At 37.0% G+C, this 144,179-nt stretch overlaps 7 protein-coding genes across 11 annotated transcripts; 5 read left to right on the top strand and 2 right to left on the bottom strand.

The window, feature by feature from the left end:
• The first annotated feature begins 32,005 nt into the window (after positions 1 to 32,005).
• Positions 32,006 to 64,659, top strand: LOC129239205 (proton channel OtopLc). Of its 4 annotated transcripts, none has more exons than XM_054874549.1 (7): positions 38,883 to 39,031; positions 57,100 to 57,621; positions 57,802 to 57,918; positions 59,231 to 59,448; positions 61,698 to 62,624; positions 62,690 to 62,866; positions 62,948 to 64,659. In XM_054874549.1, the coding sequence occupies exons 1-7, from the start codon at positions 38,883 to 38,885 to the stop codon at positions 63,286 to 63,288; spliced, it is 2,451 nt and encodes an 816-aa protein (XP_054730524.1). In that variant the 3' UTR covers positions 63,289 to 64,659. The 4 variants fall into 4 exon arrangements, with proteins under 4 accessions (XP_054730528.1, XP_054730524.1, XP_054730525.1 ...); XM_054874550.1 differs by having other exon boundaries at positions 38,956 to 39,269; XM_054874551.1 differs by having other exon boundaries at positions 38,956 to 39,269; positions 62,927 to 62,978.
• A 4,965-nt stretch (positions 64,660 to 69,624) lies between these two features.
• LOC129239202 (RING-box protein 1A) lies at positions 69,625 to 70,546 on the top strand. Its single transcript, XM_054874546.1, has 3 exons — positions 69,625 to 69,874; positions 69,941 to 69,968; positions 70,089 to 70,546. Exons 1-3 carry the CDS (start codon positions 69,797 to 69,799, stop codon positions 70,307 to 70,309), a joined length of 327 nt encoding a protein of 108 aa, XP_054730521.1. The 5' UTR covers positions 69,625 to 69,796; the 3' UTR covers positions 70,310 to 70,546.
• Positions 70,547 to 80,438: 9,892 nt separating this feature from the next.
• Positions 80,439 to 87,606, bottom strand: LOC129237224 (histone-lysine N-methyltransferase Suv4-20-like). Of its 2 annotated transcripts, none has more exons than XM_054871796.1 (3): positions 87,162 to 87,606; positions 85,342 to 85,997; positions 80,439 to 84,744 (listed from the first exon to the last, which is right to left on the bottom strand). In XM_054871796.1, the coding sequence occupies exons 2-3, from the start codon at positions 85,933 to 85,935 to the stop codon at positions 80,950 to 80,952; spliced, it is 4,389 nt and encodes a 1,462-aa protein (XP_054727771.1). In that variant the 5' UTR covers positions 85,936 to 85,997; positions 87,162 to 87,606; the 3' UTR covers positions 80,439 to 80,949. The 2 variants fall into 2 exon arrangements, with proteins under 2 accessions (XP_054727771.1, XP_054727772.1); XM_054871797.1 differs by lacking the exon at positions 87,162 to 87,606 and adding an exon at positions 86,140 to 87,090.
• A 3,037-nt stretch (positions 87,607 to 90,643) lies between these two features.
• Positions 90,644 to 91,550, top strand: LOC129237104 (histone-lysine N-methyltransferase Suv4-20-like). The gene is made up of 2 exons (XM_054871533.1): positions 90,644 to 90,745; positions 90,946 to 91,550. The coding sequence occupies exon 2, from the start codon at positions 91,008 to 91,010 to the stop codon at positions 91,548 to 91,550; it is 543 nt and encodes a 180-aa protein (XP_054727508.1). The 5' UTR covers positions 90,644 to 90,745; positions 90,946 to 91,007.
• Positions 91,551 to 93,490: 1,940 nt separating this feature from the next.
• LOC129237820 (uncharacterized) lies at positions 93,491 to 94,157 on the top strand. Its single transcript, XM_054872767.1, has 2 exons — positions 93,491 to 93,764; positions 93,839 to 94,157. Exons 1-2 carry the CDS (start codon positions 93,607 to 93,609, stop codon positions 94,014 to 94,016), a joined length of 336 nt encoding a protein of 111 aa, XP_054728742.1. The 5' UTR covers positions 93,491 to 93,606; the 3' UTR covers positions 94,017 to 94,157.
• Positions 94,158 to 99,026: 4,869 nt separating this feature from the next.
• On the top strand, positions 99,027 to 100,042 carry LOC129239183 (S-phase kinase-associated protein 1). The gene is made up of 2 exons (XM_054874520.1): positions 99,027 to 99,217; positions 99,329 to 100,042. The coding sequence occupies exon 2, from the start codon at positions 99,344 to 99,346 to the stop codon at positions 99,827 to 99,829; it is 486 nt and encodes a 161-aa protein (XP_054730495.1). The 5' UTR covers positions 99,027 to 99,217; positions 99,329 to 99,343; the 3' UTR covers positions 99,830 to 100,042.
• A 4,240-nt stretch (positions 100,043 to 104,282) lies between these two features.
• LOC129238537 (uncharacterized) lies at positions 104,283 to 105,011 on the bottom strand. The gene has a single exon (XM_054873592.1). The coding sequence runs from the start codon at positions 104,783 to 104,785 to the stop codon at positions 104,372 to 104,374; it is 414 nt and encodes a 137-aa protein (XP_054729567.1). The 5' UTR covers positions 104,786 to 105,011; the 3' UTR covers positions 104,283 to 104,371.
• Between the last annotated feature and the right edge of the window lie 39,168 nt (positions 105,012 to 144,179).

Here is a 144,179-nt window from a genome sequence, read left to right as displayed (position 1 = left end):
AGGAGAGGGTCGGGATCCCCTTGAAAACCTACGCTCTACCCTTGGAACGATGAGCTTCGCGTCAACTCAGCGAGCGATGGGCAAGTACACAAACTTGTAAGGACGCGAAATCTTTCTGGCCACGTAAGTATCGGAGACATTCCAGGGATATTCTTCTTCTTCTTAATTGGCGCGATAACAGCTTACGCGATTTTGGCCGAGTTTAGCAAAGCACGCCAGCCTTTTTTTTATTCGTGCTAACCGGCCCCAGTTTGACACACCAAATGAAGCCAAGTCCTTCTCCACCTGATCTTTGTAATGCGAAGCGAGGCCTTCCTCTTCCTCTGCTACCACCAGCTGGTACCGCATCGAATACTTTCGGAGCCGGAGCGTTTGTATCTATACGGACCTTCTTAGGTTGATTCTTAGGTTGACACAATCTCAGCTCTCAAATTTCGTGGACGCCCTCATGGGACACTATCCGCCAGGTATACATGTTGTGAGACTCGGAATTTCTTCGAATCCTTTTTGCGACAGCTGTAGCTGGAGGATGAGGTGGAATCAGCTCAGCACCTGCTCCTTAGCTGCCCTGGTAGGTATCTTGGTTCTCGCTTCCTTGCTACGCCTGCTGATATAACAGGCCTTGATATCAAAAATTTGATGAACTTTATCCGCAGCACAAAGCGGTTAACGCAAACGCAGCACAGTTATCGTTCGTAGTCCACAAATACTCTACCCCTTACCTCCTTCCCCTTAACAAATTTCCCAAATTTAATTGCCACACTTGGAATTGAATGCAACTTTCAAAGTAATCGCGTCATTTAATGGAAGTTGCCAGTGACAAAAATCACAGTCAAGGAAACGCCTCTGGAAGCTTAAATTTGACTACTAAAATGCATTTATTGACGCACTGAGGCCGGCTACTAGGTATTGCGAAACACCAATAATTACAAGCGACATGGAATGGCGGCTGTGAAAAAGTAGAGACACTCTCGAGCAGGGCAACCAAAGCAAACTCTGTTGGCAGGCGATAAGGGAAAACAGAAATGCACCAATCACCTTGCAACACAACAGCGCACAAAAAACCATTCAATTTGTGCAACAAAGGACAATTGTTTGCATTGCCTTGCATTAATGCTTGGCAATGTTACACCTTTTCATGTAAGGCTACCAGATTTAATAAAAAAATTGCGAAATAATGACTTGTCTACGGGGCGTTCGTATTGACTGAATTTTGCAACAAGGCGTTTTAAGCTAACAGCGTGGCTTGCGAAAAATGTTCCAAGAACACGACACAATATTAAAAAATAAATAATGAAACAAAATTTCTGAAAAATTACACAAAAAAATTTGTTTGAGTAAACACTCCACTCAAGCGATGTATTTTCGCGCATGATTGGCTACAATTGGAAAAGGGTGTCACCGATAATCCTTTGACATGTAAATATTTTCCTTCCACACTTTTCATAATTTTATTAATATCATTTGGTATTGGAATTTTATATGTTTTTGTTGATGTTTTTATTGCTTTAATTACTATGGAGGCGCAAATAAAGGAGGCAACAGAGAAGCTTCAAGCAAACACGTTTTGTTGCGCAATGTAACCAAAAATAGTCTTGAAAAAGCAAACTATGGGATACACAAATATGATTGCATATACACGCACACATACATGCAAACTCCGCAACATGACGTAATATGTAAAGAATGCGTTCAACTATAAACGGAGGGCGTTTAATGCATTCTCTGTATAGGACTTGAATTAAATTCAATATATTTTCATTTTTAATTATTGGGTAGTCGAAAAAGACTTTTCGTATTTTGTCAATAGATGTCGTTGGAGTCATCTATCTCCAGTGCTACCAATCACATTGTGTCATATCATATGGTGTTAGAAAGTTGACATTTTAAGCTTTATTTAACCAAAAAAAAATTTAATTCGGAGAAGTTGAAAAAAAGTTATAGCTGTTCAAAAATGAGTGAAAATAATGAAGAAATTTGCTATACTTTGAAATTTTTGTATAAAAAAGGGATGAATTCCACGCAAGCCACCAATGAAATTTGTGAAGTTTACGGAGACGATGCTGTATCAGTTCGTGTAGCACAACAATGGTTCACTTGCTTCCGTTCTGGAAATTTCGATGTAAAAGATGCACCTCGCTGATGAATTTATGGAAAAGATTGACCAGGACCGTCACATAAGCTGCCATGACATCGCCAAAGCACTAAACATTCATCATCAAACGGTTTTGAACCATTTAAAAAAGGCTGGTTACAAAAAGAAGCTCGATGTTTGGGTACCACATAAATTGTCTGTGAAAAATTTAATGGGCATTCTTTGCTGAAACGAAATGAAATCGAACCACTTCTGAAGCGAATGGTAACAGGAGGCGAAAAGTAGATCAAATACGACAATAATGTGCGGAAAAGATCATGGTGCAAGGGTGGTGAAGCTCAACACTATGAGCTGCTCCAGCCTGCTCGAACGATTGATTCTACACTTTACTGTCAACAACTGATAAGATTGAAGCAAGCAATCAAAAAAAACGGCCAGAACTGATCAGCAGAAAGGGCGTCGTCTTCCATCAGGACAACGCTAGGCCACACACATCTTTGATGACTCGGCAAAAACTGGGAGAGCTTGGCTGGGAAGTTTTGATGCAACTACCATATAGCCATAACATAACATAACATAACATAACATAACATAACATAACATAACATAACATAACATAACATAACATAACATAACATAACATAACATAACATAACATAACATAACATAACATAACATAACATAACATAACATAACATAACATAACATAACATAACATAACATAACATAACATAACATAACATAACATAACATAACATAACATAACATAACATAACATAACATAACATAACATAACATAACATAACATAACATAACATAACATAACATAACATAACATAACATAACATAACATAACATAACATAACATAACATAACATAACATAACATAACATAACATAACATAACATAACAGAACATAACATAACATAACATAACATAACATAACATAACATAACATAACATAACATAACATAACATAACAGAACATAACATAACATAACATAACATAACATAACATAACATAACATAACATAACATAACATAACATAACATAACATAACATAACATAACATAACATAACATAACATAACATAACATAACATAACATAACATAACATAACATAACATAACATAACATAACATAACAGAACATAACATAACATAACATAACATAACATAACATAACATAACATAACATATCATAACATAACATAACATAACATAACATAACATAACATAACATATCATAACATAACATAACATAACATGCTGTTCAAGCAAGGTAACGTCGCATGAGCAAGATAACGACGCATTTTATGGTGCGTGCAGCCGGCTACATAGAATTATAAGACGTTATCACGTCAAAAAATAATAATAACATTAAAACAACAGGTATTATTAACAAACTTGGTTTTATTTTAAATTCTTCAAGTAAATCAAATTAATAATAATCAATAAGAAGGCATATGCAAATACGAATACGTGAATTTATATATGTACATATGCGCATATATGTACATACACATATACGCTCACTTAAGTATGAGAGAGCAAGATGTCGAACGTTGCCGTTCGTTTGCTTTGTTTGCTTTGTCGTTCGTTCCGCGCTTTCGCTTGCAGATCATTCAAGGTAACGGCAATGAGCAAGGTAACGGCAATGAGCAAGGTAACACTAATGAGCAAGGTAACGACACATTTTTTCGTGCGTGCAGCCTGTTAAATCAAATTATAAGACGTTATCACGTCAAAAACAAAACGGTCAATGGAAACCGATTTTGATTGATTTTGGCTCATTACATATGTCTGCCCGGTTTAGGTTTAGACGGTTACTAGTTTCAACAAGACGGTACGCCATGCCACACTACGAATGCAACAATTGAATGTCTGCAGCCAAAATTCCCGGGACGTCTAGTGTCAAAAAGAGGCGACATCGACTGGCCCCCAGATCACCTGACTTAGCCCCCCGGATTTCTTTTTATGGGGTTATCTGAAATGTAAGGTTTACGTCAATAAGTCGCCGACTATTGGCCAGCTTACGGCAAACATTCGTGCCGAAATCGACGCTATAAAACCCGAAATGCTTGACAAGGTGATGACAAACGCAGAAAACAGATCGCAGTTTGTGATTACTACTAAAGGTGGCCCCTTGATTGATATTGCATTAAAAAAAATAGTTTTAATAAATTGTAAATAACCAAACCAAATAAAAATGCCTCACTTATGCAAATCAGTTTTTTTTTTTTAAAGTTGTTCAATGTTTTCATACCGACATAAAAGATGGCGCACCTTGTTTTTTGAAATTAGTTTTGCAATGCCCTCTAAAGAGTATATTTCTTCCTTGACCACAAATGTGCATTTATTGCCGCCTTCAGTTTTTCATTGACAGAAGCTTTTTACTACTCAGATCTTTTTTCAAATTTGGAAACAGGAAGTTATCCTCAGGATCTATGTAGGTCTGTGCGAAACGTCTGTGTTATGATTTCTTCCAAGTCACAATCTCGTACAGCGATCTTCGAAACTCGCACTGTATGAACCGGCGCATTGTGGTGAAGAAGTAACACACGAACAGTCAGTTTTTCCTGTCATTTTTCTTTAATTGTTTCGCCTAAACTAAGCGTCACCACAGAGATGTGTCACTACCATTCGGTAGTACTTGAGCTCGAAACCTCTCGGCCGGCAATGGTAAACCTCTGAATGTATTTCTACTATGAAAAAGAAGTGGTCTTCCTCGCGAGGTTCGACCAAGCGCAGCCATAAAAACCATTCGAGAAAGAAATCGCAAAATTCCACTGAGAAAGCAGAAAATCATCTCGAAGGAAATAAATGTATCGACCAGATCCATGTGAAGACTAGTTAAAAAGATCTCCACATGAAATCCTTCCGCCGCTTAACTGGTCATCTTTTGACAATGCGGTTGAAGAAAATTAGACTCTACAGGTGCAAGCAGATTCTTTGGTGGCACGCAGTGAAAGGCCATGAAAATACTATTTTCATAGATGGTAAAAATGTTCAGTGCTAAAGAAGTTTTTAATAAGCAAAACGACTAAATCAATGCTAAAACTTTAAAAGACGCAAAAAACCTTTGTTCCAAGGGGTCAGCGTGGCCAACATCCAGTCTCCGTAATGGTTTGGAGGGGAGCGTCTTGTAAAGGCTTTATTTCTGCATGAAAGGGATTTAGACCGGAGCATAAGTGTACCAGGAGGATGTCTTAGAAGGCGTGGTTAAGCAGTTGAGCAGTACTCTCTTCAATAGGAAGTATTGGATCTTCCAGCAAGATTCCGCTTCAGCCCATAAGGCAAAAACCACCCAGCAGTGGCTTAAAAAAACTTTTCCTAGGTTCATAGCCGCAGAAGAGTGGCCATCTGGAAATCCAGATCTGAATCCATCAGATTACAGTTCGTGGTCAGAATTAGAGAGTATGGCTTGTCGAAGACCTCATAGATATTTGGAGGGTCTCAAAAAATCTTTGGTTCGAGCAGCGACGTCAATATCCATGGAAACCGTACGTGCGGCAATAACTGAAAGGCCTAATCGTTTGTAGGCCTGTATAAAATAAAATTGTGTCCATTTCGAATGAATATTTAAAACTTTTATTTTTAATATTATATAATATAATATTTACATGATTAAAAAAATCTAACTTCAATAAAAAAAGTATTATAATTTCATATGTATCTTTAACAGACTTAACTTGTAACAGAACTTATGCCAGAACTAAGTATATATTTGCCTACAACTTTTCAGCGGTTTGTGAAGGCAGTTCAGTACTCAAAATATCGACTAAGATGCTGCTGAGATTTTACTGAATCCTGTCTACACTTTCGACGCTCTTGCTCACCATATAACTCCAGATTCTGCTGAAGCTTCATCATACAGTATGGCTTTAAACTTCTACCAGACATTTTTCACTCACGTTCTGAGTCGTTAGGGCCCCCTGGTCCAATGATTACGTTATGAAGAAGGATAGGTCAACACTCCCACGACATTCGGTTTCTTGAACGATCCGGATTTTTATCCGGCCAAAAAACGCAAAAACCAAAACAAATCCAAAAAAAAGAACCACTTCCCACTATGACAACGCTCGGACAGATTTTATTCAGGATTTTAAGCCTGACTACATTGAAAAGTGAAGGCCTACTCCATCCGGCTTATAACCCAGATATTGCCCCTTTCAACATTTACCGTCTTCGATTGACACATTTGAGTGTCTGGGCACATCCAGAAAAAGTATAAAGTTACACGTTATACAGGAAGAGACGATCCCGCACCTTCTGTGTTACTGTCCTGCTCTATCCAGACGTAGACTCGCCATTTTGGGTAGACAATCCTTTAATGAATTAGAAGATCTCGGCTCTGTATACACTGGTTTTAGGAGGGATAAGGGCTAATTCCTCACGCGACATCACAATGGGCCATGAGCCTGAGCCATGAGCCGCTTCAACCTAACCTACACGTTATACGATCGACAATATCTTCAAAACTAATGCATCAGGGTGCCTAGCACAAAGTGGAATAGAAGATTGGCAGAAACAACTTTCATCAAAAATATTCAAGGATACTCATAGTTCGAGATAGTTTTCGCATATTTGCGATTGTGTGTTTGCATAAGGTAGTAGAGAAATAGAAGAATGAGGGAACACTGGCACCAAGAGGATCTTTTTTTACCCCGACATCGCATTCCCAATTTCCAATATCCCGGTTACGTCAGCAAATCAGCTGATTCCTTCAAAATCGCTGAGAGCCGATCAGAATCACGGGCTGATGTTGGCCACACCGTATAAATTCTCTTCACCATGAGTATACCCATTTAATGCAAATATGAACGCAGTCCCTTATGTTCAGTAAGATAATTTATTAGCAATCCTAACCAGCCCTACCCAACTCGTTTGTTTTATCCCTATGGCATATTTTTGAAACCAAAAAAGCAGATTATCGAAAATACATGCAAATACTACAAACCATTTGAAATGCAATATATTTTAAAAGATATAAATTCGAGAGCTAAAAAAAACAACTACAACTCTGTCAGACGGTGTTGCATAAAAAATCAACAGAGTTGCTTTTTATATCACTTGAAGATGCAAAATTTACATTAAACATTAGCATTACTTCCTAAGAAGCCGATGCATCCACTCACACATACAAATGCACGCTTGCAAACGTGACTTTAAAATGAAAAATTCATAAATAAAAAACTTGAGCGTCCGAGGGTTAGACTGCTTGAGGAAGGAGAGCACATTGTATTTCTAGCGTACGTTTACTCGGCTCAGATACCTCTACGGCCACCCACAAAAATGCATACTTGGTTGCATATGTAGGTATATGTAAATACGTATGTACAGTGCCGAGCATAAATGAGTGCATGAACATTTATTATTTTAATATTTAAAGTGTTTTTCGTTATGGAGCGCTGGAAAAAATTATTTTCGGACCTATTACAACAAACGCATCATCTCTCATAAACTTTACACTCGACAAGAATGCGGTAGAGCCAGAACTAACTTTGATGGAACTTCATAAAGCTATTACTCCTATGAGTAGCCATAAGACTCCTGGAAAGGATGGTATACCCACAGAGTTGCTAAAATCAATCGACGAGAACGGACTCCAATTTCACTACACTTATTTCTAAGAATATGACGCCGAGCTGCACCCCGGAGTGTGGCTTGTAGGATTGGTAACTCCTCCTATTCACAAAAAGGGAGACAAATTGGACTGTGAAAACTACCGTGGAATCACACCTCTAAACACCACATCTAAAATCTTCTCCCGCATCTTCGCTCACCCGCCTCTAATTGCGGCAGCAAATAAAATCTTGGGTGTATACCAAAACGGTTTTCGCCCAGGTCGATCAACAACAGACCAAGTCTTTATGCAAAAGCAGTATCTTGGAAAATGCTATGAATGCAACCTAGACGTGCACGGCTTGGTTTCAGTAACAATTTGACTAACACTACTAGTTGTATAACAAACAATGTGAAACCCCTTTGAAATTTCCTGTGGCGTAAAACAATGCGATTCGTTTTCTACATCTCTCTTTAACCTGCTTCTTTACTATGCGATAAGGAATGAAGCCAAGCTTGGAAACCTTTTTGTTGTTGTTGTTGTTGAAGTTGTTGGGTATTTCCACTGAAATAATCTGAATTAATGACCAGCACCGTTTCACTACCACTTTCCTCCTGTGATGATGTCTTTTTTTTTTGCTTCTAAGTCAGATCCATTTAGTGAGATCCAAATATAGCAGCAATTTTTTTATCTCGATGTCTGAGATTTCATTATTTTGCAGTAAGAAAGGCTTACCGAAGGAGCGGAGTCGTACCCTATCTAGTCCTGGAAATTCTCATAAGTAGTGGAAAAGACTTTCCTTCACCCCTTCCGCTAAACAGCTTCTGCAGATGGGATTGAAGGGGAGGTTGTGTCTGGCTGCATGATCCCCTACTTTCCAATGACCTGTAAGGGGTGCAGTGATGCGTGAAATGTTTGATCGAGAACATCCTAACAGGTGATTCGTTCTTTGGATTTTGTACGAAGACCAGTTTTTTTTGTTGTAATGCTTGAAGTTAATTGCTTCCATCTTCTTTCGGCTAAAGCATGATAGTGTGAAGGAATGGATGCTTTTATTGTGTTCAGTGCGGTGGAGACTGCTACCGCCTCTGCTATGTCTTGCTAGCTCATCCGCTATCTCATTACCCGTATGTCCCTATGACCGGGAACTCATATCAGAGCAACTTCAAGCCAATGACTAAGCAATTCTAGTTACTCTCTACACTGTAAGACTAGCTTGGATGAAATGGAGTTCGAGTCTAAGGCTTGATAACTGCTGACTGTCTGAATAGATAGCTACTCTTGCACCAACTCCCTTGTAGAGTTTTAGTGATTTGCAAGCATCTCTGATTGCTAAAAGTTCTGCCAGGAAAACGCTGGCATAGTCGAATTGACTGAGATAGGTTGAGTGGCTCCGAATGGAAGTCAGCTCCCACACCACAGTTCATCTTAGAACCGTCGGTGTAGATTTCAATATCGTGTCTCCCAATCACCTTCCCTTTGACTCATTTGGCTCTCAGTGGAAAACGTACCGCAAAGTCTTTCTTGAAGTTAAGGTCGGGGACTGTGTAGTCTGATCTGTTTTTAAGCAGCGAATGTCCCTCTAGGAGGATCTTACCATGACCGTACGATATTGTTGCCCAGCTTCCTATGTCTCTGAGTCTCACCGCGCTGCAAGTTGCTATTGTTTTAATGTGTAAATCTAATGGTAGCATATGAGTTAGTACATTGCGCGCTTCAGTGGGACTGGTGCTAAGCGCTCCTGTAGTTAAGATACACGCTGTTCTTTTTATCTTGTTCAGCTTGGTTTGGTTGTATTTCTTTTCTATTGCGAGCCTCCAGACTAGTACTGCATATGTTAGTATTGGCCTTACAATGGTTCTGTAGGACCAATTGGATAGTTTTGGTTGGAGGTTCCATTTTTTACCCTTTCTTTACCCTGTACTCTACGTTGACTTCCAGCTGAGTTTCGGGTCTAAGATAACACCTAGGTGTTTTGTTAGCGTAAGACTAACGCCGTATAGTTTTCGGGGATTAAAGTTTGGTATCTTAGTTTTTCTAAGTGAATAAAATCAGTTCAGTTTTGCTCGGATTTACACTAAACCCACAGTTTGTGGCTCAATTGCTGAGTAATACCAGAGCTAGTTCCATAACCTCAGTGATTATGGTTGGAAACATTCCTGAAAAGCTGAAACAATCCTGAAACCTTCTTAGTCGCTCAGGCATAACAATCACGTATGCGGACGATATCGCAATAGTGGCAAGGAACAACAGGTATCTCTTTGAAACATTTTGCAAAATTGAAAGTCGTGCAAAAGCATTAGGCCTTAGAATAAATGAAGGCAAAACTAAATATCTTTTTTCGCGCAGCGAAGAGGGACGAAATCCTCAAACCATCAAAATCGGGTCATCACCTTTGAGGGAGTTCAACCCTTCATATATTTAGGAGTGTTAATAAAAACATTACAACCGTAGTATTGACGCAATACAAGACAGAATATTGGCAGCAAACAAAGCATTTGACGGCCACACAAAATTTTTGAAGTCTAAACTGCTAACACTTGAATGTGAACTCCGCCCCTATCAGTCAATAATACTGCCGATGTTGTCGTACGGCTGCGGGTGCCGGACAATGATAAGCAGAGACGAAAGAAGCTTAGGAGTAATCGAGCGAAAAGTTCTCCGAAAGGTATTTGGTCCCCCATGCTGCAACAATGAAACTTACCGAATACGCTACCTCGATGAGTTACTGAACTTATGCTGGGGAGAAGATGTGGCTAAACACATTAAGTGTCACAGGCTGCGATGGTTAGGACACACTGTACGCATGGAAGACAACAAACTCTCTAATGACCCGGCCCGAGGACGTCCAAAGCTAGCTTCACCAAGTCATACAAATATGCGATCCTTTAACTTCTGTTTGGAGCATAAGACATCAAATCCTATCTTAGTCCTAATACGATAGCCGAAAAAGCTGCGAATTAGAAGCTGGAAGTCTATTGCTATGAATCGTGCAGATTGTAAGAGGATTGTGTACGAATCTAAAGCTCACTCTGAGCTGTAATTGCTACTTGATGATGATGACAAAGTTCATTTGTTCATTTTTCAACTAAGACCATATACTATAAGTCATATTTTCAAATTATATCAAATATAAAAATATTTGAAATTTTCATCTAAATGATTTATTTTATAAATTAGAGGTGTTATTTTGATATTCAAAGAAAAATGCTATTTTTAATATAAATGATAGGATGTTTATTTCATTATAACGAGGAAGTTATGCCGTTAATAGTAGAAAATAACATCAGGCAAATGCCCCCCACGACCAGGCTTACAGGATAATATCCTTTGCATGAAATTTTCCATAACCGAATTGCAAAGTAGCTGCCCTGTGTCCACGATAGCCTCACGAATTCCATCTTTGAAGTGTTGAATCGACCCTGGGCTGTTGGCGTAGACCTTCTCTTTCACGTGGCTCCAAAGAAAAAAGTCACAAGCTGTTAAATCACAAGATCTCGGTGGCCAATTGTGATCACCTCTTCGAGAGATAGCACAGTCCGGAAACTTTTCCCGAAAAAGATCAATGGTTTCGTTGCTGTGTGGTACGTAACACCGTCTTGTTGGAAATAAACGTTGTCCAGATCAATACCATCCAATTCCAGCCATAAAACATCGTTAATCATCTCTCGATAACACCAAATAACACCTGTTATTGGAAAACCTTTTATTTTGGATCTTTCTAAAAATGTTTAGGTAAATAACTGAAAGGTTTGAGGGTTCAAAAATCGCTTGGGTTTTTTTTCACGGCTTCTTCCTCTTTATTCCACAAAAACACATCGACAAGACCTTCTTCAAGATAATTAAAAATAATCAAAACCAGTTGTTTTGTTCAAATTACACTTGGCATATGAAGAAAAGAACGCTAAGATCCCAACCAAAAAAAAAAGACTATTAAACCAACGCATTTCTTTGACTGATTAAATTATTAAAATTCAGTCGGCTATAAAACCGTATATGCGACATACCACCCTGATAAAAAAGTTCTCGGAACAACCGCCAGGTTGCACTCTAAGTCAACTGGTTTGAGTTCAGTTTTTCTTCTTTGTTAGGTTGCCACATCTGTGATTAACATTCCTACCAAAACTGCATTGACATTGCTTGAAATTTGTAAAAGTTATGCCGTCTTGAGTAAATCCACTTCCGCATGAGTTTTCCATCTTTTACAGATTTATGGTTAATGGATATAAATCCTCAACAACGAGTTTGTACTAAATTTCGCATTTATAATGGATTCAATGGTGCGAAAACCTTAGAAAACTTAAGAAACTATTCGCTAATGACACTCTAAAGAAAACTGCCGAACGTCTCAGAAGGAATCGTGAGTACTTCCAGGATGACGAAGTGGCCGGTCATCGACATCGAAAACTGATGAAAACATCAATAAAGTGAAAGTATAGTTGATCAATAACCGCAAATTAATCATCAGAGAGCTGGCAGAGGACTTAAATATTGCTTATGGATCCATTAAGGGCATTGTTCATAGTTGATGATTTGGGTTTGCGCCGTGTTGCTGCAAAGTTGGTCTCAAAGGATCTGAATTTCAGGCGAAAGGAGAACCGCGTTGATATCGCCAAAAAAATTATTTCCAAGGTTGAATCGGACACAACGTTCATCAGATGCATCATTACTGGAGACGAAACGTGGGTTTATGAGTAAAAAACGCAAGAGTGAATGGAGAGCTCCGAATGAACAGACAAAAAACACGACTTGAACATTGCTTATAGATCCGTTGAGGGAATTGTGGTTGATGATTTGGGTTTGCGCGTGTTGGTCGCAAAAGACCTGAATTTCATGCAAAAAAGGGACCGCGTTGATATCGACAAAGACATGATTTCCAAGACTGAATCCGATCCAACATTCATCAAACGAATCTTTACTGGAGACGATACATGGGTTTATGAGTACAAAACGTAAGCGAGGCATCAGGTGAGTGAGTGGAGACTCCGAATGAACCAAGACCAAAAAGCCACATCGTCCACCAGTCAAAAAAGAAAGTGATGCTCATGGTTTTTATGGATTACAACGATACTGTATACCACGAATTTTTGATAGAAGAACAGACAGTTAATAAGAACTATTTTTTGGGCATTACGAGACGTTTGCCTGAAGCAATTCGCCAAAAAAGAAATGTATTGTGGGCAAGCAGCTCGTGGATTTTGCGCCATGATAACGCGCAGTCGCAAAGTGCGATCATTACCGGTGGGTTTTTTGCCAAGACCGAAACAAATACCATCCAACAGCCATCGAATTCACCTGATTTTTTCTCTTTGATCGAGTGAAAAAAAAAACCACTATGAGGAACGCATTTTAACAGCCGAAAAGAAGTAATGGAAAAATCGAAGACTAAAAATAGAGTTCCAGAAATCGTTCGAGAGCTGGGTCAAACGCTGAAAAGTGCGTGGCAGTTACTGGGAGTAAGGATGAGTAAAAAAAACTTGTATTTGGAATTTTCTGAATATATTCCGAGGACTTTTTGCTCAAGGTGGTAATTGAAAAAATACATATCAAAAAGTTCAAAATGTAGATGGAAATGTTTTGAGTTTTTCCAAATTTCGTTCAAAGTTTGATTTAGATGGGTTTTTGAAAGAACGCACAATATTAAGAAAAAAACAATAACAAAAAAATTCTAAATCACAAAATATTTTAAGTTTAAAAAAAATCATCATGCACTCAGTTATGCTCGCTACTGTATGTATGCGCGTATAAGTAGCACAGCGGATGCAAAAAGTTAAACGACTGCCAGCTGATACCCACGGCACCCAAATCTCAACACACAGGATCTCGAACAACACTCCAGGTATAGCCATCGTCGTACACCTTTTCGATAGAGAGCTTACATGATGATGATGCTACAGCAACAACACAATCCCATTTGAGATTGTGTTGCAGAAAATTGGGATTTGCATAAAAGCCACTAGAATCATTGCAACAGCGGCACTTCAACAGTGCGGTCTCAGTGCGGCGCTGCATACAAGAAGATAAAATGTGGAGGCGGTGAGTATTCGGGAGAAAGAGAGAAGGAGAGAAGGCGTTCAGGTGCTGAAAAAGTGTCTTAGTAGCATTAAATCAGCGGTGTGTAGTGCACCCACTGAATGGAGAAAATGTTATAGAGTAAAGGATGCATCTATGTGTGTGTGTGCATATATTTTTGTGCTCATCCGAATATGAACAAGTAGCGGAGCGCTCAGCGTCAACACACGAATATATGTATAAAAACAAATTCATGTAAATACATACGCATACACTTATGCACGTGTATATGTATATAAATTAGTATTTATAAATATTTTCTCTTAGAAGGCAAATGCAGAGCAAGAACGCCACAGGCACGCAAAGATAATATCTATCAGTAAGGTGTCTGTAGCTGAATGCCGGCGTAGGATTTTCGAGAATCCCATGTCGTCAGCTTACTACTGAATATATATGTGTGTATGTATGTGTTTACGTGCAAGTATGCGAGTGTGTGTGCGTGTGCTGTTTTATCTTTTTGGCAAATAAGATACGCTGGTTCACATGTGCACCACCAATACGATTTATTTGTTTAATATTAAATGGAAATGCAGAAGTACTTAGTATATCTTGTGTGTCTACCCACAGTGATATGTATCGCACGCATGTATGTATGTGTGTGAATGTGCTTACGTATCCGGGGCACATAACTGCGTTTGCATAAATGTTGTTGCATAAATGCGAAAAAGCGCGTGGCAGCGGCAATAGTTGCTGATTTTGCTAATGCATTACATTTCATAAGCGTTGCTTTATTCAAATTCCGCGATAGTTGCACTTTGCTGTTCTCTATTTGCGTGCGTATATTTGTTTGTATGCACTTATACATAGATACTTGGATTTAATTGCCATAAACAAGTAGTCACATCAAATTGATTGCCGTTATCAATATTGAAGTACATACATACGTAGATACAAATGTATGGATGTATGAACTTTTATACTTTATTTTATTTACTAGCCGGCAAATGTCTGCGTTCAGTTTTCCTTTCTACAAATGCCATTTAAATGTTTTTCGCAAATTTTTTATAGAAATGAGACCAACTAAATTTTTTATATATTATTTTTATTATCAGTTTGGGCCTTATAATTTATGTTTCTAATATTTAAACTTTTAATGATAAATGTTTTAAAAATATCCAGAAATAATCACAAATTTCACGAAACTTAAATTATTATTATCCCACGCCACTCTAATTATAATAATAATTGTTTAGTATATTTAGAAATTTTTTCTTGTCCATTTTGGATTAAACTTTTATCATTAGGGACCGCAACATCAATCAGATATGTTTCTTGTTTTTAAGTGTGATGTCTGGTCTTTTGCTCATAACTCGTAAATCCGTAAGGATCGCTCTGTCCCAGTAAAACTTTACTTCTTCGTTTTCCTTTACGTTTTGAGGTACATATTTGTAGTAAGATTCATTGGTGTTGTTTGTTAACTTATATTTGATGGCCAGTTGTTGGTGGATTATTTTGGCTGCTATATTGTGTCTCTCAGTGTAATCGGTTCCTGCAAGTATTAAGCATACACTTCTGATATGTTCTATTTTCTCTCTTTGCTGATAGCATTTTCTGCAAAGATTGGCATCTAAGTTCTCTTTGAGGATATATTTTCTGTAGCTCTCCGTTGCAATTATCCCGTCCTGAATTGCTAACAGAAACCCTTCAGTTGCCGGAAACAGACGGCCTTGTGTTAACCATTTTTAAGATAGTTCTGTGTTTATTCTATTGTTAAGCATTATATTGATACGTTTTCCATGTATTGGTTGTTGTTTCCACGTTTGTTTATTTGACTTAATTGTTATTATTTGTGTGGTGATGTTTTACTGCTTTAAGTTTAGTGGGGTGAAATCATCATCTGCCTTCACTATTGCTTTGTGTAGTTGTGGTTGTTGGTTGTGAAAGTATTCTCTCAGATTTTTTATTTGTGTATTGGAGGATGGTTCCATGTATAGAAGTCCACGCAAGTGGGGAAAGTTACTGATCGCCATTCACTTGGGAGTGGCCAGGACGATTCTTCTGCATATGGTTCAAGCAGCTCACAACGTCCGGGATTAGCCCACGTATCTTCTTGGTAGCTTCCGAACACCCGTTCGGGAGTGAGCTAACGTGAGAAGGCGAAGCATTCCAGGATAGCTGGTTGTGCCCTGGGTTTGGAACCCGCCCCTTTCTGATATATGGGAATATAAAAAAAATACGACCAACATTCCGTTGGATATCCTAACTTTCGTTCGTCGTTCTTCATGCTTTTCACCCACTGCTCACGTTTTTACAACTCCTTAGTTGATATTTTAATAACATAACTCGCATATCATCAAATGGCCACAGGGTAGTCCACATATCACTTTTTTACTTATATTTTGTAGCTCTTTTCCGCTGTAATTATTGATAGAAACCAGTATCATATAGCCTCGGAATGAAATTAATCGTTTTGCACTTGAACAACGTTGGGGTTGCAAACTTATATCCAAAGTCAATGTTATGTAGCCCAAACAGCGCGTTTGTTGGAAATAAGTCAAAGTTTCTGACGAAGCGCATTTTCATATTGGCGACTATATTAACCAGCAAAACTGCCATATCTGGGAATCGAAAGCCTCATCTTAATCATCAGAAAACAAAATCATCATCAGCGAATGATAGTTTGGTGTGAATTTTGGAGCGGTGGCATCATTGGCCCATTCTTCTTTGAAAATGCTAATGGAAACGCCAACAGTGGGCGCTACAGAAGTATGAGTATAATAAATAATTTGTGGTGTCATAGAAGACTAGGGACATGAACTTGAATGATCTTTGGTTTCAGCTCTTTGGCGTACCATTCCGATATTTTGCCGATATTTCAATCCATAAAACGAAAATTAGTTTTTGTTAATTTGGTTTGGATTTTTGAAAATAAAGCACTATATGGACCATCCATAATAAAGTCTTCTCTCGTGGAACCAAAACCACACTTTAAAAGTAGAAGTATCCCTCATAATGACCGTCCTGTTATAATGTCCAGATGTGTGGTAGTTGGCTTAGAGCTTTTAAGTGAAAGGTTTTTGGAAAGATTAGGCGTTTTGTGTGTTGCTAATGAGTGACACGTCACATGTTGGAAATACCAGCTTAAGAATGCGTACAGAAGTAAAAGAAATACCCTCTACATTGAAAAGACAAGGCCATGAAGAGCTTACCTTCACTCGTAGTTATCAAGCGCCCGAGACAGAAACAAAAATCGGACAAAGGGTTTAATAAGAAAATGTATAGTAATTTCAGAAAATCTTATTTTCTCTACTAAGAAGTAGAACCTAGAAGCTTCGAAACAAGTCAGATTTCCTTTAAACAGATTCTTAATTATTATGGAAATAGAATTTATTCATATTCAGTATAAAAGCATTCGAAACATTTTAACTAATGGCAATTCCACAATACTAATTAGATTTCTCGCCATTCAAATCACTTAAGATTTAAGTGCTTCCATTCACCTTATTAAAGCGAAAACTAAGTCTAATGCGTAAAAAGCAATAAGAGTACACACATACAAACAGATGTATGTATGTATGTAAGTTAAAAAAAAATTAACACTCTCAAATGAAAACAAACATCAAACCAGCGGCAACTTATTCAAGCCAAAATGAATTAGTTAAAAAGTGTAAAAGGGTTCAATGGGCATTACTCAGATAAAAATAAAAAAACATATGTGTTAAGGGCCAAACGAAGGTGTTAAACGGTTAGATTGAAGCAAATGATGGCAAGGATGTGGTTAACAAATTTGAGTGAGTATTCACTCGCTGCTCATGGAGAGATTTACCTTTGCCATGGACTGCTGCATTATCGTAAAGTGGCCAAAAACCGACATGCCATATATCTGGACATACATATGTATAAAAGGGACAAAATGTTACAGCCCATTTTTGTAGTAAGTTTCCCGGAAGGAAAAATTTAACAAAGAAAATAAGTTTGTAGTTTAAAAACCTCTATATTAATTAATCTTTACTCATACTTAAGCATTTTTTCTATTATAATATTCATAGGAAGGAGATAAAGTCGATAAGCAGAACTCGAATCGTGGTGGTGATTAGGTTACAGCGGAGGTAGTCATATTTAAAAAATACTAATAAGTAACTGGAAATGAAGATAACAGTAATTTCCAGACTTGTGCAATAAAAAAATTGTATATAATAGCAGGTATGGTTACTTTCATTTCATTTCGATTTAATAAGTCTCTGACTCGGTATTTCTGATAGAATAGAGGTATACAATTTTTATGTGTAAATTAACAATGCAGAGCGCAAACGGTAAATTTAAAACAGATCTTGGAGATGAAAAATCAGTATTTATTAATTTTTTATTTTTATTTTTGGTTCGGAGATTATACTGCAATAGGGTATGCAGATGATATTTCTGTAATAATTAAAGGCAACCACGAAAGGACCAGAAAGGACTTATTGCAGAATGCCTTAAAAATAGCCTGGGAGTGGTGTAGAAAAGAGGGATTATCAATCAACCCTTCCAAAACCACTATTATCCCATTTACCAGGGAATAAATGGAGTAGACGTCCACCTTAACTCAGTAATAAAAAAGGCAACGGAAAACCTTTGGACAACAAAACAACTGGGAATAAATGGAGTAGACGTCCACCTTAACTCAGTAATAAAAAAGGGGCAACGGAAAACCTTTGGACAACAAAACAACTCTTGGGTAAATTCTGGTCCCCTAAAATGACCTTCTGGATCTACACTCCAATGGTAAGGCCAATTGTACTTTATGGGGCTTTGGTATGGTGGGTTAAAACAAATCAAACTACTACCATATCAAAACTGTGTAAACTATAAAGGCTGGCGTACCTAGGCATAACAGGGGCCATGAGAACTACCGCAACTGCTGGCATGTAAACGCTTTTAAATTTACACCCGCTACAATTAGCAATACAGGCACTCTCTTTTCATATGAAAGAAAAACTTAAATCAGGAGAACTTACTAGACACCTCAATATCTTGAACGGGGTAGAACATGCTGTATGCATAACCCAGGCGAATGACCACACGGAGCCCATACTCAATAGAGATACAAGGCCTTCTTACCCAACATGGCTACTTGATGACTCACAAAAATGGTACGCAGATGGTTCCAAAACGCTCCAAGGAGTAGGAGCAGGCATAGTGGGACCTAGAGCACACAAATCCCTAACGTTAAGTGCAGATATCACAATTTTCCATGCGGAGCTCTTCGTCATAATGGAAACAGTGGAAATCATATCCAAAAGAAAGTTCGAGAAAGTAAAAATTAAAATATTTTCGGACAGCCAATCGGTTTTAAAAACCTTGAATAGCTTTACATTCAAGTCAAAAGTCCTAATAGAGTGTAACAATGCACTCAACAAACTGGACACTCATAATCAGGTCTCACTGATTTGGGTACCAGGACATGAGGGGCACGAAGGAAACGCGAAGGCAGACTTTTATGCCAAAAAATGGGCAGAAGGGCTATTTACTGGGCCAACCCAACATTTTTCGGCTTTAACAAAAATAGTATAAAACAGGAAACCAAAAATTGGATCCAAACTAAAATCAGGGAACACTGAAACGGCACAAGCGGCCTGAATCACTCCAAAAGTTTTTGAACTTCAATGCCAACAGAGCAAAATTTGCTCTGACCCTAGATAAAAAGGGCCTCAGATTACTCTGTGGAGTACTTACAGACCACTTTGCCTGCAATACACAGTTTAACACAATAGGATTATCCAGTACCAGATTATGCAGGTTCTGCTGTGATGAAGAGGAGTCTATGGAACACTTAATAACCAACTGTGAGGCATTGGGCTACAAGAGACACAGAATCCTGGACTCTTACCTACTGGAGGATGAAGACCTAGAATTGCTCCCTCCTAAGGAGTTAGTTCGATTCCTCGATAGACTAAATAATTACAATTAATTAGTGGCGCACAATATATCAATCTGGTCGCAGTGCTTAAAGGCTTTAGCCTAACCCGTACATTGCCATACTCCAGAATCCGATTTATTACAGACGCATGAGAAGGATAATTAGATGCGAGCAAATTGAGTTGAAATTGATTTTGAAAACGAATGGCTTTGCTGGATCCATTAAAACTAATCAGTCCGAACGGCTTAGAACAATTAATAGAACCACTAATTACGTCGTAAACAAGCATAAGAGAGTGAATTATGGATGAAAATGAATTTCGTGTTTTAATTTTACACAGCTTTTTGATGCGAAAAAATATCGTTTAAGCGAAAAAATGGGATGAAAAATGTTATGGGGACTCCGCTCTCCGCTCCATCAGAAACAACAATAAAAAAACAAACGTAGTCGTAGAGACTCCGATGATGCACAACGCAGTGGTCCAAATCATGCAGTAGCAGCAGAAAACATCAAAAAAGTCCACAAAATCGTTTTGAATTATGGAAAAGTGAAGTGGCGTGAGTTAGCTGACATCGTGAAGATATCAAAAGAACGAGTTGGCTTTATACTGCATGAGTATTTGACTGTGAGAAAGCTCTGCTCAAAGTGGGTGCCGAGTTTACTCATCTTTTGTTTAATCAAAACAACGGAATGTTTCACAAGTCAATCAAAATAATGGCGAAACTACATGAATTGAACTTCGAATTTCTCGTATTCGCCAGTTTTGGCTCCCAGCGACTACTGGCTACTCGTAGAAATTTCGCACGATTGAACAGTTTCGCTGAAACTGAGGCCTATTTTGAGGCAAAAGATAAATCCTTCTACAAAAGTGGTATTGAAATGTTTTAGTGTCGCTGAAAGGGTTGCGTTGTTCTTGATGAAAATTACATTGATGAATAAAACTAATTTTCAACAAAAAAAAACCTATTTTCTTTATTAGTCCCGGGACTTTTCAGTCCATGTGTTAAAAACTGTTTGTGCATATAACAAATAAAGAGAATTAAGCGTAATGGATAAAAATCCCATATTTCCATCGATACGTTATGAATAGCGTGCAAACAGAGCCAGTGAGCAATGCGGGAAATCACAGAACGTAAATATTGTCATAGACAGCCTACATGAAACATCGTGGAATTTATAACCATTTTTTTCTCGATAAAATTGGTATTAGCGCAAATCATATAAAATATACAAGAATTTCTTTAAAATAAATGAAACGCATAATAAAGAAAAAACTCGCTGAAAGGAACACATTTAACGAAAGATTTCTGAAAATAAGATTGGGAGCAGAATTTTCAAACAAAAAGCGTTCTTACGCACTAAGAAATGGTTGTTCGGGGAGGGTTTACTTTATATTCGAGAAGGTAGCTTTATATGTACAACCACAGGCTGTTCAAATCACGAGTTAGTGGCAAAATTTAAATATTGTGAGCTAGAGTAGAGTTAAATGGGGTGACAGAATGATAACTAACGGCTAAAGAGGAGTTTTTGTTAGAATCCTCATATCATCTCAGGGAGCATTTGACTGGCTGCACATACAACGGTACTCGCTGTGCGAGACTAAACAAAGAAATAGAGGTAAGTAACCGTGGTAAACGACCTGATATATTGTGGTAATTCGTCTTAAGGAGAGGCTTGAAAAAACGATTATTTTCAATAATTTTTTTTTTTTTGTTTTTTTGCTTTATTTTACAAAAATAGCATTAATATATCATGTTTCGATTTTAACTTTAACGAAATTTCAACAAAAATAATTAATAATTGTAAAAGTTATCGTTGTTTGTGTGGAGCCCGCTTCTCCAGAAGTCCCTTGCGGTGATCATCACAAGTCCTTGGAGATTCTTCTAAATTCGATCGGACAAGAGAAATTAGTTGTATTAATAGATAATCTTTTGTCTAATCGAAGTTTTTTTTTGTTTTCAAAATTAACAATATGGAAATATTTTTCAGATTTTCGAGAAAAAAACCAGCAATTAATTTAAAAAAAAAATTGAAATTTTTGAAAAACAAGTTCGTTCGATCAGGCACGAGTTTTTTATGTTTTTCAAAAGCAGTATACATTTTATTGAAATCTACCAGGCGGTTTTTAACTTACAGTGATAACCAGTTCGAAAAAAAAAGTTTTGAGAAAAACGCATTTAAAGTTTTTCTATCGGCTCTGGAGCGCCCGAGTGCTCGTTGTTAATTCTTGATTAACTCAAAAAGTATTTGTCGGATTCACTTCAAATTTTCACACAATATTTTTAAGATATTATACTTTAAGAAAAGTGCAAAAAAACCCTTTTTTTAATTCTGACTAACCCTAACCCCATAACACATATTTCTGTTTTATCAACACTTTTTTAGCCACGATTTTATGCGTAGCTATTTCGATAAAAAGGTGCCTTTTGACACCTTTGTGCTTGACTGCAACAAATAACTGTGTAAATAATTACTAAAAAATACTTTTTTTTGTAATTTAATTACAAAATAACGAAATAATTCAACATTTAACACTTAACAAACTTTCAGTTTTCATATATAGAAATTTAATATTCATTATAAAAAATAATAATAATAAAAATATTTCCTGTTCAATACCACAGTTTTTACGAGTACATATAAATGGTTGCTCAACCAAGCATCTTCCGCATGTAGGTATACATATTTCTTATACTGAGGACAAATTCTGGTTGCTCTATTACCGAAGCAACACATTACTTGGCACTTTTTTCCCCTCTTGGAAAATGAAGTGGCCTTACATGCGGCTGTTGAAGCTGTCGCCGTATTTGTTGTTGCTTCATGACGTTCTTTATACTCAGCTGCAAGTTCTTCTCCTAACTGGAATAAAAAATCTTAACGTAAAATATTTTTACCTTGCATAGAGAACATGCGATTATTCCGATCCAATCGAGGATATTGTAAAATACCTGCATAGGCCATCTACGGTACTCACATTTTACACAATATTTTCTTGCCACTGGGTTAGTCATATCGACCCCAAATTTTGTGCTGTTGTAAAATTTAACTGTTTCAGGAAGACATTTATTGCTACTTTCTACTTGTACAAATTTATGCGCCTAGTAAAAGTACTTTTTTGTTTGGTTTAAAGTTGCACTGAAAAGCCTTTCATTTTATCTTTTTGTATTTTTGCAGATTTTGCCAGTTCCCTCTAATTTTGGCGGTTGGTTCCTACTAAAGAAGTTTTTTTCTGTAAAAGTTTTGTTGCCAGCGACGAGCTAGTGAAAAATTGGTCGGTAGTAAAATTTCCACCGCTACCAGTAAATGGTTCAATGAGCTCCAAAGCTTTTACATCAGATGGCAACCAAAATTTATCTGGTTCATTTGATATGTTTTGGGTGAACCTGAATGTTAGTGCGGCGCTGGAATGATTGCGTTGTTCTTGCTGGAAATTACGTTGATGAATAAAGTTGATTTTGAGCACAAAAAAAGTTTTTTCTTTGTTAGGCACGGGACTTTTTAGTTCATATGTTACATCTAGCTTTAGTTGGGAACAGCTGTTTGTCAACTATGATATTTGTGGTTGGCTTATAACCGTTTTGACTGCTTTCAATGAATGAGTACCATACTTTTGATACCAAAGCGAATTTATCCAATTCCAAAGGTTCATCAAAACGCAAAAATCTTAGCATTTCTATTAAGTAATTTCGGCTCATGGTGTTCGAAAAATTTTTATTCCATAAAAACGATGCACTGAATTTTTTTTTTTTTGCTCGTGCATACGTATGTAAAATAGCTATAAATACCTCTAATTTATCTCAGGGTAAACTCTATTCGTTTCCCAAAACTCTTCGTGCTTCCAATTCCGTACATTTTAGGAAAAATTGTTGAAAACATTTAAAACAGTTAAGAAAAATATTACCAGAAAAATAGTGGAAATAATTAGCTAACTACAAAAAAAGCCCCAAATAAGTTTCAACCGAAGTAAAATGTTAAAAAAAAAATGAATTTTGCAAATGACAGTATTTCAATCTCACCAAGAAGAGATTCTAAATATTATATAACTTTTTGCTTTTACACAAAAAAAAAAATTATTTCTTCAAGCCACAATCTAACTTGTTCTTTGGAATGGTCGTTTGAAAAATGCGCGCAAAGTCAGTGAGATGGCACTACTGGTGCATATCGAGGGTATATTTAGTTAGTAGCATCTCTTGGAAAACCCCACACCAAGTTTACTTCTTTTAAATCTCCAACCTTTGGAAAGTAGAAGATCTGTTCTCTTCTTAACTATTGTATAAAGGAAGATTTTGGCTGTGCGGCTCTTCTGGAAAGGAAAAAAATTGACTTTATTGCTCTAAGAAGAGATCTTTGAAATTCCTACACCTTTTATGGATGTAATGATTAAGGTATGTTAGTAGTCTGGTAACTTATTTTGAAAATTTCGAATTTCGGTTTTTTACATATTTTGAAAGTGCGATATATTGGTAGATACTGTACAAATTTTAGACCGAAATTCGAAATATTGACGAAATTATAGCACATACATGAGAGCGGCTCATACTTGCGCGGCCCAATTGCCAAAACTTTAAACGCGTTTTTCTCAAAACAATGATTTTCCGGATGGCCGTCGTGAAAACAAATTTTCTATCTAACGGATTGAGCTGAAATTTAGATATGTTTTTCTACACATCAATAGTTCTGGCGGGTAGTAGATTTAATTTATTTCGTCCCTAACTTTCCATTTTTAGTCCGATTTCCACTTTAAAAAAATTCAATTTTCTTACGAAGTCTGCCATTTCGTTATTTTTTGTCAAAATCATTTGATCTTACTACCTGCCAGAACGACAAGCACACTGATTAATAAGCAATTTGTTTTTTCTGTTTCAGATGACCACAAGTGATGAAATCACGCCGGCCAGTCACTATACCTCTGTACCTCTTTTTTTTGCCGCTTGCTGCAGTGTACAAAACTAGTATCAAAACATTAAAAAAAAAAATTTTTTTTTTGTACACCTTCTGATACTTTTAATAACATATCAGAAAATCAAACCGATTGAATTTTATTTTCCCTTCCAAAAAATGTCCCAAACATGGCCTCAAAAAACATGTAAGTTACCAGACTACTACCTTAAGTAAATTATGCCCGAAACGCGCTAATTGCTCGCGCTTTTAATGAATTCAACCGGATCGCATCTCTTAGCGAGCTTGATTTTTTTTTGTCTAATTTTGACTTCATTAAGCTTCGGATATCTTGTACATAATCATATTTAATTTGTGTTAGTAATCTATAAAAATTTGTTCTTCATATACTTTATATTTAAATAAATACAATAAATAAAAAAGAGTTTCAGCCAAATCGGTATATTTCTTTGTGTTTGGCACTCATTTGAATCGAGGAAGTCTAGTGATTTTCAACAAAAGGAAAGGTGTGGAATTTCACATATCAGCAGTTGTGGGCGCAAAATCAATAGGAGCGTTCCAACTCGTTTCACATCTCTCTTATTACCCTTACTTGGCTCACTCGGATCCCACGGTCTACTCTTTGATCCCCAATTTGCAGAGATGGCTGGCGGGAAGAAGGTTTCATTCAAGCGAGGAGGTGATTGTACAAACGAATGTCTATTTCTCAGACTTAAAAAAATCCTATTATTCGGAAGAGATCAACAACTAGCACAGCGTTGGACGATGTGTACTCGTATAAACCTAAAAGCAGACTATGTCGAAAAATAAAAAGAGGTTAACCGCAAACAATTAAGTAGGTTTTATTTTCGCACAGATTTTTCAAGCGACCCTCGCATGCATTGTGTACAGACCCCAATAATACCAAGGTTTTGACTATTTTTGAAGCGAAACTTCTTAGGCGTCGATGGATGAGCGATAATGGAGAGTAAAATTTCAAGGTCATGCAACTTTTTGGGCATTTTCGTTCCGCGAGAGAGAAAAAAGATATGACGTAGAGGAAAAAGAGAGAGAGAGCTATACCTTATACATATATATCTTAGATACACTTTAGGCTATTTTTCCCGGGTTTTTCCTTGTGGTTGCTAATTTCTAGTGAGAAATAACACTGCCTACTTTTTGGCGCTTTTTTGTTGGTGGAAACTTGTAGGAAATATATTTTCGGTGCCTACTGGTTGGGGCGTTTTTGGGTCGCAATTTTTTTGGCGTTTTTTTTTTTTTGGTGCCTACTTGTTGGCTCTTATTTCCGTTTCCTGGCTAGTCCTTGTGCGTACTATAAAGTGCTATCCATTCCGGCGTCGGATTTATTGGCATTGCCTTGCGGTAATTTGTGCCGTTGCTGCGGTCCTGGAATTGCTGCGTTTGTGCGGGTGATAAACGCTCGGAGTAGTGCGCGTTGTTGCCACGATTTGTGTTCGGCGTTTACCTACACCGGTCGACCCTTCTCCGTTTTTTTGTAAATTTTGCCTATTTGTATTCTCTGCCAGTGAATTTATTTAGATATACATATATTCTTTTTCTCTCTCTCTCTCTCTCTCTTTCTCTCTCTCTCTCTCTCTATCTCATTCTCTCTCGGGTCTCTCCCTCTTTCTTTGTCTGCCCTGAAAGTTTCTGTTATGTGTACCACGCTACGAACAAAAAAACAAAAAACAAAAATTACGGACAAAAAAACATATAACTTTAAGTTTTTAAACTTATTGCGGAATAATTATCAAAAATGCTTAACTTTTAAGTCAAAATTTCTATACAAATTTTCCTAATTCAAAGTGGTTTGAAATCCGCGCTGGTTTTTGATTACTCTTTTTATTGGTGATATTAAGCATTGTCTTCCATATAACAAATATTTGAAATTATATGCAACAAAATGCGCCACTATACGAGTATGTATAAGTAGAACAGCCTCTCTCTCTTGTTTTGCGCGCTCTTACTTTTGCTTGAGCTAAAAATATGCAAAAACTTCAAACAGTAAAATTTCCTTAATGATAATGATAATGACAATTCATTTGTTATGCTCAATTTTATCGATGATCGGAAAAAATTAATATAGTTTATTAAAATGTTTTGTCTAATATTTTATTATAACTTAAATACAAGGTGGCGCAAAATTAATCATCTAATTTTGGTTTCGCATAACTTCTGGTTAAATAAATAAAAAAATAATTTTGAGCAATGAAAACCTTGATTAAGATCTTTACGCGCGACACTGCTTGTCAAATATGATTGACCCCATTTTTAAAAATTACAAATCTTCCTCTTTGTTCTTTGCGCCACCTTGCATGCAGAATCAATGTAAAGTAATAATAGTGCGCGTATGTCATGTGTTTACTTATTGTCCAACACTAATCTTTAAGTCAACAAACAACTCAACTTCACACAACTTCGCCATTGGCAGCTGCAAGCGGCTGCCGGCAGCGAACACCAGCAATATTTGCGCACTTATGCGACTACTTTAAAATATGTAGCTGATATACACGCACGTACGATGTACCGTTATATCTCATTAATTTCTTTTTAAGCTCTCAGCCAGTCGATAGGCGGCGGTGCACTACTGATAAAATAAAAATAAATGTTTGTTTGTAAGTATTTTTGCGATAATATCGCCTGTAGATAGCATTTCTTCTTCATTAGCCTCATAGATAATACACACATATGGATGTATGTATGTATGTATGTGGGGGTACACATGTACGTCGATTCTATGAATTAATAATTGATTACACTTGTAATTGACAGCTACCGTAATGTCTTAGCCTTCCTTTCGGTCACAGTTTCAACGACCGTTTGATAATTTTCATTTCATTTCAAAACGACTCACCTTCCACTCAGTGTCCGTGGCCATCTGCGGGTGTCACTGACTTCTCACTATTATAATATTATTTTGGCGTTCTAACAGTTATACAATAAAAACAAAAAACACTATATAAATTAATGGGAGAATACATTTAAACAAACAAAGCGTCATCTCTAACGTCGTAACTAACATTTTGAGTCACTTGTCGTATTTTTTGCATTTGTTAGTAATAAAAATAATATTAAAAGTTGTGTAATCCTAATTTATGTACTCATTTGTATGTATGTATGTATGTGTGTGTACATATGTTAGTATAGTTACTACTTTTGACGCATGTATGTACGTACTTATGTAAGTTGCAGCCGTATTCGAAGAATCAGCAAGGCCTACGAAAATGATGTTTGAAGTGTGACGCATTTGAAAATAGAGAACTTTTGCTTTGTGTATTTAAGGAACCACTTTTATGTAAGTATTTATCAATTTATGGAAAACAAAATATTTTGCTTTTGTCATTATCATTCATGAATTTATAAAATGTGATTTAATATTTATTATTTTTATAAACATATTATTCATAAACCATTTTTCTTATTTATTATTTTTATAAACATTTTTCATAAAAAAATGTTCATCAAAATTTGTTTTCATACTTTTTATTTTTATAAAAATATTTTTTATAAAACATTTTTCATAAAAATTTGTTTTCATATTTATTATTTTTCATAAAAGAAATTTTCATTAAAAAATGTTCATAAAAATATGTTTTCAAATTTATTATTTTTATGAAAATTTTTTTATGAAAAATATTTCCAAACTTATTATTTTTATAAACATATTTTTCATAAAATATCTTTATTTTGAAATTTTTTATATTTTTTATTTTTATAGACACATTTTTCATAAAAATATGTTTTCATATTTTTATTTTTATAAACATATTTTCATAAAGACATTTTCATAAAAAATTTTCTTAAAAATATGTTTTCATATTAATTTTTTTTATGAAAAATGTTTCCAATGTTTTTATTTTTATAAACATATTTTTCATAAAAGAAATTTTCATAAAAAAATGTTCATTAAAATATGTTTTCATATTTTTATTTTTATAAACATATTTTTCATAAAGAAATTTTCATACAAAATTTTCATAAAAATATGTTTTCATATTAATTTTTTTTATGAAAAATGTTTCCAAATTCGTTATTTTTATTTTTATAAACATATTTTTCATAAAAGAAATTTTCATAAAAAAATGTTCATAAAAATATGTTTTCACATTTTTTATTTTTATAGACACATTTTTCATAAAAATAATATATGTTTTCATAAAGACGTTTTCATAAAAAATTTTAGTAAAAATATGTTTTCATATTTATTTTTTTTATGAAAAATGTTTCCAAATTTGTTATTTTTATTTTTATAAACATATTTTTCATAAAGGAATTCTCATAAAAAACTTGTCATAAAAATATTTTTTCACATTTTTTATTTTTATAAACATATTTTTCATAAAACACTTTTTATTTTCATATTTATAATTTTTATAAACATATTTTTCAAATACATACGAGTATATTAAAAAAACAAAAAATTTTGAAAGAAATTGCACCAGGCGGCAAATCTCGTGAAACTGCTGTGCAAAATCATCTTTGCATAATCAAAGTCAAGATCTGCCTTGAGCGAAAAGGTGTTTTGATAAAGCCACCTTCAACGGTACAACAACTCAGCTCTTGACATTTGGAGGTGAGAATAAAACCGTCAAAGACATTCAATTGGTACCATCGCACCAATGCTATGTGCGGCATGCTCCCACTAAAGTAAACCTCTCCTCTTCGGCTGACTTCCAGTCGGGGCTGCATGTTTGTATTACATCGAGGTGAAGCCGTGTTTGTCTCTGTTGACCACAATAAGAGCCTGCGTCCAGGACCTCTGCCTCGGACGTATGGAGGTAATACTGCAAAGATAGTCTCCAATTGCTTCCACTGTAGGTAGGATCAAAAGAAACACGAAAATGTGGCAATGCCCTGACCAATACCGTCTTGTCACTGTACCTATGATTTAGTCGTGAGTGATAAACTCAGTCGTCTGTGGTTGTCGTCAGTTCATATTTATTCGACCTCCACTGGGATTTAGCTTCTAAATGAATACAGGCTCAGGCGTTCCCTTCTTCACCTTTCTTCATCAAGTTCATTCAGAGATCACATCACCAGCTTAGCATCCCAGCAGTGTTTTGAGTTGCATATGATGCTTATTTGGTCAGACACACTCGGCTTAATACCACACTCCAGGGTTAATTCCTCGCGCCTTCTCGCGCGAACCGAGGTCAGTGGAAAAGAAGATGCTTGGCGTCTTCGAGCTCTTCAAGGTAGGACATGGGGCAATATGGTGAAGCTGTCATCCCAAATCTATGCACATAATGTTGAAGCATCCATGTCCAGTCAGCAACTGTGTTAGGTAAAAGTTAACCTCTACCTCAAATCTACATTGCAACCATGTCTCGAGGTTCGGGATGAGCTCCGATACCCAGCGACCATCTTCGACTCATTTCCGTTGCCATTCATTAAGCGTTGAGCTTCGTTGTCTTCGTTTCTGCTTTCTGGAAGACCTTGCGCTTGGTCTGTCAAAGAAATTATGTAATTCGCATGCACGTACGTCCATGGGAATTTTCTTGGCAATATTACGCGCTGCGTCTTCGGATACTGTCCCATAGACCTGTCTGGCATCGCGCAAGTGCATATCTCAAGTTTCGGACCATATTGGTGCGGCATAAATCAAGATGGAGTCTGTAGCTGTGGAGAGAAGTCTTCTTCTTCTACTCAGCTCTTTATATAGTTGACGACTACTCATTACTTATTGGTACATTTGTTTGCGGTATCTGCTGGGAGGAAGGCCGCCCTTAAGCAAAATTCAGCCATTATTAGCATTGCAATAATACGTTTTTAGAAAAATATGCAACGTTAATCGGTTGTATTCTACCAGAGGTCCTTCTTCCTTTTTTAATTTTAATGCTTTAAAAAAAATTCTATTGTGGGTTCATGAATAGTGTGAAATCGGAAAACTCATATCCTCTAGTTGCTCTCCTTTCTACAGATTTTATACAATAGAATCTGGCAGTTTAGTTCCCGTCCTTGCCAGCTCTGTTTCCCGGTATACCTCTGGGCACGTATATTACCTTTATCGTACATTGAACAGCCAGCTCATGTAAAGGCGTCCTACTTTTAGTCACTATTTTGAAAGAGGCGTCGTTACATTGTACAGGTTTTATCGTACTTTGGCTGCTGGAATATATTGTGATGGGGTGTGTAGGTATGAAGGCTTTTTGAACCAAGAAGTCGCCTCTCTTATTTCTACTTGTGCGTTCGAAATTTGTCTGAGAATGCCTGACTTCCCTCTCGAACGCATCCTTCTTCGATATTAGGCGCAGTTCGGATCCTGGTCATAGAAGCTTTGCTGAAACTTGCTATACGGATGAGCTAGCTAGCTAGGGGTCCACGAGATGGCTTCACCGCGTAATGAAGGGATTGGGGTTCTTTTAAATCTCAGTGGGCTGCTCCTGGAGAAGTAGGCTTCGCGTCAACTCAGCGGGCGCTGGGTAAGTACACAAACAAGCAAAGTCGCGATATCTTTCTGCTCATGAGGGGAAATCTTTCTGGTAGACCGGCGCAATCGAATTTTGTGGGTGATCTTTTTGGACATTGTACGTTAAGTGCCCACGCTGCAAGACTTGGTATCACTTCGAGCTAAGAGGCTAAGTGTCCGCCCATTTGGGCGTATATAGGTTCTTATCTCCGAGCATGAAACATCTAAACGATAAATAAAAGGTCCCCCTCAGCAGGCGATGGCAAAAGCTCCTCATCGCAAAAACATTTGCCGTGCGGAGTCGGCTTAAAACGATAGGTCCCTCTGTTAGTGAAACAACATCAAGACGCACACCACAAATAGGCATATGAGCTCGGCCAAAGACCCAAAAAGGGTGTAAGCGCCACTTATTTATTTATTTTTAAGCTAAGAAGCTGCAGACTAAGCTTCAATGAAAGCTACTCCGACTAAATCCTGCTACCATCCTAATTGTTTGAGCTGTGAGGTGGTGAAAATAGCAGTAGATCCTGGATCTAAATTCGCAGAGTTTTCCCATTCACTTCTCTCCGAGATTCTTGTGCAAAACTTGTTTTCAAAGTAGAAACGTTGACATCCAAAGTTGGTAGGCCAACTTGGCATTGATTGCTTCGATTTTGCAAGTAGCGGCATAGAATTGAATTCGTGACACATCCCACTTATATTTTAACGTCTGTATTAAGATATTAATAAATTTCAAGCGATAAAAATGTCACAGGCATTAGTCAAGTATTTACTTAACATAAACACACAGACTACGTACTTTTACTTATCGATTTACGCGCACAAACTAGCAAAATTTACACTATGCCACTACAATGAATTTGGCAAAAAAAATTAAGGTGCCAGTCGAACTCAGTCGGTTTCGCAACATAGCCGCACTAATTTGTATGTGACAAATACGAAAGCATTCAAAAAATTAGAAAATATATGGAAAAAGTGGTTAAAATGAGCGGTCTGAATAAAGAAAGCGCGAAACATTTATTAGAGTGTTAGTGAAAAGTGTGATAAACAAGAAGTGGTTGTTGAATATTTTCAGTGGAGAAGAACTAATTTTTATATGTAAAATAAATGCCTAGGCGGCCGCTTACAATTCCACTACCAAAGTACTACAGAATGCCATCAGTGACGTTCAGGTAGGATGCAATTTGAAATTATTTTATATTTAAAAAAAAATGAAAAATATCGCTGACTTCTTGAACCTGACTATCCAATGAATGGGACGCCAATTTCGCTTTTAATAAATAGACCTAACCAAGTCAGGTAAAGTCAACTGGCGGCAAATAGCACAACGAGATTTACATTTTGTTGATTTATAGGCGCTTTTTGTGGGCTGCGGCTGGTTTCATCTTAAAGGTAACATCAACATCACCAAAGATAAAAGAAAAGCGCTCCATTTGTTATTAAACGTAATAACATTTTATTATTACCCCTAACAAAAAATAAACAAAAAAGGCAACAAGACATTTTAATAAAACGACTGCGTTCACGTCATTCCTAGTTGCTCATGAGATGACTCAAGCAACAAATTGTCTTCCATTGTAACAAAAAATACATACGACGGTCACCGTAGCGGAATGGGTTGGTGCGTGACAACCATTTGGAAGTGTGTAGGCTCGAATCTCTGTGAATGGAACACCAAATGATAAAAAAAGTGGGGCAGGCAATGACAAACCTCCGAGTGTATTCTGCCCTGAAAAAGCTTCACATAAAAAATATCTGCCACTCGACGCTCTGTGAAAAGTGTTCATCGCGCGCTCAGGCCAACTGATGTGTATATAACCGTCCTACCGAATGCACTATTCGGTAGGTCGTCGCCAAAATTTAGAAAAATTTTACATTATTTCACGATACTCGACCGATTGGACCACGTACTGGACCCGAAGCCAAGAGAATAATGCGTCTGCCGCCGTAGCCGAATGGGTTGGTGCGCGACTATCATTCGGAACTCACAGAGAGAACGTCGGTTCGAATCTCGGTGAAAACACCAAAATTAAGAAAAACATTTTTCTAATAGCGGTGGCCCCTCGGCAGGCAATGGCAAACCTTCGAGTGTATTTCTGCCATGGAAAAGCTCCTCATAAAAATATCTGCCGTTCGGAGTGGGCTTGAAACTGCGGAGGAATCGATCCGGCGCCGATCTCAACAACTTGGTCTATCTTATGGCACTACTTGGCCGATTCTACGGAAAGATCTTGGTTTGAAAGCATATAAAATACAGCTAGTCCAAGATTTGAAGTTGGCCGATCCTTCAAAGCGTCACAACTTCAGTTGTTGGGCTCTTGAACTCGCCGAAGATCCGCATTTTGAGACCCCAAGTTTGTTCACGACTTATCCGGCATCGGCAATTGAAGTCCGTGATCTTCACAACATTTGGTTCTAACAAGACGGCGGACGGCACTACTTGGCTGAAAGATTTGTTTCTACTATCACCTCCTCGTTTGAATACAATTTTTTTCCCGCCAGCCATTTCAGCAAATTGGGTAACAAATAGTACTCCGTGAAATCCGAGTGAACCAAGTCTGCAAAATAAGGAGGATCTGAAAGGAGTTGAAACCCTAGCTTCACTGATTTTGCGACTACAACTGCTGAGGTGCGATCTGGTGATTTTTCATGATAAAAAAGGAAAATCACTCGACTTCCTCGATTCAAACGAATACTAAAGACAACGAAACAGAACGATCTGGCTGAAACTTGGTGTGCGTTCTTCCAAGAGATGCTACTAAGAATACATAAACTGGATACGCGCCAGTAGTGGCATCTCACTGACTTTGCACGCGTTTTTCAAAAAACCCTCGCAATTGTTAAGAGCCGCGTTTTGGAAAAAAAGATGAAACGTAAAAGAACCTATTTTTTTATTTTAAAACAACATCTAGGCGCGTCTTTTGAAAAACCATTTATATATATAATGCGCTCTACACTCCATATTGAGTGTTTGGACGAGCTCCCGCTCCAGTTTTATGGTGCACGAGTTGTTTTTTTTCACAAATGGAGAGATCTAAAGTTTTAAGCCGACTCCGAACGGCAGCTATTTTTTATGAAAAGTTATTTCATGGCAGAAATACATTCGAGAATACGCCATTGCCTGCCAAGGGGCGGCCGCTATTAGAAAACACATTTTTCTCTGAATTTGTATTTCATGCACGCGGTTTCGAACCTGTGCACCACTCAATCGTAGTCACGCACCAACCCACTCGACTGTGAAGACTCCTAAAAATATAAACTCAAAATAATCAACAACAAATAAGTTTACATGTACGTGTCAATTGGTAACAAATAATAAATTTACGGTATCATTTTTCTGCAGAATTATCAAAAGTTGCCAATTCAATTACAAAAATTCCACTTTGGTTGCGAGACATCGATATGACAAAGAGTGATAAAAGATTTTGTGTAAATGGCAGCGCTTGGAGTACTGGGAGGGGAAAATGCAATAAGACATTTTTGTTGTTTTGGACAACAAACACGTGCACAAGGCAATTGTTAATGAGCTGTTAATTACTTTCTAATTGTTATTGCTTTAGGAAGTGGTTTGAGTGAGGGCTTTATGGAATGAATTTTTGTACAATAATATTTGCGTAACTAGAGATTGTTTTGCTGCAGCAGATAAAATGGAAATAATAGAAAAACTGTTTTTAATATTCATGAAATTGACTGTATTTCACAAATCGCTTTATGTCAATACTCTCGGGGTATGAAATTGAAATGAAATTTGAAAAGTCGAGCGAAGAAGCACCGAGAGATTTCGTAACTCCTAAAACTCTCAGGCTAAAAAGCTAATTGTATTTAAACCTCTGGAAAGGGAGAGGGTAGATAGTCAAGGAGGAAAAGAGAGAAGTAACAAAAGAAAAAGAATAATTGCGAAGTAGAGGTCGTTACACCTCGCGGTATGATTTCGCTCGACTGGCTTAATCTGAAATTGCAAATTTTCTCACATTTTTGCAGCCATCATCACCATGCATAGCAGTACAGCTCGATGTGAGCCTTAGCTTCCTTCACAATTTTTCTTCATACATCTCAGTACAAAGCCATACTAGGGTAGTTGGTCGCTTCTACGCTTCTTAGATCATCCTCAATGTTGTCTAACCATCTTTTACGCGATCGCCTTCTTCTCGATTTCCACCAAACATGCGTGCATCTAAAAATTTTCGAGGTATTTATTACTTCATCTGGCATTCTGGCCATTGGATACGCTGCGCTTTAACAAACCGCACAACGTTTTCGCCCTGTAGGGATTCCTCTAGCTCGTTATAAAATCTGATGCGATAGAGACTATTGCTTCAATAGAGACACTCTTCGCAGTAAACCTGACAATGTTTTGGCAAGAACTCTTCAAATGTTGGCTCAAAAGTGCTAAATTTTTCACATATCCACAAAGAAAATAATCCAAAGGGGTCAAATCGCACAAGCGTGAGTCCCTTTCGCGGAATGGTTCGCCAAATGTTTTCACATTCCATTCATTGTATCGTGCGCTGTGTGGCACGTAGCGTCATCCTGCTAAAACCACATGTCTGCAACATTAAAGTCTTCCAAGTGGAATTTAAGTGTGCTCTGCCCAAACCATAAGAAGGGTGCCAATTGCCGTTGGATTAGTATTCTAAATATCGTCTAGAGGGTTATAGCGGTCGCTTATGTTGTGAAAGGCTGAAGCCCACCGTCAACCAACTGGTTGGAACTTATGAGTGTGGCTTTAGACCTGGAAAATCCCCAATCGATCAAATATTCACAAAACGCTAAGTCCTGGAAAATACCCATAAAAGGAGAATCGACACACACAATCTTTTTGTCGATTTCAAAGCTGCATACGACAATACGAAAAGAAGTTGCCTATATGCCTCGATGTCTGAATTTGATATCCCCCCAACTAATACGGAAGTACCTCTCCGAACCGTTTGATACCAAGCGAGGTTTCAGACAGGGTGACTCGCTGTCATGTGACTTCTTTAACCTGATGCCAGAAAAGACCGTACGAGCCGTAAAACTTAATCGGTCACGGACAATATTTGATATGAGCGTACAATTATTTGCGTATGCCGATTATGTTGGCATCTTCAGCCTTACCAACCGCGCTGTTAGTTCTGTCTTTTCCAAACTGGATAAAAAAACTAAAACTATGTCTGATGGTGAATGATGACAAAACGAAGTACCTACTGTCATCTAACAAACAGACGACCCACTCGCGTATCGGCACCCAAATCACAGTTGACAGTTATGATTTCGAGGTTATAAGAGACTTCATTTATTTAGAAATATTAACACCGATAATAATTTCAGCCTTGAAATCCAATGGGGAATCTTTCTTGCCAACAAGTGCTACTTTGGACTTATTGGGCAATCGAATAGTAAAGTCCTCTCCCGACGAACAAAACTTAGCACTTTATAGGGATCCCTTCATGCTCGTCCTATCCTATCGCGCAGAAGCTTGGACGATGACAATATCCGATGAGGCGTCACTTGGAGTGTTTGAGAGAAAGATTCTGCGCAAGACTTTTTGGACCTTTGTACGTTGGCGACGGCCAATATTGCAGGTGATGGAACGATGAGCTGTATGAACTTTACAACGACATAGAGATAGTGCAGCGAATAAAGATTCAGCGGCTACGTTGGCTGGGTCATGTTGTCCGAATGGATACAAATGCTCCGGCTCTGAAAGTATTCGATGCGGTACCAACTGGTGGTAGCATAGGATAAGGAAGACCTTCTCTGCGTTGGAAAGACCAGGTGGAGAAGGACTTGGTTTCACTTAGTGTGAAACAGAAACGAAGACAGAAACGCTTTGTTAAACTCGGCTAAGATCGATTAAGCGGTTATCGCGCCAATCAAGAAGAAGAAGAATTGATGCGCGAGAAAGTTAGTAATCATTAAATATATATATTTTGCAGTGGTTCCTAGGAAGAACAAAGGGCCTCAACAAGAAAGTTAAGTTAATTCAGTGCTAGATATTATTTGTCATCATAAACGGCCTGCTCGCAGCGCTTCTGTTTCAACTAATCGTCTCCACGTGTTGGATGGCCTCGCGCGTCTGCGACTCCCTTGTGAGCACCAGTCTAAGGCTGCTTTCGCAATATCGCCATGAGGCTTTCGAATCCATGGATGCCCAATCAATTTCCATTTACGTCGCCGATATCGAGATGAACAGGAACCTGCTTCGTCAAATTCCAGAGGTTCGTCAAACTCCAGAGGTGATGGATGCTTGCGCAGCTTGTACGACGCACATTGTCAAATATGATTGACGTACGGCGCCATTTGTAAAAATTATAAATCTTCCGATAGGGTGATTAATTTTGAGCCATATATATAATTGACGCGTACACCCTTTTTGGGTGTTTGGCCGAGCTCCTTCTCCTATTTGTGGTGTGCGTCTTGATGTTGTTCCACAAATGGAGGGGCCGACAGCTTTAAGCCGACTTTGAACCGCAAATATTTTTTATGATGAACTTTTTCAAGGCAGAAATACTCTCGGGGGTTCGCCATTGCATGCTTAGGGGCGACCGCTATTAGAAAAAACTTTTTCTTCATTTTGAGGTTTCACCGAGGTTCGAACCTACATTCTCTCTGGATTCCGAATGGTAGTCACGCACCAACCCATTCGGCCGCAGCCATATAGTTCATTTTTTTTTTATGGGTGATGTATGGTTCAAAATGCTGTCGCACTTACAGCGACCTTCGTCTACTGCGTCGAGTGGTGTGGCCACTAAAACGATCCCCCCTCTCATTCTGGGGAGACACCCTTCCCGGGACTGCTTTCTGCATTCCTTCAGGACGGCCCAGAACGGCATCCATAAGGGAACAACTCTATTCATCCACGTCTGGGGCCAATATATTTGCAGCCAACTTTCTTCTCCAGAAGGATAAAAAGACTTTCTCGGGACTACAGCCAAGCTTTCCCCAAAATATTTGCAGCCAGCATTTCATGCCATAAGGTCGTCTTCTTCTTCTGGAGAGACACTCTTCCTGGGACTACTTTCTGCATTACTTCGGGAGGGCCCAGAATGGCATTCCTAAGGGACCAATTCTATTCACCCACAACTGGGTCCATCATATTTGCAGCCAGCTTTCATGCCATAAGGTCGTCTTCTTCTGTCTCTATTGCCATATAGGTATGTAGTTGGTCTCAATGGCTTTGCACCAAACCAATGGACCGTGAGAATTCATTTTTCGAAAAATCGTATTTGATTCGAGGGCAGCGAAAGTTCAAGTGGCTATAGTCTGAGCTATTCAAATGCGAACGCCAGAGGCTGGTTAGCTGCGCACCACAAATCCTATATAACATTTTTTCAGACAAGTCAGTAAACAATTAGCCAAAAAACATCTATAAAATTTAATAAAAATACCACTTAGATCCCGCATTATGCAATCCCACGAAAGCACACTGATTGATATGATATAAAAGACTTCATCATGCCTGTGTTCCTATTTTTATATTTGCAAATTCAAATAATGTGACGCGTGAAAAGTCTCAGAAACGCGGGTTTACGATTAATAAACTTAATTGCCACTACTAATGGTTTTTACAAATTTGCGAAACGCTAAAAAGTAGCAATACTCGTACAAAAACAACAACAACTGACACAGTAAGCAAACCAAAATTATTTCACACAAAATTAAGTACATAAAATATACAGTCATAAATCTCTTTAGGCCCACGAAGAAGGAGAGAAAAAAATATTTTACACAAATAGTTGCTTCAAAATTGCCAATAATAAAATTTTGAAGGTGCTAATAACTCGCGCAATTAAAAAGTACTGAATATGTGCAAATTAGTGACTTCAATTTCGCTTCAAAATGCGCGCTCGCAAAGCGCAAATGTAGTGAGTTTCTGTAGCATTCGTAGTAGCGATGGATTTTATGGAGGAGATATGTGAAAAAGATAAACATTCATGAAAATTTACTATGACATCGTGAATGAGTTTCAGTTGGCTCTGTTTTCGCATGAATTTAGTTCGATTTAAGCTTTCACCGGATCATGTCATTGAGCGATCTTTATCGGCCGCGTCAATCCTCTCTGAGTAGTTCGGGCAGTAACGTATCCACTGTTGTTGCACCTAGCGTTGTTGTAACGAAACCGAAGCAACGCGTTCGCTATGAAAATGAAATGCCAGGATATGTGCAAAAGTTTGTTTAAATTATTAATAGAAAAAAGAAATCTATGAAAATATAATTTGAAAATACAAAATATTTGGTGCTGTGCTCGCGATTTTTTTTTTTTTTTTGTGTGAAACTTTCAGTATTACGTAAATTGTTTACCAACAAACGAAAAACATTGTGATCTATTAAATTAACTATCTACATTAAAAATTTTACTTTAAAGTATTAGTGCAGACAGAGTCGTGATGTTTGCCAAAAAGTTGATGTAATATTAATACACAAAGCTTTGTCAATTAACTCATTTGCATTGATGAAAGTTAGAAACAATTCATATGCATCCACGATCATTCTAATTAAACACGATCTCTTCTTCTTATTGCCTATGCTATTCCTTATGCTTTTCCCCAATCTAACGTCTAACTAAAGTGCTTTTATTCTGTAAGCCGCTGTTTTTTTTTTGTCTTTTTTTGAGAGAGCAGGGTTTGAGGTGCTGTGTTGAGTAGAGAGCACAAAAGGCGTTAAAGTTGCAGAGCAAACCTCTCCATTTTTCATTTCATTTAAGCAGGTCCTTTTTTTGTTCTTTTTTTTTTTGAGAGATCTGGGCTTGGATGAGCTGCTGTGATGAGTAGAGCGTACAAAAGGCGTTAAGGTCGCAGTGCAAACCTTCATTTTTCATTTCATTTAAGCAGGTCCTTTTTTTTGGTTTTTTTGACAGCTGTGATGAGTAATGAGCACAACAGGCATTAAGGTCTCAGAGCAAACCTCCCCTTTTTCATATCATTTAAGCCGCTTTTGTTTTTGTATTTTTTTTTTTTTTTTTTTGAGAGAGATTTGGGCTGTCATGAGTAGACAGCACAAAAGGCATTACGATCGAAGTGCAAACCTTCATTTTTCATTTCATTTAAGCAGGTCCTTTCTTTTGTTTTTTTTTTTTGAGAGATCTGGATTTGGATGAGCTGCTGTGACGAGTAGAGAGCACAAAAGGCATTAAGATCGAAGTGCAAACCTCTCCATTTTTCATTTCATTTAAGCCGCTTGTTTCAAGATTCCAATATTTATTGTGACAAAATATTATCCATCGCTAGTTACTGGCCGCTATAGACGGATGGGTTGTTGCGGGACTACCTTTCGGTAGCGCTCGTGTTCAAAATCGACGAGGCATGAAACAGCAAAATATAGAAAAAGAAATTTCCTAATAGTGATCACTCCTCGGCGGCCAATAGCAAACCTACGAGTGTATTTTTGCTATGAAACATTCCTCATAAAAAACCATCTGTCATTCGAAGGCGGCATAAAGCTTTACTTACTTGGTAGGCTCCAGTTTTAGCGATCTGCGATTAGCCACTAGTCGCTGGGAGCCAATTCTCATCTAACTCACGCAACTTCTTTTTTCAATAATTCAAAACGATTTTTTGATGTTTCTGGTGTCACCGTAGTGTTTTCCCAGCAGAAGTCGCCGCAATTAAAGAAGCTGTGTATTGGCTGCTCGCTTCTGTAATTACAGTATAGGAGGTAAATATCTACACCGACAGCCAAGCGGCAATTAGAGCCTTGGGCTTTGTGCATTCCAAATTTGTCGGTGAATGCCTGATTTCCCTCTCGATTGCATCGAAATACTTCGATATTAGGCTCATTTGGGTTGCCCGTTACAGCGCCATAGAGGGAAACTGCTGGGTCGATGATTTGGCCAGACAGGGAATCCTTGAGATGTCTTCATTTCAATATGAGAGGCTTGGAGTTCCCTTAAGAACCTGTAGTCTGCTAATTGAAAGATGGGCCTCGTGTCAACTCAGGGAGCGCTGGGCTAGTGCGCAAGCGTGCAAAGTCGAAAGGTCCTTCTGGCTGCGGGTAGATCGAGGGCGCTCGAGAAAACTTCTAAGGCTAACAAAACCATAGCTATTGAATTACTGGACACTGTCCGTTAGGTGTCTATGCGGTGAGGCGTGGCATTAGGTAAGGCCCTTCTGCAGAAGCTGTCTGAAGGACGAGGTGGAATCATCTCAGCACCTTCTTCTCAGCTACTTTGCTCTCGTCGAGCCAAGGTTTAAAGATCTGAGCTTTCACTTTTTCGCTACACCAGCGGATATTGCGGGCTTATATATCAGAAATCTGGTGAAATTCATCAGCAGCTTGAAACGGTTAACACAAACGTAAATCGCCGCTCGTTGGTCGACATCCTCAAATCCTCTAACCCAAGCCCTTTATTCTGTTTGCTGCCTCCTCCTTTCTTGTTCCCCTCCCCTCGCCCTGTATGGTCCAAACGGGTCCCTCGCAGCCATTTAACCTAACCTATCCTGTATTGTGCATCATCGGAGTCTCTACGGCCACGTTGTTTTATTGTTGTTTCTGAGAACGGAGTCCCCATAACACTTTTCAAGGCATTGTTTCGCTTGAACGATCTCTAGCTGGTATCGCTAGGGACCAAAAAGTCTATGCGTGGATTATTGCCAACCAGGCTAACCTAACCTAACCTTCGTTTGAACGATATTTTTTCGCATCAATAAGCAGTGCAAAACTAAAACATGAAATTCCTTTTCATCCATTGTTTTGAAAATAACAATAACTCACGAACTAATGAATAGAATATCATGAAATTTTAACAGCTCTCTTTCTAAGATCAGATCTACAGATCAGCCGAAGTTTTGGCCTCTTTCTAAGAATGTCTAAGTTGCATTAAAGCCAGGTTGTTCGTCACCAACCCCAACAGATAGAAGTGGATAGAAACAATGTCTAGACTACGTGGCGTGTGTAGGCTGAAACTGCCTATTTAATCTAGTCATATAGGTTTTACGGAAACGAGCAACACCTGCCCTAGCGGAGTCGTGTTGTATAAATTCTTTGTTATATGTTTCCTCATATCGTAACTTTCCTAGTGTTATCGGCTCTGAGCTATACATGATTTCACGAGCCAATAATACGAATGTGGCATACAAAGTGTGACTACCAAGTAATGAAACTGAAACTACCAAAAAACTTAAACTATAAAAGAAGAACGAATGCGTCAAGCATCAGCTATCAGCAGCTGTTTAATGGGCAGTTTTCTCTTTCCCTTGCTACAACTCGCTCTTCGGTAAACAAATTGTTTAGTCACAGACTTCGCTCGCATGGCATTTGTTTTTATTTCTGTTTTCTGGAAATATGTTAAGTGTAACAGTAGACTCTGTGCTGACTCATTTCAACGACGATTTCGATTCATTTTTGATAAATTTACCAACAATTTCGATGGAGGCGGCATGTTCATTGTCATTTATGTCCTCACAAGCATCTCTGAAACGTGTAAACCACTCATGAACTCTAGCACGAGATAGACAATCATCGCCATAAACTTTTTTTTTTTTCATTTTTATGACGCCAATCTTGTTTATTTTTGACTTCACCTTGTATGTTTACATTTCTGTTTAGCGCATTCATTTATTTCATTCATTTTATTCAGCCAGTAGTGTTATTTTCAATTCAACACAAATTAAATGAATTCTAAGTCTACTGCAGTAAGTCTACATTTGTTCAAATTTTAGTTAGTAAACTGAGTGCATATATAATTATTTTGCCATACAAATTTTACTATCTTCAAAAAAATTAATGTCACCAGTAGTAAATTACTTTACTTTAAAGGGCCTTACTGCCCGTAGGACTATAATCAGAACAAATCACAAAAGTTTGTACATATACAAACATACATACATACATCCATACATACATACATACGTACATTCACACATACGCCCAAATATTCTTGCTACTTACATACATATAATATGTATATCTACTATTTGTGGCAATCCTAAACCCAACCACCCAGCCAATCAACCATTCACCCATCCAGCTAGCCAACCAGACGACCAAATTAACATCCAGCAATTAAGTGACCGCTTAATTTGTTAACACGCTCGGCACGCTTCCTCATAATTTGTTAACTTTTAGTCAGCTGCGCACCCCCGTTCACCCAGAAACAGTTATATAATGCACATTTACACAAACTTACTTCTGTGCATATGTGTGTGTGTGTATGTATGTAAGTATGTATATATGTATATCCAACCGCGACTTACATGAAGGCATATTCACAATGTACGCTGACAGTGGCGGACGATAAAATAATATTTCGCTACATACAAAAACTTAACACTACCAGATTAAAGGAATCAATTCACTCGTTTTTCATTCAGAGTAATAAAATAAAACATTGACTATCGTCATCAAGACTATTTTGGGGCGCTTGCTTTATAAAATTTGATTTAATATTTGCCGCATTCGATTCACCACTTCTTTGCTCGCTAAAAAATTCCGCTGCTCGCCAAGCAAATCATTTTACTGTGAACGGAATAACAATTTAGCGATGACCAAGCGATTTTGTTTTTAATCGCTTAGCTCATAAGCGATATGCTTAGGCTAGTGCTTTCAAGTATAAGTCGGAATATTTTTTTATTATATTTTGCGTACTTTAGGGGTAATGCTTTGAAAAACAATGAAATTAAACGCTTGTCTTTTGACCGTTCTACGACGAGATCAAAACATTTTGCACACTTTCAAACGGGACGGCACAGGTTAGGTTAGGCTGTCATCCGACTCTTAGCCCTGAATAGTCCCATAGTGATACCACTGGAGCTCGTGCTTTGCACACGTGAATCTTCTCTGAACCAAACTGTGGATTTAATCAATTTTGTTAATTTCGACAACCCTATGACATTTCCAATGCTGTGAAGAAAAGCGAATCCGAGCGAGGAAAGTATTTTTCTGTATAGAGCAATGCATGTACCCAGGAAGCGTTCCACGGTTTCCTCTTCTACAGTATCTTGACAGCTTTAACAAAAGTCATTATGTGGTACCCCCGGATCTCTTCCTACCCCATTCGTATTTCTGATATCCTGTCTCCTAAGATTTAGTAACGATTTTAGCGCGGCTGTGGTTCCATTCTAGTCTACTTTGTATGCTTATTTGGCAAATAGGTGATTGTCTAAAACGGTCATTAGCAGCATTGATAGAGTGTCTATCTGCTAAGATAATCGGTATTAGTACATTTTCTGGGCGAATATTTCGTGTTATACCTTCCCTTGCAAGCTAATCTGCTTTGCAATTATCTCCTATATTTCTATGGGCTGCCACCCAAATCAGGTAAAGCCGGCAAACACAGTCTTCGCATTTTCATGGATGACTCCAAGATCGAGCACGTTTCTCGCGCTGGTGTCTTCGTAGAATTCAGCGGGACAAGAGTACACTCTGCTCTTGGAATGTACGCATTTGTGTTTCAAGGGAAGATGTATGCTGTTCAAGAAACAATGAACTTTGTTGTGGAAAACCCGTAGATAGACAGATCTGTATGTGTTTGCAACGACAGCAAAGCTGCGCTCATGGCTTTACACAGCCCTCCAACCACGCCAAGGGTAGTTGAGTTCTGTAAATCCAGGCTAAACTATGTCGGTAGACATAATATCCTGATGCTAACATGTGTCCTGGGGCACGTGAGTTTCGCGGGTAACGAGATCTCTGACTCTTTAGCTAGAATGGGCTATAAGGCCAACTTCTCTGACCCGGCAGGGTTAACAAACGGGTAACTTCAACCCACAAGCGAGCTGGACTGAGGCTGAGAAAGGCTGCAGATGGACAAAACTGGTATTGCCTGTCATCTCCGACCGACTGTCGCAGATCCTCCTGTCATTAAACTGAAGGAACTGTAGGCAGCTAGTTATATTGATGACGAGCCTTTTTCTATGGGCGTAGCACTCAGACAGTACACCCTGCCCAGCATGTGGAGAGAAGAATGAGACGGCGGACCACTTTCTGTGCATCTACCCTGCTTTCGGTGGAATCAGGCTTGAGGTGTTTGGCAGTGTTGTGTTAAGAAGCGACCACCTTGACTCCTTGGCCCCACAAGATCTACTCAGATTTCTTCGGAGGTCGAATAGACTCAAGGAAAATTAAAAGGGGACCCCTCGTGCAGTACAGTGGGTTTAATGTTGTCTCAAAAAAAAAGGTTACACACGAATCGAAATATTTCGTAAAATCATATTTCTGGTATGTTTTGTTGAAATGCAGAAAGTATGTTACATAGAGGAAATGTAAAAATTTGCCCGCTAGGAGACACTTTTTTTATCAAATGCAGGATGGCAATCACAGGGATAAAACAAAAAACTGGTCTAATAAAGTGATCAATTTAGAGGTATCAGATTTAAATTTAAATAAAACAACGAAAATTCAAATTGATTGGGCAATCTTTATTATTTTTGTGTCGAACAATTCTTGACATTTATGTCTTATGACTCGCCAAAGGAGGTGTTCCTCTTCCTCTACTACCATCAGCTGGTACCGCATCGAATACTTTCAGATCCGGAGCGTTTGTATCCATTCAGACGACATGATCTAGCCAACTAAGCTCCACAGCTAAGAGTTAAAGATCCAGATCTTAATTTGCTGTGCTATGTCTATGTCAGTGTGAAGCTCATACAGCTTATTTTTCATTTCACACTCCATTTTTATTAGAATTGAGAGAGAAAAGTAGTCAGGCAGATTCAGTAACTCACTACCGCGTAAGCTTCATTGAAATTGTCTGGCAATTTCATTTGTTCAGGCGAGTTCTGTAATTCTGAATGCAATTGCATTGAAATTTTCGAGGCCGAGCATCGAGCTATTCAACAACACAAAACGTTGATCGTAGCAATATGCGCCGGTTATGGCTATAGAATATTTATTGTAGCCATAAATAATAATATAATATTAAGGGGTTATATACAGTAAGAAGGCCGAAAAAAGCGAATTTTCCACAATTTTTTCTGAGAAACTTTTAAACTTATTGATCTAAAAATTTGTCTAAATATTATGTTATCCTTTAACTGTATTTTAAGACTTAGTATTAGTAAAAATATTTATTTGGAAAGGAGCTACAGCTGATCTCCGGCAGCTCCTCTCGAAAAAGACTTTTTGCGGTGACGACTATATCTCTGAACTGGATCCTCTGAAATTAAAAAACCAAACAGATTTCGTTAAAGTAATGTTCTATCTAGTAATTAATCGGATAAATAAGCAAAAAAAATTTTTTGACAAAATGGCGGTTTCTCAAAAATAAAAATCGATTTTTGGACAAAATTTCGGCCTTAAATTGTTTATAAAAAAAGCTATTTATCGGTGAGAAAAAAAATACAAAAAATATATTTAATAATATAGAATATATTAAAATTTCTGTGCGTATTGTTAATCATATGCACATTAAGAAAAAAAATAAAAAAGTGGATTTTTTGAACTTTCAAGCTGTATATAATCCCTTAATATAGTAAGATTACCAAATTCCTTTAGTCCTGATAAGGTACTGTCTTAGCTAAGGTTTGCAATTATTACATTCTTATTTCATTGCCCGCCACTGTATGTACAAACTCCACATGTGTGGACATTTGACATGCCGCGGATTTGTATTACCGTACGTAAACAGTTGTAATTATCATGCAATTTCCTGCTAAACGACACTCTCATCAGTCGCACGATTGTAAACCCAAAAAAAATGTCCGGTAGTAACCCAGACACCCATTATTTATTATCACAAATTTACAATAGTTTTGTTCGGCTTACAGCTGAATTGATTTCGGTGTCAAGAGGAAGGATTAATAGAGTTGTATTACCGTTAATTTGATTGCTCTCTTTTCAAGTGACATTAAATAGCGCCAACTTTGCGGTCTTTGTTAGATGTTTGGCTTTTGCTCCAATTTGTGGCAGCTGTCTTGATGTGGGCCAAGAAATGGGGCGACCTACAGTTGTATTTCAATTTTCTATGACGAACTCATTTACGATAACTTCGCTAACTGGGTAACCCATACATTCACACAAACGCACAAACCTGCATGTCTGTGCACACACAAAGATCCACATCCGAGTAAACATTCATTAATGTCGAATTTGTGTTTATCATTAGATAACTAACTAACTCTGCGTCTGTATGTATTGTGAGTATAGATGTGAGAAACAGAAAAGGTATGCATATCTACTTATTTCTGATTTATTGTTTATGGCCTTTTGTTTTTGTTGTTGAGTAAACTGTGATGTAATTTGTTTTTTTTTTTCTTCTCTGTATTGAAAAATGGAATAAAACGAAATGAGCAAAAATGGGAGTGGTCCTAAATTCTGCCTTACAAATATTCGTTTGGGTAAAAATTCTGGCAAAAATGTGAAATAAATTCTAAACGCCTATCAATTCCCTTCAGATATATTTCTGTATTTTCGAAATTCTATAAAGTCAATGTAATATCGGGATCATATTCTGGGTATAGAAATTCTGTATATAAATTGAATTTGAGCCATAATTCCATATTTTTAAAGTATTGTAAAGAAAAAAACTTATGTTAGATAAAAAAAATAGTATTTATTAAAAACTGGAAAAGAAGTGAAAACAATTTACAATTCAACAATAACACCACTTTGATCAAAATGTTCCATGGAAATCATGCCTTTAGCGATATCAACGCGAGCCCTTTTTGACATGAAATTCAGGTCCTTTGGGACCAACTTGGCAGCAACACGGCACAAACTCAAATCATCAACGCCCTCAACGGATTGATAAGCAATGTTCGTGTCCTCTGTCAGCTCTGTGATGGTTAATTTGAGCTTATTCATCAACTTTTCTTTCACCTTATTGATGTTTTCATAAGTTTCCGGTGTCGCCGGCCTGCCACTACCTTTCCTCAGTCTCGATAGACTCACGATCTCTTCTGAAGCGTTGATGCCAATCGTAAACGGCTACTTTATTTAGGGTATCATTACCTAAACAGTTTCCCAACATATCTAAGGTCTTCGCACCATTGCATCTATTTTGAATGCAAAATTCAATACAAACTCGTTGTTGCAATTCAAATCGATTTTTAAAACTGTAAAAAATCGAAAACTCATGCAGAGGTAGATTTGCTCAAGATGGCGTAACTTTTACAAATGTCAAGCAATGTTGATGAAAGCACAGAGCTTACCTTGTTTGTGGTGTAACTTTAATAACAAAAGTTTTATAATTTCCGCTGGCAGTAGGATTTTCTCTAACGCCGCTTGCCAAGATTCGCTCCGTTCTCATTTCGTAGCTTTTTAGCAATCCTTTCTTTATAAAATTTGAGACAAAGACGATCGCATTTGGTGAAGAGAAAAGTTCTCTTCCATCAAGACTAGGCCGTACCACACAGGTCCGCTATTGCAATGGCAAAATGACATAAAAAAAATCACAAATTACTCGCTTATCATTACATTCTTATGGGCCCCCATAAAGCACGCAGCAGAGAAAGCCGCTAAGATGACATCCCTACTCAGTAGACTGATGGCAAACATGGGGGTCCAACCCAAACAAAACGAGAAGTAATGATGGCTACCAAGCTCTCCGTTTTCTTATACGGAGCTGAACTGTGGGCAAAAGGTAAAGCATCGGCGTAAGCTCTTAGCAACGGTACAACGAACGGCAGCCCTGAGAGCTGTGGCCGCCTATCGCACAGTATCAGGGTCAGCTGTTCAAGTAATAAGCGCTTCAATGCCGAATGACTACTAGCTTTTGAGAGGAAAAAGTTGTGGGAATTAAAGACGGAGGCGATGGAAGCAAGAGTTCGCAAACCTGCAGTGCGCGAAATAAGGTATGAAACGCTAAGGCTATGCCGAGAGCGTTGGATTAATGACACACGGCAGATGAACGGCTAAGCTAATAAAAGACATCGCCACATGGAACAGCAAGATCTCCGGTGAAGTCAATTTTTTTACAATCTACATGCATATACGGGGATGCCGCCGTAGGTGACGCTGAACAAACCTTTTTCCAATGCATGTTTTGGTAACAAGAACGTTTAGCGCTGGAGAATGCAATTGGTCACATAGCCACTGAAAATGTAATCGATAAGATGCTAAGTAGCAAGGAAGAGTGGGAGATCTTTGGTGGTTCCGCGAAAAGAATTCTCCGGATGAAAAAGCGAGACCTGGACGCAGGCACTCAGGCATAGATTTTGTAATGAGAAAAATGGAATGCCACTCTGAAATAATAGGACAGCGGGATGGTTCCAGGGTGGGCGTTGGTTGCAAACGAGGGGGAGTTTTTTAGTCTCTGGGCATGTCATTGCTGCAACGGGAGCTTTGATGATGCATTAAGCATTTCATCCGCAAAAAAAAATATATTCTATAAGTATAGTTTTAGCCTCCTACGACAATTTCCTGCCTTGCAAACACTTGGGAGCCTCAATAAATTATATTATTTACAGGGCAGCAAAAAATTTTAAGAAACTTTATAAAGTTGAAGGAGACTATCTTCAAAAATGTAAATATTATTTTTTCCCCCCAATAGAAAGTTCCCTACTTCAGTCTTTAGGGACTTATTGACCTACTCGCATATACGCATTATAAAAAAATCTGGGTTATCAAATATAGAAACATACATTTGAAAATAGATAACGACTGATAAGAAATTTAAATTAAAGCTAAACAATAATTTATCTGAATCTATAAAGAATCGAAATCAAGCACAGAGTGAGATATGCACGCAGTTAATAGATAAGTATGTGGGCACATACTCGTACTCAAACACAGAATGCTGGATTTGTGTTTGACGTATTTTTAAGGTTGTCTAGACGAAGCGTCGGTAGAACTTCCTCATATCAGACACTTGTCAATCCGTGACAAAACGACAGCACATCCACATTGTGATGCGTTTTAGCTATTTTTCTGTGTTTTTAATATTATATTTATTGATTTTGTATAAAACCCCGTTTATTGTCACACAAAAACCAAATTAATATTAAATTTTATAAAAAAATTAGAAAAATTCCTCATAACTCTACAGTTTTTAATCAGAATTTCTAGAAAGATTTTTGCTTTGCACACTTATAGCGTATTAAATTGTAGTATCAGGTGTTTTTCTAGAAGCTTGAAAGCTTAAAATGATAATACAAAACAGAAATATTTGTGGAATGCATTTTTTTATTATCTACTGGTAGATAATTTTATGTCATTTAATTCTTAAATAAGATATCAGGCACATGTCCGCCGCCGCTACGAGTTAACATTAGTGGATCATCAATTCAATCAGTTCACTTTTTGACTACTTTTTCCACTAAATCGATAGCGCTCGGCATTCAGCCTCACGACAGCTCTTTCCTCATTTCAAAAGAAATAAAGCCGATGATGCCACCGCCAGTGCCCTATGAGCTTAGCGAACAGATTTATTTTTTCCAAAGTAAATTTTTACAATTTGCAAGCGTTGTTTGGGCGTTAAGCGATTCATGACGGCTTGTCAAACCTTAGGTTAGGTTGAAGCGGTTGTTCACACTCAGGCTCATGGCCCATTGTGATGCCGCTTGGCGAACTAGCCCTTATCCCACCTGAAACCAATGTGTACTTTTCAAAAATTTCGTAAGATCCTTAATTTCGACAGAGCTGGAATCTTCTAATTCATTCAAGAATTGTCCGCACAAAATGGCGAGTCTACGTCTGGATAGAGCAGGACAGTGACACAGAAGGTGCGGGATCGTCTAGACAACTTTTACAGAAGTCATGTGTTTGCACACCCATTGGGTGGGTGTGTCTACCGATTAGGCACTGCCCCGTAATAACTGAAATCAGTGTATTAAGACTGTGCTTATCTCTTCTTAGTAGAAGTTCCGTGCGTTTAGCATTGAGAGTCGACCACAGCTGTCGTGCAAGTGGCCTCGTTACGCCATCTTTCATGCGCTACTCTTACAATTTCCTTTCGGATATGAAGTTTACATGTTTGAAAGGGTATACCTATATCATTGTCTATGTACTCATCGGCCAATTTGGTACCGAATTTCGCTAGTTCATCGGCTGTGCAGTTTCCCTTGATGTCACAATGGCCAGAAACCTATGTTACCTTTAGATGCAATGTCTGAGCCATCTCGTTCAGAGATGTGCGGCATTTCATGGCTACCTTGGAGGTGGTCGGCTGTTTTGTGAGGGATTTTATCGTCGCCTGGCTAACTGTGAAAATGTAGATATCATCTTCAGGTATCGCATCACACTGTACCAGTGTCACGGCTTTCATTATTGCCACCAGTTCAGCCTGAAAGGCACTACAGTAGTCGGGAAGTCGAAAACTGAAGGAGATCCCCATATGCTCGGAATATACACCTCCGTCCACCCTGCTATCGAACTTTGAGCCATCTGTATATGCATGGATGGGCTTGCCCTGTCTTACCACGTCCCGTTCCCAATGGGTAGGAGGGTCGCTAAAGTTGTACTGACAAGTATAGGCGGGACTATATAGTCCACCTGTCCGGGAAGCTCCAACGTGCCATCCAGGATTTTACCGTGGCCATAGTCTGTGTTTGACCACTTATTTATAGTGCTCAGCCTTATTGCCGCACGACGCGCAATTGACTTTGCCTGCAGATCTACCGGAAGGAATTGTAGCATCGCATACAGTGTTTTCGATGGTGTGGTTCACATTGCACCGGTTATAAGAACAGATGCAAGTATTTGGATCTTGTCAACCTTTTTAATATTCACGCCCTTCTCAAGGGCATTCCACCAGAATTGATCTAATTACAACTGAGTATAACCACTGTATAATTCTGGGTTTCAAATCCCATTTTAGCTTCCCCCAATTTAGCTTCGTATCCAGTACAAGTCCTAGATATTTGACGTTTTCTGTTACCTTAAGGGGTTTCCCCCTACAAGTATTTGCTGAAGAGCAGGTGTTTTATGTTTTCTACTGAACAGTATCAGTTCCGTTTCTTCCGGATTTACTTCTAGTCCTCGACTTTTGCACCATAGTGATAGTTTGTTAAGAGCTCTTTGTTGAAGATCACACAGTGTTGGAAGGTGTTTGCCAGAGATTGCTATTACAATATCATCGGCATATGAAATTATCCTATGGCATATGAGATTATTGACGGTCAAGTTCCACAGAAGTGGAGAAATTACCCCAAACCTAACAGAAATTTCAACACAGTTCGCCATTCTCAGCTATCAAACCAAGCAGCAAAAAAAACACCCTACACAATAAAAATCCAAATTTTAAATTGCTAAAGATTCACGTCGATTTTTGATATTTTTTTGACGTGATAACGTCTTATAATTCGATTTAGCCGGCTGCACGCACGAAAAATGTGTCGTTATCTTGTTCAATGGTCGTTATCTTGCTCAATCGTCGTTACCTTGCATGAACTGCGAGCGAAAGCGCGGAACGAACGACAAAGAGCACAACGTTCGGCAACTTTCGACATCTGGCTCTCTCCTACTTGAGTGAGCATATATATGTATGTATATGCGCATTTGTATATAAATTCACATACTGGTATTTGCATATGCCTTCTTCCTGTGTGCATGGTAATGAACCATTTCTCTGTTGAGAATAGGACGATGATAGAAAAAGTAGGACATGAAAGGGAGTGTTTCGAGTGTAAAGTGTCTTGAAAAAGGCAAATCGATGATGGTGCCTCTTAGTGTTGTTGACTTATTAACGTCTGATGCACAATCGAAATTGAACATATCTTTCATGAATTTGATAAATGTTTCGTAATTTTTCACGTTTGTGTAAATGTAACTTGACCTATTCCATTGCGATTCCATTTACCTCCTCCTCTATATCCATATAAAATATCTATTAAACAAATAAAATTAAAATTTTGTTTTGAAAATTGCAACCATTCCATCAGTATTTTCTTATGACGTTGTTACGTTAAATTATCTTTTTTTTCCTTGATAGTGTTGCATTTTTTTAGTTTTGCCCTTTCTTCGTGCTCGCTGCGCCTTTCTTACAATTCCTTTCTTTGCCAACTGCCAAGGAAATAATTCAGTGCTGCCAATTTCAACTGCTGCAACAAGCGACCTGTTATTTTATTCGCAAGTCGCTAAGGGATTGGCAAATCGAAAGCGCATAAAATGGTTTGTTCAGATTCTATTTGTTGTTACCCTTTTATGGTCAAATCCTCAATACAATTTACTAATAATATGTAAAAATATTTATCTTTCTCCCACCTCTCAGATAATTCACGCTCGACTTCAAACACTTATGTACAAAAGATGAATTCTGCGTGAGCGATTTTGCTTCCATTATCACCAATACAAAAGCAAAGCAAGCAAGCGTTGCGAATTTGGCGTTTTAACCCTATGACTGACGGTGTGGCATGACAGAACATTTTGTATTTCTTTCTTGTATATCTTTCGGTCGGTTCTTCATAAAAAGGTTTTGTGGCTGGTAGGTCAACTGTCACCATTCTTACTGTTTTTTCAGATTTTTGTACGTCGGTTTATACGAATTTTTCCAAGGCTTTCGATAAGGTGTACCCACTCAACATTAATCTCAACCCTAATATGTTTTGGGTTTCACTCTATTTTCCTTAAATGGGGTCTTTGTTTTTTGTAAATTTTATTAATGGTATATCTGAATGTTTCCTTTACTCTGAGTTTCTTTTCTATGCAGACGACTTCGTGCAATCTTCAATCAGATCTCAACAACATTGTGGCCTGGTGTGATAGGAATCTACATCAACTTCATTTCCTAAGGCAAAGCATTTAATCTCTACCTCATATTTTATAAAGAACTCGCATCTAAATACTCTTAATGAAATTACTGATCTGGGTGTAATCTTCGACTCCAGTTTTGAGTTTCTAAGTCATTTAAGTTTTGTAATCACCAAATCGTATTCTATACTTTTCTTCATTCGTCGTTTTGCTTGCGATTTTACGGAACTTTACACGTTGAAGTCGCTATATACTTCCTCGCACGATCCAAGCTGGAGTAAGCCGGTTTTATTTGGAGGCCATATCATCAGTCTACATCAATGGACTTGAACGCATTCAAAAGAAATTTCTTAGTTTTGCCCTCAGATCCTTGAACTTCACTGGTGTGCATTACTAAATTTAAAATAGTTACAAAGTAAAGGGTTTTTCAATAAGAGGTGTTATCCTGAAACTTTTCCCGTAAAAGATCAATGGTCTCGATACTTGTGAGGCACGTAGCGCCGTCTTGTTGAAAATAATCGTTGTCCAGATCAATACCATCCAATTCCAATAAAAAAATCATTAATCATCTTTCGATAGCGCAATCCATTCACCGTTCCATCCATCCATCGTTGCTCGAGCTTAATTTTCGAAAAAGTAAAGTCCAATGAATCCACCGGACCATAAACCGCACCAAACAGTTACACGTTGAGGATAGAGAGGTTTTTCTTTTAGGTTTTTCCAATAACTCTTGGATTTTCTGAGCCCCAGATCCGAAAATTTTGCTTGTTGACGTTGTTGATGATCGGCCGGTTTGAGTTATTGTGTTAACTGAACTTTATAAGCCTTAAAACCCAAATCTTTATGCGAAAATCGACGTAATGACGTTTGTGGAATGCCTAACTCCAAAGAACGGCGAGGAATGGACAAATGGTTCGTTCCATTTTTACTAATGGCGTAGTTTCTGTTTGTCAAATATCAAAAAATGACAGCTTCAATAGTGACATCTACCGAAATAGCGGACTATTCAAAATAACACCTCTTATTGCAAAACCCTTTAAAAGAGGCATAATTTTACTCTGCTGTGTTTTCGATATTATGAATGAGACAGTTGACTCGCTTTAATTTTTAGAGCGCATTTGTTTTCACATACCTAGAAAAAGTCGTCGTTTATTCTTTCAAGGGCGGGTTAGAACTGTTTATGCCTCGAAAGCTCCTTTGATTAGATCTTAAATGAGTTTAAACAGATTTCAAGTTCTTGTACTTTTGATTTATCGCTATATAATTAGTTCAAATTATCACTTAATGAATTTTTTAAAGAAACATGTAACACTTTGGCTGCAAAGACTCGGGCCTTATAAAGATAAGACTCTTTTTTGTTCAAAATTAGCTTTGTAGTCACTGGGAGCCACAGCGAATTCGGTGAATGTGGGAGACAATTTGAAGTTCAATTCATGTAGTTTTGCCATTGTTTTGATTGACTTGTAGCACGCTGTGTGGTCTTGATAAAACAATATTTTTTTCTTTGCCATATGCGGACGATTCTTTGCAATTTCGACCTTCAAGCGCTCTAATAACCCTATTTTATATTCACTGTTGATGGTATTTACACATCCTAAAATACCGAGGCCATAACCTTTCCAGCCGATCGTTGTGCTTTCGGGCGCTTTGGACGAGGTTCACCAGTTGCTTTTCACTCACATGACGATGGTTTTGATTTCGGAGTAAAGTAATGGATCCACGTTTCATCCATTGCCACATATCGACACAAAACGACACTACGAATAGGATATCATGAAATTATAACAGCTGTCTTTTTAAGGTTAATACTAACTGAAAAATAGGTGAATGCAACAAAACTAGTGAAATCTATGTATGTGTTAGGGCAGGGCCTTTTCAGCCCAGGTATTATGACGCCTCCGAATGGCAGATGGTTTTTCATGAGGAACTTTTTCATGGCAGAAATACACTCGCAGGTTTGTCATTGTCTACCGAGAGCCGACCGCTACAGATAAAACTCTTTCTATCATTTGTGTGTTTCATGCTCGGGGTTTCGAAACTGGGCACTACCCATCGTGATAGTCACGCACTAACCCATTCGACTACGGTGGCGACCAGTGTAATTAATAGTACCAGTTATTTAACTGGAATAACGCGCGGATTTTTGCCACCTACGATAATTTGCTCCCCTAGACAGCTGTCCGTATAGAAGACCCACACCTGCATGTATGTATGTACGAGTATATGTATGTGTGTTACGTAATTGTATGTACATATATGCATTAAATTTGACTTGGTATATAAATTTGAACATAATTTGAATTCGATTTTGATGAAATCAATCACAACTCTGTTGACGGAACATCATCAATCTTGTTATCAGTTTGCGCGCTAGATAATTAAGTTGTAAACAGATTCGAAGCCAAAACAGCAAAATATATGAAGGTCTTTAATTATGTATTTTTTTTTTGCAATTCCTTGACCCTTGCGCGATATGCGCACTTTTCATTGTCAGTTTGAATTTAAATTTTAGACCCATCGGTTGTGGGGTTGAAGTGGTGGATAAAAAGTAAAAAAAAACAAAAAAACAATTATGTTGTAGGAGTTTAAATATACACCAATGTACATTTAAAAAAATTTTATTAATAAAAATTAATTTAATTTTAATTCAAAAACTCAATTTTCCTTTTAAAATTTAATTAATGAATCCCTCGCCTCATTTGAAATGGGGTTTTTGGGTGTTTCTTTAAAAGCATGTAAAACAGAAACGAAAAAAGATTTTTTATTTTTGTTTACAGTAATTTATTTTTTGATCTATTATTAAAAAATAAAAAAAATTGTTTGGCCATACAATTTTCGTTCAAAATGTTGTCAGCCTGCAAAAAATGGTCTTCCAAACAGAGGTGTGTCGCTGGTGACACGGATTCCGGGACTCACAGGTGTCTGAAATCAAAAAGACAGAAAGAATTCTTGTTCAGTATGAATGCTGTTGTCGTGGGAACTACGATCTTTAAAAAAAAAAATTTTTTTAAATAGCGGACGTTTTGATCCCTTTTTTTACTTTAAAGGTCCGAAAAAAACACTAAAATATTTTCTTTTTTTTTGGTTTCAAATAATCGTAGTTCACACGATAATTCTATCAATTCCATGTCATTTAAAGTTTATTTCATCAAAATCGGTTCAATAGAACCGCCTATATCTATGTCCATTTTTCATGTGAAGACCATTTTTCTGAAGGCACACAACTTTTTGAGCGAACCTCGTATGGTCAAAAAAAAAAATTATTTTTTAAGAATAGATTAAGAAATAAAATACTGAAACCAAAAATAAAAAAAACTTTCGTTTCCGTTTTACACGTTTTTAAAGAAACACCATTTCAAATGAAGCGAGAGCATTAATTAATAAAAAAAAAATTAGTTACGTAATTTAGTATTTCCACAATTTGTATGAAAAACGTACACTCTTGAAGAACTTTTTATACTCTCTTTTTTTTGTGTGTTTCTTATTTAACTACTAATCAAAGCCTCTGCTTTCCTCTATCCACACACATACATACATTTTACGCCGTTCAATCTATTCGTCATATCACAAACTCAAACCACACGCGCCTAGCACAGGCACACACCACACTTTCACTGAGCGCATTTTCACTCAATCCTCCACTCTCAACTCAATTTTCTTTCCTGTTTCACGTGTAGCAAAAACCAATCGTCCAACAACTCCGATTATTTTTACAAGACAATCGACACGAAGCCGAGGTCAGCTTCCATACCGAGACTACAATTCACCCCACCAGACAGTACCCCTGATGCAAGTGGGGGCATAGACTGTCTTACGCCATCTTACAAACAATCTGTGCATGCGAAACGCATTGCACGTACACCCTGCGATCAGTGCGGCTACCATAACGTGCCCATTATGGCACATCCCATCTCGCCGCTAGTGCGTTCGCAAACAAATTTGGAGTTGGTTAGCACGGGGAATGCGCGACAAGTTTTGCTGCCCACAATTACGCAATCGAGCAATGGCTGTAGTGATAAAAATGAAAAGAACGAGAAACCCTACAATGGCACGACATTGTTGAATAGTAACAGCACCAGCTCACAAACCTTGCAGGTGTCACGTCGACCATCTTTACTGCTGCAGGATATATTGGCGCGTCGGCCATCGGCGCTGTTTCGCGGCAAGAAGGAAGTCAACGGATCGAAGAGTCCTTTTGGGTACAGGTTCAAGCATGTGCGGCATGTTTTTGTTGTTATTCTCATTTGCTATTCAAATACAACCGCACATCTTTTTAATGACCTTCTAATTAATTTCTCTTAATTTTCACTTTACTTTCATTGCTTGCATGATTTCTTCATGCATTCGCGGTGCTCTCGCGGTTTGCATGCACGCTGCAGTCGGTCACTTACGGATACCGCCGCCTGTTCTATGGTCACCATCAACACGCATGGCGATGGAGAGGATCGTCACTTTGCTGCGAAGCAGTCGAAAGATAAAAATCGTCGCAGGGGAAAGTAAGTATAGAATTGCATGAATGAGTGAAAAAGTTGTCGAAGAATGGGAGCGCAGTACAGCAGTTGGTAAGCGAAATGAATTGATCAAGTGCAAATTTGGTACCAAATCTAGCTACTTGAAAATAGGAGAGGCCCACTTTGAAATAAGTTATTAAAATTACTTCGAACTTAGTCTGCCTTAAGGGGTTATATACAGTTAGAAGGCCGAAAAAACGCGAATTTTCCAGAATGTTTTCTGAGAAAACTTTTAAATTTATTGATCTAAAACTGTGTCTTGTCTTGTCTTTTAACTGTAAGACTTAGTATTAGTAAAAATATTTGTTTGCAAAGGAGGTACAGCTGATCTCCGGGTGCTCCTCTCAAACAAGACGTTTTGCGGTGACCACTATATCTCTGAGCTGGATCCTCTGAAATTAAAAAACCAAACAGATTTCGTTAGGGTAATGTTAAATCTAGTAATTGATCGAAGGATTAAGCAAAATAAATTTGTTTGACAAGGTGCTACAGCTGATCTCCGGAGCTCCTCTCAAAAAAGGCGTTTTGCGGTGGCCGCTATATCTCTGCGCTGGATCTTCTGAAATTAAAAAACCGAACAGATTTCGTTAAAGTAAATCTAGTAATTAATCGAAGGATTAAGCAAAATAAATTTGTTTGACGAGGAGCTCCTCTCAAAAAAGACATTTTGCGGTGATCACTATATCTCTGAACGGGATCCTCTGAAATTAAAAAACCAAACAGACTTCGTTAAAGTACTGTTAAATCTAGTAAATAATCGAAGAAATAAGCAAACAAAATTTGTTTTAACAAAATGGCGGTTTCTCAAGAAAAAATCGATTTTTGACTAAAATTTCGGCCTTAAATTGAAAATAAATAAATAAAAAAATATTAATTTATCGGTGAGAAAACATCTTCCATTAATTATTAAAAAATATATTTAAAAAGCTCGTGTTAAAATTTGAGAAAAATCCGTTTAGCCGTTTTCGAGTTCTTGAGCACTCTGAAACGCCTTTTCATTGTAAGAAAAAAAAATAAAAAAAACATCGATTTTTTGAAGATTCTAACTGTATTTAACCCCTTGAATTAAGAGAGGCCCAGTTTGAAATAAGCTACTAAAATTACTTCAAACTTAGTCTGCCTTAACAGATTTTTAAATTTCTTTTCTTCCAATGCGGTTACCTTTCCTTAGTGTACCAAATATGCTCTGCCACATCTACCGATTGCTGTATCGTTGCCTTTACCTTCGTACGACACATTCCATTTTATACTTGATTCTATGACTCCACGTATCTTGTTTTTTTTTTCTATTTTGCAGTGATAATTTGAGCTCGGCACTCTCGGCTTTTTATTGCAAAATTCTAGTCTTTATGGGTGTCTGCTTGCCCATCACAGAAGTGATCTCACATCAAATACCCACCTTTGTTTACCAAGGATTCTATGTTTACCTGTATGCGGGAAGCATACTTTTTGTTGCTTTCCTTTATTCAACAACTCTCCGGAATCGGACGCTCTTCAATGCGTTAAAAAACTTTCGTAAGTAAATTTTTCAAAAAAAAAAAAAAGAAAATTAGAGAATACTTAATATTTTGAAGAACCTGAATCCTGTAGTACCGGTTCGATTTAAGCTGAGCTTTACAAGAGGTTTAGATAGTTAGAGTCAAATTACTTAAGTCTCAGTGGGAGAGGAGGAAGAAAGCCGAACATAAAGTGTGTTCTCTAAGTTGTGTAGGACTATAAATTGGAATAAAAATGCTGCTGTTAGGGATATGAGATTTTTAATTCGTTGATAGTTTCATTACATTGCATAATAGTGATAAATGAGTACTAATCCGATGACTAAATGATTAGTAATCCAGCTTATATTCGAGCATTTGATGCAATTTATGTTGGCTTCCAAAGTTGCAATGGAAGTTGGTTTGGTTGCATGTCTTCAAAAAGTCCCACAAAAAATTGTTCAAACCACATGCCCTTCGAGGTGTCACATGTCGGGTTTGAAGATACTTAATTTTGTCACCAAACACTTTCCTCTATGTAATGATTTTGCGAGCTTCTTATGAAATTTGGCATTGAAAAAGCTCCTCATAAAAAAAAACCAACTGCCGCTCGGAATCGGCTTTGGAACAACATTAAGACAGACGCCAGTAAAAAGAGAGACGCCAGTCCAGAAAACTATATTCTCTGACGACACCAATTCTTGGCTCTGTTACTACAACAAGCAAAGTTGCCATTATTGATACGAACACAATCCACAATGATTCTGCCAAGCATCAATGCGATTCAAAGCGTGGTGGCATCAACGGACCTTACATAGTTCGAATGTGTCGTCACTTTACCATTAATGGGGGTCAGTATAGACCGCTGTCAACAGACTGTTTTGTGGCCATAGCTCGACAAAATTGATATATTTCAGCTGCGATGCAATGGAAGCACAAAGAATGAATTTGATTACTTTGTCCAAGTGGGCTTACTCCTGAGCAACCATCTTAACCTAACCTTCCGAGGCTTCATTTTCGTTTTCATTGGGCGAGATTTTTACGTGGGGAGCCCCCAACCCAGCGCACAACCAGCTATCCTGGTTTGCTTCGCCTTCTCACATTAGCTCGCTCTCGAACGGGTATTCGGAAGCTACCCAGAGGATACCTGGGATACTTAGCCCAGAAGTTATGAGCTGCCTGTACCATATGCAGAAAAATCGTCCTGGCCACTCACAAGTGAATGGCAATCAGTGACTTCCTCCACTTGCGTAAACTTCTACATATGAACCATTTTCAGACGATGAACAATGAGCTGTATGAGCTTTACGACGACATAGACATAGCGCAGCGAATAAAGATCCAGCGGGTTTGTTGGCTGGGTCATATTGTATTCGATGCGGTACCAGCTGGTGGTAGCAGAGGAAGAGAAAGGCCTCCTCTGCGTCGGAAATATCAGGTGGAGAAGGACTTGGTTTCACTTCGTGTGTAGATCTGGTGCCGGTTAGCACGAGAAATAAACAACTGGTGCGCTTTGTTAAACTCGTCCAAAATCGTGTAAGCCGTTATCGCTACAATCAAGAAGAAGAAGAACCTAAGTGTCTGCATGATAGGTGGGTAGGTAGGTAGGTATGTGAAATGGTTGAAGCTGGCACTACTTAAGTGGCACTAAAGCGCCGTTTTGATACCATTATGAGACCTCCAATTGGGAGATATCTACAACCAGCCAGAGCTTTTGATGTAACGGAGAAGGTTGATGGGATTTAGGTTGGCGCACTGCCCCAAGCTGTCGAAGAAACGAGCACCCAGTGATCTTAATCGTCTAGCTGCCAAACCCGGACATTTACAGAGAAAGTGCTCAACAGTCTCCTTTTCGCAATGGGGGTTAAATGGTAACACTAGCTTTTCCGCGTGTGTGCCGCTCGTCCAGTGACCGGTTAACACAGCTACAAATTTGGAAATTGAATGGCGAGGAGTTCCAAGGACTTTCTGAGTCCTTCGTATAATCGTCTGGGGGCCAAAGGGTTTTCGAAATAGCACGTAAAGAAATGGAGCTTCAAGATGGTGCTTGAGACAAAATTTGTGAAGTTCCCCTTTAACAACTGCCAGAGGGATGCCAATGCCCGTCGAGGAGGTCGCTGAGGCCAATTCAGTCGACTTCCTGGCAGCTCATCTGCATGATAATTTGCCCGAGTGTTAATTAAATGTTAGAATCCTTTTTTTAAGGGATAATTAAATTATCAATTTTCTATCGAAAATGCAGTAATTTTGTAGGATTTATTTTTGTGTTTTATCCACCCCTTTTTCCAGATGAGCAAAACAACAATGTACATTTGAAACACAAAGTCACACATTTCGGCAGTTTTTATTTACGTGTGGGCGCCATCTCGTTCGCCATTGGCACCATGGTTTACTCTGGCCTAGAGTTCGGTCAGTACTTCGAATTGAACGGCAAGCCGGGTTGTGCTGATATCTTCATCGCCATAACGCCAATTTGCCGCATGCTACTCGCCATCATACAAATCCAATTTATTTTTCTCAACACAACATACTTGGATATGGCACGACATAAAGTCACCTGCCGTTTTGGCCTCATGCATATGGTTGCAACGAATCTGTGCGAGTGGTTGTATGTGCTGGTGGAGGAGACTAAACACGAAATCTATCATATAGGTCAACACGACGAAGTAAGTGATCCCATACTCACGTCCGGTCCACATGGCGGTGTCGATTGGAGTGCCGTCAATGAATCTCTACAAATTACGCATCACACCACGGACAGCATGAATATGAACATTTCGACGACCATACAGAATGTGCTAAGCAATACCACAGCACAGGTGACGACTGTTGGCTGTACACGCACCAACATAATGGGTGCTTTGGTGCAAGAAGTGGCACCATTCCTATTCCCTTGCACCATCGAATACTCGCTCATCTGTGCCGTAATACTGTACGAGATGTGGAAGACGGTGCGCTCCATTACAGATATCGATCGATCACGCAAGAACTCCGTCAAACCGGCACATCAAAAGCCAGCACATCATTTCTCAGTCGATTGTTCGCAATCACACAAGGGCCTCTTCTTCGGCATACTGATGATCGTAATGACGATTATAGCAATGATTATGTACTTTGTGTTGTACACACAACCCGGCTATGAAATGATTGCCACGCAGGAGGTCACCGTTTGGGAGACGATTACGTACTTCATTTGCACCACGGCGATAATTGCAGGTATGGATGTCATGCATTTTAAGAGTACAGAGAAACGGCTAAGCATACGTCAACAATTTCTTTAGGTATGATTTTGATACGTGATTTGAAATACGTGCAAAACTCTAGCGACGATCATCATTCAATGGATCTGGATAATCATTTGCTGATTGTGGCACAAACAGGGGTTTACCTCTACGGCATGTTCAGTATACTTGGCAGTTACTTCTCCAAATGGGACACGGTGCCGGATCGGATCGAAGGTATGTATGCATGCAACTAAAATTGCTTTCCAGTTCTACGGAACTCATTTTCTAATACAGACTCATCCTTTTAACCCAAAGGCATAGTTGCTGAGATCCTTGGTTTGGTGGAGACCTCGTTGCAGACCATGTTTATATTGCATGCCAGCCATCGCCGCTGTAAAGGCTCCAAGCAAGCACGTCGTAAGCCTGGTCGCGAAATCGTCACATTTCTGCTGGTAGTGAATATTGGAATTTGGTTCATCAATACTCTAATCAAAGGACGCGCTGCCTTCCGCGAAACGAATCTTGTGTTCTTTGGTGTCTGGGGTTGGACTATTATTACACATATCTCCATGCCGCTGGCGATATTTTATCGTTTCCACTCGACGATATGTCTTTTTGAAGTGTGGAAAATCACTTACAAAGCAAAGGCACATTGAAAATCTTCGGATTTCTGTTGTTATTGTACAACATATTCACCAATACGAAAAAAGGTTCGCCTTAAAAAAACTACTAATCTTAAATGTTAACTGTGGTCACAAGCAAAAATCGTCTCAGTCGAAAACATGCTTGGTAGAAGAAGCACGGAAAGACTGGTAACTCTCAAAACACTCGGGCTATGAAGCTCATTGTATTCGAAGCTCTGGGAAGTAAAAGGGTTGATAGCCAAGGAGGAAAGAAGAGAACTGGCAGGGAGAAAGAGAAATGATAGAATAGAGACAGAGACAGAGAATAGAGATAGAGACTAGTCCAGTGAGAATTTTTCAGATTCTTTGTTTAATCTGAAAATATGCGCCAATTTGAGAGAACGAATTTTCCTCATTCTCGTGAGATCGGAACTCGTAGCCTTGCTCTGGAAATGGCAGGACACTCACAGAGAAATTGCTCCCTGATATCCGCCTCCTCTACGCAAAGCAGACAAATTGGGTAAACAATGATTCAAATGGTGGTGCTATGCTGACCCCACGGGTTGTGTTCTGTGATAATACCCACCCTCAACCGAATGTCTTTTCTTCGAGTTTTAGAAGATAGTTCGATAGTTTTCGTGTATGAGCTTGTCACAAAACACTTTGCAGTTCTGCAGCGTTCTAGACTGGAATCGCTGATCCAATTCATGATTCCTGCAGAACTGATTCCGATTATTGGCTGGTAACCGCTGATCCGCAGTTGGCCAACTCATCGGTAGTTTCATTTCCTTGAACACCGCGGTGTCCGGGAACCCTTATAAGTACAAGTTTGTGCCCTAGCAACAGAATTAATCTTACATTCTTGAACAATCTTTCAGGTTTAGTTCGCGTTCTCCAGGGCCTTCAGTGCAGCCTGACTGTCACTAAAGACTGCAATCCGTTTCCAGCTCCATCTCCTCTCAATTATCCATTCTGCTACTCTCAGAATGACAAAAATTTCAGTTCGAAAATTAGTTGCCATTCCTCCCATAGCGTAATTATACTTATTACTATTGTTTAAGTAACATCCGGCTCGAGAACCTATTTCATTTTTGAACCCATCGGTGAAGAAAATATCCATAAAGTTTCTTTGAATGCGCTCTGGATTACTCCGTTAGTAACGCAATGGAATTTTGACATCAAATTTCCTTACAACTGAAACTATGGGCATAAGATCGTCCTTACGTGTATAGTATCGTAACTCCACTCTTGCATAAGTAGGCTTGAGCGGTTTGTGCTTCTGACCACATCTATTAGTTCATAATATTTATATATTTATGTTTTACCATTAACCAAAATATGTATTATACTTTAGTATTATAGACAGTCGCCCATTTGTTGCTTAATACAGAATTTTTATTTACAAATTTGTATTCGAAGCTTAAGTAAGTAGATTTTATGTTAACTAAAAATGTTTCGAAATGTATAGATATTTTCTAATAAAAAGTATTAAGTGTTCAAATTTTACTGCTATTCTACCGAATTAAAAATAAAACTGCTCTCCTTTAGATAAAGGCTTGAATTCATTTTATTTACATACAGTGTTTTTAAGACCCTTTTCAAAAGTGGCTGTTGCAGTCCTCGGCAGGCAATGGCAAACCTCCGAGTATATTTCTGCCATGAAAAAGCTCCTCATAAAAAATATCTACCGTTCGATCAAAAATTAGTTTGATCTAAAAATTTGTACACGTATTATGTTATCTTTTAGCTGTATTTTAAGACTAAGTATTAGTAAAAATATTTATTTGGAAAGGAGCTACAGCTGATCTCCGGGAGCTCCTCTCAAAAAACACGTTTTGCGGTGGCCACTATATTTCTGAACTGGATCCTCTGAAATTAAAAAACCAAACAGATTTCGTTAAAGTAATGTCAAATCCAGTAATTAATCGAAGGAATAAGCAAAATAAATTTTTTTGACAAAATGGCGGTTTCTCAAAAAAAACATCAATTTTCGACCAAAATTCCTGCCTTAAATTGTTTATAAAAAAAATATTTATCGGTAAGAGAAAATCTTCGATTAATTACTAAAAAATATATTTCACTTTCAAGCACTCTGAAACGCCTTTTCAAATTTGCGTGTAACTTCGAAAATATTCACCGGAACGATATTAAATTTTCTGTATGTATTCTTAAATATATGTATATTAAGAAAAAAATATATAAAAAATAGATTTTTTGAAAATTCTAGCTGTATATAACCCCTTCAAACATCAAGACGCACACCACAAATAGGAGGAGGAGTTCGGCCAAACACCTAACAGAAGTGTTGGCGCCAATTATTTATTTTTTTTCTTCAGCTTTGAGGGAGTCTTGAATAAAAGAGGCAACTGCTCGTTTTTATGCACTTTTATTTCCTCAATGAAGTTTAAGAGGCTACAAATAAAATTATTACGATATTAATTTAGGATCTTACATTATATTTCGCCTCTCTGCTTACTCGCTGCATGACAAATTTTAAAACGGTACACAACTCTTAAAGCGAACAAAATAGCCGGCGGGACAAAATTCATAAATTTCCCTTTCCATTAGGGACAGGGTAACACACGAATCTTAAAACAATTTAAACTCTAGATATTCAAACCAGACGCCAGTTTGTGTTTTATTTTAGTTAATTTTTGTTTTGTAATGTAATCGAAAAAAATTCTGTGTAATTAATTGTAAGTATTCGCTAATCATTTGAAAAATAATAAAATAGCCAAAAATTTTATTTAAATTAAATTTTGAGGTGAGAGCTGTGTGGTGTGTGTTTGTTTCGAAACTACGTAAGTTCAAACCTAAGAGCATGAAACACCAAAATGAAAGAAAAAGTTTTTCCTAATAGTGGTCGCCGCTCGAGTGTATTTATTCCATGAAAACCCTCCGCATAAAAAATATCTGCCGTTCGAAGACAACTTAAAACTTTAGATTCCTCCATTTGGGGAACAACATCATATACCTAAAAAGGTTGTAAGCGGCAATGATATATATAAAACTCCGTGTGGTATCTGTGTGGTTGAAGTTCTAAAATCCCTTGCAAGTCAACCATTCAAAATTAATTAAAATAATTAATAATGAAAATAATAAATGAAATAAAGAAACATCAAGTTCAAAAGTGAAAATCCATAATCACTTTCTTATGTTTGTATGGGCTTTCTCGTTTTAAGCCCAAACAAATGTAATCCGTCCACGAGAAAACGTTCTCCTTACCCATCTGGCACCCATATTATCTTTAAATATAGGGGCGTGTGAGGGTTGCCTTTTATATTTTGCGTCTTGGAAGAACTATATATGTATAGTTATATATTATATATATATTTTTATATTTTTATCGAAAAGTTTGGTATTGTTTAGCATAAACTTATAGCACTTGCGATTTTTTTTTTTGTACTTTTTTAAGTGTGTTGATAAAATCATCTCACCTAGAAAATGGAATTAACTCGTAAATATTTGTGAGCGATCATATATATTTCGATTTTTGGCGTGAATTATCGAGACAGGAATTCATTGATCAATTTACTTCGACTTTTGGCGTTGAAGCACAACACTTAGTCACTGTGAAACGCTGGTACAACTAGTTCCAACGTGCCCGTCGATCTTTGCAGGATGAGTTTCGTGAAGGCCGTCCAAAAAGGTTGTTTTGCCAGATACAATCGATCCTATGTGTTAATTCACGATCGCCATGTGACATATCGGGAGATAGAGGCATGGTGCATTTGTGCATTAGTGGAGCCATTATACATTCAATATTGTATGAACATTTGATAGTCAAGAAGATTGTTTCTTGTTGGATACCTCATAATATGAAAATTTCCCAAAAAATAACGCTTGATGTAAAGAAATGTTGTCGAAATTCAGTCGCGGTTTGTTCCCGAACATAATGAAAAATAAAATAAAAGCTCAACGTTTTTCAACGCCTGAAGAAGTGGTTGAAGACTGTAAACAACTCATTTTAGAGATATCCAGTTCTGAGTGGCAAAGGTGCTTTGAAAATTGCGAAAAAGCGAATGCAGAAGTGTATTGACTTCTAAGGAGAATCCATCGGGAGACCCTTACCACCTTCATAAGCTCCCGACCCCCGAATGCAACCACCACCTATTGCAGATGAAGAACTCCAGCTTCCCCGAGAGTCCCGCGTAGCCTTGGCACAATTACGTTCTGGATACTGTAGCAGGTTAAACTCCTACTTATCCAGAATCGACCTCGACATACTAAACATATCGCACCCTAAATACAAAAGGGTCACAACTCATGTAAAACTAGCAAACCCGGCCCGCTTCGCTGGGCAAAGACACGGTGGATCCACGTTTTGGCATATATTTCGAGACCCTAGTCATCAATAGGATGAAAATTACCCCGTATTAAAGCACTTGTCAACAGCTTTCATTTGATACCCATATTGTGCATACACAACCAAAGGTTACCCGGGTCCACGTTTTGACCTATATCTCGAGACCCCAGTCACGGAGCGGCATGAAAAATACTCTGTATTAAAGCATTCACCCACAGCTTCAATTTGATATCCATATTGTACAAACACATTCTAGGGTCCACGTTTTGGTCTCTATCTCGAGACCCTAGTCACGGAGCGGCATGAAAAATACACTGGACTAAAGCATTCACCAACAGCTTCCATTTGATTCCCATATTGTACATACACATCCGAAGGTTACCCAGGTCCACGTTTTGACCTATATCTCGAGCCCTATTTCCAAAATAAAATATAATCCATGTTACTCGTGGATGATGTAGCTTTCGAATGGTGAAAGAGTTTTTAAAATCGGTCCAGTAGTTTTTGAGCCTATTCATTACAACCAAACAAACAAAGTTTTCCTCTTTATAATATTAGTGTAGATAAAAACGGATGGCTTATATGTAGATATATTTTTTTTTTCTTAGACACTTTATTTACATTTAAATTAGATAATTTATGGCATCAAAATGAAATTATCGAACTGACGCACGCATTATCTGGTAGCAAATATTTAAATTTAATAATCTCTTGGTTCAATAAAAGGTGCATTTGAGCGTTTTTGTTATTATTACATAGCAGAGTTGAATTTTGTATGACTGTGTCAATTTTATAGAAGCGACTGTAGAGGAAACGCATTATATGGAATTGTCGCTTCCGGAGGATGCTTTGTAAGTTAAGTTAAATACGCTTTATGTTTTCACTTCCACAAAATTAAATGTCACAGAGTGGTCCATACACTAAATATATAGTATATTATATATTTATATGTACATATGTATGTATGTATATAAAAGTATGTAAATATTTTTTTATTGTCATATATTCTCAAATTTAGTTTTCCATTTAGTATTGTATGAGCATATAGTTGTAAACAGGTGTTTTACTTACCGGCAAATTATCGCAAGTTAAAATTCATTCAATAAAAATTTGAAATTCCCTCAAAAAGAATGCCGCTACTCACAATTTTCCCTTCCTTGTAAGTTTCAATTGTAAAAGAATATAAAAACGTTATGCAAATTATTGTGTACGAGCGTAGAACTTATATGGCGTATGAACTTATATTCCGGTTCCGGTATAATTACAAGTTACAACACGTTCGTTCATGTTTTAAAACCACTCACCCACCTGTTGTCCCCCGGATTGAATCATTTAGATATTAAGGAAATTATACACAATTTTTTTCCGTCTCATATCAAGCACATTTAACGAGATTCACTTAAAAGAACACAGTTATAGAATATAATTACTATTTCCATCGTTTATCACTTTAAAATAATTTCCGTCTTGTAACAGCACTAACAGATTACGCGAAAACTAAATACAAGCGCGCGAATGAAAATATCACTTTTGCACAGGGTGTTACATATTACATAAAATATTGCATACGCAAAAGTATGTGTATAAAATACTCGATAACTACATTAAGATTTCATTTAAAGTTCACATAAAGAAGTGAAAGCGTCCAAATTTCGAAATATTCCTTTATTATTCAGCTGTTCGGCTTTAAATTAAGACTAGAGAAAGCTTAGTTATAACTTTTAAAGTGTGATGAAATAGAAGCCCATACAATTCTCAAAGTACAGGGGCCCCTACAACTGCTAACAGTGATGTTAATCTCACGTTTTATATGTATTGATTATTGATACTAAAGTATCACTTAAATTACGGCATTTAGTACAATTCTTTTACTATTTCTTTTGAAAATAATGATCTGTTAGTATTGTCGTCTAAGCTTTTATCTCTTTTATGTCTATTATAATCAAGCAAAAGGAATTTCCGTCCTAAGCTATATGCAAAAAAATCCCCCAAACAAACGTTAAGTGAGAAGAAGCATCACTGAACTTAAGCGAACAGTCATCCTGCGTACAAAATTTGACATTTTACATTTCATTGTCTTAAATTATTTGACAGCTTGCAATTATTTGGAATTTCGTTTTATATTATAAACTGTTTAATAATTGCAGTTTATACTGTGAAAGTGCAATTTCACATTAAAGTTTCCTGTTTTATATAAATAAATAGTTCACCGTCAAAACGACCGGTCAAAATACAATGGAAGTCGACGAGGAAGATTTCGAGGTACCAACCTCAAGCAGCAAGGGTGAAAAGAAGCGTTTCGATGTAAAGAAAGTAAGCGTAAAAGATTCATACACTTATTTTACGATTATTGAACAAAAACGTTTGTGTATTTTTTAGTGGAATGCTGTGGCGTTGTGGGCTTGGGGTAAGTGAATCAAATTAGCGCACTTCATGCGACGCTCGCTTCATAGCAACATAACCTTGAAATGAAATCCTTGCACAAATTTCAAAATGTACTACATTCATAACTTTATTTCGCTCATAGATATTGTCGTTGACAATTGTGCCATTTGCCGCAACCACATCATGGATTTGTGTATCGAATGTCAAGCAAATCAAGCGTCGGCCACCAGCGAGGAATGTACTGTCGCTTGGGGTGTCTGTAATCACGCTTTTCATTTTCATTGCATCTCTCGTTGGTTGAAGACTCGGCAGGTGTGCCCATTGGATAACAGAGAATGGGAGTTCCAGAAATATGGTCATTAAAAAAAGACTGGAATGAGAAGATGTAGTTATATACTTACATTCGCGAGCGTGTTTTCGTACATGCAGGTTAATAACGTTTTAGCTACTAAAATATCGTCTTATTTTCCAATTAAAAAGTACATTACTGTATAGGAATGCCAGTTTGCCAATTGGTCGAACCTCTAAATAAACGGATTTGTGTACAAAAAGTCCCCTACTAATTTATCTTCAAAATAAAAAAAAATTCATTTATATAAATAGTTGCATATTTAATGTATTGAAAGTTAATATTTGATACGAAAATCAATTATAGCTGTTAAATAATCCAATACAAATTGGTCAAGCAGATCAGGGGTTCCAAGTATTTTGTGAAGTTTATCGAAAAGTGTTGGTCAAGCTTACAATAAATATTTAAGCAATGATCATATTCATATTCGGAAAAACCAAGTTATGGAGAAAAGCTATTTTAAATCTACTGAGATACTGCCGCTATGAATTCTCGGTATAACATAAAAATTGAGCGGCATGACTGCATACATTCAGTACTCGGACGAGTGTCTTACATTCAGCGAATGTAGGTAGGTGCACAGTTCTTAATCAAATAGCTCAGGTAACGTAACCCTAAAAATCTGACCGTTTTCTCAAGTTAGTTAATTTTAAAATTATACTAAAACGAGTAACGATTTCGTTATCCAATTTACCATCAATAATGACCCCTCCGAGCCTTCACAGGAAATCGCGATCATAGCCCAAGCACAAAACTCCCTATGGGCTATTTATTGGGCCTATCGTCACATGAGATTGGCGACGACGACCACCGATAGCTTCACTGCACTTAAAAGGACCTTGGACTTTGTAAAGGATACTACAATAATTTATCAAGGAATAAAAAGCAAAAAAGGATACTATCATACAATAACAACAACATAAGCAACATAATAGAGATACATCAACGGCCATTGGCTAGCTTCACTTGGGGGCGAAGAGACAATATATCGTTTCGACGACAGTCGGTTCAAGTTTACCGGAACGACCCGAATTTATATCCGGCTAAGGCTTAGCAGAAGCATTCCACAAACATTCATGGGGAATGTTTATCCTACTACAATAACAACAAAAATAATATAATGCCGGACGAAACTAGTAAGAACACCGTATTTATCCAGCCGTTGGGCATCCGGGTCTGGCCAGACTGGCTTTTTCGACTGAATTTAACATATTTCTATTATTGCTAATGACTTTGAGCTTCCAGGTAGCTCCCTAGAATTTAGTTTTCTATCGATTTAGAGATATAATCGTTTAAAAGGGAGCCATGAACAAGACGACAAATGGCCAGACCAGGGTGTCCAACCGAAGGTTTTAAAAGAGGTGTCCAGGGGAGAGTTAAGATAGACACCAAATGCCATATCCAGCCAAGAACTATCACTTCAGCAAAATTCCTAAACAATTTATGCGAAATATTTTATGATGTGACAAATAGGTCCAAAACTGTTACAACGAGTAGCAATTGACATCAAGTCCTCGTCTGTTAAATACCTTGAACGGGCCAACTAACCAAAATCTCCTATTGCCTGGGCTAATCATTTGTTGTTGTTGTTGTCAGTGCTATGTAGTTACCGGACATCTTTTTCAGACTCATCGACCGGTAGACCCAGTAAACTTGCTATTTCGACAGTTTAGGTTTCAGATGAAGAGGGGTGTTAGGTGAGTAGGTTTGGGGCATGTGAAAAGGTGGTTAGTATCGTGCGGAGTACCTTCACATGCTGGACATATGTTGGGTCAATTCTAGACAGGTAGGAGTCTACAGTCTACTACAGTATCCAGAACATAATTGTGCCAAAGTTACGCGAGGCTCTCCAGGTAGCAGAAACTCTTCATCTGCTATGGGTGATGGTTGGACTCCGATTACGGCATTCTCTGGACGGGAACTTATGAAGGTGGTGTCTCCCGATGAATGTCATTTAGCGTAGGTCTAAAGATTATGCGGTACAGTAGCTCTCGGTTCGTTTTGCCTTGGAACACGTCAAAATAGTTGAGGAGATATACCTCCTGACATGCCTGGGAGGCGGCTCAAGTTCTAGCAAGTGTCTACAGGAGTGAAAACTTCTGTAGCACTCGAGTAGAAACTGTTTGCTGAGCATTTTGTTGTGCATCTGTGCCTCGTTATGTAGGTATTATAGGGGGAAACATCAAGTGACATCACGTGAATGTCCTGATTGTAGTCTTTTGAAATTTCTGGAGATTAGTCCACTGCGAATCACTAGTTCCAGACAAACAGACAGGCGCAGGACCGGCTGACCAATTGCTTTAAGGGGTTATATACAATTATAAGACCGAAAAAAGCGAATTTTCCAGAATGCTTTCTGAGATAACTTTTAAATTTATTGATCTAAAAATTTGTACACATATATTATGTTATCTTTTAACTGTATTTTAAGACATAGTATTAGTTAAAATATTGATTTGGAAAGGAGCTACAGTTGATCTTCGGGAGCTCCTCTCAAAAAAGACGTTTTGCGGTGATCACAATATCTCTGAACTGGATCCTCTGAAATTAAAAAAAAATACCAGTCTAACGGTTAGACGCGATAGAAGTGAAACCTTCCGTAAAACAAACTGAGAGAGAATAAGACGAAAGCAGCATTAGGAGCGGGATAATTATAGGTTCATTATAATATTGCTATAAAGTTCATATTTTATTTTCTTCATTTTATTATTATTCATCCTCAATGTTTTCAATTTCAACAAATGATACGAGTGGCTTATGATAGCTAAAATATGATACAAATGCTTTGGTTTCGATGTTGTCAACATATCTTTGAAATACCGCGTCAATGGTTGTTTTTGATCGTGTTGTCGATTCAGTGCGATTGTTACACATTTTTAAATTGAATTTTGTATTGAGAACGTCAATTAAAGGAACCGCTGTGTCCAATGCAAAATTTACGTTAAAATCGCCACTTAAAATCATTGGAACTTTATTGTAATCTTTTCTAAGTATCCGCGATACTTCTGGTGTATACTTTATTAAATTTTCGTGAATGAATTCCGTGATGCTATTTATTGATTTTTATTCTGTCGATATTCACGACACTTTTCTGCATTATTTTTCGGCATAATTGCGGTAAATATTTAAAAATGAAAATATTTACGAATATAAAAATACACTCGCGGTTGCTATTATGAGCGTCCCCAGCAAAACCTGCGTGACCGAAACTCTAACACAATTACATTTTTTTGAATGTTACAAACACATATGCACGCAGGTTTTGCTGGGGCGTGACCGAAACTCTAACACAATTACACATATGCACTCTTATTTGTTTGAAAATCGACTTTTTTTTTGGTTCTCCGTCACCTTTGGAAAATGTGTAAACAGTAAGCAAACTTTATTCATATATTTTTCCTCATTTTTGCATCAGTAAAATTAAACAAACGCCGTAGCCGAATGGGTTGGTGCGTGACTACTATTCAGAATTCACAGAGAGAACGTCAGTTCGAATCTCGGTGAAAACACCAAAATTAAGGAAAACTATTTTTCTAATAGCGCTCACCCCTCAGCAGGCAATGGCAAAACACCGAGTGCATTTCTGCCATGAAAAAAAGCTCCTCATAAACATATCATAAAATAAAATAAAATAACTGTATAAAAAAAATTTTTTTCTTGTGATTCGAACCAAGGATTTTGGATCGGAAGCTCACATTGCTAGCCGCTCGGCTATCGCGCCATGCTGTCGGCGCTGGCCTAAAAGTTATTTAGTTCGTCGCTACGTTTATATCAACATATAATATAACGCTTCGTAGCCAAGAGTGTCGCTTTTTTCGTTTCACTTTTTCTCAAATCACTCCCAACGATTCTAAAGAAGTTTTCACTTCAAAAACCAAACAGATTTCGTTAAAGTAATGTTAAATCTAGTAATTAATCGAAGGGAAAAGTAAAATACATTCCTTTGACAAAATGACGGTTTCTCAAAAACAAAACGATTTTTAGCCAAAATTTCGGCCTTAAAGGTGTTAGGGGGGTTTGAAAATTTCAAAAAATCGATTTTTTTTTTTGTCTTATTAAATTCAAATTGATCCGAGTAAAATTCTACGAGATAGACCCTTCAGAAGTTCCGCCCATCAGGCCATGTCAGTGCAGCGTTTCGCAGGTATGCGCGTTTATCTCAAAACTCGATTTTTTAAGTCGGTGGACACGATTTCTCGAAAAGTTATGAAGCGATTTTGTTCAAATTTTGCACACATCTTTGGAATAACATTATAAAGTTATTGAACGACGGATTTTTTTTTATTTTTATTACAACTAATTTTTTCGAGCCAACACATGACGAAAATTTGACCAAAAAATGTGTTTTTTTGTTCAAAGTCTGTCAAAAATTCAAATTAAATTTTATTTTTTTTTCCTTCGTCCAGTAACGAGATTTATCCATGTACTAACGAAATATTTTTGGTTTTTTGATTTTAAATGAACCAATAATGAGTTATGCTGTCCACGGCAAGAGCATTTTTTTGTGAGACGTCAAGGGAGATGAGGTACCAACGGCTGAGTTTTCGGAATTTTTAAATAAAAATTTCACAAAATACTGTTTAAATATGTATCTTTGATATGCTGAATTGTTTAAATAAAATATATGATTGTATATATTAAAAAAAAATAGTAAAAATACCCTTTTTTTGAACCTCTGTAACCCACCTAACCCCTTAAATTGGCCATTTTCGAGTAATGTTGGTCACCCACTTTGAAGACACCATTTTGAGTATGGTGTATGGTACGTTGAGCGTTTCCACGACCGTCGGTTCTATGTTACCGAAACGACCCGGATTTATATCCGGCCAAGGATTGCCACTCCAGCAGCATTCCCCGTATGTAAGTATGGGGAATGTTTATTTTGCTACAACAACAAGAACAACACCATTTTGAGAAAACGCATTTACTTGTACTTTCAAGCACTCCAAAACTCCTTTCAAATTTGCGTGTAACTTCGAAAATATTCACCGGAACGATATTAAATTTTCTATATGTAGTCTTAAATATATATCCTTTAAGAAAAATAAATAAAAAAAAATTGATTTTTTGACAATTCTAATTGTATAGAACCCCTTAAATGTCGCCAGCAACATTTTTTTGTCTTTGCCCCAAGTACTGCCGGCTAGCGATTGAGGACCTTGTTGCGGCTTTGGATTTTAGTAGCAATTGCGGTTGTGTGCGCCAGCCAATCCTTAGTTGCTCTCGATGACAGTGCAGTCGCTTCTGCGTTACCGGCAGGACTCAAATTTATATCCCACTAACTCATTATATCCCCAACAGTCACTCCAGCAGGATTCCCCAAATATTTACGGGGCGCGTTTATGCTATAGACGCATCTACCTACATTTTTATTTATTTATTTATTTAATACAGAAACACCAAAAAGAGAAAAATGAATTTTGAGGGGAAAGGTTTAAGTAAATTAATAGGGTATTTGTAACAATTAATTGATTCAAAAAAAAATTTTCGAAATGTTGTTTGACCTAGGGGTATGGTAATAGACGTGATTTAATATCTGGTACGAAGGTATTGAGTGATCCGCTGTAAAAGTCCACCTCGTTGTGCAGAGAGTTGACGATCCTAGCTATTCGGTTATGTGAATCGTTAAAAACATAGTTTTTAGTTGTCCTTGTGGTTTTTAGCAGGCGGTTGCGTCTCAGTGGAAGTCCAACAGGTGCGCATTCAAAGCAACTACTTGTATTGATATCTGGGGCATCGATCAGGCCATTCACAACTTTGAAAAAGAATATCAAGTCCGCTACCTGCCGACGCGCTTGCAGCAAATTATTGATGTGGAACTGGTCATAGATCTCAAGTGTTGATCTGTATCCTCCTTGGCGACTGTATCGGTAATCCAGGTTCATTTCAATATATGTATTTAATTTACAATGCATTTGTTGTTTTTTTTTGTTCTTATACCTTTTTATTTCTTTAATGTATACAAATATTTAATGAAACTTTATTTAATGCATAAAAATACCAGTTAAAAATAAGCATATTTAAATTTGCATTAAAAATTAATGAGATGAATGCATTTATGTATGTTTGTATGTATGTATGTATATATGTTGGGTATGTAATTAACTAAAGTAAAATTACTAGAGCAATATAAACAAATCTAAGCATTTACAAGCATACGTAAGTATTGTAAAATTAACTTAAACTATATACATATACATATATATATATATAATATATGTGTATGTTGCCCAAGCGTAAATATTTAACTAAACATACTAAAATCAGATTTTTCAGTATTTTCATATTGATTAAATTTGCTTCAAATCATTTTGTTATTTATAGCTTCATTTGTAAATCAATCTTACAAATTCAAGAGTCGCACAATTTTTTATAATATTTTTAGTTTTTATAGATTTTATCACTCACATTTCTGAATTTGTTTAACCATTAGTGATTTGCATTAATTTTTCATTAGCTTTTTATTTAACTATTTTACATTTATTATTTTAATATTCTAAGTTTTTATGCGAAATAGATTTATTTAAATTTGTTTTTGTTTTTTTTTTATATAATTATTATTTTGCTGTTTCTTATTTTAGTATTTATATAAAGAACACATTTTGTTTTTCTTTTATTTACAACGCAGCTCGTTTCATTTTTCTTTTTACATTTCATTTTACTAAATTCATTTTTGAATATTTAATACTCTACACCACGCGTAGAGACAAGATAATTTTGCTCTGCATAACAAAAACAAAATGTTAGATTTTGAAATCCGAGACCGCATCTGCATTGCTGCTGCACGAATAACTACACGAATTCAGCGGAAACTGAGTTTCCTAATAGCATTTGAAATGTTAATAGTCAGTTATGCGTAACAACCTATGTAATTCGATTACTGGTCGCAGCTACGCGGCATTTCGCGCGAAAAATCAAAAATCTATACAAAAATCAAAAATCAACACATAATCAAACAATTACAAAATTCTCAAAAACCGTTGCTGCCGTAGCGTAGTTTTCGATTTAAAATAACTGAAAATATTGTTTTACAATCACTTTAAATATTCATTTCTTTGTTGCTGTATATAATTTTTGTTGTATGTTAACATTACTCGTATTTTCTCATTTCAACTTTTTTCAAGCGAGTTTACCAATGAATTCGTCTCAATTTTTCTCAATTTGCAGTTGTTTTTAGCAACAACAATTATAGATTTTCTTGTTGTATTTGAACATTATTTGCTCACTTCACGTTTTTTCAATCGAGTTTACCAATGAATTCGTCTCAATTTTTCTCAATTTGAAGTCGTTTTTAGCAACAACAAGAATAATGATATAATTCAGAATCCGTTATGAGAACAATGCTTTAGTCATTTGTTTTGTTTTACATTTTTGCCAATCCTTTGTGTATCAGCGCTGTTTGGCAGGCATAATTTTTTTTCATATTTTTTTTTACATTCAATTTTATTAATTTTACAAATTAAATTCTGCTTTAACAACCTACTTTATTACAGTGTTTTAACTACAGTGCATTTAATTACATATTCATATTTTTTTTTTCAATTTTTCTTTAATATGCGATTGCAGTGTCGGTCAGCGCACTTCTTCGGCTTTCTCAGGCAATTACCACTCCTACTGAAGTGTTTGCTATTTTGTGTTTTATTTTTTTTAATTTTATGTTTTAATTTTTTTTTCGTTTTTTCATTTTCAGTTTTTTTTTTTGCATTTTATCTATACATGATTTGCATTCGATTTGATTTTTATTCTTAACTGCTTAACCATTAAATTACTTGCATTACTATTATTGTTAGGATTTTCGCTATCAATATTTGTTGTAGTGGTTTTTGTTAATGTACGGCTATTATTCTGTTGCATCATTTCAGTATTCAAATACATTTTATAAACACTATTATTTAGATTATTTAAGAGGCTATTAGAAATCGGTTTGTGGCCTTTCTGGCTGTTCACTCTGTCTTCGCTATAATCGATTTGCTTGTTGTTGTTGCACTTTTGTTCATGTTGATTATTATCTAAATAGCAATTAAGCGGAGCATTACTCCTACAAGTCAATTCATTTTTTAAATTATTCACATATTTTTCTTTACAATTTTGTATACCTTTTCCATCTGCAAAAAAACAAAAAACAGAAAAGAGGGGAAAAAGACAAATCAACATTATTCATACAAAATACACCATAGATACATACACACACATGCATATCTATAGTGTAAGTTCAGAGCAATGGGAAATTTGAAAAATTAAGCAGCGCGCAATGGAGACTTTTTCTTATCTAAATGCCGTTATGTTACATATTTATTTGCATGACATACAAAAAACATTGCTATTTTCACTAACTGATTAGCCCAACTGATTATGAATTTTAAGGCAGCATCAGAAAAACAAACTTAGCAACAACAAAAAAAGTATAAAAAAGAAATAAAAGGAAAAAAGTGAAAAAAGAAAACAAGTATAAAAAAGGAAAAAATTAAAAAAAGGAAAAAATTAAAAAAAAGGAAAAAAAGGAAAAAATTAAAAAAAGGAAAAAAAATGAAAATTAAAAAAAAAAGAAAAATTTATAAAAAAGTGAAAATTTTAAAAAGGAAAAAATAAAAAAAGTAAAAAAAGGAAAAAATTAAAAAAAAGAAAAAATTAAAAGGAAAAAAGTAAAAAAAAAAATAAAAAAAGGAAAAAAGTAAAAAAAAAATAAAAAAAGGAAAAAATTAAAAAAGAGGAAAAAAGGAAAAAAGGAAAAAATTAAACAAGAAGAAAAAATTTAAAAAAATATTAGAAAAAGGAAAAAATTAAAAAAAGGAAAAAATTAAAAAAAGGAAAAAAAAATGAAAATTAAAAAAAAAGAAAAATTTATAAAAAAGTGAAAATTTTAAAAGGAAAAAATAAAAAAAGTAAAAAAAAAAAAATTAAAAAAAAGAAAAAAAAAGAAAAAATTAAAAGAAGGAAAAAATTAAAAAGAAAGGAAAAAAGTAAAAAAAAAATAAAAAAGGAAAAAATTAAAAACAGGAAAAAAGGAAAAAATTAAACAAGAAGAAAAAAAGAAAAAGATTGAAGAAAAAAATTTAAAAAAATATTAGAAAAAGGAAAAAATTAAAAAAAGTAAAAAATAAAAAAAGGAAAAAAATTAAAAAAGAGGAAAAAATAAAAAAAGGAAAAAATTAAATAAGACGAAAAAAAGAGAAGAAAAAAATTAGAAAAGAGAAAAAAAAATAAAATAAAAAATCGAAAAAACCCTAAACAAAACAAATCAAAAATCAAATTACGTATTATATATTGATTTAAAAAAAGATTCAAAGTAATTATCTAATTAAAATTTAAAGCATAGTGCGAACAAGTGTGGTAACACTTTTATTCACTACTTTATTAATTAATTTACAAAATACATTATGGGCAACTTGCAAAAAGCTCAACACCGCGTTTATTTGAAGTACTCATTTTCGCACCAACTCATTTTTTTTTGTTGTGTTTCGTAAAAGGATTTTCTTACTACAAGCCGTTATATTGCATGGGTGCTAAGGTCCGTAGTTTAGGTCACACTGGCTGGACGAAGCCACGCAGTGACCATTTTGGTCCGCAGCGGAAATATAAATTTCAATCATTTAATGTTTAATGTCCACAGTGAACATAGAAGTAGGAATTATCCGAGTGGTAATTCACGGACGGCCACTAATTTAAACTTAATTTCCCACTTTAAACTACACAATTCTTTTTCAGAATTCTCCGACAGAAGCGCAATTCCAAAAGCAACAATTTTATAACTGTATACAAGTGGCGCATACTTTCTAGCGGCCAGCATATCAGTTGATTGGACCTAGACCGTGTGCCTTCCCACGACAGTCGGTTCTGCATAACCGAAACGACCCGGATTTATGTATACCCGACCAAGGCCTATCACTTCAACAGCATTCCCCGTCGAAGGGGCATGTTTATGCTGCTACAACAACAATAACAACCAAGACCGTATGGGCAAAACGAGTCTATCTTTTCTACGTAAATCAATCAACTTAGTTCAAAACTTAGTTAATTTTACAAACGTTTTGCACACATTTTTTTTTTTGCATTTTCTGACATTTGTGCCGTTCAATGTACTTCAAATAAACATCCAGTCGGCGAATTCGCGTACTTTTTTCCTTAATATTTTAACTTTGTTAATTAATTCTGGTATACTTTTATTGTTTTTCTTATGGATTAAAAATTATTTGAAATGCAAATCATAACTTTAAAATTTTTTACTTATTTTTAAACATGTAATTGATGATTAATCAATTGTTGTTGCATCAATTTATGTGTTGTATAATAATCATGCCACTAAATATTTAAATACCGAAATAACCTAGATGTAGGATCATGCCTTGTTACCACATTTTATCTTTGATTTTTTTTTTTTTTTTCTTTTTTTGGACCACTCGCCATTTTGCTATACTTTGAACCCTAAATGCTGCTAAAAAGAAATTTTAAGACACAGCCATTGATATAGAAAAAATTATACACTATCTTTAACAGAGTATTGGAACAACAACAAATTGTTACATGAAATGCAGCGCAGAAACGCGGCGGGCGTCCCTAGCAGGCAATTTAGCCTAGAAGAAAGCCACAACTGCAGCGACATCGGCAATGTACGTCGATAAGCAACAAACAAATGTGCAATGACCAACAATGAAGGTCAATTCATGAGGAGATCAGTCGCTTTTTTGGCCAATACGGTGACACCGCCACCAACCACACCACCCACACCACTCATCGGGCCGATGCTTGACATTGATGTTGTTGCGCAGACCGGAAAGGTTGTGCTTTTGGTCGTCTGTGCATTGAGCGCGCGCAGCGACACTGCGGGCACAGCATTATTGGTAGCAGTTGAGTTGCCGCCCAACGACAACGCATGCGCGCCGACATTCAGATTGCGCGTAAAAGTCGGCGGTGGCAATAGCGCACACGAACCAAACGTATGCTTCGGTACGCTCGCCTGCGAAAGAAACAAAGTTGGTGTTGCTGTGACGCCATTCATCACGTTGCCGCAGCCGTTGCCGTTGCCGCTGCTATTGCCGCTAACGCCAGCCGGCACGCTTGCTGCCGCAGTCTTTGGAATCCCGGCTATACTACTAGTTGCTCCACTCAGCGGATGCTGTAGATAAGCGCTAAAGTTGTGATGCGCTGCGACCGTAGACGTTGCAGATATTTGTAGTTGTTGCTGTAGCAGCGTAAACGGTGTGTGTTGCAATAATGGCGGTGCTACGACGGTATTTGACGTCATCGCTGCTGGCGTTATTGCCGTTGTTGGCGCAGTTAGCGCAGCGGCTGATGTGAAAGGCGATGGTGTTGATGCATTCTGTTCCTGTCGGTCTTGGCTGGCATGCATTGGCATCGATGTCGTTGCATACTCGGTGGAGCAGGCTGAGGCGAATGTTGAATTTGTCGACGAACACGCACTCGAATTGGAATTTGTATTGGATTGCGGCGATATGGCTGCCTCAGTGGGTGCTGTTGAAGATGTGGAAAGTGAGGCGTTGGCCAACAACGAAGCGTTCGCTCGAGTGCTGATGCTGCTGTTGATGCTGGCATTAGCGCTTGTCGTCGGCGTTTCGGCGGTCGAACGGGTGGTGTGCGTGGCATTGGATGCAATCGATTCACTCAGTACGGTCGCGTCATTTCCATTATCACACTCGGTGCTGCTGCCGCTGGTGTTGAACGTTGCGTTCGCACTAAGCGCAGGAATGTCTATTGTGTGCGTCTCCTTGCCGAATATCAAGCGAAGACGCTTTGTTTGCGGCGTATGAACGCCACATCCACCACCAGCTTCTGTCGTTGACGCGGGCTGCACAGCTTGCGGACTGGACTGCGCAGCAGGCGCGCCCGGTGGCGTTAACGCCACTTCTGTGTTATTGAACGTTGCATCTTCGGCATTATAGCGCTGATGTTGCCGATGTCGACTACGGTGCCGATGATGATGATGATGTTCCTTAGCTTTGTGGCGTTTCTTGCGTTTCAATGGAATACTGTCATACTCGCCGCCATGCTCCGAAATACCCTCCATACGCAAAATCTCATATTCGACCGGTTCGGTTGAATGTGATGAAGCGCGGCTGAACGAACCATTAAAGCTGCTGCTCTCGTCGCTTAGACTAGTGCCCGATTCGATTACTTCGTCCAGTATGGGTGACCTTTTCATGCGTAGCGTCAGCTTTAAACGTCGCTCGGGCGTCTTCAGCAGCGTGTCAATGGCAGTGGCAGCAATTGCAGGCGCACAATCTCGCTCGATTGTTTCATTCATCGCGCCCAAATCTTTTACGGATTCACAAGTGCCGTTAAAACTGTTCTTATCATATTGCCTCTTCCGTAGTTCTTCTGCGCTTGTTGGTTTTGTTACGGCGTCCGATATACTGCCGACGCGTAGTTGGTTGCGACGCGTTGAACGCTGTATATGGGCTTGTGCGCAATCCCTTGGATGAAACGACTCAGCTGGCGGTTGGGTATATGTTGAACCTAGAGACGCCTCTTCGAAGGAACCTATTAAGTTCTTGCGAAAACTCGGACTAATACTATTTCTATTATGAACACTCGCTGTGCTGCTAACGTCAACACTTTCACTATCATCGCTAACTGCGGCGTTTGTGTGCAAGTTGGCATGTTCTTGCATTGCTGCTGTTGTTGCATAGTGACCACTTACCGACACCGACATTCTTGTGCCGATTCCCCCCACAAACTGATTTGCTTCATTTCCACTACTATTATTACTACAGTAACTACTTAAACTACCATTATTAATATTTTTTTTATAATTATTACGATTCGTTTGGGCATCAGTGGCAGTTGGTTTCGCATCGGTACCGGCGTCTGATTCGACTATTTCGTTATTATGCGTAGTTGGCGGCTGGTGATGATGATTGCGTAGTACGCGTCCACCGCTGCTGTTATTACTCAAAGACTCGTTGAAGAGTGTCAGTCCATTGCGCGTGCGCGTTGTTTTCTCATGTCGATGACGTTCGTTACCTTTTGTTACAGCTGTTGCGAGCACTTCCTGCTCCTCCTCGCACCGCGACTTAGCGTGCGTATCTTCTGTGGCATCACCATGGCATTGATGCTGCTCTATCTCGTTGTCCAACTCTTCGTCCATTGCATTTAACTCAGTTGCGCCCCTTTGATCGACTTCATCAGCATCGTGTAAAAGCGCCACTGTGGCAGCGCGTGTTTTCCTGCCTCTGCTGCGAGTCACGTAGCCGCTTGTTTTGCTACCTGCATTAATTTTCTGTATACCATTGCCAGGTACTCTTCTGCCTGGCCGCCGCGACACGCTTGTAGCAGCACTTGACTTTGGCTCCGCGGCAGCGCTCATTGTGTGTGCTTTCGTAGCTGTGCCACCACCGTTGCTATTGCGGTACGAAGTTATGGCGCTAGACGGGAGCTCATCGGCAGAACCAGAAGATATTGTGCTGCTGGTGCTGTTGACACGTGCTGATTTCCGTAGTGACTCTCTGCCCACATTGAAGCCACTCTCAGCTGCTTTGATTGCTGCAGTTGTATCCGTCATCTGTTTCCCGTTATCATCTTGCTGTAGCCCACGATGATGGGTGTGATGGTGGTGATGATGACGTTGATACGTATTTGCCATGATCATTTCTGCATCGTATTTTGTCATACCCTTTTGGCGTAGTTCCTTCATTGTTAGTGGTGTCACGACAACAGTGGGCTGCTGCTTTTTCATGCTCTCTATATTAACGATATCCACGCCTAACGCGTCGCTTTCGCCCTTCTTGATTTGAGCACCGACTGAGTGCTCAGTCAATGATGTAAGTGTGCTCGTACAAGCGCTATTGTCCACATGGGTCGAATTAGTTGAATTCGCGCGACTTTTAATCCGATTAATGCGATTGTCAGTTTCGCGTAGACGGTAACCACCACTGGTAGATGGATCGCGCGAGTTCATGCCAATAACACAACTACCATTCAAACCCATCGCCAAGGCACTAGCATCATTGCTACCATTTGTGTTTATAACTTTGCCTGCAAATGCGCCGGTACCACGGCGTTCACAAGTTTCACATTCACAGTAGCAATTACCGTCGCCAAAGAAGTCCTCGCCATAAAAACAGGTGATTTCCTCGCCCACCTCGATGTCTCGCAATACTTTAACACAGGCAGTGTCACGACCAGTAGCAACAAATTTGCAATTCGCACGACAGTCGTGGTTTATGTAGGCGGCGGGACCGAGCCACAATTGGGCACAGTTTTTTCGACAGCTGTACATTACAGAGAAATCATTTTTGCCCGTGTGCAAAAGCGCCGCTTCCTCAGCTTCGGAGAGCTCCGCTATGCAGCCAACTAAGCATTCAATTTTATCATTCTTTGACCAACGCTTTGTTGAACTGATCTTGGCCCCCTTTTGTCCTTCGAGCGAGTAACGATAGCAAGCCTCAATTAAAAAGCCACTGTCCTTGTCGAACACACGCAGATATCGAATTATCTATAAATATATGAAAAAAATATAGAGTTAAAAATATTCTATTTGCACGTGATATATAAACAACTTTAAAAATGTAATGATTTTGGGGAATAAGAACTTCCAAAATCAAAATTATGTAAATAACGTTAAATATAAATTTCTCAACCGGTTTAGTTTAGTACAAGGCGAGTCTATTAAAGGTGGTAACAGTAAACAACTGATTTGTTTTTGTTTTTATTTCGCTGTGTCCAAGGTGGATTTATTAAGGTGACAGCATTCACCCAGCTGAATTTTTCGCCGTAGGTATGGCTTACGTCAAAATGATATGCTTTGTTTGTATGTATTGGTATGTTTACATTCGCATGTTTACATTTGATTACTGATTTTGACGTGATGCTTGGACCAAACGCAACAACAAATACATGTAGGGTTCTGTCACCTGTAATAAATTCGCCTTGGCTGTGTCCATGTAGCTGTCAGCTTAGAATGAAACAAGGCGAATTCATACTTTGTTTTCTACTTTGCTAATACTTTGCTTTGACAAACGTACAAAATATTGTTGTTGGTCTAGTGTCAACACCTTTAATGAATGCACCTTAGTTTAATAATCGAACTTACATGATCATGCAGCCGCTTAAAGGCTATCTTGTTTTTACTCTTGATACTACGCGGAATCCATGGCCCGTTGAAGATTTTTTTCACCGCCACATCGTAATTTTGTGTTGCAATAAAGTCATCAACCACTTCCTTTAACTGAGCACTATCCACTTTGAGCGGGCGGTAGCGTATATTCATTTTGTGAGATTGAAACCCCAAATGTGGATCTAATATTAATGACGTTGCTAGATCATCGTTCTCAGATAGTTCTTTAGGCGTCATTCCCGTCGACTGAGAAATTCGACTAACACTATTACTGGCGGTACCATTTGTACCGCCTATAGCATTTCCTAAATGATAGCCATTAGTAAATCCGTTATGATGATGGGAATGACCATTAGAACTGCTACTACCACCACCACTGCCGTGTGAAGACATCGAATGTGATTTACCAGAGATGGTATGAGTTGTGCCGTTGTGTGAGGAATGATGGTAACCGGACGTATTATTGGAGGTGGAGGACGAAACAGTGGTGGTCGAGGAATTTGCGTATCTGTTATTATTACTACTTGTATCACCACCACCACGCCGCTGATGATTCGAACCAACAACCATTATGTTGTCTCTTGCTGTCACTGCCGCCGATGCTACCGCACCCGCTTAACAGTTAGCAGTCACTGTAAAATAAAGAAAAATCAGCAAAAAAGAAATGAATGTCATTAATGCCTCACGCCAAATGTAAATCAAAATAAATGGCAATCATTGAGTTATCAATGACCCTGATATAATACAACCACCCAAGCAAAGCACATAAATTACCTTTAATAAATAAGCCTGTAAATACGCTTTGCTCTTATTTCTCACAGTTCTATTGTCAAATGCCTTTTTTGAGTGGAAATTCAATTGATTTTTCCGAATTACAATAGTTTTCATTGAAAACCAAAGTGATTGGTAGGGTTGCCGTACTTGTCAATTCCGTCTTAAATGTGAGACAAAATTAGCTTTCGTGTTATGAACAGCGCACCCTTTTGGCATTAATTAATCAATATTGTGCATTCAATGCACACTGGCATGCTTATCATAATTAATATAATGAAGTTTACATTCAATTTGAATTGTTTTTTTTTTTATCATAACTACAAGCAATGAACATTAACAGGCCGGTTTTGATTTTGCCACACAGAATACAACGGCAACTACTTTAGTGGCAGCGCACGACAAAAAGGGCCAAACTTGTACGCACGTATTCAGCTGTAGGTGTGAGCGAAATGACAATTATACCATAGAGCAGTAGTGTGTTGATACTTGGGCAGCGCTGCCGCTACTTCGCATCAGCTGTCGAAGCCGACCATCGCCACCATTGCTATCGCATGCTTTTTTGTCATTAACTTCATTCACACAACCAACATATTGAATAGATATTTTTCACGGAACGCTTGTAGAATTTCAACCAACTTTCAATACGTTCACTATATGCAGAGTTTTTACTTTTATATACATATGTAACTCTTCAATTAATTGTTCTCTCAATCACTTTATACCGAACGCACCAATTTTACCGATGGCATTCGTTCGATCTACTTCTTCAATAAGCACTGCCAATATGTGTACTCGTGAAGACAAAGGGAATAATCACTTTTTGCAGGGAATAATCACTCCAGCTGCGTTGGTGTAAGCGAGATAAACCGATGGTTTGTTGAAGCATAACTGGAAAAAATTACAAGCCAGCGTCAACAGCAAAGTTCAGAAAATGCAAGAAAAGTCAAACCATCAAGAACGAAAATTTTCCAAAACGAAAAAAAAAAACCAATAAGTATAAATCGCTTTTTGGAATTATTTACCTATTTAAATGTCACTCGAAATCCAACTCCCATAGAATTTCAAAGTATTTAATATACTCCGTTGCTTGGATCCCAACCAGACGGTTTTCTTTAGATTTTTGCTCTAGTTTAGTTTTTCCGTCAATTTTAATTTTTCTGACTGCTGTCTGGCTGATTGGCTGACCGTGCTAGCTAACTACACAGAGCAGGCTCTCGCGCACAAAACACGCAGAAGTTTCAACTTCTTTGTTTTCACTTTCCTCACGACATTACGCTCTCTCTCCAGAAGTTCAATTTTCATAAGCCATTTTGGCTTTTAATGAAGATAAGCACGAATATTACAGCGCAAAAATAATAAAAAAACAAAAATTAATTTTGGATTTGCGTTCACTTTACACCGAATAAAAAAGGAAACAGAAACCACAAAAATTCTTAGCAGCGTCTTCGCATTCGTTGTAGTTCTCCTCGTTCGTCGTCACGACAATAAACTCTCGTACCGACAGCACAAGAAATTCATACCGTAACCCTAGTCTCAGCAGGCAATGGTTCATAGCTCGCTAGTCATAACAAGTGGCAATCTATTACTCTAATAAAGACCTCTATTACTAAAGTAGATCCAGTAGATTGACTGGGCCAACAAATATAACTAACCAAAGAGTGTTAGAAACGAATATCACACGATTTGCGAAATGCTTTACCATATTTAAAATATTTTTGCGCTTAGAATTATTTTATATGCTTAGTCAAGAATAACTTTATTAACCTCTTATTTTCTTCCCAACAGCCCGAGTTCACTGTGTCGTCAAGCGCCAAGAATAAACAAACAAAACGGGGGGGAATTACTTGTTTGTGAAGAGAAAGAGTAGACGAAAGCCAACCAGTTTTGTAGAAGTTACCAAACACTACCAAGCAATTTCTATTGGGATGCTACCGAATTATATACACAGACATTAAACAGCATCCATCGGAAAACTCTCACCATATTTTTAAACTAACGACTCCGAATGCTGTTATCGGCGTTGAACTGCCACCCGAGATCCGTGCAACTTTCATCCAATTATGTTCTGGCTATTGTAGTAGGTTAAACTCCTACTTATCTAGAATCGACCACGATTCCCCGCTACCGAGTATGGTAATACCTCAATGCGAATTCCCGAAACAGTTACTTTATTTTTCACGATTTTGACAAGTCTGACGTCAGGTCCTTTACCAATTCAAAACAAACAAAAGCAGGAGACAACATTGTGATTTGCTAGATTTAAACTAGGCAATGAAAAGGAAGTGCCGCGAGTTAAATTGTGAAAGCACAAATTATTATCAAGCCTTTAAATGTAGTTAGATTTCGTTTTTTTATGGAAGACCTCGTGCACTCATGTAGTTGTCCATTTCATTGTAAATATATTGTATTTATGGTAGCGGTTTTGGTATGTCGTTCTCTCGTTCAAAAGTTAGTCTAAAAGCACTTGTTGCTATATTTAAAATAACACACAGAAAATTTAATATCGCTCCGGTGAATATTTTCGAAGTTACACGCAAATTTGAAAAGGCGTTTCAGAGTGCTTGTAAAGTGATTTTTAAACTTTAAACGCGTTTTTCTCAAAATGGTGTTTTCAAAGTCGGTGTCCAACATTACTCGAAAACGGCTAAACCGATTAGTTTCAAATTTTAACACGAGCTTCTTAAATATATTTTTTAGTAATTAATCAAAGATCTTTTCTCATCGATAAGTATATATTTTTTTATTTTGAATTTAAGGCCGAAATTTAAGTCAAAAATCGATTTGTGTTTTTGAGAAACCGCCATATTGTCCAAAAAATTATTTTGCATATTCCTTCGAATAATTATTAGATTTAACATTAATTTAACGAAATCTGTTTAGGTTTTTAATTTCAGAAGATCCAGTTCAGTGATATATATGCGTCTTTTTTGAGAGGAGCTCCCGGAGATCATCTGTAGCTCCTTCACAAATAAATATATTTTTTTATACTAAGTCTTAAAAAACAGTTAAAAGATAGCACATATTATGTACAAATTTTTAGATCAATAAATTGAAAAGTTTTCTCAGAAAAATTCTGGAAAATTCGCTTTTTTCGATCTTCTAACTGTATATAACAAAGTGTGTTAAGTACTGACGCCAATTTATTAAGCCAAATTTTTCAAAACCTTGGTAACATTACATCATATATAGGGTGATCAATCATGAGGTGCTTTTTTCAATAGTTAAAAAAAAAAACAAAAATGTAAATTATGTTCAAAACCTTTATTTAACATTTGAAAGGACATTCTTTGACATTTACTTTTTGAATATGACTTCATTCAAATGTTGGCCGCAACTACGCTTAAGGTGGTCCATTCTGAAGGTCCAATTTTCAATCACTCGTTCGAGCATTTCGACTGGTATGTCGTGAATAACACGCGTAATGTTGGCTTCCAGAGCTTCAATCGTAGCTGGTTTATCAGCATAGACCTTGAAACCAACCAGCATAGACCTTGAAACCGTCTTGTTGAAACCAAATGTCGTAGAGATCATTAGATTCACTTTCAGGTAGCAAAAAGTCCGATATCATGGTACGGTAGCGAGCACCATTCACAGTTATGTTGCGGCCATTTGTCACAGAACGCTGATTTTCATAATACAGTTGAACAATTTGTAGACGTTGCTGCGGTGTGAGTCTTTCCATAATGAAATGCCAAACGCTGTTCAACAAATCCACGATGACAGTTTGCCACAACTCGCGCGCTATCTGTAAAAAAACGCAAATAAAAAAACTTCTCTTAATTGAGCACCCTATATATGTATATATAATTATAATTTGCGCTTACAGCCTTTTTGGGTGTTTGGCCAAGCTCTTGTTCCTATTTGTGGTGTGTGTCTCGATGTTAGACCTACAGTTTTAAGCCGATTCTGAACGACAAATGATTTTTATGAGGAGCTTTTTCCTTATAATTTTTTCCTTTAATAACTTTTTTTATTCAGTAATTTTTTTTTTATTTAGTAACAATTTTTTATTTATTTAGTAACTACATATTTTGTTTTATTAAGTGATATTTTTTTTATTTAGTAATAATTTTTTTTTATCTAGTAGTAATTTTGTTTATTTATTAACAATTTTTTTTATTTAATATAGTAATAATTTTTTTTTATCTAATAGTAATTTTGTTTATTTATTAACAATTTTTTTTATTTAGTAATAATTTTTTTCTATTTAGTAATAATTTTTTTTATTTAGTAATATATTTTTTTTTATTTACTAATAATTTTTTTTTATTTAGTAACCATGTTTTTCTTTTATTTAGTAACAACTTTTTTTATTTAGTAGTAATTTTTTTTATTTATTTAGAAATGATTTATTTTTTCAGATATATATAAGTTATATAAAAAATAGCGCTGCAGCCGACAATCACCTCATTATTCTAACAGACGAGTGTGTGAAAATTATGTTCCTGTTGCTTCGTTTTAATTCGCGTTCACATTGTTTTCTTTACTTCTGGCAGCACTCCATTTCAGCGATGCTTTTTAGTTATTGTTAATTTGGCTGGCATATTTTTAGTTTGCAATTTAAATTGTTAATTTATGGTATATATCAATAAAAAGTGTTAGAAACGTAAGTGTATGTTACACAGTTTTAATCATAGATAATGTTATACAGACTTTTTTATTAAAGGTAATTTATGTGCTTTCCTTGGGTTGTTGTGTTATATCAGGGTCATTGATAACTCAATGATTGCCATTTATTTTGATATACATTTGGCGTGAGGCATTAATGACATTAATTTTTTTTGCTGATTTTTCTTTATTTTACAGTGACTGTTAACTGTTAAGCGGGTGCGGTAGCATCGGCGGCAGTGACAGCAAGAGACAACATAATGGTTGTTGGTTCGAATCATCAGCGGCGTGGTGGTGGTGATACAAGTAGTAATAATAACAGATGCGCAAATTCCTCGACCACCACTGTCTCGTCCTCCACCTCCAATAATACGTCCGGTTACCATCATTCCTCACACAACGGCACAGCTCATACCATCTCTGGTAAATCACATTCGATGTCTTCACACGGCAGTGGTGGTGGTAGTAGCAGTTCTAATGGTCATTCCCATCATCATAACGGATTTACTAATGGCTATCATTTAGGAAATGCTATAGGCGGTACAAATGGTACCGCCAGTAATAGTGTTAGTCGAATTTCTCAGTCGACGGGAATGACGCCTAAAGAACTATCTGAGAACGATGATCTTGCAACGTCATTAATATTAGATCCACATTTGGGGTTTCAATCTCACAAAATGAATATACGAGATTACTGTTTACAAAAATATTTAATATATATATATGTGCTGTGTAGTTGGCAGTATAATTCCAAATTTTCGACTGCGGCGCTATTTCTTTTAACTAAAACATATATATATTAAATATTAATGAAGTATTTTTGTTTTAAATAAAATATATGTATAAATATATATATATATAATATATATATCAAATATTAATTTTGATATCAAATAACTAAAAAACTATAACCCCGCGACCGGTGAGGTTTTCACTTTTAGAAAGTAGAACACCCCCTCTACCGACGCTTCGAGAGTGATAAAGATAGCGAAAGAGCACCGAAAAAATTCGTATTCCCCAGACATTGCACCTTCGGGTTACCATCTGTTCCGATCAATGCAGTCAGCCCTTATTGGAGAGCGGTTCACTTTTGACGAGAGCATCAACAAACAATGAATGGATCAAGTCAAACGAACTCGAATTTTTCGTCAGAGGAGTCCGTATGCGCCTGGAAGATGGAGTAAAGTTGTAGCCTCCAATGGCACATACTTCACATAATATCATGTATTATTTAATTGTTTAAATAATTCGCAACTTTGGCTAAGAAAGGACGGAAACTTATTCCCATATTCCCATTTTGGGTGTTTGTGACGGGCGTCTTGATGTTATTCCACGATTGGAGGGACCTACAATTTTAAGCCGACTCCGAACTGCAAATGATTTTTATGAAGAATTTTTTCACGAGAGAAATACACTTGGAGGTTTTCCATTGCCTGCCGAGGAGCGACCGCTATTAGAAAAAAACTTTTTCTTCATTTTGGTCTTACACCAAGATTCGAGCCTATGTTCTCTTTGAATTCCGAATGTTAGTCACGCACCAACCCATTTGGCTACAGCGGCCGCCGTATTTCCATTTCCGTAATACATAAAAGATCATTCCAACAACAAGGGCTTAAGTCATAGCTTAAAATTTGATTTTTTTTATTTAGTAATAATTTTTCTTTTATTTAGATATTTTTTTTTATTTAGTAATCATTTTTTTTATTTAGTAATATTTTTTTTTATTTAGTATAATTGCTTTATTTATTTTATTTAGTATTATTTTTTTATTTATTTAATAATCTTTTTTTTTATTTAGTCATAATTTTTATTTATTTATTTAGAACTATATATTTTTTTTAATTTATAAGCATTTTTTCGTTTATTTAGTAACAATATTTTTCTTTTGTTTAGCAACAATTTGTTTTTATTTAGAAATATTTCTTTTGTTATTTAGTAACCATGTTTTTCTTTTATTTAGTAACATTTGTTTTTTTTTGGTAATAATTTTTTTTATTTAGTAATTTTTTTTTTTATTTAATATAGTAATATTTTTCTTATTTAGTAATCATTTTTTTATTTAGTAATATTTTTTTTTATTTAGTATAATTTCTTTATTTATTTTATTTAGTATTATTTTTTTTATTTAATTAGTAATCATTTTTTTATTTAGTAGTAATTTTTTTTTTATTTAGTAATATATTTTTTTTATTTAGTAACAATTTTTTTCTTTTGCTAGTAACAATTTTTTTTTATTTAGTAATAATTTTTTTTATTTAGTAATATTTTTTTTTATTTATATTAGTAATATTTTTTTTTTATTTAATAAATATATTAATAATTTTTTTTATTTATTTAGAAATAATTCTTTTGTTATTTAGTAACCATGTTTTCCTTTTATTTAGTAACAATTTTTTTCTTTTATTTAGAAACAATTTTTTTTTTATTTGGTAATAATTTTTTTTTATTTAGTAATATTTTTTTTTTAGTAATATTTGTTTTATTTTTTAATATATTGTTTTATTTAGTAATAATTTTTTATCTAGTCATAATTTTTTTTATTTATTTAGAAATAATTTGTTTTTATTTAGTAACCATTTTTTTCTTTTATTTAGTAATAATTTTTTTATTTAGTAATATATTTTTTTTTCTTATTTAAATGAACTGTACATCTATATTTTCAGTGTATTCGAATGTTTTTTTTTCACTTGCTAAAGTAGTTGAAAATAGTACTATTAATGTAATGTACCAACCCGAAGGAACCATTTAAAATTGGAAATAGCAAATTGACATAAATTAGTAATTATATTTTTGTGCAGCTATATTTTGCCTTAATTTTTTTTTTTACCGGAGATTCCCAAAGTCTATCTCTTTGTCAATATGTCCGAGGTAATGGAATTATCCGAGGATATTCGAAATATATTTTGCAAATATAAGGAGAAGCAAAAGGTCGATCTTTTTCGAACACTCAATGATGTGAAATGTTGTGAATGCGGCCATCAGTCACGTATACGCAATGTCCAAAACAAAACATCCATGTAAGTGGTGAGGGATATTCCCGCATGGATATAAATAAGTCATTTTTAAAAAGCTTATTCTGAGACTTTTTCAGCTATCGGAGAATGACAATTTTCTACCAATTCATATTGTCCATTTTAACGATACTACTTTTGATGGCCACTTATGCGCTGTGGGCGGCCAGGCGCTATAACCATGTGCGATTATTTGGAACTGGAGGTTGTACTTCAACATTCTTGTGGACATATGATGACTGCATTGTGGCTCGTTAGCATATGCGATGGTCTAATTAGAAAAAAAAAGATATCAAAAATTTTAAAATAAATATGCAGTTTTAATACGTAATATAATATTTGATTCAGCTGACGTGGGGAGGCAGAACGAAGTAGTGAGCAAACAAGACATATATAAAAGAGAAAGAAGGAGCAGTTCCCTGTGTATTAAACGAACAAAACTCGACTGAAATTTGATAATAACCCACCAATTTGGGCCCGCTTTTCAATTCCAGACGAATTAAAGTCAGCAAATTGAAATGATTTCTATTACTGCATTTTTTTAATTGCTTAATCCGCTGTCTTTCCACATCGAAGTAACTTTCAAAAAGGTCCAGTAGTAAAATGTTACGAATAGGCGCAGCAGGAGTGCAAAATTTTCTAACCATAGTAAATAGATTTTCGCTTAGAATCTCTCTGCTGTTTGGCATAGGCTTTAGTTCCATTTAGTTTTTCGGTAGCTGCCCTTATCATCAGCATAGGCAAACCGAAGAGTGATAGAAATAAGATTGTGCCCATCAGAGAGTGCGTGACGTCACATTAGCTGAGTCGTGTAGTGTTGCCAACCATTTGCTCGTCGTAAAAAAATTTTTAAGTTTGGTGTTTGTAAGTTAAAAAAAACGATATTATTGAACAAAAAAGTGTTAAAAAAGGTCACTCTGAGAAGATTTTAGTGTTGAAAATTTGTTGGTTCTTATAAAATTTGATATTCTGAAAATTTAATTTTTTTCTTCTTTTAAGGTTATGTTAGAATATCAAATCTTCTTCTCTCAACTCTTCTAAACATTGAAAACCTTTTTACACATGTTAAAAATCGTTTGAATTTACTGAATGCGAATTAAAACCATAGAGGTGTAATCGCTTCTTTCAGTACTGAATCCTTAGTGAGACATAGGGCATCAAGAGGTGTAGTCATAGTAAAAATAAGCAACAAAATACAAGAAAATACTGAAGAAACTATAACAACATTTCTACAAAAAGAATAACTTATCTTGTTACATAACCTCAAATATAGCAAAAAGTTGTGCTCTTAACAAAAAACTCATAAATTAAATTCGACATAATCAACGCACATTTTAAAGACAATTTGTCACGCATACAAAGTTTGTAAGTAATTCAATAAAATTTTGGTATTTTATTTTATTTAAATGGGCATTTTAGTGCGTTTTTATATCCAAAGCTAGGTAACACTGCAGTAGCGGGAGAGAGATTTACGGCTAAAGCAGAAGAACACCAACAGCAACTGCAATCACGGGTAGTGCGAGCAGATGTTAAAAAAAGTAAAGCTAAATAAAACTGAGTGAATTATTGAACTAATTTTTAAAAAATCTACATTTTACAAAGTTATAAACATTACATTTTAATTAAAACAGGCTAGAAAAATGTTATGAAGAAAGAACTAAAACTCCGAGACTAATTAACAAAAGAAATACTAAATCAAGTTATTAAAATGGCCGTACTGGTGCTAATACGACGTCACTTATTGACAAATTTCTTGAGAGCAAAGTAACGGTACCACGATAGGCCATCTCATTATTCTTTCCATCGTGAGGCAAACCCATATATCGAACGTCTAGGCATCGCGTATGCTTATTTCGTCCATGCGTGTCATTTTTTTCATCAAGTCTGTCATAGAAAGCGCTATGAAGCGTTTTAAACTTTCGGATAGTGCAATGGTCTATTTGATATGCTTTGTCGCCCCTTAACATTTCAGTTTAAAGTCTCGCTTCTCTTTTTCCTATTATTCTGACAGCGTTTAAAGCTACCATTTGAACATAGAAGCTTTGCAAGTAAAACAATTAACTCCAGATCTCTGTTTGCGATGAACTATCCCATGCGAACTGTTATTTTAAAGCATGCGAAACAATCGCATACATTTTTATTATAAACCAAATTTGGAACAAATCACTCCTCGTATTTTCGAAAAAAAGAAAAGTTTCCGGTTGCTTTCTTCCAAGGCGCATTCATTAAAGGTGGTGGCACTAGACCAACAACAATGTTCTGTACGTTTAATTGTCAAAGAAAAGTAATGGGAAACTAGAAAACAAACAATGCATTCGCCTTGCTTCATTCTTAGCTGACAGCCACATGGACACGGCGAAAGAAAAAAAAGAACAAATCAGCTGATTTACTAACACCACTTGTAACGATGTCGAAAATACAGTGGGTGTCATTTTTTGAAAACCGTTATTTTATTTATGGCGAATTCGACAACAGAGTGACGTAAGTACAGAAAATAAACCAACCCTTCTATTCAAATGTAGGCACGCATATATATATCTATACACGATTTATTCTATATTTTTCGTTTTTCACTCACTTTCGCTAGGTTGGTTTCGTTAATCTATTTGATTTCTGACAGGATGGGTGATTAGCCTGCCGCTACCAGTCCTAAACAGTGGGAATGTCCACCTAGCGTTGCTTAGGAACACTGCTTGGAGCGCCATCTGTGTTTCACATTTTTCTGCCAGAAGGATCGCATAGATGGTTGAGGACTTCGCTAAATTTGGTGTGTCTGCGCTATTACCGCGGTTGCCCGCTTTCTCTTGCTGACGCCACTGATGCAATGTGTAACTGTGTGTTTTTCTTTGTTTTTTTGCTTGTTTTGGCAGCCACATTGCAATTAATGCGCTGACTATTCTGCGGGAGTAGGGATAAAAGAGATACCTTTTTGTTGTTGAGGAATGAGATTTTTAGGTAGTTGAATTGTCACAATTTCAAGGAGAATGTAAACAAACAAAGAAAAGGCACACTTTGAGATTCCAACCAAGGATGATAGATTGCCAGGCTTGGCCATCAGCTATGGTGAAAAAAAATACTCGTGCGAGTAGCTTCGGCTGCCACGTCACCGAAACTCGGCAACAGAATTTTGCTCGCTCATTTTACACGTATTCAGAGAACACAACTAAGTTTTTCTTAAACAAACCGTTGTTATGACACCGGTTACGTCAAAACATCAGCTGATTCTTTCAAATTCGCTGAAAGCCAGTTAACGGTTTAGTCTTGGCCACAACTCTAAAAATCGTTCCACCATGATTCCAACCATCAAATCACAAAAAAAGAAAACAAATTAATTATTATAACGAGCTCAGCTTGGCAGGCTTCGCCTTGTCCAGTACCTTTAGACCAAAGTGAATTCATACAGGGCAACTTGTGTTGAGGCAACTCGTAACTTGTGGAAGATGGGGAGACGAGAATAGAAGAGCGACGCTGAGATGCTTACATTGTACACAAATACATGTGAAAGCACTCTTCTGCTTCCTATTTTTTGACAGGCACGCTTGGTGGAGGAGTTTGACAGGCAGTCAGGTGTGAGTGCTTTATATTTTTGCGTCAACGGGTTGCTATGCCAAATTTGAATTTTTATGGTAACATTTAATATAAAGAAAAGAAAAAATTTAATATAATATCTTTGACTTGGAAAGTGTAAAGCAACAAATATTTTTGAATATATTTCTTAGCTCTATTGTTTCTTATTGAGAAATATCTGAATTTTTACGTAATTTTTTAGACCTTTTGATACGACGTTCTATGAAACTTAATAAATTTTTATGCAACCAACTTACATAAAAAAGCAGTTTGGTATCAGTTGATCTCAGCTGTGGGCATTTTTTGACAACAAGCTGAGAGTGTATAATGGCTCTGTATGGATGCTTGTGCTCGCGCAACTCGCTTTGCGTTTCCCCTCTTCTCAATGTTGTTGTTGGCTGCAGTTTAAAAACTAAAACAATTGCAAGCAATAGAGCTGCCCCAAGGCGAATTTATTACAGGTGACAGCAAACACATATAAGTAAAACCCTACATGTATTTGTTGTTGCGTTTGGTCTAAGCATCACGTCAAAATCAGCAAGCAAATGTAAACATACCAATACATACAAACAAAGCATATCATTTTGACGTAAGCCATACCTACGGCGAAAAATTCAGCTGGGTGAATGCTGTCACCTTAATAAATCCACCTTGAGCTGCCCTATGTGAACGACACGTGCGACACCAAAAAAGAACTCGCAAAGTTGAAGCACAAAAGTTTCCCTGTATGAACATCTCCTTAGCTACACTTGCAACACAGGGTTGCACGCACATAACTTAACGACTTTCAATGCTGAATTTTAATGAGATTGCCAATCGACACAACAAATTAAATGAAATTGGCAATCCATGCTATGAAATATTTTAAGTCATATATTGCCAACATCTATGAAGCAAAGGGCTGGCATTTTGCATGCTAAACAGACATATCTATACATTTCACCAAATGCCATGACGTTGCTTGCCCAGATAGGTTCGTAAGTTTGCTAGTGGTATCGGATACTGGGATATTGCGAAAAATTGTATACGTGCCATCTTTGATTTTGTGCATTTTCAAAATAAATGTATATTAAATTTGCGATTAAAAAGTCTTTCGTCAGAAAGGAAACAGTAATAAATGAGAAGACGCCGCTTTTCCCCAAAATGCAATTTGTTAGTGCATGAAAACATGAACCAAATCCATCAGATCACTTATTTGCAATTGAATTTAGTGAAAAATTTAGTGAATATGACAGAATCGGCTGATGGAATGACGTCACGTGGGATGCGCTTAATACAATTAAGCTTGTGTTATACAAAAAACAAATCCACAAAATTTAGCTTGTGTTAGTGATATACGAAAAAAATCCCTTAACAAAAGCTAAATTTTGTGGATTTTTTTCGTATAACACTAACACAAGCTAAAATTTTGTTATACACATCCCAAGTGACGTTAGCCTATTAGCCAATTCAAATTCACTCAGATATAGGCACTTTTTCAACAAATTCAATTTCAAATACATGACGTGGCAGTTCCCTTCACCATTTCACCACCTCATTTTTTTCACATAGGCAACAATCAAATCTTCAAATCTATAATCCTCGCAATTTTATGCTATCACTCTTTCGTGAGCTGGTGTCGCTGGTTTATGGCTTTAAAAATACGCATACATGCAACTCTGCACTACGTACCTTTTATTACGCCGTTGCTTTTTTCTTCTTCCGTCAAATTATTTTGAGCAGCTACAATAGTAGCCCCAGAAAATTCTTTTGTGAAAATCAAAGTATAATTTTTTAAAAACTCCAGGCTAGTTCCAAATTGTTAAAAACATACAAGTTTAAGAATATTTAGCAATTACGGCACTGCGATTAATTTCGAGCTAAGATTTACAAATTAAAATTTGTCAACAAAAGTAAGTTGGCTTTTTACAGGCCGTAGCGGGTTTTGGTTATCGATGTTTCCTTCATATACATATATATATATTCTATATGTGCTGTATGGGTGTTTTTTTTTTTGTTTTCAGAAATAGCAAATCGAGATGCCTATTACACTGCAATCATCGGACGATGAAAAATTCGAGACCGACGTACAAATCGCAAAATGTTCGGGGACAATAAAGACAATGTTGGAGGATTGTGGCATGGATGATAGCGAAAACGCCACTGTTCCACTACCCAATGTCAATTCCGCCATACTACGTAAAGTACTTACCTGGGCAACTTATCACAAAGACGATCCACAACCAACCGAAGATGACGAAAACAAAGAAAAACGTACCGATGATATCTCCTCTTGGGATGCAGACTTTTTAAAAGTTGATCAGGGTACACTATTCGAATTAATTTTAGCCGCAAATTACTTGGATATAAAGGGATTACTAGATGTGACCTGCAAAACTGTGGCCAATATGATCAAAGGCAAAACACCAGAAGAGATACGCAAAACTTTCAATATCAAAAACGATTTCACACCAGCCGAGGAGGAGCAAGTGCGTAAGGAGAATGAATGGTGCGAGGAAAAGTAAATTGCCCAAGTGTTTTATAAAAAACTGAAGAAGCACGTTTTAGCTCTCACTCGTGCTTTCATTGTATTTACTTATGTATAAACGAAATAACTACTAAACAACAAAAGATCAGTATGTAATTTTAATCAAAATTAGATTGCTTAAATTGATTTACGAATTATCATACCAGATTTGAACAATTTATCACAATAAAACGTAATTGAACCTCCTTAACGATTGGGTAATCTCATCCCTTGCCATTTAATGTAATGTTGGCTTGCTCGCAAACGCAGTATTTATTATGCGTCGTGGTGTGACTTACATTTTGGCTACGGTGGAGCGTAACAGCAGCATATTTACCTGCACTTGCCGTAGTACAGACACTGTTTCTATTCAAATGCTTCTACACGACTTGCTTGCTATTGCCCAGTGCAACTATAAACGAACAAACCCAATATTATAATTTTTTGGTGATATCTTTTCTATCGCGGCAGCATGCATTAACAATAAGACATATTTTTAAGAGCGTAGCCTCGGCATTCGGGATGCATTCTGAGTCCTAAATTTAGTAAATAATTGCTTCGATTTACTTCGTTCACACGACAGTCGGTTCTACGTTACCGCAACGACCAACTACGGCATGTGAAGGCACCCCCCACGACACTAACCATATTTTCACATACCCCATCAAACCCACTCATATAACACCCCTCTCCCTCTGGACCCAACCTGTCGAAACAGCAAGTTTCCTGGGCCTACCGTTAGATGAGCTAGACGAAGACGACCGGTGGTGATTTGCACTAAACTGATAGGGCAAAGTTACTGCTATAACAAAAACAACCCGGATTTACTATATATCCGGCCAAGAGCTATCACTACAGCAGTACTTCCCGTACATGTATGAGGGATGTTTTTGCTGCTACAACAACAATAACGAACAATTTATTTCAATTTTGAAATGACTTTTGTCCAAAAATTCTTCGTTATAAACTCTTTTTAAAGTTTGTTATTATTCCAAACTTATATTTGCACAAAAAAAGGAGGCGGACATGTATTGGCCTATCATACATTGGCAACTGATGCTAATCTACCAGATTCTAATTTGCGAATAACAGGCGGCTATCGACCTTTAGAAAAAATGCTTATAAAATATGGATAGGGAAAACAAAAATGTTGTTTGGTGACAAATTTAATGACAATGGTAATCCTAACAGCAGCTATGTAGGACGTTTCCACGACAGACGGTTCTACGTTACCGAAACGACCCGGATTTATATCCGGCCAAGGACTGTCACTCCAGCAGCATTCACCGTATGTAAGTATGGGGAATGTTTATGCTGCTAAAACAACAACAACAACGTATGTAAGTAATAGTGTGCTCCAAATTGCATTCATATACCATTTGTATGGACATATATTGCAACATTTTTTCAAATTAGCGGCTCTCGAATTCAATTAAAGGCGAATGATTTAACGATTGTTGCTGGTACATCAAAACGCCTCGAAGTCTTTCAACTAAATACAAATACTAAAAGCATATAGGATTATTAGACATGGTGGGAAAATGTACATATATGCTGCAACAACAACAATAACATTAGACATAGTTATTACAAGCCTTGGACTCTTCGAAATGATATCGGCCTTATAATGCCGAAGGCTACACTCCTGTAGACCCCTGCTTGAGCCTGAGCCGCCTCGCAGGCATTTCAGGAGGCACCTCTTCAACTACGCGGACGAGATCCAGGACAAAACAAACCACCAATTACTGGATCGAACAGTGCACAGACAGACAATTAACGACATTCATCGGGATACTCTCACTACCTTCTTAAGCTCCCGACCCCCGAATGCCGTCATCGGAGTCCAACCATCACTCATTGTAGACGAAGAGCTCCGCGTTCCCACGACAGTCGGTTCTACGTTACCGGAACGACCCGGTTTTATAAGCGGCCAAGGACTGTCGCTACAGCAGAATTCCTTATATATCTATGGGGAATGTTTATGCTGCTACAACCACAACAACAACGAAGAGCTCCAACTTCCCCGAGAGTCCCGCGTATCTTGGCACAATTACGCACACAAAACATCGAATTAATGGGTCATCCGTCAGCCCTAAATTGGCACCTAATGAAATGCGAGGTCGACATCTTCAAAGCCTGAAGAAGTTATTGAAGCCTTCGAACAGCAAGTCTTGGAGGTATCCACTACAGAGTGGCAGAACTGCTTTGAAAATTGGTTCAAGTGGATTCAGAATTCTTTCTCCAAACTAATATTTCTTCTTCTTTATATATAAAAATGAATGTTTGTCTGTATGTCATCGATGAACTCAAAAACTGCTGGACCGATTATTAAAAAAAATTGGTATGTATATGTATTTTTCCACGGAGAAGGTTTATAGAATACGATAATTGATACCACTCGCCACCAGGTGGCGCTGCAGAGTAGCAACTTCTGCCCCGTTCAACCAATTGTCATAAAAATTAGTATGACCATGTATTTTTACACAGAGGAAACCTATATGACAAAATAACATTGCACTGGCTATTGCATCATCTGGAATTGCGGCAACTCTTTTGGATGGTGGCCGAACAGCGCATTCAGCATTGAAACTGCCGTTGAATTTGCAAAATACTGAGGCATCAACATGCAACATCTTTGGAATGGGAAAAGTACTCCAAACGTGTCAAATTATCATATGGGACGAATATACAATGTCTCACAAGAAAGCATTTGAAACGCTTGATCGTATACTGCGAGATTTGAGGGGAAACAGATGGATCTTCGTTGGCGCTCTCATTTTATTGTCTGGTGATTTTCGACAAACACTGCCCATTATACCACGTTCAACACCCGCTGATGAACTTAATGCATGTCTTAAATCATCAGTCCATGGCGTCATTTACAGAAATTGACTTTGAAAACTAACATGCGTGTACAACTACAACGGGAGGTATCGGCGGGAAATTTTGCCAAACAATTATTGGATATTAGAAATGGGCTATTACAACAACAACGAGAACTTATATCTTAACATATAAAAATGGGCTTTCAATTGCTTTGTCAGTCTGTTTATTCATTTATTTTTTTTGCCGAGTTTAATCTTTTGTTGTTTTTCTTCTAGATTTTTTAATCTTTTATTGCTTACTCTGTGTTCCTTTCTGTCTTTCAAACCATTTTTTCAGTCCTTTTTTTATATTTCTTCGTCCTTCTAAATAGAAAATTTACATCTATTAATGTATGCACAATTTTTGTTATGTCGAAGTAAAAAAAAAAAAGAGGTTGTCTGTAAAGTCGGTTTACTGACGATAGTTTAACGTGATAACGTCATAAAAAAATACGGATTGAATGGTTGCATTTTTCAAAAGAAAATTTTAATTTTATTTGTTTGATAGATATTTTGTATAGATATAGAGAATGAGTTAACATTAACATAACATAATATACTTTAACATAACATAACATAACATAACATAACAAAACATAACATAACATAACATAACATAACATAACATAACATAACATAACATAACATAACATAACATAACATAACATAACATAACATAAAATAACATAACATAACATAACATAAAATAACATAACATAACATAACACAACATAACATAACATAACATAACATAACATATAATAACATAACATAACATAACATAACATAACATAACATAACATAACATAACATAACATAACACAACACAACACAACACAACATAACATAACATAACATAACATAACATAACATAACATAACACAACACAACATAACATAACATAACATAACATAACATAACATAACATAACATAACATAACATATAACATAACATATAACATAACATAACATGCTGTTCAAGCAAGGTAACGACGCATGAGCAAGATAACGACGCATCTTTTGGTGCGTACAGCCGGCTACATAGAATTATAAGACGTTATCACGTCAAAAAATAATAATAACATTAAAACAACAGGTATTATCAACAAACTTGGTTTTATTTTAAATTCTTCAAGTAAATCAAATTAATAAAAATCAATAAGAAGGCATATGCAAATACAAATATGTGAATTTATATATGTACATATGCGCATATACATACACATATACGCTCACTTAAGTAGGAGAGAGCAAAATGTCGAACGTTGCCGTTCGTTTACTTTGTTTGCTTTGTCGTTCGTTCCGCGCTTTCGCTTGCAGTTCATTCAATGCAATGAGCAAGGTAACTACATATGAGCAAGGTAACACTAATATGAGTAAGGTAACTACATATGAGCAAGGTAACGACACATTTTTTCGTGCGTGCAGCCTGTTAAATCGAATTATAAGACGTTATCACGTCAAAAAATAAAAATATTATAAGATTTCCCACAAATTAATATAATATTTTTCTCCAGTGTGCTGATTAACTTAGGGTTATATTGTATATATCTCCTATAAATAATAATACTATTTTTCTCCACACAATTATACATTTTTTGCTAATACTTTAATTTCAAACATGTTTACAAATACATACATACATACATACATACATTTTTAGCTACAAGTACAACTTACAAATGCACGTTTTTCGAACGCAAATTGAAGTATTTTGCTATTTCCGGTGCTGTTTTGTCTTCGATTTCCTTCACCACTTTTTCAATAGCTCTTTTGACCAGGTCCTTTTGCTGCAAATCGTCAGCGGCGTTTATAATTTGGAATAGTGTCTCATTGTCGACATCTAAGAAATTCTCCTTCCACTTCTCCACTTCACCACTTTCCAATCCATACGAATCATTGTCGCATTTTTCTGCCCAAATGATGACGCGACGCAAAATATTTGATGTTATTGTATTTAACAAAATACAGCCTTTCTCCATCGAAACCTTTTTCGCTTCTTGAACTATAGAAGATTTTTCAAATAATAGCTCACGGGTCTCAAGTATTTCTCCATCCTTGGTGCGAATTTTCAAATCATTGAGTGCCATTTTGCCAGTTGCATTGTTTAGTTAAGTTCGATAAATTTATTACAGTTGAAAGCCCATGAATCAGCGGCGGAAATAATGTACCTTCAATTATTTATATTCTGTGCTTGATTTCATACAAGACTGTCTGGCTTAACTAGCGCGAGATATGACAACTTGCAATCGTTCCCAACTGATGCTACTCTCTCATTTCGCGTATTGTTTTGTTCTGCGTAAGTTAATAAGCACAAATCGATGCTCAATAAAACGTGCGCTACAGATTATCGTTGGTTGCAGCGTGCGCACTTAGTCGATGTACTTATGTACTTATGTACATATGTATGTATGTATGTATGTATGTATGTATGCATGTATTAGTTGCATTCGCTGAGATTTCCAGTAGCAAAATTCTGGCGAATTCAATCTGATCTCTCTCAAAGAGAAAAATATTGAAAATAGTAAATAAACTCGCCACTACCAGGAACTGGTGTCGAACTGACGAATCGTCGATCATTTCGCATACGAGGGCGTTTCAATAAGTATCCGTGTTTGATAACAGAGATCTCCGAAGCTCTGGTTGAGTTCATCAAAAACATGCGCATGAGCAGATTTGTGTTCGCAGCCCTAGGGGCCACGAAGATCAGGGAAAGAGTCAGTAGAGGAACACCTCAAGGCGGAGTGCTGTCCCCTCTCCTCTGCGTGCTGGCAATAAACTTCTTGCTAAAGAGCCTAGAGGAGAGAGGACAACTCGTCGTAACATGTGCCGATGATGTTGCAATGGTAGTAAGGGGGAAATTTCCTAATACACTTTGTGAAATCATGCAAGATTTACTAAACATGGTTGATAATTGGTCAAAAGCAAATCGGTCGGTGAAATAAACTCTATCGCTTTGGAAGTTAAGAATTGCTCAATTTCAAAAATTTTCTCGTCAGAAATGTATGGAAATTTACCGCTTTCGGCCAAGCGAAGCAACTCATTCGCTCTCTGAAGTCTGACTTGTTGCTGCTTTGGTGTGAGATCATGCGCCTTTTGGATTTTGTAAGGCTTGACTTTGAAATCATTTTTTAGTATGCGGCGGATGCTACGGTCAGATATTTTCTTTAGTTTAGTTCTTTCGCCATTTGATTGGCACTTCGTCGAGGATTTCGCTCAAGTCGCTTCTTCACTTTTTGAAGCATTTCACGCGACGTTGCAGTCTTTTGATGACCACCTCCATGACGTGTCGCGATGCTACCAGTATCATTGTAACGGGTAACGGTGCGATAAACAAAAAGTTTATTTACTTTAAGGTGCTCGAGCTCACGAACAATCGCTGGTTGTGATTTTCCCGCCAAATATAATGCAATCACAATATTACGTTTGAAATCCATTACTGATTTTCTTTTTTCGCGTTTACTCTCGGCAAAATGCTTCCTCCGCGCGCTTGTAAACAATACTCTGGACTGTCTATTAGCCAACTAGCAGACAGCTGGTGTCCGTGCATCAGCTCCGCGTGCGGTCTGAAGTTGGTTACACCTCATGTGTCGGACTCTGCAGTATGATATAAATAATATAATATAAAAATTAGTCGTCTCGAAACAATCGAAATATATATCGAATCAATGCAATCATAGCAAGGCTCTTGATTGTGTAAATCACTCGAACTCGCCCATCACTAGTTAGGCCCGAAACAGAATTGGAGCGGACAGCGGGTAACGAGTTGGTGGGTGGTGAACAGTTGATCCATTTCATAGGAAAATTCGGTCGGTTAAACATAAATGCGACAGGAACGAAAAACACCATTTTGACGGGACGGCGTTCAGCTAATATTTTGTGGTTACAATAAAATTAATTTTGTAGTGAAATCTTTTGGTTAGCTATACTTGTGAAGCAACTCGTTGCAAAAAAAGAGGTTGTCTGTAAAGTCGGTTTACTGACGATAGTTTAACGTGATAACGTCATAAGAAAATACTGATTGAATGGTTGCATTTTTCAAAAGAAAATTTTAATTTTATTTGTTTGATAGATATTTTGTATGGATATAGAGAATGAGTTAACATTAACATAACATAACATAACATAACATAACGTAACATAACATAACATAACATAACATAACATAACATAACATAACATAACATAACATAACATAACATAACATAACATAACATAACATAACATAACATAACATAACATAACATAACATAACATAACATAACATAACATAACATAACATAACATAACATAACATAACATAACATAACATAACATAACATAACATAACATAACATAACATAACATAACATAACTTAACATAACATAACATAACATAACATAACATAACATAACATAACATAACATAACATAACATAACATAACATAACATAACATAACATAACATAACATAACATAACATAACATAACATAACATAACATAACATAACATAACATAGCATAACATAACTTAACATAACATAACATAACATAACATAACATAACATAACATAACATAACATAACACGCTGTTCAAGCAAGGTATCGACGCATGAGCAAGATAACGACGCATTTTTTGGTGCGTGCAGCTGGCTACATAGAATTATAAGACGTTATCACGTCAAAAAATAATAATAACATTAAAACAACAGGTATTATTAACAAACTTGGTTTTATTTTAAATTCTTCAAGTAAATCAAATTAATAATAATCAATAAGAAGGCATATGCAAATACAAATACGTGAATTCATATATGTACATATGCGCATATACATACACATATACGCTCACTTAAGTAGGAGAGAGCAAGATGTAGAACGTTGCCGTTCGTTTGCTTTGTTTGCTTTGTCGTTCGCTCCACGCTTTCGCTTGCAGTTCATTCAAGGTAACGGCAATGAGCAAGGTAACGACAAATGAGCAAGGTAACGGCAATGAGCAAGGTAACACTAATGAGCAAGGTAACGACACATTTTTTTCGTGCGTGCAGCCTGTTAAATCGAATTATAAGACGTTATCACGTCAAAAACAACTTCTTTTTAAATTATTGATATTTTGCGGGTTTCCTTGTGTAAATCGAATATTATTTGCCTGCTGTTGCTTGTAAGCAAACAAATTGTCCTCTAGTGATCGGAAAAGCAACCCTGAATCTAAATATTTTCCCGCCATTAAAACAAACGAAGGCAAGAAAATGTACCGACTAACTTTGCACGCAAAGATTTGTTTATTTTCCGTCCAGAACGTAGTTATGTCAGTGTTACGCGTGTCTCACGGCGAAACTGGAGCCCTTCATCTGCAATAGGCGGTGGTTGGTCTCTTTAGCATGACGTAGTACACCTTGGTTGTCATTTATACCTTTTTAATTATTCACAATTCGGTTCAAGGCGTCTTCGATATAGAAGCTGATTTGTTTTTTCTTGCGATTTGGTGGCTTCAATGTCAAAGTGATCTGATTCTTTTTGTTGTTGCATAAATGTTTGGAGTGATAGCCCTTGGCCGGACGTAAATTCATTTATGTGGAAACGACTGTCGTGGTTTTGTTTTGTCGCCTTGTTTGTTTGCTTAGATTTTCATTAAAATTTTGACATTCAAACTTTCACATTGCAGAAATAAAATTCCGTAAACAAAATGTTCTTGTTCTACTGAAGTCACCTTCTATGAATTCGCCTCTATTAATTTTCTCTTTTATTCTACCTGCGCTACGCGAGATTAAAAAAAATTCACGTTCTCGTCTGTTCACAGCAACCAATATTGCCAGACATTTGTATGCTTTCAAAAAATTGTTTGCCAATCAAAAAAATGCGAAATGAAAGTCAAATTCGTCTCTTATCTCTTATAAGGCGAACATAGAATATAAAAACATGAGAGCAAATTTAATCTTAAAAATTTAAAGTTTAACTGCATAACTTTTCATTCATTTGATAGATATTATTTGCTAGATTAACTAATCGGCATAACCGATAAAATGAAGTCTGCAGGACAGTGTAATAAAACAAACTGTCCGGACATCAAAGCTGAATTTTCCGAAAACATGCAAACTCTTCCTATGTTATACAACTAATAAAAGTTATCCATCCACGATTATTGGCGCCAGGTTGAACTTCCACCAAAGCAATGTGAAAATATAACTGTAATATGAATTAAAGCCTGTTTTAAATTATTAATCCTGTTTTTCACCAAATTATATTTGAAAATATCATCAAGTGGCAGCACTTACCACAGCGCGCAGCTGTTTCGACGCTGCCATAAATGTGTTCATGTGTGATTTTGTGCATTTCTCTCTCTCTCTCTCTCTCTCTCTGTTTCAACCGCTGTTCCGCTAAATTTATTTGCGTTAATTTCTGTAGCCTCTCTGTGTGGGTTGAATGGAAAGTTAATTCGGTTTTTAAGCGAAAATTGTGCGTTAAATCAACAAAACCGCTGTAAAAAGTGAATTTACTTGATGCTATAACAACAAAGTAGCAAATTGTGCGGTCAGAAAGTATAGTGAACAGTGGAATTCGTGAATTGAGCATAAATATTGCAGTTTAGAATGTTTCATTCCGGGTGCAAGGGTGAGAGAATGGTCTGCTATCAGCAGAATAAAAAATGTGCCAACGTAACGTAATTGAAGACGCTACGACGTAACGACGGACCATAGTGTTTGTGTATGTGTGTGTGTGTGTGGGTGTGCGTCTTGTTATGTTATTTGGGCGGCTTGTCACCGATTGCCGTATAAGTGCTGCCAGACAATACACATTGCGATAGCTGAATTTATTTTAATGCGGCAGGAGAAGGCAACAATTTGTATGTCGGTAAAGCAGTAAAGGTGGCTTTTTGTAATTTGTGCTTTGCTTGAATGAAGTATTTTTCTTTTTCGAATTTTTGCTTAATTATACTTCTGTAAAACTGCACTGTGCTAAAAATTGAGTGAAAGTGAGAAATATTTTTTAAATATTATACAAACTAATACATTGAGTGCGCAATAGCAAGATCATGGATCATTTTCAGACGACACTGGATCCGCGCAAGCAGGAGCTACTGGAGGCACGATTTCTTGGAGTCAGGGTGAGTTTTTGAATTTTAAATTTGTTTTACTTGTGAGAAGAAAAGTTAATTAGGTAATTATACAGAAGAGCGGCCCTTCAGAAAATCAATATTTTTGTAAAATTTTTTCAATGATATCAATAAAATGTATTGTAAAAGAGTGTTTAAGATCGGGGGAACTATACTTTTATGTAGGATTTACTGTTAATATGAATATCAAATCCGGCGGCCCTTCAGAAAATCAATATTTTTGTAAAATTTTTTCAATGATATCAATAAAATGTATTGTAAAAGAGTGTTTAAGGAGTTCTACGCAAAAATATTGTGGATTGCGTAGCCGGAGTTGGACTGATGAGGGTTATTTTTTTGAAGCGCGGCCGAAGGCCGCCCACGCGAAAAGGAGTTCTACGCAAAAATACTGTGGATTGCGTAGCCGGAGTTGGACTGATGAGGGTTATTTTTTTGAAGCGCGGCCGAAGGCCGCCCACGCGAAAAGGAGTTCTACGCAAAAATACTGTGGATTGCGTAGCCGGAGTTGGACTGATGAGGGTTATTTTTTTGAAGCGCGGCCGAAGGCCGCCCACGCGAAAAGCAGTTCTACGCAAAAATACTGTGGATTGCGTAGTCGGAGTTGGACTGATGAGGGTTATTTTTTTGAAGCGCGGCCGAAGGCCGCCCACGCGAAAAGGAGTTTTACGCAAAAATACTGTGGATTGCGTAGCCGGAGTTGGACAACATTTCAAAACACTTATATAATGTTCAAGCGGTAATTCTTGTTGTGTCGCCCGCCGGATTTGATATTCATATTAACAGTAAATCCTACATAAAAGTATAGTTCCCCCGATCTTAAACACTCTTTTACAATACATTTTATTGATATCATTGAAAAAATTTTACAAAAATATTGATTTTCTGAAGGGCCGCTCTTCTGTATAATTACCGTTAATTATATTGAAAGTGTTGTTTAATTTTTGCAATAGGTCTTGTCTGTATTGCTTGCATATTATTTATTTTGCCTCGGTTTGAGCACTGAAAGTGTTTGGCTTCAAACAGCTGATGAGTGTTGTTTTTGCGAAAAATTTAAATCTTTGTAAAATACGTGAGTTATATTATAAATTAAGCGTTAATAAACTAATTATTGTAATACAAGAACAAAAAGCGCGTGAGATTAAACAAATGTGTAACGGATGCTGGCAATTTGTGAAAGAAATTCGGGGCTAAATAGTTAACTTCCTTAATTGACATAAATAAATCTGCTGACATTGCCGGCCAAGCTACCAGTCATTTTGCCGTTGTCACTGGAGCTACCCGATTGCCTTCGGTCAATAGTAGTGAGACAACAGCAGCATTCCCCAAAAATCAGTGGGAACTGTTTTCTACTATTACAACAATACCAACAGCATAAATATGCCCAATTAGTGTTTGGGGAAAGCTGCTGGAGTGGCAGGAGTCCTTGGCCGAATATGAATTCAGCTCGTTCCGGTAACGTAGAACAACCGATTGCCGTGGCAACGAATAAATATTTAAATTTTGAATCGCTTGAGCGTTGCTAATCTCGGTTAAGGTCCGATAAATATTAAAGTTTCATGGTCCGCAAGGTTAGGGACGAATGATATTTCAACATTGTTGGCGCGTAGATTGGGAACAGTGAAAAGATATGCAAATAAAGTGTTGAATGAGAATGCCCGAGTACTATGCTTGAACCTTTTCCCATATGGATGCTATTTTGAACATATTTTTAGTATGTATTGCACATAAACAGAAGCTACTGATTTTCGAGAGGAGAATTCTGCGAAAAAATTTTGCGCAATAAGCGATAAAATCGAGTGGCGGAAACGTTACAATCATGAACTCGAAAAACTATCTATGTAAAGGGTGTTTTTTTTAGAGGTTAGGTTTTCAAGATGAAATAAAGCGTATATAATTTAATGTTATGGCCAAGAATTTAGCTTTATTATAAAGATAAGGTTTTGCCATTATATTTCAAAAATGATTTCGGGCAAGTTTCCGCCGCGGCTGACGCGAATAAATTCCAGCCGAGAGGCCCAATTTTCGACCACTTTTTGCAGCAATTGGGGCCGTATGTCAGCAATAACGCGCCGAATATTCTCTTCCAAGACGTCAATCGTCTCGGGCTTATCTGCGTAGACAAGCGACTTCACATAGCCCCACAAGAAATAGTCCAGCGGTGTTATATCGCACGATCTTGGAGGCCACGCCACAGGTCCACGGCGAGAGGTAATGCGCTCACCAAAAGTTTCCTTCAATAAATCGATTGTTGCGTTGGCTGTATGGCATGTAGCGCCGTCTTGTTGGAACCAAAGGTCGTCCACATCAACATCGTCCAATTCAGGCACGAAAAAGTCATTAATCATGGCTCTATAGCGCTCTCCATTGACTGTAACATTATGGCCGGCTTCATTTTTAAAGAAATATGGACCAATGAGTCCCTCTGCCCATAGAGCACACCAAACAGTGACTTTTTGAGGATGTAACGGCGTCTCAGCAATGGCTTGTGGATTATGTTCACTCCAAATGCGACAATTTTGCTTAATGACATACCCATTCAACCAAAAGTGAGCTTCATCGCTGAACAAAATTTTCTTGTGAAAATCGGGATCGGTGGCCATCTCGTTTTGGGCCCAAATTTGCACGATTTGCAAACGTTGTTCAGGTGTAAGTCTATTCATTATGAAATGGCAAATCAAACTGAGCATAAATCAAGGGACAGCTGTCAAAAAGACCATCTATGAAAAAAGTAGGGCCAACTTGAAAACCAAACCTCTAAAAAAAAACACCCTTTACAAAAAAATACGCCGACTTAAAGATGTAATGGAACATTATACGTAAATTTGTATGGAATGCAGCAGGAGTTACAGTCTTTGAACGAATAAATATAAATCCTAGCATGTTTTCCGATGCGGTAGACGTGATTGCTATAGGTACATATGCGAATTGTTGTTGTAGCAGCATAAACATTCCGAATATGTACATACGGGGAATGCTGCTGAGGTGACAGGCCTTGGCCGAATATAAATCGGGGTCGTTCCGGTTACGTAGAAGCGACTGTTGTGGGCACGTACATATGAGGATTAATTGTTGTTGGTTCAAGTGTAATATTTGTAATCTTTGTGGGCTGTGCTGATCGATCCGCCTTATTTCTATGCTTCCCATCTTCTGATGTTATCACTGTTAATATTCCCCATTTTTGACGTGATAACGTCTTATAATTCGATTTAACAGGCTGCACGCACGAAAAAATGTGTCGTTACCTTGCTCATTAGTGTTACCTTGCTCATTGCCGTTACCTTGCTCATTGCCGTTACCTTGAATGAACTGCAAGCGAAAGCGCAGAGCGAACGACAAAGCAAACAAAGCAAACGAAAGGCAACGTTCGACATCTTGCTCTCTCCTACTTAAGTCAGCGTATATATGTATGTATATGCGCATATGTACATAATTATATAAATTCACGTATTTGTAATATATTTGCATATGCCTTCATATTGATTATTATTAATTTGATTTACTTGAAGAATTTAAAATAAAACCAAGTTTGTTAATAATACCTGTTGTTTTAATGTTATTATTTTTTGACGTGATAACGTCTTATAATTCTATGTAGCCGGCTGCACGCACCAAAAGATGCGTCGTTATCTTGCCCATGCGTCGTTACCTTGCTTGAACAGCATGTTATGTTATGTTATGTTATGTTATGTTATGTTATGTTATGTTATGTTATGTTATGTTATGTTATGTTATGTTATGTTATGTTATGTTATGTTATGTTATGTTATGTTATGTTATGTTATGTTATGTTATGTTATGTTATGTTATGTTATGTTATGTTATGTTATGTTATGTTATGTTATGTTATGTTATGTTATGTTATGTTATGTTATGTTATGTTATGTTATGTTATATTATGTTATGTTATATTATGTTATGTTATGTTATGTTATGTTATGTTAAAGTATACTATGTTATGTTAATTTTGACTCGTTCTCTATATCCATACAAAATATCTATCAAACAAATAAAATTAAAATTTTGATTTGAAAATTGCAACCATTACATCAATATTTTCTTATGACGTTATCACGTTAAACTATCGTCAGTAAACCGACTTTACAGACAACCTCTTTTTTGCAAGGGTTGCGTATTAGTAGAAAGTATTGCCTATATTCCTATTTTAGAATCCCTTTTACTATTCTCACATCCACTTTCTAGTGGCTACACTCATATTTTCACAACCTTCCACTGGTATTTCTTATTACTTCATGCTTTTTCGCGGTCGCCGCCACCACCAACATTACCAACGTCGACATGTATGTAAGTATGATGGACGCCGCCGATGCCATAGTCGCCGTAATCGTTAACGTCATGTTGGCGATATGTGTTTTTCCCATAGTTATTGTCAACGCTTTTACATTTCTGCTGCTGCCACTGCCTTTTGTTGCTGTTCTCAAACGCTACTATACGTGAGTATATACATATGCTTGCTGTTCGCCTCCTCCCTTGTTACTTTGGCTACCGTCACCTACATACTCGTACATCGTCATCCTTCTAGCCTCCATTGCCAAGTGTTGTGGATAGCATTTTCAACTGATAGTCGAGCCGTTTTGTTGCCGAGATTTTCAGTTTTGTTGCAGCAGCAACGCTTTTAGCAACGCGCTGCCTGTGCTGCGGTTTGTTTGCCATTTGCCGGTTCTATTAGTTCATACACTTTGTGTCTTGATTCGCTTTGGCAGATAATTTTCCGAGAGTGAATAGTGTTGTTGTTGTTGTTGTTGTCAATGACCATTGTAGAGCAGCAGCACCACGCGATAGTAAAATTGAAAAAGCAAAAACGCTTAAATAAAAACGTTAACGTTAGAAAATGTGAATTTATGTAGGTGTATATGTATTTTTTTCATAATAAATCGGTTGAGAAAGGCTTACAAACACAAGAAAATAATACTAGAAAATCGACAGCGTAAATATAAATCGCCGCCAGTAGTGCATCGTGTCGTTGAACAAAAACGTTGCAACAATATTTTCTTGGCTATTATAATCGAACGTTGGATCAGGTGCTCAATCTCTTGTGGTTAACGCAAGCGAAGAGCAGTGACCGACCGACAACACGTTATGCCACTCATTAAGCAACGAAAAATGAGTCGTTACAAGGTTAGTGCCATGAAAAAGAACGTTTACTCGGGTATGCGAGTACCAAATACAAATGGAAATACAGATATACATGTATACATACATGCATCCATACATTCTTGGTACACAGCCATGCTCGTGAATTGTTGGTTTGGGATATTTGGCTATACTTGTATAAATAGACTTTGGATAACGGTACAATATCCACCATGAAGTTATTCCACATGCATTGGTGCAATCTTTCCTTACTCAACATCTCCACACTCAATTGTTTATTTCATAGCAACTGTCAAATTTGATTGAATTAGTGACAAAATTTTAAGGTTAAAGTTGCAATTAGTGGTGTCGTATCCTAAACATAATCATAACAATATAGCAATCAGCTTCGGTAAACTTTCCATTACTACCACGATATATTTGGATGGGGGGCGTAGCACTACCCACCACGGCCAATAGAACCCCCAGGAAAAGCTTAAAAATTATGTTTTTTACGATCTTTTTGCATCTTGTACTCAAATATCGTTGAAGAGAAATGTTGTTGTTGGGTTGTTAACCCAGCAAGCATTTGACTTAGGTTTTATAATTAATAAAGGGGTTTCCAATAAGAGGTGTTCTTTTGATATTCAAAGAAAAATACTATTTTTTAATATAAATGATCGGATGTTTATTTCATTATAAAGAGGAAGGTATGCCGTTAATAGTGAAAAATAAAATATAGCTTAAAAAAACTAAAAAACACGCTTTTATTGCTAATCGAACTAAAAAGTAGAAAATAAATTTTAATGACAAAGGGACCTATAATGAAGTAATAGCAAATCGAAGGATCAGTCATAGTCAACTACCTCAGAACAGAATTATAACAAAAATTAAGATACAAATAGAGTAATTCAAATTAGAGTTAAAAGCGTGTTTTTTAGTTTTTTTTAACTATTTTTTATTTTTAGTATATGTAGGTGTTTACGAGTAATATACTATTACACAACCGCACACTAAATACTAACCTCAATGGTGGTGTGGAAACTAAAAATTCCCAATTTTTGTTTAAAAAAATACCCAATTCATGTTTCTACCGGTATGGCAATATTGGCAAATGTTATAAAAAATGCACATTTTTCAGCGCTCTCACGAGAAAAAGAGTTTCCCATCTAGTCATCTATGTTGTGTGTTCCGAGTCGATCAGATTTTTAGAAGCCAGTGAAAATTAAGCTCAAAGATTCCGTTACAGTCATTCATACATACAACCCGAGCTAATAAAAGTGTGTTAAAAAAATAAAATATTAATCCTGGCAATCCTAATAAGGATAATGGAAAATTTATCTCACATGTCTCACACTGCACTCGTTCTTCGTGACTATTTCGCCAAAAATTCCACGCATATCGTTCCGCAACCACCGTATTCGCCTGATTTGGCTCCGTGTGACTTCTGGCTATTCCCAAAACTCAAGAGACCACTATCGGAAATGGACTATTTGGCATGTTTCGGGGATTGGAAAACTCGTTGGCATAAATGTATTTCATCGAGAGGGCATTATTTTGAAGGAGATGAAATTGATTTACAAGAATAAATGACGATTTTTCATTTTACAACCAAATTCACCTTACTTTTTGCCCACAGGTAAAAAAAGAAAATATTAATCCTGGCAATCCCAATAAGGATAATGGAAAATTTTTATCAAATTATTGCATTGTCATCGGTCCTTGATAGGTGTGCAAAATTTCATGTCGATCAGATGTTTAGAAGCCAGTGAAAATTAAGCTCAAAGATTCCGTTACATACATACATACATGCATACATACATACAACCCGTCCTAATAAAAGTGTGTTAATAACATCAGGCAAATGACCACCACGACTACGCTTACAGGACAATATCCTTTTCATGAAATTTTCCATAAGCGAGTTCCATCTGTGAAGTCTTGAATCGACCCTGGGCTGTTGGCATAGACCTTCTGCTTCACGTGGCGCCAAAGAAAAAAAGTCACAAGGTGTGATTTAACAAGATTGCGGAGGCCAATTGGGATAACCTCTTCGAGAGATAACACGGTACGGAAACTTTTCCCGTAAAAGATCAATGGTTTTGTTGCTAGTGTGGCACATAGCGCCATCTTGTTGAAAATAAACGTTGTCCAGATTCCTACCATGAATCCAAATCCATCCAATTCCGGCCATGAAAATTCGTTAATCATCTCTCGATAGCGCAATCCATTCACCAATAACACCTGTTATTGGAAAACCCTTTACTATTTATGAAAATATTCTATTATCGTAAAATTTATAAGTGTCTCTGGCGAAAAATTTATTATTTTTGTAAAAATTTTAATTTATACAAGTTTGTTTTTTGTTTTTTATAACATGAATATATGCATATTTTAAAACAAAAAAAAAACGCCGCCGGCGAAAATTTAGATTTTTTACTCCAAATATTCACTATTTATAAAAATATTGTTTTTTTGTAACATATACAGTTGTCAGAATCTTAGTAGTGCTTGTGGTTCATTATATTTAAGTGGCCACGTTTTATCACAACAATTTTTCGCCATTCACTGTAAAATCCGTTAGATTAAGAAGTCGGCTTCAATTAATGCAATCACTTGTTAAACTTAACCTGTCAGTTTCGTTAATTTTGCATGAAATTTTAGTTGCAACGGCTGTTTAGACAGTCAAAATCTTAGTAGTGCATGAAAAAGTGTGTGAAAAATTAATATTATCGCGACTATCTTTGTGAAAATTAAAAAAAAAAAAACGGTGAGATAAGTTTATTTACTTGATATTCTGTAGCTAATGGCCAAATTTTTATTATTCCTCATTCAGTAATGTCTAGAAGGAAAAATTGCACACCTCAGAAACGCGCTCTCATAAAAATATTGATTGCTGATAGAAAAACGTATGTGGAAGTGCAAAATATCACTGGTTGCTCACCAACAATGGTACGTAATACCATCAAGTACAAACCGAGTGGCAAAAAGCCAAGTAGAAGAAAGCTAGCAATATCGCCAAGAAAAGTTAAGTCTATCGTCAGATACTCAAAGCAGTTTCCATTTGCGGCTGCTACTGAGATAAAAGTTGCCTTAAAAGTGTATTCGAGCGTTGAGACTGTTCGTCGGCGTTTGCGTGAGCATGACCTGGGTGCCCACAGTCCAAGAAAAGCACCGTTGTTGACAAAAACGCATATATAAAAGACGACTTCGATTCGCCAAAGAACATATAAATTGGCCTTCGACCAAATCGCGCAACATTTCATGGTCGGTCGGACGAGTCGAAGATTGTCTTGTATGGTGGAAAGGAATCGCGCCAATATGTAAGACGACCAACTAACACCGAATACCAGCAAAAGTATACAACAAAAACAATAAAGCATGGTGGTTCTAGCATTATGGTCTGGGCATGCTTTTCTTGGCTAGGCGTGGGATCCATTCATTGGGTTAAGGAAATGATGACTGGCGTTTCATATGTTGATATACTCAAGGGCATCATGCTGCCATATGCCAGAGACGAAATGCCGCTTGTTTGGACGTTCCAGCAAGACAACGACCCCAAACACACGTGCAAAGTTGCGATTTTTTAGTCCAAGCTTTCACTATTTTTGAAAAAAAAGGATTTATCGAAGGCCAAAGGTTAATTTAACTCTTTAAAAAACTACAAAAGTTCTATCGAATCTCATTGTTGGTTGACTGAGATTTTTCGGTTTCGCTTTATTCTTTTCTCATTATCGTTCCTTTGACAGTTCGTCCCGGTATTACAAACGTTTTAAAGAACATTTGTAATAATAGAATTTTAATAAAATCCGTAGTATTATTGAGTAAAAATCGTGTTAAATCAAATCTTGAATTAATAAGGAGTGTTTATAAGTGAATGTTGTTCCTTTTCTGTGTTTGTATTTAAGTAAAATAAGCGTCTGTACTGTCCACTGTTTTGGTTCACTCAAGCAAAACAAACAATGAAAAAATAGCTTTAAAGTATTGTTATTTGAAAATTTCAGTTGTTGCTATTATATACTCGTACATACATACCTGTGATAATGAAAATGAATTCGTATGAAAATAAAAAGCGAACCGGCCGCCCAAAGAAGCTGTCCAGAAGACATCTGTAAGCTTCATTTTAGGGGAAATCAACCAGAATCCGAGAATTAGTGCTGCGAAATTAGTCCAACATGGCGTTCAGACATCCGGAAAAAGTGGTTAGCCAAAAACTATTCAGAGATATCTTAAGGGGTCCTGGTGGTCTAGAGCTCGAAAATTGAGGCTATTTTCAGGAATTTTTTTAACAAAAAAAAAAAACAAATGAAAAACGACATTTAGATTTTTTAAGGCTTTCTATTTAACTTCTTTTACATGCAAAAATAAAAAAAAAATTTTTTTTTTAATTTTAATAATTTAAAAAATGACGCTGAAGTTGACCCTCCCGAAAAATTGGACCTGGACGGTGTTGTCCATTTTAGCTCTGCTATTTATCTGAAACACAAAAGCCAAAAAAAAATATTAATCAGTATGTCTGTAGCTATGTCCCGTACTAGAATAATAAAAATTTGACCAAATGGCGCGGCTTTGAATTTGAATTTTTTTCTTTCAGTTTTTTAATAAAAAAAATACGAAATAATTGAAATAATAAATGATTCTAGTTTGGACGATAACCATTGATGTTGTGAACATTTTAAAATTTCAGACGATTCGGTTGAATAGTTTTTTTTTTTGACAGCACCAGGCCGAAAAAGTTGTTTCAAGATAAATGAGTTTAAAGTTTGAGGTACAGGAGCGCGCGGACCGCTCTCTACCTTGTCAATAGGCTGTAGAAGCTACAATATTGGGAATTTCCGCATAAAAATTTCACAGCATATTCTTAAGATACTATACCTTCAAAATATCGAAAAAACAAAAAATCTATGTTTGGAAATTTCTAGACCACCGGGTCCCCTTAATAATAGCAGATATTTCAGCAGGACACCAGGTAAAAGGCCTCTTGATTTCAGAGAAAAACCTCGCCTTTGGCTTGAGTTTGCACGGGCACATATTGGTAAGGGAATGGATTTCTGGTCCTAAGTTGTATCTACTAACGAACCGAAGTTCAATATATCTGGATGTAATGGCCGGGCTATGCGGATATGGAAATGAAAAATTTGATAGCTACTGGCAAGCACGACGGTGGGAGCGTAATGGTTTGGGGAGCTATAGCTACATCTGGCGTTGGAAAGAAGACCTTTGTTGAAGGTACTATGGACCGATATAAATATAAAAACTTATAGAAACAACATTTGAGCCCATCAGAAGAATGTTTGGTTCTTGAGCGAGGTTAGTTAGGTTTTCCAACAAGGCAATGACTCTAAGCAGACTGCACTGATTACACTGGTTTACAGCCAAAATGCACCAGAGACGCCGTTATGAAATTCCTATGTAAAATCACCGTCTGATTCCGAAAATCAAGGTTATTTTTTATTCTATGGTAACGTTTTTGAGATATTTACGAATTACCGTTATTTCAAAAAAACAAAAAATTGGGCCCACTTAATCATATATATCTCGAAAACGAATTGAGCGATTCCAAAACCGTTTAAAGCTTTTAAAAGGTAATGAAATTTCCTATAAACTGTGTGTAAAACACTTTTTGCTAGGCCCTGCAGATTCAAAGATAACGAACTATCATAACGGATTTTTTAAATTTTTTTAGTAAAAATATAAAAAAAATTGTACTTTGAGAGAAAGGATCTCGAAAACTTTTCACTTTTTCGTGTATTTTTTGTTTTCACTCTAAGCTCTGTTTTATTACAAAAAAAATAAACTTTGATTAAACAAAATCGATGAACTAATACAAAAGTTACAAGCATTCAAGTAAATATATCCATATAGTAAAACTTAAGTACCCTACAAATAATAGCATATGTACTGTATGTATTCTGTCTTAACTCTATGATCTTATTTTATAATTGAAAAAGTTATGTGTCTTGTTTTGACGCTTATTTATATAAGGATCGGTTTCTCTTATGAGAAACCAACAGTAGTCACCCATCATAGCGACATCCCAGAATCCTTGATACCGACTTTCAATCATTTTCATTTGCTGGTGAAACCTTTCGCCATGCTCGTCACTTTCGTCGCCAAGATTTTGCGGGAAAAAATTTAAATGGGAGTGCATAAAATGAATTTTTAAAGACATATTTACTCCTGAAAGAAAATTAAAAAAGGAATTAGATAAATACGTAAGTGACACATTAGCATATAATTTTCTTAGGCTGGGTTAATCTTCCAATTCAGAACAAATTTTGGTCGTTCTTGTTTGTTCGGAGCAGGGCAATAAATTTAGATTAAGAGCTATATATTCTCATGTAAATTTAAAAATTTGCTTTAAAATTTTTTGTTTAGTTTTAAAGTTAACTGAGAAAACGGTCTTATATACATATATATATATATTGTATATATAACGGTCTTATATGTGTTTTTTATTTACCCATTTCCGCATTGTTTTTGATTAAATCGTTCTCTATCAGCTCGAAGGACTTTTGTGTTTGCCTAAAAAAGAAGTAACGACCTTTTCAAAAGAGTCCCACGCCGCTGCCTCCACTGGTGACAATAGTTCTTTGAAATGGGTATTGACCATTATTTTCCTTATTTGCGGCCCCACAAAAATCCCTTCCTTTATTTTTGCTTCTGAAATCTGTGGAAAGATTGTTTTCAAATAATGAAAAGCTTCGCCTTCTTTGTCCAAAGCCTTGACAAAGTTTTTGATAAGGCCGATCTTGATGTGGAGCGGAGTATGAGTATTTTATGTTATCCACCCCAACTTGAAACGCGATTCGTTCTGGCCAATCCTTTATGATGTAGTGGTCTTGACGTGCTCGGCTATCTCATTTGCATAGAAAGCAACAGTATTTTGTGTATCCAGGTTGTAGACCACATAGCTTTCCAACGACTTTTAGATCGGTACATATTTTTCAATCATGTTCTTCGTATTTAATTAATTCAAGCAATTTTTGCATTGTCTCATATGTTTCCTTCGCATTTACTGCATGCGCGATCGGGATAGATGGCTTTTGGTTGCCAATATGCAATAATACGGCCTTTAAACTTAATTAATTGCCGTCTATGAACAATCGCCACTCTTTTGAATCATATGGTTCACCAAACTGTTTAAATAGACCAGCAATGTTTTTGCAATAACAAACACTGTCCTTCTTCGTATAGTACTGGGAGAATTGTTCGTGACGAGTCATATAATATGTTACCTTAACACCGGATGAAACAAATTTAAATTGTTGCATACGAGAGGCGTGTAGTTTGGCCTTTTCTTTTGACAATTCCAAATCCCTTATCCAATCATTGAGTTGTGCTTGTGACAAAGGGTTTCTTTCGTTTTCCGTTTGCAATTCAGTACAACATGATGCCGCGTAATCAGATACTGCTGTTGACAATGAAACTGGAGCCGAAACTAAAGTTAAATTTGATTCTGGCAATGTAGCTTCCGTTGAATTTAGTTCTGGTAATGACACTGTAGATACGCTCGCATAGGTTACTTTTCTTGACTTTCCAACCCCAAATACTTTTGTAGTACAAATATAGCAGTCCGTTGAATGGCAAGTTGGTTCCCTCCTCTTCATTGGTGTAATAAATTTCATATGTCGCCTAAATAGATAGTTTAAGAATCATATGTACATATGACAGAATCATATGTACATATGCTACTATTTGTAGGGTACTTAAGTTTTACTATATGGATATATTTACTTGAATGCTTGTAACTTTTGTATTAGTTCATCGAATTTGTTTAATCAAAGTTTATTTTGTTTGTAATAAAACAGAGCTTAGAGTGAAAACAAAAAATACACGAAAAAGTAAAAAGTTTTCGAGATCCTTTCTCTCAAAGTACAAATTTTTTTATATTTTTACTAAAAAAATTTAAAAAATCCGTTATGATAGTTCGTTATCTTTGAATCTGCAGGGCCTAGCAAAAAGTGTTTTACACACAGTTTATAGGAAATTTTATTACCTTTTAAAAGCTTTAAACGGTTTTGGAATCGCTCAATTCGTTTTCGAGATATATATGATTAAGTGGGCCCAATTTTTTGTTTTTTTGAAATAACGGTAATTCGTAAATATCTCAAAAACGTTACCATAGAATAAAAAATAACCTTTCGGAATCAGACGGTGATTTTACATAGGAATTTCATAACGGCGTCTCTGGTGCAGAAAAAAAGTTGAAATTTGTGATCCAGTGTTATCAAAGAATGACTCTTATATTACGCAACCAGGCAACCAAATAGAAAGCCGCAGAGTCTGAATTTAAATTCGATGTCGGAGAGAAATATTCGACGAAGTACAGCAACTTAATTACTTCGAGTCCTTTTTGCGTTAGCTGTATGGAGGATGAGGTGGAATCATCTCAACACCTGCTCCTTAGCTGGCCCGCTCTCGCGGAACTAAGATTTAAGCATCTTGGTTCTCACCTCTTTTCTGCGCCTGCTGACATATCAAAAAGCTGATGAACTTCATCAGCAGCATAAAACGGCTGACACAACCGCAAATTAGTAACCGTTCATAGTCCACAAATACTCAATTCTCTCACCCCTCTCCTTTTCGTCCTATCGTTTTTTCCTTCACCTCTTTTTTCCCTCTTGCAATGGTATCACAAACGATGAACCAAACTTCTTTCGTCCAAGTGGGCCCACTCTCTGGGCAACCATTACAACCTAACCTAACCTAGCAGTAACTGACGTAAAATCGCTAAAGAAAGCGTTGAAGAGCTGATGGAGGCATGAAACCAAATAACGCAGGAAGAGCTTACCCAACTAGTTGGATAAACGCCACGACGGCTTCAAGCAGTGATTAATAGCTACAGTGGTGCACCTACTAATTATTAATAAAATACGTTCATAGCCTTAGACAGCCCTCCAACCACTTATAGGGTAGTTGAGTCCAGTAAATCCAGGTTGAACTATGCCGGTAGACATAATATCCTGATGCTAATATGGGTCCTGACACACATGGGTATCGTGGGTAACAAGACCTCTGACTCTTTAACTAGGATGGGTTCTGAGGCTTATTTCTTTGGTCCGGAGCCCGTTCTGCCACTCTCTTCTGTAGCCATCAAATCCACGGTTAGCAAATGGGTTACTTCAACCCACAAGCGAGCTTGGAAGGTTGAGAGAGGTTGCAGATGGATAAAACTAATGTGACGTGTCACGCCCGACCAACTGTCACAGATCCTCTTATTATTAAGCAGAAGAGACTGTAGGCAGTTGGTTGGATTGATGACCGGCCACTTTCTATGGGCGAAGCAGTCAGACAGTACACTCTGCCCAACATGTGGAGAGGAGGATGAGACGGCGGCACATTTCATGTGCGTCTGCCCGGCCTTCGCTCGCATGAGGCTCGAGGTCATTGGCGCTGATGTGTTAAGAAGCGACCATCTCGGTTCCTTAGCACCACAAGATCAACTCAGATTTCTTCGGAGGTCGGGGAAATCTAAAGAAAATTAAAAAGGGTACCCGAGTGCAGCACAATGGACTTAATGTTGTTTGAGTGCTGTAATTGCTAGTCTGTCCCGACAAAAAAAATTCTAAAAGTATTCAAAAAAGCTAGTTTTAATATGAATAAATTTGTTTTTTTTTAAAGCTTATTGAACTGTTTGTAGACGTTTGTCATACCACTTTTTTGTTGTTTTACTAATTTTTTGTGAAATAATATTTTTTTTAAATTTGTGAATAAATATGAAGTCAAAAAAAACTACAACAAAAGTTTTTTCAATTATTTTATACCTTCTTGGAAATAAGAAAATATGCTGTTGTATGTAGACTTAAGCGCTTCACTGTATAACAAATACCGTTACTGATGTAACCAAATCCAATTTTTATGTTTAATTTTGTTTTACATGTAAATGTTTGGTATTATTTAGATTTCTGCACTTCTGACAATATATTAAATTTGATTAGTTTTTTTTTTTATATTTTGTTCAAATAGGCTCTTATAAAGACAATATTATTTTTTTCTTTCTGCAACGAGCAAATTAAAAATATCGCAATAAGCATCCCAAATTTCACCTCGAGTTCATTGCACTTGCCCCGGAGCTACACTTATTTAAGTTCGCATACTATTGTTGTTGTTGGCGTACATGAATTTGACCTGACCTAAAATGCGAAAATTTCCTTTTTTGTTTTGTATATGGAGCAAATTGAATGCCGTACAACCAAAAGTCTCCGTAGCGAGTGAGCCAACAGCATGTGAGCGACTGCAGCGTGTAAACACCAATGACTACGGTAGTAGTGGTACCCGGCCGATGTGGAGAAGTTCCATTAACCAATCCACTAACCATCGGCATGCATCGGGCTCAGCATGAATTTGCAATATGCTCTGCATGCTTTTAGCTGGCGAAGGAGAGGTTAACAAATGACTGTGTACACACAAACACACACTTATATATGCACTACCCTCAAGAGAGCGAAATAGTAAGTGCATAAATATGTTCTTGTATGTGTCGGTGGCAAATGTGAGCACATTAAGGGCAAAGGCAAAAACGGTACAAATCTCAACTGAACTGAACTGGTGCGCGGGTGAAGCATTGCACATTATTTCTGTGTATTTCTTTAGTTTTCGCGAAGTGCCAATGCTTTTTGTAGCATTTCGATTTGACACCGGTAATTTTGTTAGGTTTTTTCTCGGTCTTGTGAGTATTTTTTTGTTTCAAAAATTTTAGTAAGTAATTAAAAAATTAATAAATATATTAATAATTTTTATTTCGCCCGTTATTTTACCCGTTCGCTTCCTGGGCGTATTAGAGAAAAGTTGAGAAAGTGCTTTAAATTAGATTAAGGGTTGCTGGTTTGTGCCAAAAACAATCACTTTCCTTTCCGTCCACCGATCAGCTGCACATTTGCTGTGCGTATTACGAAAATAATTATTTTTTGGTTCAGCAAAAGTTGCTTTCAAACGATTCGGAGCTTTAAAAATTCTATAGAATGTAATAAAAATACCCTTTTCAATAGGAGATTGGTAGCGCTCAATGAAATTGTGAAGCAACCTTCTCATGGCAGCAGTGCAATCAAAGATTAACTCCTGCTTGCCTAGGGAAAAGCGTTTCCATCTTTAATGATGGATCCAAGTTGGTATCCAAAGTTCGCATCTGTAGTGTGAGTACGCTACGCCGCACAGTGGGCATTTTTCCACTAACTTTGCTCAAAAATCCTAGAGGAGGCAATTTTTGACCGATTTTAATATATTTTTTAAATGCTTATAAATGATTTTTTTCGACCAATTTTTTTTCAAAAATCCTAGACAAGGCAATTTTGGACCGATTTTAATATTTTTTTTTTAAGAGCTCATAAATGATTTGAAAGGAATTTTTCGACCAATTTTGTTCAAAAAGCCTAGAGAAGGCAATTTGAGAACCATTTTAATAATTTTTTTTTTAAATGCTCATAAATGATTTGGAAGGGATTTTTCGACCAATTTTGTTCAAAAATCCTAGACGAGGCAATTTTAGACCGATTTTAATATTTTTTTAAATGCTCATAATTGATTTGGAAGGGATTTTTAGACCAATTTTCTTTAAAAATCCTAGAGCAGGCAATTTTAGACCGATTTTAATGTTTTTTTTTAAGTGCTCATAAATGATTTGGAGGGATTTTTCGACCGATTTTGTTCAAAAATCCTTGAGGACACAATTTTATACCGTTTTTAATATTTTTTTTTTAATGCTAATAAATGGTTTTGGAAAAGATTTTTTAGGTCGGAATTTCAATATTTTTCATTAAATCTAAAATAGCGATACTTTTATGAAAACTTCAGCAAAATTTTAAAAACAAACAATTATATGTATTCAAATTCGGCTTGCACAGTTCGTCCCCTTAGTACAACAATAGCCTATGTGCTCATAGGCTATTATTTTTTTATTGAATTTTTGGATTCTCCATCGTCGATTTTATATGTGGTCAAAATTTTGTCAAATTCTAGTTCCACAAAGTGGGTCAAAACGTCAGTCAAAAAAATATAGTATAAATATGTATTAAATTATTTTCCTCAAAAATCATGTAAACGCATATACGCTATTTTTACATAAACTAAATTTTCGGTTTATTCAATAGAATAGTAATGTACACTCGCATACTCTATTTTAACTTTTAGGAAAAAAATCAATTTTGTCATGACACAAACACCTAAAATGATGTATAATGATATACGTTGTTGTTCAACAAATATTTTCAATTTTTTCATTTGTATGAATCTTAGAGGCCGTTATATTCTCAGAACAGTTAACATGTGTTTTAAAATTACAAAAAACAAAAGTAGCCTATGCAATGCTTACGTTGTTTTATCATGTATGTAAATGCAATAGAAATAATTGAGCAACTTAGGATTTCAGTTCGTTGTTGAAATTCGCTCGTTCATCGTTCATTCGTTCCCAATCATTCATTTAATCATGGATTTGTCAAGCTCTGGTGAGTATCTGCTATCTTAAATTGCAGGAAAGAATATTTAGGTATATTAATTGTCAACAGAATTTGCGACGGAATCAACCGGAGCCCTATGTGTGAAACTTGCTCCAAACTCTGTTGGATTATCTGTGGATTTAAATATATCGGAAAATGACGAAGAGGATGGAGAAGAGTTTGCAGCAGAATCGTCAGATTATACTATTCCAGAAACGGATGAAGAGGAGGATAATCTCGAGGGGAAAATTGAAAAATCTTCACAAATTTTACATTAACTCACAAATATAAAAAAGAACTACCAATTTCTGACACAAAATTGAAAAAGATTTATGCAAAAAAAATGTAATTCCTCCCGGCTCACAGACATTTTTTTTTAATTTACAAGGAGGGAATAATCGCGATTGTTTAGATGAACCACACAAATTCGAAGAAGAGGACGAAGACGACAATAAATAAAGACCATGCCAATAATTTACGATCTTACTGTATTTAAAACATAATTTTATAGTAATAAAAATTCATATTAAATTTACTTATATTCTGGTGTATTTCTTGAATAAAATAGTGTATACCATACAAAATAAAATAACATATCAGAAACTTAATAGAAAACATTAAAAAATAAAATAGCCTATCTGATGTATTTGTAGTTTACACCTCTTTTTTGTTCACTAAAAGGATGATCATAATAATAAAAATTGGTCAGTTAACAAAATAGACTTATTTTTATACAGACATAACGAGATTTGAGTGAGAGTTACTTTCGACAAAAAGTTTGAAATTCATATTCTCAAAACATCAACAAATTTATAGGCTATTTTAAGGGGACGAGTTCTAATCAACGGTAATACATGAGAGCAAATACGCAAATTTCCAAACCATTTCATGCGGATGAAATCATCCCCTAAACTACCTAAAAACTTTAAAACCAATTTTTTTCATGGAAAAATTAAAAAAATTGATTATTTTTGTGGTTGCTGAATCCGAATTCATTGTTCGTTTGTCCTTGTGCGCTCAGTTTCAAGGCAAGTTCAAGGTCAAACATAATCACAGTGTGGCATTAACTCGAGTGTATTGATTTCTGTTTAATAGTAGTATAGAGTGCGGGCAGAGAAAAGCTGTTACTGGAATAACCCAAAGGAAATAATTGTGGGATTTTCGTCTTTGACAAAGCTTTCCGCAAGACCGACTGCAAGAATGCTTTATCTTGTGATTGTACAAATCACTTGTTTGGCACCTCAGTAACTTTCTCTAGCAGTGATCGCTAGATTTGTAGTCACTATCAAGTTGGGACTGCCATCCCCCTGGCTATTATGAGTGTGGCGTTGTTGAAGCAACTATCAACGCATAGCCTCATAGCACTAACGACGCTCTGAAGGCTACCGCCGTAGAAGTGATGACCGCAATGGAAAAAATAAGAGTTAATGCATGTAAGCACTTCATAAATAAATTACAGCATATTTTTGAGTGCAATTGTTCGGATTTACCTCGACGACCCTTTACCCTAAATGTATGAATTCCAGAATTCCTGCATCATACAGTTAGAAGTTTGGCAATAGAAATATAGAGACTGTCTTACACCAAGCATTTGGATTTAAAACTGGCTGGTTCTAATTGCTAAAATATATAAATAACCGTCAGATTTCCATTTCTAAAAAGCTAAACATTTTTGATGCGTACTTAAGATCAATTAAGTTTTATGGTGCACAGGTTTGGGGTGTAGAAAAATATGAGCCAGTAGAGTGACTATTTCGTTTCTTCACTAAAAAAAATGATCTTTTTTACCTGCAAACACGCTGAATTACATTATCGCCATTGAAACCAATCTGCTTCCACAATATTTGCATACTCTCAGAGCTCATATGTATTATGTTTTGCACTGTTTTTCTCTGCCAAATGACCGACTTCTACATATCCTTGCTTAAAAGACTGTGCCCCTTGGGTTAAAAATGAAAGAATTATTGCAAATTTTTAATGTGGAACCTCTTAATGTCTTTTTTTCTGCTTCCATTCCACAGTGTAAACTATTGGGTTGTCCAGAAATTTCAATATGGAGCCCACAAAAGAGCATTTTCGTCATATTTTACTTTATTATTTCCATAAAGGAAAAAGCGCAGAGAAGGTTGCTAAAAAGTTGCGTGACTTGTATGGTGATAAAACCTTAACAAAAAGGCAGTGTCGAAATTGTCAAATTCCGTTTCGGAGATTTTTCACTTAAAGATGAGCCACGTTCAGGTCGCCCAAGTGATGTCGATGAAGACGTTATCAAGACTTTAATCGAATTGGATTGTCATGCAACTTTGCGTGAGATTGGATAGAAGATAAATATACCAAAATCAATCGTTCATGAGCATATAAAGAGTCTTGGACTGGTAAAAAATCTTGATATTTGGGTACCACATAAATTGAAAGAAATTCATTTAGCAAACCGAATCAACGCTTATGATATGCATCTTAAACGCAATAAAGTCGATCCGTTTTTGAAGCGCATTATCACTGGTGATGAAAAATGGATGGTTTACAATAACGTCAATCGAAAACGATCATGGTCCAAGCATGATGAAGCGCCACAAACCACTTCAAAGGCTGATATTCACCAAAATAAGATTATACTGTCAGTTTGGTGGGGCAGGAAGGGTGTGGTATATTTTGAGCTGCTTCAGAGGAACCAAACGATTAATTCGGATGTTTACTGCCAACAATTGCACAAATTAAATACAGCCATCAACGAGAAGCGACCAGAATCGATCAATCGTAAAGGTGTCATATTTCATTAGGACACAACGCTAGACCGCATACATCTTTGGTCACTCGCCAAAAACTGAGAGAGCTTGGCTGGGAACTTTTGATGCATCCACCATATAGCCCTGACCTTGCACCGTCAGACAACCCTTTGTTTCGGTCTTTGCAGAACTCCTTAAATGGTAAAACTTTCGGCAATGACGAGGCTATAAAATCGCAAAATGCCGGAAAGATGGCAAAAGGTTATCGAACAAAATGGAAAATACATAATTGATTAAAGTTCATTCTAAGTTTTAATAAAAATGTATTTACTTTCTTTTAAAAAATCGGCAATTTCTTTCCGGACAACACAATAAATGTGAAAGAGTTCTCGGTATTTTTAGACCCAGCGAAAAAATCTACATCTTACGATAAACCAGGATCACTTACAAACATCAACTATTTATTTTAGTGACGACTTGTCTGCTTATGCAATAAATTTGACCTTTCGTGCAGGGGAGGTCTTCTTATTCTAAATGCAAGGCGCTTTAAAAAAAGTAACTTCTACCGCTGTCCAGTTTGTAATTTGGATGTCCCTGAACATATTTAGCACATCATTGGTACCTGACCCCTCTATAAAAATTTTCGTTGTAAACATTTTGGTGTAAAGACATTAATATATAATTGGCGCGTACAGTCTTTTGGGTGTTTGGCCGAGCTCCTCCTCCTATTTGTGGTGTGCGTCTTGATGTTGTTCCACAAATGGAGGGACCTACAGTTTCAAGCCGACTCCGAACGGCAAATATATTTTATGAGGAGCTTTTTCATGGCAGAAATACACTCGGAGGTTTTCCTTTACCTGCCGAGGGCGACCGCTTTTAAACACAACTTTTTCTATTATTTGTTGTTTTTCTATTATTTGAATCTACGTTCTCTTTGAATTCCGAATGGTAGTCATTCACCAACCCATTCGGCTACGGTGACCGAACATTTTTTCTTCACTTTTACCATTTGGTGCTTGAGACACGTGAAGAAAAAGAACAGCGATGCAGTTGCTTCTCAATGACTCAGGATGATACGTCATCATTGTTGTTGCAAAACAGGTTGAGTTACTGTCCCAATACTGAACCTTGGTGACTGGAAACGAGGCGTTGCTCCAGGTGAGTTAAGAAATCGGCGTCCCCAATCTAGATAACTACTCTTTCTTAGAAGAATGACAGAGATCAAAATGTGATTGATATACATACATACATACCGCCTTGATCAAAAAGTTCCCGAAACAACCGGTAGGTGACGCTCTATGTCAGCTGATTTGAATTCTGTGTTTTTTGTTAGGTTGCCACAATTGTGATTAACATTCCTACCAAAATTGTATCGTCCTAGCTTAACATTTTCAAAAGTAAAATTAGGAAATCTACCGTCTTGGATTTGAGCAAAAACGAATTTCTATTAAATTTTGCGTTAAAAATAGATTCAATGGGGCGAAAACCTTAAAAATGCTGGGAAAGTGTTTTGGCAATGATACTCTAAAGAACACAGCGCAGAAGAGATAGTGAGTCCATCATAGAAGACGAACGTAGTGCCGTCGAAAATGGGTGAAAACATTAAAAAAGTGAAAAAAAAGTCGAACAATAACAGCAAATGAACCATCAGAGCTGTGAAAAAAAACTTGAACATTAATATTGTACTAGTTAAATTGAATTGGGTTCGCGCCCGCGTTGATATCGCCACAGACTTGGATTCCAGGGCTGAATCCGACCCAAGATTTATCAAATACATCGTTACTGGAGACGAAACGTGGGCTTATGAGTTCGATGGAGTCTACGTGAATCAATTCGTCAAAAAAGGTGAAAGGAAGTAATGGAAAAATCGAAGACGGTTTTGATGGTTATACCGAAAATGGAACTCTACTTCGAGAGCTGGATCAAACGCTGGCATAAGTGCGTTGTAGTTGATGGGGAGTTGTTTGAAGGCGATAATATCACTTTATTTTGAATTTTCTGAATATATTGTGAAAACTTTTTGATCAAGGTGGTATATCCGTACGTAGCCATCGCATATCGCGCATCGTTAGTATAAAATGGCGGAATACTAAACGTGCGTTTTCTTCGCTTTGTTGGGGCTATGATAGGCAGATGTGGTGAGATACGAATATTTGCGCTTTCACTCTTTATTCGGAATTGTGCAGTAGCTTACTCCTCAAAACACATACATACACACGCATGCCGAGTGAAGTAGTTGCCAGCAATTAGTACTCGCTTACATAAAATTATACAGTGGCAAGCATTTGTGGGAAAGCAAGTGCGAACTTTTCCTAGAGATTTGTGATTTGCTCAGCTTTAGTTTTGAAACACTTCGATTTTCTGCTTTCTGCGTTGTAGTCAAAGACCTTAATTTGTCTATACATTTTTGTAATTGCCAGTTAAATGTATTTAGTCGAGCTTCTTCTACATTTTAAGGAGTGTAGTTGGGAGTTTAGTAGGAACCGCCTCCGAATGGCACTTCTTTTTGGTATTATAGAAGCCTTTTCATTTGTCATCGCCAGTGCCATTGTCATGTTTTGATTTATTTACATACAGGGTACAGAAAATAACCGAGTAAGAATAACAAAGCTGCTGGCGAAGATGGCATACAGCCAGAACTAATGATCGCCGACCCGCAAATTTCAGCGGAATTTCTGCATCTCCACATCACCGCCATCTGGGTCAATGAAAAGCTGCCTTCGTTCGAGACAAAAGGCATCATCGTGAAGCTGCCCAATAAATGCAATTTGCGTGGCTGCTGCAACTGGCGTAGAATAACCCTGCTCAACCCTGCTCTCACCGAAGCTGTATTGATCAAGCCAACACTCTTCGCATCATAGCAGAACAATCAGTTGAGTGGCACTGCCCACCTAACATGCTGTTCGTTGACTTTAAGAAGGCATTCGACACAATCAAGCACGACTTAATATGGCTGGCGTTGAGTAGAAAGAGAGTTCCCGCTAAGATAATCTGCGTCATAATTCCTCAGGCCTTTACGAGAACTCCGAATTGGCAGTGCTTCACAACGCCAACATCAGCGATCCATTCATTTTTTCATTTGTATGAATCTTAGAGGCCGTTATATTCTCAGAACAGTTAACATGTGTTTTAAAATTACAAAAAACAAAAGTAGCCTATGCAATGCTTACGTTGTTTTATCATGTATGTAAATGCAATAGAAATAATTGAGCAACTTAGGATTTCAGTTCGTTGTTGAAATTCGCTCGTTCATCGTTCATTCGTTCCCAATCATTCATTTAATCATGGATTTGTCAAGCTCTGGTGAGTATCTGCTATCTTAAATTGCAGGAAAGAATATTTAGGTATATTAATTGTCAACAGAATTTGCGACGGAATCAACCGGAGCCCTATGTGTGAAACTTGCTCCAAACTCTGTTGGATTATCTGTGGATTTAAATATATCGGAAAATGACGAAGAGGATGGAGAAGAGTTTGCAGCAGAATCGTCAGATTATACTATTCCAGAAACGGATGAAGAGGAGGATAATCTCGAGGGGAAAATTGAAAAATCTTCACAAATTTTACATTAACTCACAAATATAAAAAAGAACTACCAATTTCTGACACAAAATTGAAGGATCTCAAAGATTTATGCAAAAAAAATGTAATTCCTCCCGGCTCACAGACATTTTTTTTTAATTTACAAGGAGGGAATAATCGCGATTGTTTAGATGAACCACACAAATTCGAAGAAGAGGACGAAGACGACAATAAATAAAGACCATGCCAATAATTTACGATCTTACTGTATTTAAAACATAATTTTATAGTAATAAAAATTCATATTAAATTTACTTATATTCTGGTGTATTTCTTGAATAAAATAGTGTATACCATACAAAATAAAATAACATATCAGAAACTTAATAGAAAACATTAAAAAATAAAATAGCCTATCTGATGTATTTGTAGTTTACACCTCTTTTTTGTTCACTAAAAGGATGATCATAATAATAAAAATTGGTCAGTTAACAAAATAGACTTATTTTTATACAGACATAACGAGATTTGAGTGAGAGTTACTTTCGACAAAAAGTTTGAAATTCATTTTCTCAAAACATCAACAAATTTATAGGCTATTTTAAGGGGACGAGTTCTAATCAACGGTAATACATGAGAGCAAATACGCAAATTTCCAAACCATTTCATGCGGATGAAATCATCCCCTAAACTACCTAAAAACTTTAAAACCAATTTTTTTCATGGAAAAATTAAAAAAATTGATTATTTTTGTGGTTGCTGAATCCGAATTCATTGTTCGTTTGTCCTTGTGCGCTCAGTTTCAAGGCAAGTTCAAGGTCAAACATAATCACAGTGTGGCATTAACTCGAGTGTATTGATTTCTGTTTAATAGTAGTATAGAGTGCGGGCAGAGAAAAGCTGTTACTGGAATAACCCAAAGGAAATAATTGTGGGATTTTCGTCTTTGACAAAGCTTTCCGCAAGACCGACTGCAAGAATGCTTTATCTTGTGATTGTACAAATCACTTGTTTGGCACCTCAGTAACTTTCTCTAGCAGTGATCGCTAGATTTGTAGTCACTATCAAGTTGGGACTGCCATCCCCCTGGCTATTATGAGTGTGGCGTTGTTGAAGCAACTATCAACGCATAGCCTCATAGCACTAACGACGCTCTGAAGGCTACCGCCGTAGAAGTGATGACCGCAATGGAAAAAATAAGAGTTAATGCATGTAAGCACTTCATAAATAAATTACAGCATATTTTTGAGTGCAATTGTTCGGATTTACCTCGACGACCCTTTACCCTAAATGTATGAATTCCAGAATTCCTGCATCATACAGTTAGAAGTTTGGCAATAGAAATATAGAGACTGTCTTACACCAAGCATTTGGATTTAAAACTGGCTGGTTCTAATTGCTAAAATATATAAATAACCGTCAGATTTCCATTTCTAAAAAGCTAAACATTTTTGATGCGTACTTAAGATCAATTAAGTTTTATGGTGCACAGGTTTGGGGTGTAGAAAAATATGAGCCAGTAGAGTGACTATTTCGTTTCTTCACTAAAAAAAATGATCTTTTTTACCTGCAAACACGCTGAATTACATTATCGCCATTGAAACCAATCTGCTTCCACAATATTTGCATACTCTCAGAGCTCATATGTATTATGTTTTGCACTGTTTTTCTCTGCCAAATGACCGACTTCTACATATCCTTGCTTAAAAGACTGTGCCCCTTGGGTTAAAAATGAAAGAATTATTGCAAATTTTTAATGTGGAACCTCTTAATGTCTTTTTTTCTGCTTCCATTCCACAGTGTAAACTATTGGGTTGTCCAGAAATTTCAATATGGAGCCCACAAAAGAGCATTTTCGTCATATTTTACTTTATTATTTCCATAAAGGAAAAAGCGCAGAGAAGGTTGCTAAAAAGTTGCGTGACTTGTATGGTGATAAAACCTTAACAAAAAGGCAGTGTCGAAATTGTCAAATTCCGTTTCGGAGATTTTTCACTTAAAGATGAGCCACGTTCAGGTCGCCCAAGTGATGTCGATGAAGACGTTATCAAGACTTTAATCGAATTGGATTGTCATGCAACTTTGCGTGAGATTGGATAGAAGATAAATATACCAAAATCAATCGTTCATGAGCATATAAAGAGTCTTGGACTGGTAAAAAATCTTGATATTTGGGTACCACATAAATTGAAAGAAATTCATTTAGCAAACCGAATCAACGCTTATGATATGCATCTTAAACGCAATAAAGTCGATCCGTTTTTGAAGCGCATTATCACTGGTGATGAAAAATGGATGGTTTACAATAACGTCAATCGAAAACGATCATGGTCCAAGCATGATGAAGCGCCACAAACCACTTCAAAGGCTGATATTCACCAAAATAAGATTATACTGTCAGTTTGGTGGGGCAGGAAGGGTGTGGTATATTTTGAGCTGCTTCAGAGGAACCAAACGATTAATTCGGATGTTTACTGCCAACAATTGCACAAATTAAATACAGCCATCAACGAGAAGCGACCAGAATCGATCAATCGTAAAGGTGTCACATTTCATTAGGACACAACGCTAGACCGCATACATCTTTGGTCACTCGCCAAAAACTGAGAGAGCTTGGCTGGGAACTTTTGATGCATCCACCATATAGCCCTGACCTTGCACCGTCAGACAACCCTTTGTTTCGGTCTTTGCAGAACTCCTTAAATGGTAAAACTTTCGGCAATGACGAGGCTATAAAATCGCAAAATGCCGGAAAGATGGCAAAAGGTTATCGAACAAAATGGAAAATACATAATTGATTAAAGTTCATTCTAAGTTTTAATAAAAATGTATTTACTTTCTTTTAAAAAATCGGCAATTTCTTTCCGGACAACACAATAAATGTGAAAGAGTTCTCGGTATTTTTAGACCCAGCGAAAAAATCTACATCTTACGATAAACCAGGATCACTTACAAACATCAACTATTTATTTTAGTGACGACTTGTCTGCTTATGCAATAAATTTGACCTTTCGTGCAGGGGAGGTCTTCTTATTCTAAATGCAAGGCGCTTTAAAAAAAGTAACTTCTACCGCTGTCCAGTTTGTAATTTGGATGTCCCTGAACATATTTAGCACATCATTGGTACCTGACCCCTCTATAAAAATTTTCGTTGTAAACATTTTGGTGTAAAGACATTAATATATAATTGGCGCGTACAGTCTTTTGGGTGTTTGGCCGAGCTCCTCCTCCTATTTGTGGTGTGCGTCTTGATGTTGTTCCACAAATGGAGGGACCTACAGTTTCAAGCCGACTCCGAACGGCAAATATATTTTATGAGGAGCTTTTTCATGGCAGAAATACACTCGGAGGTTTTCCTTTACCTGCCGAGGGCGACCGCTTTTAAACACAACTTTTTCTATTATTTGTTGTTTTTCTATTATTTGAATCTACGTTCTCTTTGAATTCCGAATGGTAGTCACTCACCAACCCATTCGGCTACGGTGACCGAACATTTTTTCTTCACTTTTACCATTTGGTGCTTGAGACACGTGAAGAAAAAGAACAGCGATGCAGTTGCTTCTCAATGACTCAGGATGATACGTCATCATTGTTGTTGCAAAACAGGTTGAGTTACTGTCCCAATACTGAACCTTGGTGACTGGAAACGAGGCGTTGCTCCAGGTGAGTTAAGAAATCGGCGTCCCCAATCTAGATAACTACTCTTTCTTAGAAGAATGACAGAGATCAAAATGTGATTGATATACATACATACATACCGCCTTGATCAAAAAGTTCCCGAAACAACCGGTAGGTGACGCTCTATGTCAGCTGATTTGAATTCTGTGTTTTTTGTTAGGTTGCCACAATTGTGATTAACATTCCTACCAAAATTGTATCGTCCTAGCTTAACATTTTCAAAAGTAAAATTAGGAAATCTACCGTCTTGGATTTGAGCAAAAACGAATTTCTATTAAATTTTGCGTTAAAAATAGATTCAATGGGGCGAAAACCTTAAAAATGCTGGGAAAGTGTTTTGGCAATGATACTCTAAAGAACACAGCGCAGAAGAGATAGTGAGTCCATCATAGAAGACGAACGTAGTGCCGTCGAAAATGGGTGAAAACATTAAAAAAGTGAAAAAAAGTCGAACAATAACAGCAAATGAACCATCAGAGCTGTGAAAAAAAACTTGAACATTAATATTGTACTAGTTAAATTGAATTGGGTTCGCGCCCGCGTTGATATCGCCACAGACTTGGATTCCAGGGCTGAATCCGACCCAAGATTTATCAAATACATCGTTACTGGAGACGAAACGTGGGCTTATGAGTTCGATGGAGTCTACGTGAATCAATTCGTCAAAAAAGGTGAAAGGAAGTAATGGAAAAATCGAAGACGGTTTTGATGGTTATACCGAAAATGGAACTCTACTTCGAGAGCTGGATCAAACGCTGGCATAAGTGCGTTGTAGTTGATGGGGAGTTGTTTGAAGGCGATAATATCACTTTATTTTGAATTTTCTGAATATATTGTGAAAACTTTTTGATCAAGGTGGTATATCCGTACGTAGCCATCGCATATCGCGCATCGTTAGTATAAAATGGCGGAATACTAAACGTGCGTTTTCTTCGCTTTGTTGGGGCTATGATAGGCAGATGTGGTGAGATACGAATATTTGCGCTTTCACTCTTTATTCGGAATTGTGCAGTAGCTTACTCCTCAAAACACATACATACACACGCATGCCGAGTGAAGTAGTTGCCAGCAATTAGTACTCGCTTACATAAAATTATACAGTGGCAAGCATTTGTGGGAAAGCAAGTGCGAACTTTTCCTAGAGATTTGTGATTTGCTCAGCTTTAGTTTTGAAACACTTCGATTTTCTGCTTTCTGCGTTGTAGTCAAAGACCTTAATTTGTCTATACATTTTTGTAATTGCCAGTTAAATGTATTTAGTCGAGCTTCTTCTACATTTTAAGGAGTGTAGTTGGGAGTTTAGTAGGAACCGCCTCCGAATGGCACTTCTTTTTGGTATTATAGAAGCCTTTTCATTTGTCATCGCCAGTGCCATTGTCATGTTTTGATTTATTTACATACAGGGTACAGAAAATAACCGAGTAAGAATAACAAAGCTGCTGGCGAAGATGGCATACAGCCAGAACTAATGATCGCCGACCCGCAAATTTCAGCGGAATTTCTGCATCTCCACATCACCGCCATCTGGGTCAATGAAAAGCTGCCTTCGTTCGAGACAAAAGGCATCATCGTGAAGCTGCCCAATAAATGCAATTTGCGTGGCTGCTGCAACTGGCGTAGAATAACCCTGCTCAACCCTGCTCTCACCGAAGCTGTATTGATCAAGCCAACACTCTTCGCATCATAGCAGAACAATCAGTTGAGTGGCACTGCCCACCTAACATGCTGTTCGTTGACTTTAAGAAGGCATTCGACACAATCAAGCACGACTTAATATGGCTGGCGTTGAGTAGAAAGAGAGTTCCCGCTAAGATAATCTGCGTCATAATTCCTCAGGCCTTTACGAGAACTCCGAATTGGCAGTGCTTCACAACGCCAACATCAGCGATCCATTCATCACCAACGCAGGCGTAAGCCAAGGTTGTCATCTTCTTTTCCCCATCGTCCTAGACGACATCATGTGTCAATTGATTCTGCACGAAAGAGGCATCGTATGGAGCTTCACCCGACATCTTGAGGAACTGGGTTTTGCCGATGACAGCTGCCTCTTCTCTCATAAACTCACTTACATGCCAGCGAAGGCGGACATACCAGTCATGGTGCCCCACATTGTCGGACTGGAGGTCAACATCGCCAAGACAAAGGCTATGACAGTCAACCACAATAAAGCAAAACGTATTATGGTTGACGGGTGTCCGGTGGAATTTGTCGAAAGCTTCTGCGAGCTCGGCTGCACTATGACGGCAGACGGCGGAGCAGATGAAGATGTCAACTGCAGGCTAAACTAAACAAGGACGGCGTTCGGTCGAATTAATACAGTATGGGCGAGTTCGCAAATCTCCAGTCGCACTAAACTGCGAATATTCAGCTCATGTGTGAAGTCAGTATTGTTGTAAGGAAGTGAAACATGGCTGGTCTCCAATACCATTACACAGAGGCTACAATCTTTCGCCAACAAATCCCTCCGCATCATCTGTAGAATACTCTGGCCGAACACGATCAGGAACGACGTGTTGTGGAGATCAACGAATGAGGAGCCAATCCTATGGCAAATCAAATGCAGAAAAGGGCGATGGATAGGTCACACGCTTAGAAAACCACCAAATAGAATAGGATTGGAACCCAAAAGGGAGCAGAGGTTGCGGTCGGCCAAAGATCGCTTGGCAAAGGTCGATGTTGCGCAAACCAACAGATGTCGACATCACATGGGACGGAGCAGAAACAACAACCCAGAACTGTGTACGATGGAAGAGTCTTATCAAGGTCTTATCTTATGCTCCCGAGCGGAGTGAACGAGGATAGAAAAAAAAGCATACAGAGTATAAAAGAGTTAACATTTGGTTGGGGAATAAGTTCATAGCGTTTTTACCCAGGACTTTTATTTAAACAAAAAACAATAATTATATCAATAAGTTAATCAGTTATATATTCGTCGTTGCTGTTTCCAACCTCTGCCCGCCTCTCGATCAATTTGTTGATGCCACTCCGCCAAAAATCGCCTGGTATGGTGTCAAAGCAGTTGTTGAGCCAGCTTTTAAGGACCTCTTTGTTTGTTGTTTTGCTATCAAAGTTAACGCGCTTCATGTGGTTTGACAGGGAGCGGAAAAGATGGTAATCGGTCGGTGCAAGGTCCGGAGAATACGACGGGTGCTGAATAACCTCCCATTCGACCTCTTGGAGTGCGGCTTTGACGACTTGTGCGCAATGGGACGTGGCGTTGTCGTGACGGAGTATGGATTGCTCATGTCGATCAGGTCTTCTCAGTCGAGTAGCCTCATTCATGCGGTGTAGCTGGGCAATGTATAGCTCCTTGTTGACCATAGCATGCTTTTCGAGCGTTTACCAGTGCACCATGCCTTTTCAGTCCCACCAAACACGTATCATGATCTTCTTCGGATGAAGTTCCGGCTTGACTTTCGTCTTTGAGGTATCTCCGGGAGCCATCCACTTTTCTCTTTGCTTCATATTGATGTATGGGCACCATTTCTCATCTTCCGTGACGATTCGGTACAAAAAGCGCTGTTTAAGACCGCGTTTTGTTCGATGACGGGCGAGATGCTGAGAAGCAATTTGAAGGCGACTTTCTTTGTTTTTTTGGTTGAGCTCGTGAGGCACCCAGGCTCCCAGTTTTTTGTGTAAATCCCATTGAATGAAGGTGATTGAGAGTCGTTTTTTCCGCCAATTCACGACTGGTTTGGCGACCGTTCTTCATCGAATTCATAGACCTTTCGCTGCGGGGTGTGCCACCGACGTCAAAGTCACCATTTTGGAACTTTACAAACCATTTCCGTGCTGTATACTCGCCTATGACACCTGCTTCCGGGCTGCCTCGGCAGATTTTTGACCTCGATGAAAATCAAAGAAGAGCTGATTATATATACAGATGGTTCAAAACAAGACGGTAAAGTGGGATTTGGAATCTTTTCCAATTCCCCTCACATCAATCTATCATTTAGATTACCCGACTACTGTAGCGTATTCCAAGCGGAAGTATGCGCTATCTGGTGTGCTGCGAAAACTCTCTTAGAAAAGAGAATATCACTAGAGGATATCCGCTTTTTCACTGACCTCTTATACCCACTCAGATGTAGTTCGATCCTGTCTCTTATCTCTTAACGAAATAAGTATTCAGAATTCTGTCCAAGTTAACTGGATACCGGGTCACAGTGGATTCGAAGGTAATTGCAAAGCTGATGAGCTCGCAAGAGCTGGAGCTGCGCAATCAAATGTTAGTAACTTACCCACAATCCACATTCCGCTCTCAACAAGTAAAATGATCATTGATCGAGAATTTCACAGCATTGCTGATCGGAGGTGGCGAGTGGAAACTACTTGCGTTACGACCAGACAAATCTGGCCATCCTACAATCTGACAAACAGACAAAAACCCTTATAAGTCTTTCGAAACACGAACTAAGGCACTGCCTTTTGGGGACTCACGCACGTCGGCTCGAGGTTCCTCAAAAGGACCTGTGCAGATACTGGGAGGACGAAGATGAGGAAGTATCGAGCAGGAATTTGCTGTGCAGTTGTCCCGGTCTAGCCAGAAGTCGACTCGTGCTTCTAGGCTTTCCAACAATTGACAATCTTTCAGTTCTCTCGGACCTGAAAATCGAATCTCTCATTAAATTCTCGAAACGAATTAATATCTTTGACCAAAATCTATAATAAAAATCTTGGTTAGGTGGGGAAATCATACAATATAATGAGCTCTAGGGCAAAACAACGGATCCAACTTGCGGTCTATGTTGTTATTCCCCAATCCAATATATGTATATGTCGATAAAATTATTAAAAGAAAATTCTTTTTTAGCTAGCTTTCACGGGCTTATTGAACTGGATACGCGAATACTACCAACTGCGCTTCATTAGGCTGTTGTACGCTATTTTGCATATTAATGCTTTCTCTAATAGATACGGATTTTCATATATCCCTGAAATGCTTGCTTACACAATTTCACACATCCACCCATACCTAAATAATGTATATAATATACTCTTTGTACATATGTATGGTACATGAAGGCAGTGCGCGTATTGTATGTATGTATGTATATTACGGAAAATCCACTTAATAAGCGAATGTACAAAATTTCGGTATACGCCAATACTTGCGCTCGTAAAGGATATTTCGCGAAACTGTACACCAAAAAATCTATTGAAATCTAAGCAAATATTTAACAGCGCTTAGCGTACGCCCGTTGTGTATTCCTATTCCTATATACGCCTCGATTCCTATTCCCACCAATTCTACCTTATCACAAATATCGAAACACCTCGTCGGAGGAACGCATCCCACAGAGCACCAATGGAGACTTGCCTGCACCGCGATATTTGTAGATATGTACATATGTATGTATGTGTGTATGTATGTGTGTATGTATGTATGTATGTATGTGTGTATGTATGTATGCATGTATGTATGTATGTGTGTATGTATGTATGCATGTTGTATGTATGTATTTATTCTAGGTACACTTGGGCTACTCGCATACAAACTCGTAAAAATATGTCTATACGAGTATTTGCATTGGTATATCAACAACTTTGCAAAGCCCTGCGAAATACCTCTTCTACGCGCTGCTGCAGTATTGGTTGGGAAGGACTTCCTATCGAGCATTTGTGCGTGTGCTGCTGCTTACACACATTCATATGCGCGTGTGTATGTGTAAACACAAATATACGAATATTGAATTCTTGCTTTTCAGCCTGGATGGCGCCTCTATTGCTCAGCGACTGCTGCTGTTGCCCCCTTGAAATTTCTGTATTTTGTGAGATTTGTTTTCGATGGCTTCGCTTTCCATCCATATGAGTACGAGTACGTCCTGCTTTGGTAGCTGTAGTATTTGATGTTGGTGTTGGCATATGGACCGAGCACTTAAAAGCCCTACCACACACACACAGCCAGCCGCTATGGTTGTAGGTGCATGTGCACTCAAGTGAACATTTGCGTTTACATATATGAGTGTGTATTTATGTATGTAGGTAAATAGTGTATGTGTATGTATATGTGTGTATGCGTAATGTATATGTGTTCATTTAATCTCGACTTACCAAGCCTACCAGCTATTTTTTCCATAACCTAATCTTGGCTCTCATATGTTTTTTGAAATATTTGTGTATACGAGGTGTGGCTGTTGAATAGCGAGACTGGCACTGTAAAATGCTTTATTTTATTATCTCATACATTTCTTTACTTGTTATCATCTTTAATATGTGTTCCTCCCACATACTTTCAACCGATCCTACCGCTATCTCTCTTACACAGCTTCAATGGACTTGTTCCTCTAGTTCCTTTTAAAGCACATCTCGATTCAGAAAAAGAGGGAATATAACTCGAAAAGCTATAGAAATACCTTTATGAAACTTGCAGTGAGTACTGAGTGCAGTCTAAGCTGTTAAGGGCAAATTTTCAAAAAAAAAAAAATTAAGTAAAAAGAAAATTAATAGCAAAATTTCAAAAAAAAAAAGTATTAATTGTAAAAGTTATCGCTGTTTGTGTGGAGCCCGTTTCTCCAGAAGTCTCTTGCGGTGATCATCACAAGTCCTTGGAGATTCACCTAAAATCAATCGGACAAGCGAAATTTGTTTTATTAATAGATAATCTTGCGCCTCATCGAAGCTTTTTCTTCAAAGTTAACAATATGACGGACTCAGGAAATATTTTTCAGATTTTCGAAACAATGAATTGTTTAAAAAAATCGAGATTATTGAAAAGAAAAATCCTTCGATCAGACACGAGTTTTTTATGTTTTTCAAAAGCAGTATAAACATAGTTTTGAGAAAAACGCATTAAGAGTTTTGCTATCGATATCCGGAGCGCCCGAGCACCCCTTGTTAATTTTTGAATAACTCGAAAAGTATTTGTTGGATTTACTTCAAATTTTCTCACAATATTTTTTAAAAGTCGAAAAAAAATTATATTTTTTATTAATATGAT

This window comes from Anastrepha obliqua, chromosome 2 (assembly GCF_027943255.1).
Source record: "Anastrepha obliqua isolate idAnaObli1 chromosome 2, idAnaObli1_1.0, whole genome shotgun sequence".
NCBI lineage: Eukaryota > Metazoa > Arthropoda > Insecta > Diptera > Tephritidae > Anastrepha > Anastrepha obliqua.
This window is presented reverse-complemented; position numbering and strand designations above follow the sequence as displayed.

What these genes read in the sequence shown, in the direction of transcription:
- LOC129239183 (XM_054874520.1), top strand. Translation starts at nt 99,344, where the DNA reads ATGCCTATTACACTGCAATCATCGGACGATGAAAAATTCGAGACCGAC.
- LOC129237820 (XM_054872767.1), top strand. Translation starts at nt 93,607, where the DNA reads ATGTCCGAGGTAATGGAATTATCCGAGGATATTCGAAATATATTTTGC. An exon ending in GTCCAAAACAAAACATCCAT is followed by an intron (nt 93,765 to 93,838) that starts GTAAGTGGTGAG and finishes AGACTTTTTCAG; the next exon opens with CTATCGGAGAATGACAATTT.
- LOC129238537 (XM_054873592.1), bottom strand. Translation starts at nt 104,785, where the DNA reads ATGGCACTCAATGATTTGAAAATTCGCACCAAGGATGGAGAAATACTT.
- LOC129237104 (XM_054871533.1), top strand. Translation starts at nt 91,008, where the DNA reads ATGGTTGTTGGTTCGAATCATCAGCGGCGTGGTGGTGGTGATACAAGT.
- LOC129237224 (XM_054871796.1), bottom strand. Translation starts at nt 85,935, where the DNA reads ATGGTTGTTGGTTCGAATCATCAGCGGCGTGGTGGTGGTGATACAAGT. An exon ending in TTAAGCGGCTGCATGATCAT is followed by an intron (nt 84,745 to 85,341) that starts GTAAGTTCGATT and finishes ATATATTTATAG; the next exon opens with ATAATTCGATATCTGCGTGT.
- LOC129239205 (XM_054874549.1), top strand. Translation starts at nt 38,883, where the DNA reads ATGTCATTGAGCGATCTTTATCGGCCGCGTCAATCCTCTCTGAGTAGT. An exon ending in AAAAATCGTCGCAGGGGAAA is followed by an intron (nt 57,919 to 59,230) that starts GTAAGTATAGAA and finishes TCTATTTTGCAG; the next exon opens with TGATAATTTGAGCTCGGCAC. An exon ending in GGTGCCGGATCGGATCGAAG is followed by an intron (nt 62,867 to 62,947) that starts GTATGTATGCAT and finishes TTTAACCCAAAG; the next exon opens with GCATAGTTGCTGAGATCCTT.
- LOC129239202 (XM_054874546.1), top strand. Translation starts at nt 69,797, where the DNA reads ATGGAAGTCGACGAGGAAGATTTCGAGGTACCAACCTCAAGCAGCAAG. An exon ending in AGCGTTTCGATGTAAAGAAA is followed by an intron (nt 69,875 to 69,940) that starts GTAAGCGTAAAA and finishes TGTATTTTTTAG; the next exon opens with TGGAATGCTGTGGCGTTGTG. An exon ending in TGTGGCGTTGTGGGCTTGGG is followed by an intron (nt 69,969 to 70,088) that starts GTAAGTGAATCA and finishes TTTCGCTCATAG; the next exon opens with ATATTGTCGTTGACAATTGT.